The following is a 144,179-nucleotide window of genomic DNA, read 5'->3' on the forward strand; positions in this document are numbered from 1 at the left end:
ATTATTGGAGAGAATTTCCCCAATATGGCAAAGGGAACAAGCATCAAAATCCAGGAGGTTCAGAGAACCCCACTCAAAATCAATAAGAATAGGTCCACACCCCATCACCTAATAGTCAAATTTACAAGTCTTAGTGACAAAGAGAAAATCCTGAAAGCAGCCCGGGAGAAGAAGTCTGTAACATACAATGGTAAAAATATTAGATTGGCAGCAGACTTATCCACAGAGACCTGGCAGGCCAGAAAGAGCTGGCATGATATATTCAGAGTACTAAACGAGAAAAACATGCAGCCAAGAATACTATATCCAGCTAGGCTATCATTGAAAATAGAAGGAGAGATTAAAAGCTTCCAGGACAAACGAAAACTGAAAGAATTTGCAAACACCAAGCCAGCTCTACAGGAAATATTGAAAGGGGTCCTCTAAGCAAAGAGAGAACCTAAAAGTAGTAGATCAGAAAGGAACAGAAACAATATACAATAACAGTCACCTTACAGGCAATACAATGGCACTAAATTCATATCTCTCAATAGTTACCCTGAATGTTAATGGGCTAAATGCCCCAATCAAAAGACACAGGGTATCAGAATGGACAAAAAAACAAAACCCATCTATATGTTGCCTACAAGAAACTCATTTTAAACCCGAAGACACTTTCAGATTTAAAGTGAGGGGGTGGAAAAGAATTTACCATGCTAATGGACATCAGAAGAAAGCAGGAGTGGCAATCCTTATATCAGATCACTTAGATTTTAAACCAAAGACTATAATAAGAGATGAAGATGGACACTATATCATACTCAAAGGATCTGTCCAACAAGAAGATCTAACAATTGTAAATATCTATGCCCCTAACGTGGGAGCAGCCAACTATATAAACCAATTAATAACAAAATCAAAGAAACACATCGACAATCATACAATAATAGTAGGGGACTTTAACACTCCCCTCACTGAAATGGACAGATCATCCAAGCAAAAGATCAACAAGGAAATAAAGGCCTTAAATGACACACTGGACCAGATGGACATCACAGATATATTCAGAACATTTCATCCCAAAGCAACAGAATACACATTCTTCTCTAGTGCACATGGAACATTCTCCAGAATAGATCACATCCTTGGTTCTAAATCAGGTCTTAACTGTTATCAAAAAATTGGGATCATTCCCTGCATATTTTCAGACCACAATGCTCTGAAGCTAGAACTCAATCGCAAGAGGAAATTTGGAAAGAACCCAAATATATGGCGACTAAACAGCATCCTTCTAAAGAATGAATGGGTCAACCAGGAAATTAAAGAAGAATTGAAAAAATTCATGGAAACAAATGATAATGAAAACACAACGGTTCAAAATCTGTGGGACACAACAAAGGCAGTCCTGAGAGGAAAATATATAGTGGTACAAGCCTTTCTCAAGAAACAAGAAAGGTCTCAGGTACACAACCTAACCCTACACCTAAAGGAGCTGGAGAAAGAACAAGAAAGAAACCCTAAACCCAGCAGGAGAAGAGAAATCATAAAGATCAGAGCAGAAATCAATGAAATAGAAACCAAAAAAACAATAGAACAAATCAACGAAACTAGGAGCTGGTTCTTTGAAAGAATTAATAAGATTGATAAGCCCCTGGCCAGACTTATCAAAAAGAAAAGAGAAAGGACCCAAATAAATAAAATCATGAATGAAAGAGGAGAGATCACAACGAACACCAAAGAAATACAGACAATCATAAGAACATATTATGAGCAACTCTACGCCAACAAATTTGACAATCTGGAAGAAATGGATGCATTGCTAGAGACATATAAACTACCACAACTGAACCAGGAAGAAATAGAAAGCCTGAACAGACCCATAACCAGTAAGGAGATTGAAACAGTCATCAAAAATCTCCAAACAAACAAAAGCCCAGGGCCAGACGGCTTCCCGGGGGAATTCTACCAAACATTTAAAGAAGAACTAATTCCTATTCTCCTGAGACTGTTCCAAAAAATAGAAATGGAAGGAAAACTTCCAAACTCATTTTATGAGGCCAGCCTCACCTTGATCCCCAAACCAGACAAGGATCCCATCAAAAAAGAGAACTACAGACCAATATCCTTGATGAACACAGATGCAAAAATTCTCACCAAAATACTAGCCAATAGGATTCAACAGTACATTAAAAGGATTATTCACCACGACCAAGTGGGATTTATTCCAGGGCTGCAAGGTTGGTTCAACATCCGCAAATCAATCAATGTGATACAACACATTAATAAAAGAAAAAACAGGAACCATATGATACTCTCCATAGATGCTGAAAAAGCATTCGACAAAGTACAGCATCCCTTCCTGATCAAAACTCTTCAAAGTGTAGGGATAGAGGGCACATACCTCAATATTATCAAAGCCATCTATGAAAAACCCATCGCAAATATCATTCTCAATGGAGAAAAACTGAAAGCTTTTCCGCTAAGGTCAGGAACACGGCAGGGATGTCCGTTATCACCACTGCTATTCAACATAGTACTAGAAGTCCTAGCCTCAGCAATCAGACAACAAAAAGAAATCAAAGGCATCCAAATCGGCAAAGAAGAAGTCAAACTATCACTCTTCGCAGATGATATGATACTATATGTGGAAAACCCAAAAGACTCCACTCCAAAACTGCTAGAACTTGTACAGGAATTCAGTAATGTGTCAGGATATAAAATCAATGCACAGAAATCAGTCGCATTTCTCTACACCAACAATAAGACAGAAGAAAGAGAAATTAAGGAGTCCATCCCATTTACAATTGCACCCAAAACTATAAGATACCTAGGAATAAACCTAACCAAAGAGACTAAGAATCTATACACAGAAAACTATAAAGTACTCATGAAAGAAATTGAGGAAGACACAAAGAAATGGAAAAATGTTCCATGCTCCTGGATTGGAAGAATAAATATTGTGAAAATGTCTATGCTACCTAAAGCAATCTACACATTTAATGCAATTCCTATCAAAGTACCATCCATTTTTTTCAAAGAAATGGAACAAATAATCCTAAAATTTATGTGGAACCAGAAAAGACCGCGAATAGCCAAAGGAATATTGAAAAAGAAAGCCAGAGTTGGTGGCATCACAATTCCGGACTTCAAGCTCTATTACAAAGCTGTCATCATCAAGACAGCATGGTACTGGCACAAAAACAGACACATAGATCAATGGAACAGAATAGAGAGCCCAGAACTAGACCCTCAACTCTATGGTCAACTAATCTTCGACAAAGCAGGAAAGATTGTCCAATGGAAAAAAGACAGCCTCTTCAATAAATGGTGTTGGGAAAATTGGATAGCCACATGCAGAAAAATGAAATTGGATCATTTCCTTACACCACACACGAAAATAGACTCAAAATGGATGAAGGACCTCAATGTGAGAAAGGAATCCATCAACATCCTTGAGGAGAACACAGGCAGCAACCTCTTCGACCTCAGCCGCAGCAACATCTTCCTAGGAACATCGCCAAAGGCAAGGGAAGCAAGGGCAAAAATGAACTATTGGGATTTTATCAAGATCAAAAGCTTTTGCACAGTAAAGGAAACAGTTCACAAAACCAAAAGACAACTGACAGAATGGGAGAAGATATTTGCAAACGACATATCAGATAAAGGGCTAGTGTCCAAAATCTATAAAGAACTTAGCAAACTCAACACCCAAAGAACAAATAATCCAATCAAGAAATGGGCAGAAGACATGAACAGACATTTCTGCAAAGAAGACATCCAGATGGCCAACAGACACATGAAAAAGTGCTCCATATCACTCGGCATCAGGGAAATACAAATCAAAACCACAATGAGATACCACCTCACACCAGTCAGAATGGCTAAAATTAACAAGTCCGGAAATGACAGATGCTGGCGAGGATGCGGAGAAAGGGGAACCCTCCTACACTGTTGGTGGGAATGCAAGCTGGTACAACCACTCTGGAAAACAGCATGGAGGTTCCTCAAAATGTTGAAAATAGAACTACCCTATGACCCAGCAATTGCACTGCTGGGTATTTACCCTAAAGATACAAACGTAGTGATCCGAAGGGGCACGTGCACCCGAATGTTTATAGCAGCAATGTCTACAATAGCCAAACTATGGAAAGAACCTTTATGTCCATCAACAGACGAATGGATAAAGAAGATGTGGTATATATACACAATGGAATACTATGCAGCCATCAAAATAAATGAAATCTTGCCATTTGCAACGACATGGATGGAACTAGAGGGTATCATGCTTAGCGAAATAAGTCAATCGGAGAAAGACAACTCTCATATGATCTCCCTGATATGAGGGAGAGGAGATGCAACATGGGGGGTTAAGGGGGTAGGAGAAGAGTAAATGAAGCAAGATGGGATTGTGAGGGAGATAAACCATAAGTGACTCTTAATCTCACAAAACAAACTGAGGGTTGCTGGGGGGAGGGGGGTTGGGGGGTGGGGTTATTATGGACATTGGGTGGGTATGTGCTATGATGAGTACGGGAAGTGTGTAAACCTGGCGATTCACAGTCCTGTACCCCTGGGGAAAAAAATATATGTTTATAAAAAAAAAAAAGCAGTCTGGCATTACTGCTAACAAACTGTTACAAGGAAAGAATTAAGTAAGGTCAATTATAGATCAATCTCATTGATAAATATCAATGCAAACATCCTAAAGAAAATATTATCAAACCAAATTCTGCAATATATGAAAAAAATCAATACATCATTATTTAGTTGGGTTACTCTAAGAATACAAAATTGCCTTAAAAAAAGATTGTCTTAATTCTAGGAAATTATGTAAATTAGCATGTGAAATAATAAAAACTATATGATTGTTCTAGTAGACAGAGGAAAAAAATTACTAAAATTCAACATGCTTTTATTATGAAAAGTTCTTAGTAAACTAGGAAAAGACAGGAATTTCTTTAACCTGATAAATGCCATCAATTAAGACTACAGCAAATACCATACTTAATGAGGTAATAGGGAAAGCATTCCCTTCAAGGTCAGGAATGAGTAGAGTAATCTAAACAATACACTTTACTTTTTATTTTTTTTAAACATTTTTTAAAAGATTTTATTTATTTATTTGACAGAGAAATCACAAATAGGCAGAGAGGCAGGCAGAGAGATAGGGAAGCAGGCTCCCTGCTGAGCAGAAAGCCTGATGTGGGGCTCGATCCCAGGACCCTGAGATCATGACCTGAGTCAAAGGCAGAGGCTTAACCCGCTGAGCCACCCAGGTGCCCTACACTTTACTTTTTAATAAAACTGTAACTTTATTTGGATTTCACCAGTTTTCCACCAAAATCCTTTATCTGTTTCAGGATCCAATTCACAAACCCATGTCACTGTTAGTTTTCATGTCTCCTTGATTTGCTCTACCAATCTGTAATGGTTCCTCAGTCTTTCCTTATCTTTCATGATCTGGACACTTCTGAAGAATACCGGTCAGGTATTTTGAAGACTATTCTTCAATTTGGGTTCCTCTGATGCTTTCTCATGTTTAGAAAAATGCTGTGGATTTCTGGGAACAAAATCACAGAGGTGGTACACGTTGCGGCTTTGCAGCTCCTCTCTTCAAGAAGTGAAGTCTATGTTTCCTCTCTTGAATCTGAGCTGGCATTATGACTTGCTGTGGAAAGTAGAATGTGATGGAATGAGGTGATGTGCCTAGGTCTCAAAAGGTCTCACACACTTCTACTTGTTTCTTGGGACACTGAGAAGCTCCTGTGTGTGCAGGCCTGAGCTAACCTGCTTTATGACTAGAGATGACAGGAGCAGAGATAAGCAATGCCAGCCAAGGCCACCCTGGACCACCAGGTAGCCTCCAGCCAACTCATCAGCTGACTACAGGTGCATGAGTGAGCCCAGCTAAGGCAAGAGGAACGGCCCATCAGAACCCAGCCTAAACCATTAACTCACAAATCATGAGCTGAATAAGCAATTGTGATTTTAAGTCCCTAAGTTTTGGGGTTATTTGTTACACAGCAAAACTAGCCAATATACTCATCTCCCAGCCTGCAACTGTGTGATGTAGTGTGATATAGTAAGACTTTGGTGGCAGACAGACCTGGGTTCAAATCCTGTTTTTGTTGCTTATTAGCTGGTCTTGGTGAGTCACTTCATCTGATTCATTTTTGAAGTGGAAATAATTTCTACAAATAAGTTGTTGTGAGGAGTAAATAAGACAATTCGTATAAAGCTAGCAACACAGAACTTAGTACATGATAGATGTACTATAACTGAGGTTTTGTCCAAGAACCAAGGTGATACCTTCTTAAAGTTCAAGGTGTGGGAGGTGCCATCTTTCTGGGAACCAAGTCTTCTGTCACTAATAGTGTGTCATTTACTTTTGTTTTTCAGAGAAAACATTCTTTAATCCATATCTTGACTGTTTTCATTACCATTAATTTCCATTCGCACTTTTCAACTTCTGTTTTCCTAAAGACTGAAATACAGTGGCTGTTCCTGCAAGACATTTCCTTGGTGATAACCTTGTTCTGCACCAGAGATCTCTGGAGATCTGAGGCACAAAGTTCTGTAGACACGAAGGAATAAAGCGAATCCCACCCATTCCTTTAAAGTTATCATGCTGCCAAGTGCTGTGGAATTATATAATTATCAGTTTTGCTTTGTTAGATAATTGGGCTTTTTAAATGCTTTCCTGAAAATAGCTTAAAAAATCTACATTATTCTACTTTCTCTGAAACTTAGCGATAATGTGAGGAGGTTTTATCCAATTTTCTTGGTGTTAAATGTTGCAAGAAACGGTGTTATTGAAGGTGAACCAAAACAAAGTTAGGGCATTTTTTTCATCCTTAGTCTTTTCAGTGACACAGAAAAGGCTGTTTCATTTCCCTGGGTCTCATGTTCTCCACCCACTCTCACTGCAAGTGGGATGGTCTGAAGATTCATGGAAGACTTGCAGCATTCTTGAAATTTCAAGCCAGGAAGTTTCTATGCAACTGTAAAGACAAATTCAAGGACTACATACAAAAAAGACCATGGATGTGCAGACACAGCCGTGACTGCCCAGATTTCATATTGCAAGTATAACTGTGCTGCAGTGGTATTTTTATTTTTAACATGCTTATTTGGGAACTTATTCTGTTTTTTACTTTGGACCACTCATGGGGATTTGGATCAGGCAACTTACCAAATTTAAGTTCAAAATATCATCACAGTTTTCAAATATGACAAAGCATGACATTAAAAAGTCAAGATGAACAGCAATAGTTTCAGATCACCTAGAAGAAGAGGGTTTTTTTTTTTTTTCCTTCTCACATGGGTATCTACATCTGCCAGCATGAACAGGAGGTCAGGCTCACTCTCTCTCTGTTTTCTTTCCTAACTCCTTATTTTTGCTAAATCACACAGGCACTCAGGAAACCAGCAGGTGTTTGATAGCTCTATTAGTTTGTTTGGATATTGGAATTGGACTATCACTCAGAAATCGTGTGCTGAAGACTACACTCAAAGTCTGTTAAGTTGACAGTGACATTGCCCTCTGAGCCCTGGAGGGTAAATGTTTGAACTTGGAAGAGATTCCTTCCTGCATTCCAGTTCTGCTATTGCTTGACTTGGCCCAGGAAAGATTTTTCTTCATGGTCTTGTGCAGTGTTTGAATGTGGCCTTTAACCATGCTCAGTAATATGATAATGACTTTTCTCTGATGAATAAAGAAAAGAAAATGTAGGGTAAAGGTCCTAGTCAGTGATGCACTCATCTGTGCCACAGCTCAACGCCCCTCTGGAATTGTCTGCTATCTCATCTTTGATATTTCCAGTTGTGATATATTTATTAGCTTTGAGGTTGTAATTTCAGCTTCTCTAAGATCCTGCATATGTCACTGACACTTGCCACTTGAAATCATAGAAGAAGTCTTCTATTTATGTTATCAATGGCATGAAAAAGCCACTTTTGCAATCTCATCTTCATCTCTATAATTCCCTATAACACTTTTTGAGCGGTCCATCCTTGAGGGTGGGAAAGCAGAATTGTTCTTTGTGCTCATTCCTTCTCACAGCATGCTGGGAAAGCAAACACTGACTCTGTTGCTATCCTTTGATCATGTTCATGATTTTCACTGGCTCCTTCGACGTGGTACCAGGACCAGCAGGCATGCTGTTGACCTCTGAATATCCTCTGTTGATAAGGCTGTGTGTGGAATGGCCCCGAATCTTCCTTTCTGGTTCCCAGGTGGCTGAGTCTCCATCGGTCCTGACCCCGACCTTTGTTTTCAAGTCTAGAGCACAGCTGCAAAAATAAACTCTTCTCCCAGAGTGTGAGAGTCATCGAGGACTTTCCCCTCATGTTTGGGTCAAGAGCTGACGACATTTTGCGGTGGTTTGTCCAAATCCAGGCTGAAGTGACTTCTACCACACACACGGTGCAGACTGCCCTTTCCCCTTGTATTCCATTGATCTGATGCGACTGCCCATATTGTCATTTGATAAAGGACTTTTGCCAATATCCCTCTCTGGTTTCTCTACAGGCATAATTCTGTCTTGATGGTTGCAGCTGATTTTACAAGGTATTCACTCCTGTTTTTGCTGTAAGGAATACAGCATGGAGTCCCACACTTGCAGTCTTGCTCTTTCTTTCAGCCCTTAGTGAACAATTTAACAGTGTCACACTGGGGGCATGGAACATTCTGGAGAGAGTGGGGGAGAAACTGATTAACCTATAACTGTGGGTGTGTCACTCAACTTCGTTTGAAAATGATGAAAAGTGGAGATGACTTTCTGTCATTTTTTTCAACATGGGTTCAAGATAGATTGTTTTCCAGCATTAGGATTCAGTGGATTGCCGATCAAGTGACCATCAGATTTTATGTCTTCCCTGTTGAACCTCCAACTTGGTTTTCAACTAAATAGCAAAAAACCCCACCTGTGCATGTGGAATCACACACCAGTCCCTAGCATCATTCACTTGTCACAGCACAGACATCACGTCTGAGGCTTCTACTGGAGTCTTCACTATTTACATTTAAAACATTACTTAAAAAAATTATTTAGAGAGGCAATGTTTACAATACTACTTCCTTTACCCTTTTAGGTTTCGATGAAACACTTCATACGGCTATCAAGAGTCAGTGGAAAGAAAGAAATATAATTATCTTAAGTATCCAGAGCTGCCATTGGAAATTTAAGATGCTCTATCAAGATTGTGGAAGAGGGGCACGTGGGTGGCTCAGTTGTTAAGCATCTGCCTTCAGCTCAGGTCATGATCCCAGGGTCCTGGGATGCAGCCGCGCATGCTCAGTGGGAAGCCTGCTTCTCCCTCTCCCGTGCTCCTGCTTGTGTTCCTTTTCTTACTGTGTTTCTCTCTGTCAAATAAATAAATAAAATCTTAAAAAAATTGTGGAAGAAACTTCCAATATTTTAAGCTCTAGACAAGAAAGATTGCCCAAGACCATATTGAAAGAATAATGACAACCAGGTTAGAGAGCATAGCGCTTGTGTCTGACTTATCACAAGCTGGTGCGTTCCATGCCAACAGGACATCGGAATTATGTCTGCGGTGGAGGTTAATAGAAATTCAAAAGCAAACTAGATAAAAGAAAAACTGAATTATCTTGAGACATTGTTTCAGATGTCATGAGCTGCTTCGACATCGTGCCAACATTCAATACATAATGGATAGACTTCAGGATTACGACCTAATTACTCAACACTACATCTTTTAGAAAAATAAAATCATGGAATTAGCACAAGGATAGTCTTACTCTTAATTTAAAAAAAAAATTAGATTGTGGATTGAGGGGGATTCTGAGGTAGGGAGTCACAGCAATCTTATTTGGAAGGTATCTTATTGTGGGATCCGTCACTCTTCATTGTTTTTGAGGATCTTTGTGTCCTCAACGCCCGGCATGGTGACATAATGACTGAACATAGTGCCCGGTAATTATTTACTGGATGAGTAAGTGGATAAATTCATCAGGCAGCAAGACATGGTGGAAGGAGCATGGGCCTGTAGTCAGACAGACCTGGATTCCAATTTTAGCTATGCAACTGCTGCTGTGTGACTTTCGGTGAGTTTCTTAAGCTTTCCAATTCTCAGCTTTGCTAGGTGTTTAAAAACAGAGGACAGCCTCAGAAAAATGCTAAGATGACCTTATCTCACAGACTTACGTGGTTTGCAAGAGGTGTCCCTTCGTGGAAGCTCCTATAGTTCAGAAATGCTTGGGGGTGGGGGGTTGGGGGAACCAGGTGGTGGGTATTAGAGAGGGCATGGATTGCATGGAGCACTGGGTGTGGTGCAAAAACAATGAATATTGTTACGCTGAAAAGAAATAAAAAATAATAAAAAAAGAAGCCTACTGAAAATCATCTATAGATGGCCTGAAACAAATTTCAAAGCTCATGTACACAAATATTTGTTGCTTCCTTCTCCTCCCAATGATTCTTGTTCAAGTTGTAACCTCCTCAGTGGATGTCACTTAAATCAACAACACTGTGTAAATAAAATGTTGTAAATCTGAAAAAAAAAAAAAGAAATGCTTATCTCCCCTCTTGCATTGGACTTCCCTCCTTGGTAGGTGTTGTGAGAATGTTCAGAGAGAGGGTAAACCTACTGAATGGTTGGACACTGAAAGGGTTAGATTAAATCAGAATGACTGCCTTAAACCTGAGAATGAGGAGCTTGAATTTTTTTTTAAAGATTTTATTTATTTATTTGACAGACAGAGATCACAAGTAGGCTGAGAGGCAGGCAGAGAGAGAGAGGGAAGCAGGCTCTCCACTGAGCAGAGAGCCCAATGCAGGGCTCGATCCTAGGACCCCGAGATCATGACCTGAGCCAAAGGCAGAAGCTTAACCCACTGAGCCGCTCAGGTGCCCCAAGGGCTTGAATTTCTTTTTCCAGAAAAGTCTTCACCGTTATTAAACATACAACAAATAAGAACACTGTGGTGGCTTGCTCTTCTCCATACCATCAAAAAAAAACAGACCACAGAAATGTGTTGACAGTACAGCAAGGCTCTGTAATCTTTTTCTATAAAGAACGAGGTAATAGATATTTTTGGTGTTGTGGAATACACAGTCTCTGTCATAACTCTTCAATAGCAGTATAGACAATATATAAAGGAACAGGTACGGCTGTATTCCAATAAAACTTTATTTGCACATGCTGGCAATGGGCCAGATTTGGAGGTGAGTTCCATACAGTATATGCAGATCCTTGCCTTAGAGCAGGAACCCTTCAGCTAAATATAAGAACTGGGAGGGGTGTTTGGGTGGCTCAGTTGGCTAAGTGTCTGCCTTCCACCCAGGTCATGATTCTGGTGTCCTGGATTTGAGCTCCCTGTCAGGCTTCCCGCTCAGCAGGGAGTCTGCTTCTCCTTCTCCCTCTGCCCCTCCCCCTGCTACTGCTCTCTTGCTCTCTCTCTCTCAAATAAATAAATAAAATCTAAAAAAAAAAGGAACTAGGAAAGATCTGTTCACTTTCTCTCTGTTTCTTTTTGAGGATAGCACCCATATCCTAGGTAACCTATTCTTTATTTTTGACATCTAGATGAACAAGAAAAATTCATCTGAAGCCAACCTAGTCACTGATAAATTCATTTTAAAATTTTATATAAGAGGATCTGAGCCCCACTTTCTTTATAGGGTTCTCAGTTTCATTGTGTCCCATACATAGGCATGAACCCTACATATGTATACATTTTGCAAATCTGTGTATATGTGTGCCTACATGTCTTCTCCTGGAATCTTAGGGAAGGATATCGTTTACTTACTCTCCTTTCTTTGAGAGCAAGTGTGGTAATTCAGTAAGAGATTCCACATATATTTTTATTAAAGTTTAGTTTTCTCAGACTTAAACCCAGTTCAGTTTTCTAGCTGTTGTACCTAGTATCTAATTATAGGCCCAGTGTTTTGAGAAATGTTGCTTATTTCAAAAGTCATGTAATACCCTCCGAGACTTGAAAACTTGCCCTGAAACTACTGCTCTACTCTAAGGACTTGAGAATGTTTTCAACTTTCCATTTGTTACTATTCCACATTTGAACATTAATTAGTAGTTTTGTAAATGGGTTTGTTTTCATTGCTAGAATACAGAAACAATGATCTGCGTCTTACTTTTGCAGCAGTGAGTGCCATATTCTTGGGCATCAGGAGGCCCCAATGGCAATTTTAACAGGAGCTTGTATCCAGAAAAAGTGGTAACATTTTAGATGTATTCCTTCACTCATGTCTACACACAGCTGACACAAAGTTATCTGAACTAGAGTGAGAAGAGAGATTACAGGCATGAAGGACATCCACCTGAAACACTGTATTTTATCTTAGGCAGTAGTTTTGACTTCTTCCCTTTGAAAACCTGTCACTGGTGTGGCCTCAGGCCAAGCCTGACAAGTCTTTCAAGCCAGATGGAGGCATTTGGGCTGACCTCAGGTAGGTAAGAATCGCTGACTGAATGGAATGTGCCAGTGACTGGGTCAGTTGTCAGCACTGGGGTGAGATCAGATTGGCCATGCTGCAGTTACTTCAAACACCCTACTTTCTTATCTTTCTGCTGGTAGTGAGTACGGACTAGTTAGGGCTTGGATCATGGCTTGGCAGTTTACTTACTGGGGGGAGGTGATGCTGGAGTAAGGGATGCTTAGGGGCAGCTGAGACAAAGAAAGGAATGTGCACTAGCTGAAGCCCACAATATCTGTGGGGGAATGGCGGGAGTTGATGGTTGATAGGTAGACAAGACTAGAGGTTGAAGAACCTTGAGGACCCTTCTAAGGGGTTTAAAGTTAACTCTCAGAACAGATTTTTATTATTTTCATTGGCAGATTTTTAGTGGAGAAATTACATAACATATAGAACAATACTGAGAAAGATCTCCCTCAGTCCAATAAGGCTGGGTGTTAAGTATGGAAAGGATATAGCAGTGCAAGGAAGGAGATGCTCAGCGTGCTGGTTGGGATGTAATCAGAGTGTGAACAAGACGATGGCAGTTTGGCAAGGAGGAGGTGTTGGGGAGAGGACAGAGTTTGGTGACTGGAAATGGAGTTGACATTCATTCCTGGGTTTATGGCTTGGACAACTGAATTAAATGAGACCAAGAATCTAGTAGGAGGAACGGAATCTGGGGGAATGGATGATGAGTTCTGTTTTGGATAAGCTGTGAGAGGTGCCTAAGAGAGGCCTCTGAGGAGCTGTCTAGTAGGCCACTGAGCTGGTCTTGGGAGAGGGGAGATGAAACTGGTCTGAAGTTAGCACTAAGGCATTGAAAAAGGCCAGCCAGGTCAGTGAGTCTATCAAAGCCAAGAGCAAAGCCATAAGATAGAACAATTTAAGGTCTGAGTGGAGGAAGAGAGACCCACAAAGCAGTAAAAATGTTTGCTTTGAGAAGGTGGGGTAGAATGAAGAGCGACGGTTACCACTGAAGCCAGGAGAGGAGAGAGTTTCAAGACAGATCACATGCTGCAGTGAGATAAAATAAAACAAGGACTGTGTCATGCGGTGCTCACCGAATGGCACAGATAAGATTGTTACCAGTGCAGTTAAAGCAGCAAGGCAGAAAGATAGGAAACAAGTTCCATCCCAGCAGGTCTGAGGAGCTGGGCAGAAGGGAGGGAGTGGAGATGAGGAAGGTATAGTAATCTCTCTAGGGATCTAGAGAGGAAAGGAAAGATGCTGTGACAGCTGGGGGTGGGGAGGTGTCTAAAATGCCCTATCCACATGGTGAGGAGACATGTAAAGTGTCACTGGAGAAAGCACATTGCAGATTTGTTGGAATAGTCGTCTGTGTTAAGATGCTGAATTTTTCTCCTTTTCCTCGATCTCAATCTGGAATCATCCTGGGTAATGCTGGGAAGTAGAGCAATTTCTTTTTAGAAGCTTCATTATCCCTTTATCTAGGTCTTTCCTGCAAGTTTCTCTGGCAGTGGTATCCTACATGGGATTGACCTCCTGGAAATTTTCTAGTTCTTTCCTCAACAAAGCCTACCTAGTGTCCTGGATATGTCAGTCAATTTCCCTGCCATCAACAATTTCCCCTCTAGGCTTAGGATATCTTAGGCACAGCTTCTGAAAGGCCCCCATCCCTATACCGTGTCCACTACCCCCCCAGGCTTTATTTCCATTCCATTCCCTCTAGCTGCTTTTCCACAAAGCCATGGCTATTTGGGCCACGGATGGACACCTACCCTCAAAACAGCTGATCCAGTATAAGAGCCCTTGTCAGAATAAATAAGCTGGGCTTAGTATATTCCTTCCTAGAGAAACTGGAGTCTCAGATACATCATATGCAGGAGACATTTGAGAGTCAGGTCACGAGGTGGTAGCCAATCTGCTTTTGGATGTTCATGAGATTTCCTCAGATAGCCTTCAGCTACCCTGTGCTCCCTGTCATCTTGAGCTAATGGGTGAATTTGGATCACCTGCAAACAGAATAGCTCTGATACCTTGACAAGACCAACAGGAGTATTACTCCATTGTCTTCAGCTATGCTCAATGAGTTGCTAGTTAAGTGGTTCACTGTAAGCATGATGGATCTTTTGGTCTTCTATTTGACATAAATGATTGCAAATGTATGTGATCAATGTTTCTCTTAATATGAAAATAAAGTGATTTCATCTTTGAGTGAATTGATGCAAATCATCACTTAGGAGCTAGTAACAATGGACTCTGACTATGGTGACTTAAACATACAAGAGTTCACTCTCTCTTAGAAGGAAAGTCCAAAGTCAGTAGTTGAAGCATGGTATGATAGATCCATGATGTTGTAAGGGACTCAGGGTTCTATTTTTTTCTACTCTATAATTCTTAGGGCTTGGCTTCCATCTTCAAGGTGACTGACCACATGACCCACGATGGCTGCTGAAGCTCCAGCCATCATCAACCATCATGTGTGCTAGCTTTCACCATAATGCTGAGAAACAAACCTGCGCTTTCAATCTTAGGTCTGCAAGTCTGTTGGGGGTAGCTCTGCTTTAGTCTGCGGGTTGGCTGAATTCAGCAGCAGGTTCAAGTTTAGGTCTACTACATGTTTCTTGACATTTGCTTGGACCAGCAGCTATTTGGGCTGTGGGCAGAAGCATACAATGGTTAAAGCAAATCACAGGAATACATTCCAAGCCTCTGTTCCCATTATGTCTGATAACATCTCATGGGCCAAAGTCAGAAAAATGGTCAAGTCTAAAAATCTCTGTACCTACCCTCCATTTTGCTAAGAAACCAAACTACATTAAAAGAATAAAGCCTTTTCTAAAAAGTAAAAAAAAAAAAAAATCAAGGTTTGGGAAGTACATTGCATGTACCTTAAAGGGTGGGTTGTCTGATTCTATTAAGGGGTGGGGTGAAGAATTGAAAATAATAATTAAACCAACCACGAACATTATGTGTGAAATCCTGGACAAAAGAAGGAGGTTGAGAGGGACAAAGGAACATATGTACCTATTAACCATATCTGTCTTTAAGGAGCCTATTTGAAACTCCCATGCAACCCAATCTATTCTATTTAATTGGCCAGAAGACTTCCATATGACCATTCCTGATTGCCAGGGAGCCCAGGAAATGTATTCTTTAATCCAGGCTGCAGGGTGCTCAGCTAAACACTAGGGTCTATTTCTAGATTAGAAAGAGGGAAGAAGTATTCAGGCAACATGTGATGTCTTCCATAGTGTTCAACAAGATGCATCATATTTGCCCCTCACTGTTGCAAGGTAATCTGATAACTTCAGTTAAGGTGTTCATTTGTATCTAGTTAAAATATAAATGATTACCTAACTAGTAATTAAACACTGATGGACCGTTGCTTTGGCAAAAAGGAAAACATAAGTCATCCAAGTTCTCTTCCACAAGTTAGTTTTTCACAAACTCAGTTTCAGTTTTATTTACTCCTAAAATATAAATGATGGGGCCAGGAGGAGTGGCTGTTAAAGGCTTCTAAAAAGAAAGTATTTAAGTAGCTGAAAGGCCCTTACCTCCAAGAGAAATTTCCAAAGTGGTTCTTCCTTTAAGCTTTTGTTGAAATGTCACCTTGTCAGTGAGGTCTTTCCCGACTACCCAGCTAAAAATAACCACTTTCCCCCTTTCCTTACGTCCTTTTTCTCCATACCATGTATAACCATACTCGATTATTTTATTATCTGCCTCCTCTTAATAGACCGTGAGTGACTTGGAGGCAGGTTGCTTGTCATTTTGGTCACTGTTGGTGGAGTGGATTGCTGACTATGGTCCACTATGATCGCTTTGGGTTGTCTGGTCATTGGGCCAGCCAGAAGCAGAGGTTTCTTTTTCACACAATAGCTTTATGGGGCTGTTGCAGCCATTCTCTGACCCTGAGGCAACAGCCTGAGTCCGAGGAGAAAAAGCAATCTGTTGAAGGTGGGCATTTAGAAGCCTGGAATGATATCTGGTCCTGAGGTCATCCCTGAGAGGCAAGAACAGCCTTCTTTTAGACTTGTTCTACATGAGAAAGACAGATGCTGACATCTGGGACCCGGCCTGGTACTCTCAGCTCAGCCTCAGTGTTCTGTTGAACCCCAAAGATTTCATAGAACATCAACATTGGACAAAGTCGCTCTGTGACCTGACGGATCAGGACAAAAGCAAGATCTCTTTTGTGTTCTTGTCAGTGGCCACGTGAGAGGTGTGTGTGGTATGTGTGGGGTGGTCCCTTGCATTCACCATCTCTCCCAGGAGGGTCCTGGGAGCCGGTGCTTGAGGATATAGGTCCCCTGGGCCTGGGACCATGATTGCAAGGATATCTGCAAATAGGTGGATTGGGCGGGTGGTACTTGGAAGGGGTACAGCAGTGCAAGGGGTACTGAGCAGTCCTTAGAGGGTACCAGAAAGACATGAGGCTGAGGGTTGTTTTGAAGCCTGTGCCTTAGAAGCCACTGGTGTGGTCAGAGTGTGAGCACGTCTCTGAATCTCGCGGGCAACAGGATGTAGGTGGCTGCGGGACCTGGGGTCAGCGTGCTAGAGTAGTGGGAATGGGGTGGGATGGAGCGACTGGTGCGGCAAGTCTGGACTCGGAACTGCCAGGAGGAGCAAGGGCTGTGGGGTTCCTGAGGCTGTCTTTGCTTTGCCACCTACAGATAACGTGGGCGAGGCTCACGTTCAAAGCAGGATCCCGCCTGGCTCCAGGGAGCGCAGGGCGGGGAAAGAGTGCGGGAAGGCTGGATTCGGCGGGGCGGGGAAGGCCCAGGGGTCCCCGAGGGCCACCTCCCGGCACTAGCGGGCGGAATAGGGATGTGGGCTCCAGTTCCCCGCCCTCCCTGCCCCGCCCCGCCCCGCCTCCAGGGCCCAGTGCGGCGCGCACGCTGGGCCAGCGCGGGGAGCTAGGCTGCGGCGCCGCGCGGTTGCTAAGCCCGGCGCCCCCGGAGACGTTCCCGGTGGCTGTTGCCCGGAGCGGCGAGGAGCGGGCGGCGGGAGGGAGAGGAGTGAGGGCGGGCGCCGGCGGGCGCTGTCGGGCGGCTACTCGGTCGCGCCCCGCCTCCCCGCTCCAGCTTGGCCGTCGAGCCGCGGCACCTCGCTGCCATCGCCGCGCCCCGGGGCGCCGAGCCCGCCGCCTGGCCATGCCAGCCGCCGCGCCCACTCCGCGCCCGCCGCCGCCCCCGGCCCGGCCCGCGCCGCCCCCTCCGGGTAAGTGTCCAGCGCCCGGGCCCCAGCGGGTCTGGGACATAGAGACCCCGCTCCATGCGGGGTGGGGCCGCCGTGCCGGACCCGCTGGGGTTCCCCAAGCTCGTGTGTGTGTGTGTGTGTGTGTGTGTGTGTGCGCGCGCGTGTGGGTGTCCGCGCGCACACCTACACCCGCTGGAACTCGCTTTCTCGGGGCTGGGGGGTAGGGGAATAACGCCGTCCGCAGCTGATTTTCTCTCGGTTGCCAGCCAGAGGGGCCTTCCCAGGAAACGCGTGGGCATCGTTCGAGGTGCCGTGGGGTTGCGGAAGAGTGCATGCACCTGGCAGGCAGCTGACGTTTATCGAGCGTCTCAATGTGCCAAGCGCCTTGCCCGGACTTGACCACTTCCATCCTTTTCACAGCCTCTAAGGAAGGTGGAACGACAGCCGTGCCCAGAACTCTTGACTTGCCCGAGGTCATAGGGCTTGGGAGCGGTAGAGTTGGGATTCGAACCCAGGCCTCCCGAGCTATCCGGCTGAGCTAAAAGAAAGGGAACACCTTAGAACTAGTTTAGGAAACACACAGAAGAACTAAAGACCATCAGGATAAAGGCTATGGTCAAAGCATTTGGAACTAACAGGAAAAATAACGAGTTTGTGAAATCTCCCATCACTTAATTTCAAATCTAAGACCGCATTTACACTGCCTTCTACTCTGGCTCTGGGAGAGAGGTGCTGGGGGGTGGAGAGAAGACCGCGCTAGGGCTGCGCAGAGGCGCCTGGGGACACCTCAGCGGATTCGCCTGCTGGGGGTGGGTGGCTGTGAGGAGAAGTTGTGGAGGGAACTCAGTTGTTATTCATCACCAATGTTAGTCATTCCATCACCTCACTTCTCATGGATTCCATCTCTTTCCTTTACTCTGTGTTTTGTCCAAGAGGACAGTGGTCAAATTGAAGCTGGCCCAGCTGCCATCACTGTGTTTCATCCAGTGTCTTGGCATTAGGTGGTCCTGTGCTTCGGTGACTGTGTTAGGAACTGCGAGTGCAGTCTGGGTTACTGCTTGGAGAGGTGTTCTGGTGGGCTGGTGTTGAGTTGTCAATTGCCGTCACAACCAAGAAGGCATCTAGAGTAGTAGCCAAGCACTGGGCTTTTCCTTAAGGGGCAAGGTAGCAAGAAGCAGGGTCCTTGGGAAGTAAAAAAGGAAAGGCATTTTGGGGTTGTCCAGCAGTCCAACTTTGGAAAAGTATTTCAGTTTAGTATTTGGACGCTTTGGGTGGTGCCGTAGAAGACTTCACTAGAGAAAGAACAGAGAGGCAGAAAACGATGGAAAGATGCTCTGTAACTCACTTCATTTAGGTTTGAAAGCTCTTTAAGCCGTGTTCTTTGATGGTGAGCTAAAAAAGTGTGAGAAGGGAGAGTCTCTGCATGAGAACCCCATGAAGCCCTCGGAAAAACGGAGATGAAGTCTTAGTTTATCGTGGCCAGGCTGTGGGCAAAGCTTGGCGAGGGAAATGCTGGACAGTGGAGCTTCAGTGCTAGTCTCATTGTGGTAGCCACACTTTCCCACCTTTTCCTTTGGTGACTTGTTCACGTCTAAATTGGGCCCTTTACCACCCTTTAAAGGTGGTAAAGCAGAGCCCCTTTTGAAGATGCATATGTGGGGGTGTTCTTTGGAAAGGATGTTTTGTCAACTGGCTGGTAATGTAGGTCAGGAGAGGGAAATGCAGGGAGAGTGGAGAAGTGGGGAAGAAGACAGTTGTACTGAGAATCAGGGAGCAGAGTTCTATCCCCAGAGGTCTGCGGCTTCTTGGTGACCTGGGGCCAAGTTGCTATACTTCCCTGGGAATGTCAGTATCTTCGACTTTCTTTATTTAATAATAATTGTCTAGCCAACCTCAGAGGGTTGTTGATGATCAAAGGGGAAGTGTTTTCATTGACTCATCAGACACTTCTTGAGCAAGTCCGTAACATCAGTACCCAGGGAGAACGGGCATTCTCTCAGGGATGCTGGTGTGTGTGGAGGCCTTGTGGTGTAGGCAGGAAGTGATGGCATAGAGAGAAGCAGTTTAGTGGTTGTAAGAGGGGACAAGAAGGTCTCCAGAGGTGCTTGGGCTGGTCTGGAAGGCTAAGCATTTACAGAATTTTGCAAATGGCAGGGTGCCTTGTAGTGTGTAGTAATGGGGGGCGGGCTAGAGCTCTTGAGGCCATCGGAACTGCCTCCAAATAGCTTCAAAGCTGTGTGATCCTCAGCGGGGTAAGTACTCTGAGCCTCCATTTCCTCATTGGTGAAATGGGCATGGTCAAATTATTCTGGGGATTTAGTGATGTAAGGCACTTAGCAGATATTACTACAAATGGAAAGTATTATTATTGGAGTTACCTTTTAGGCTGAAGAGATTCTATTTGGGTACCTTGGGCCAGTGCTTCTCAAATATTCTTAGGCATATGACTCATCTGGGGATCTTGCTAAAATGCAGATTCTGATCCGGGAGGTCTGGGGTGGGCTCTGAGATTCTGCTTTTCTCACCAGTCCTAAGTTCTGTCAGTGTTACTTGTTTGGAGACCACACTTTGAGTACTAGGCCCCAGGCCCCTCTTAGGTCTGGGGAGCACTGTGCTTAAAGAGATGATGGGGAGGGTTGGGCCCTCTGGGCAGTCTGGTTGTTGCTGGGGCAAAGATAGCTTGGACTTGGTCCCGGCAGGGGTAATGGATCTAACTTCCTTCAAGTGTCTTAGACCAGCTCCCTGGAAGAAGCTCTTCCTGGCCAGACGACCAAATGGTGCCTACTCTCCCCACATGCTGGGCTGCATTCTAGGAGTAAGGAAAAGCATGTGCAAAGGTCAGGTGTCATGAAACAGCTCAGTGTGTTCAGGCACTGAACTAAGAGCTGTTGGGAGCATGAGTATTATGAGAAGGGTTGGGACAGGGAGGCCGAGCTCTGTCCCTGAGAATGTATTTGTCAGGATGGGCTAAGGTTTCCTGTAGGAACAAATCACCTCCAGCATCCTCATAGCTTAACCTGATCAAGGGTAGCTGTCCCTTATCCTCTTTGTCCCTGCAGGTTGGCAGAGGGCCAAGTTGCCAGAACTTTGCCCATCTTGAAGTCACACCATTTGGAAAATGTGACCTCTCTAGTCACCGGGAGATCGTGGGAGAGTTGCTCGCTGGCTCCTCTGTGCCTCGCTCTGGAACTGATGCATCGCCTGCGCGTGCCCACAGCCCATTGGTCAGACCTCCCTGGGAGGGGGCTGGGAAAGGATGCAGGGTGGTGTGTGTGAATGGAAAGTTCAGAGAACATCACCGTCTCTCCCACATAGGCCTTGTTACGGACCTTAAGCCTTGTTCCCAAGGCCAGAGTTTCTCAAATGGGAGTAATATGTGAATTCCTTTAAAGGAAACAAAATGCTGTAGATTCCTAGTGGCGGCTTGATTTATTTTTATTATAATGCAGTTCAAAGATGTAGTGGCATGAAATAGGTCTGTACTTGCTTGGAGCTTGCATAGGACTATAAAAACCAAACAAGTATATATGCAAAAATATCAACACAGCCACAAATCGAGAAATTCAAATGAACTGGATGAAATTAGTGTGATGGACGAAGTTATTTTCGCAACAATGAAATCACTGTTTCTGATTCTAAAAACAACTGATCAGGTCTTGCGAATTTGGTGTGCTATGTGTTGTGCTACATGGGTTGCCCAATGGTTCAGTTCTTATTAGGTCTCTCTGTTAAGTCTGATTTGTGATGTTCTTATTAGCCTGTGACATATTTCCGGTCGCTAACTATATCATAAACGTACAAAAACAGTCTGTGAAACTATGGGCAGCACTTAGCGTAACATGTTTGTTCACATGATCCAGACTGTGTTTCTGTTGATTTTTCTATGGATAATCTTAAAAAAGATTATCACAGAAATGAAAGCACAAAGTTAAACAAACATAATTGGAGAGAACTGGCAAACCCCTGGAATGCGTCTGAGGATCCTCGGGAATTTGAGAAGCAGGTGGGAAAAAACCCTGGAGTGTTTAATGAAGGAGGCAGATGCCCGGCTTTGTGGCTCAGAGAGACTGCTTGCCCAGGCATGGGTAGGTTAGTGGAGGGCCAGAGACAGCGGTGGGATAGAGGTAGGGGTGGGGTGGGGCGGGGGTGTGGGGGTTCAGGTCCCACGTGCCAAGGGGAGGCACGGAGGCTGTAAGTAGTTGTGGAAGTGGAGAGAAGGTGCCAGATTTGAGAGAGATTGGGAGGTGGAATCCACAGGACTCGGAGACTGGCTGGGGGAGGTGTAGGGAGGGAAGAGGAGTCAGAGATGGCTCATCACCATGGGGTCAGGGTGGCTGACGGTGCCATTGACCAGAGTGAGGGCCACCTGTGTCCACAGGAAGCACAGAAGAGCTCCAGGCTGGAGCTGGGCTACCTAGAGTCATCATCTCATCTTTCCTGACTGGCTTGAGCTTTCCTGAACCGAGTTGAGGAATGGCAACATCTTGTAGTGTCTGTTTTTTCCTCTCCAGGACTTTTCGTTAGTGTTGGTTTGGATGATAGGATTGGCTTTGTTAGCCTTTCTGATGTGCTGGCTACTCCTGACCTGTTGGAGCAGGTTCTCTGTGGTCTGATTAGGCACATCCTCTGTGTCTTCTCCGTGTTTCGAGAAAGTGAAAAATATTTGAGAAAATCGTGGATGGTTCTGAGAGAGAAGCTGTCAGACCATATAAAATGAGATTGGTTATCTGCTTTTGGTTTTTAAGAGCACCGAGTCTGTTTTTCTTTCTTCCTTTTTTTTTTTTTTTTTTTTTTTGGACAGAGCTACTCAAAATTCTCCAAGGAGAGAACAGGTGTGGCGCAGGTTAAAACGATCTCTGGGTAATTATGTAACAAGGAATCTGGAAACTCTGCCCTCAGGGGAAGCCGTGGTCAGAGAATGCGAGGGTACCCAAACAGACACACCAATAAAAAGGTCACAAACTGAAGACAAATCACTGGGGTGGCCAGAGTGAGATCTTATGTGAATTAAAGTTATGGGCAGGAAATAATTTAAAATGTAACCTGGTGTTTCCTCTTTGTGTGAGTTATTAACCTAATCTACCTGATGGAAGCCCCAGGAGCAAGCTGCCAGAAGTGGTTTCCGTTTGTGTGTTCTCACTCATAACCAATTGCTACTTATCTCTTGACCTCGGCACAGCCATGACCTTCATGGCAGAGCTTCTGACGTCCTCCAGAGGACCCAGGCTCCGCTACATCTCTTTGGAACTGGTGACAAATGGTCTGTAAGGAAGTGCTGACCTGTCATCTCCAGAGACCACATGCTACCGGAGCACAGGCATTGTGTCTTTTCATCTTGGACTCCCCCCAAGACTAGTGGAGCATTTTTCCTAAGAGCTGGCTCCGCACCTGCGAGCTAGTCCAGGGCACCTTTGGGAACCATTGCTGGCATCAGGGCTGGTCGGAGGAGCGGATGTCCCTGGCCACAGTGTCCTCGTTTTTGGAACGACTCTTCTGGGAATGGGTTGGGTGAAGCTGGTGTTCTATGTAGTTCAGACATTGTGTTAACTTTCGATGGCTGTAACCAGAATCCTCAAGTCCCTCCATCTGTGGCAGACAGCCCAGATATCTGTGTGCTCCTCTTCTTTAGCAGATGCTATCAGCCCTGGCCTTAGTTCCTGTTCTTATGGTTCCCCTACAAGCTGCTGCAACCGCGTTTGAGGGCTTTCTCTGGCTATAGGAGACTGGCTTGCCCATTCTTGGAGAAAGCTAGAAGTGCTGGAGAGTTAATGCCTCTGGTGCCGCCCCCAACCCCTCATGGAGGAGAATGGGTGGGTGAATATCACAGTTACCTTGCCCCTCTGGTGGGACAACCCTCGGACATATTCTACCCGTTCCCTCAGAAGGTTCCTCTCCAAGCCGAGCCCAGGTTGTCCACAGCAGCGGCCAGCTTGCCTGCGCTGCTGTAGAGCCTCATCGCTTCGCCCTCCTGCAGCACGTGCTGGGGTCACCTCCCAACTCAACTCAAATCCTGACCCAGGCTCTGCTTTTGGGAGAGTCCAACCCAAGACCCTTTTGGGTTGAATGGGGCCACTGGACTCTGGGTGGAATGCTGTGGGCTGCTTCTCTTGCAGAACAGATAAGACTGGGGACACTGCCATTGTGTCCATCCTGCTTTGAGAGTTGGAGATGGACGAAGGCTGTTTAGTCCACATGGAATTCTTAGGGGTAAGAATTCTTCTTATGATAGCTGCTGAGCTTGGCCTTTGAGGCCCCTACCTACCTGCCACGTGGCTCCAGCTCTGTCCATGTGGGGTGCAACACCGAAGTCAGTCCACCCTCCATTTCTCCATCCTGTGCTGATGCCTGAGAGCTTGAGATCTTACACGAGTGACCTCCTTTAATGCTTCCAGTGTCCAAACTCATTCTCCCTTCCGTGGTTTGATTAATATCAAAATACAATTTATTTATGTGTTTCTGTGGCTTTTAAGTCATCTGGAATCCAAATTCATTTCACTTCCAATTATTAACCAATTACTTCAGTACTGAGTAAAAATGATTCTTACCTTTCTGTTTAGTTCATAATGATCTTGTATTATACATCAAATTCTCATGCAAGGTGGTATCTCTTTTGAGGCTACAGTTTTTCTTTTTTCCTCAAATCCAGCTATTCTTGTGTAAGTACCAAGATCTTGCAACTGGAGTTCCGTAATATATTTTACTATCTTCATTACTCATTCTCATCTCTCTCCTGTCCTCTCTCAAAAATTGCATCAGTACTTAAATGGCATCAAACCTACAAATTACAATTGGAAAGAACTGATTTTTTTTTGAGAGAGAGAGAGAGAGAGAACATGCAAGTGAGTTGGGGGAGAATAGGGAGAGGGAGAATCCCAACTAGGATTCACGCCTGGCATGGAGCTTGACCTCAAGACCCTGAGATCATGACCAGAGCTGAAATCAAGAGTTGGACACTTAACCAACTGAGCCACCCAGGTGCCCTAGGAAGAATGGATACGTTTAACTGATGAAGACTTCATATTCTGGAATGGAAAGTCATGTAAATTTGCTCATCAGTGTCTCTGACTGGCACTAGTCATCACTAGCCCCAACATCATAGTCTTCCCTTAGATGATTGACACTTGTTAGTAATAACATATTTATATTGTGAGTCTGGATAAAAAGATGATGTCAGTAATCTTCAGTGAGGCTCTATGTACACTGTTGATGTAGAACCAAATAAAAGGACATCACAGCCCTGGTGTGGTCTTACCTGGGCAGGGTCTTACCTTGTGTTTGAGTTAAGAAAACCAAAATCATTGGGCATATTAATTCAAGAAGGAAAAGGAGACAGAAAGCAGTTGAGTGTATTAGATTGAAGCTCCATTTTCTTTTTGGAACTTGAAGTCAACCGATGACCAAGGATTGTAGACCCCGCCCCGTAATGTGATTTTGAAGAAGCTCCTTTGTAAAGTTTTAAGTCTACTGTGTGTTGGCTATTTGAACCTTGGAGTCCTCTCCCTCTAATGCCATTAGTATTAATTTAGAATTCAAAGAAGTTGATCATTTTCTACAAGAATGGCATAGCTGAAGATGTCTTGCTGGTTTTGAAGATGGTATTTTTCCGGAGATGTCCCATAGTGTGAAAGAGAAACAGGAGTCCACACTCACATTAAGGAGAAATAAAGAATAAATGAAAAAAAAATCCAAGAACCAGTTGAAAGACCCCTGTGGTTCCCATGCTCCCTGGAGCATTTGTTAGTTATTGGCTTTTTTCCCCAGTTGCTTTGTCTACATTACAGAGCAAAGACAGCAGAGGCTGCCTGGTTCTCTTTTTTAGCTTGCTCTCTTCATCATGAGTACAAAGTAGGTGTCTTTGTGAAGCTGTTGGTGGAGAAGTGTTGGTGGAGAGGTGGAGAGGAGATGGGTAGGGAGACAGAGTGATAGCTCTCTCTATCTTGCCCCTCCCCCCACTGTTTGCTTGGCCATAAACAGGACTTGTGGGCTTTTAAGTAGTCTTAAGTGAAGATTTTAACAAAGAAAAAACATACATGATGGGTTTTATTCTGTGGGGAGGAGGGAGTGGAATTTTAAATATCTGCCCATCCCAGGGGGGATAAACGAGGAAAGTTTTATATTCTCCATGCTGCCTTGAATAACTGTCAAAAATTCTCAGTTTTTGGCTAGCTGGCTGCCTCGATCTGGAGGCTGGCATTGTGTTTTCTTAACCTACAATTAACTACCATCCACTCAAAATTCAACCAGTAACAGTCATATTCTTTGGTGCTTTTTAAGGAACTCTTTCTTAAAGGTTCTTACAGTTCTTTTCCTATCCTTGAAAATATCAGTTTTTAGTATAAATGTTACAAAATTAGATATTGGGAAATTTACTTACCAAGGGTCTCCTAGGTCACCCAGCCTAGGCACAGCAATTTTAATTAGTTTAAATTGAAATTGCAAATAGCCCCATGTAGTCAGTGCCCATTATATTAGCCGGTACAGAGCTGGAGGGCTGGGAGACAGGGGTTAGAGCATCAGGTAAATATTGTAACATCAGTAGTGGTAAGCTGGGAGGGAAGCAGCCACAGTTTGGTGAGTGAGGGGGACGGAGCGGTTGAGGATCTTCATGGAAGACATCTTGGAGAAATGATATTAGATGATCGATTGGAAACCAGACCAAAGGTAGGAAAATGGTGTGTATGAGAGAAATAGTTTAAACATACTTTAGGCATTTCTGGGTAATTAATTGCCCCCCCCTTTTAAAAGATTTTATTTATTTATTTGACAGAGAGAGATATCACAAGTAGGCAGAGAGGCAGACAGAAGGAGGGGGGAAGCAGGCTCCCTGCTGACCAGAGAGCCCGATGCAGGGCTTGATCCCAGGACCCTGATATCATGACCTGAGCCAAAGGCAGAGGCTTAACACACTGAGCCACCCAGGCGCCCCAATTGCCCTTTGTTTTTAATGAAACATGAAAGAGGGGATGCTTCTGAGAATGAATTTGAAAAAACATGTCGCAGAACACTCAGTATTCCTTCTTATTTTGAGATTTAAAGGCCTTTCATAATTTTAGGCAATGGTTAAAGTTCATGTTCCCTGGAAACAGAACCTGAGCTCGGGATCCTTGTATATATGATTTTGAGGGAGAGTTGTCAGGAGAAGGGAGGTAGGGGGAAGGGGGAGCAGGGGACACAGCTAAGCAAGGATGTGGTCTCAGCTGGAGACAACCTCAGCCCGAGCCCACGGGAGTTCTGAAGCTTCCACTGCGCACAAAGCTGGGCCCTCCTGGGTGAGGGACTGGTCTTTGGTATTCTTCCCTGTTCCCATCGGTCACTGATTGTGGGCCACACTGGTAAAAGTGGTGGTGGCTGTGTAACCTCCTGGGTGGGTGTCTCCAGTCAGCAGAGGGTAATTCTGGAAACGAGAGTAGTGGTAACCATTTAATAGCTAATATTGGTAAGAACCGGTGGGTGGGGGCCGCCGCCTGGTAGGGGGATCGAGCTGGGCACCTCCATCCATGACTGTGCTGACCCTCGAGAATGTAGATAACTGAGGAACGTGGATAACTGAGTAGCTTTAGATAGACTTGGGGGTAGAAACAGATAGAAGGTGTAGGATTTCTTTGGTCATCCTGGACCTTCCTGGCAATTGTGGACTCAGCCGGTAGGTTGTTGTCATTAACACAATTACAGAACTATTGGGTTCTTTCACACAACACCTGTTTATCGCCAGCCTACAGCCTGCCTGGCGTTGGGTCTGTGGGCTTGGAATCTTACCAAGCGAGGTCCATTTATTTAGTAGACCCCGTCCCTGCCAATGACATATTTCATGTCAGAAGAGCTCATTGCAAGGGAACCTGGAGAAGTTTAACCCCAGAACGTGCCACGGTTTACTCGTCTCGAGGTTCTGGAGATGCCGATCTTGGCTAAAACATTTATAAATGATGCTCTCAAAAGACCTATGTGAAGCAGTTGGGTTCTTTGAAGGAATCTTATACATTTTCTGCCCACTGAGGTTGGCTGCTGCTGCTTCTCTTTCTTTTTTTTTTTCTTTTTTAAGATTTATTTATTTATTTTAGAGAGAGAGTGACGGAGCATGTGTGCATGTGTGCCCACGAGAACACGATAGGAGCAGGGGAGGAGAATCTCAAGCAGACTCACTGCCAGGCACGGAGCCCCCACGACACCAAGATCATAACCTGAGCCAAAGCCAAAAGTCAAACACCCAGCCGACTGAGCCACCCAGGCACCCCAGAGGTTGGCTTCTTAGCAGAGGAGCTGGCTGGCCTTGGTGCCACCGTCGTCAGTGTGATTGAACCATGGTGGACTGAGTGCTTATAGGCGCAGATGACCTTATGCCTGTCACCTTGTTACGGTCTTCACAGCCATTCCCCTGGGAGGCCAGGCTGGTGGTGGCCATGCAGGCCCTCATGGCAGCGAGGACCAGAGTGTACTCTACCAGCAGAGATGAAGGCAAGGTCCCTCTGGGGTCTGGCACTCAGGGTGGGTACTGGGCCCACTGCCCACTGGTCTTGGCATGGTGACTTCCCTACTTTTAGATTAGAGGAAAACCAAATCCTGTTTGGATTCCCTAAAGGAAGAAAAGTTTGTACCTCAATCTGCTTTACCCCAACATCACTCCATTTGGAATCTTAATACACTTTAGGGAGTTGTGTTTTTAGATCATCCTGTCTATGGGGATAGCAGGAAAAAGCTCACTTGTTTATTGCCAGCGGCATGAACACTCTGTGACTTAATTTTGCCCAGTTGGGGTGCTGGCTGCTTTAACAATTAGGGCAGAGCTAAACTGAGGCTGCTTTGCCTAGGTCCTGTTGACGAGTTGGCGTTCTGCTCTGTTTCCTCTTGTTGGTCCCCGGAGTTTTGCTTTATTCCACGGTTACAAATGACATCCCTAAATTTGTCTGAGGCCATTGACACTTTGTGTTCTTACTAATTGGCTGTGTGGCCTTGGGCCCATTGTGTACCCCTTTTGTCTACGTTTGTTTCTGAAAACTGAGGGTGTTGGGTTATTGGCCTTTTGGTTCTAACATACAAAGAGTTTCACCCACACAGTCTCTTCTCCCACACAGCCTCCTTAGGATTCCCTTTGCATCCTTCTTAGAATGGGTCCAAGGCATTACTTTTATTTACAAAGGATGCATATTTCAACATAAGCAATTTCTGAGAATTTTTACCAGTAAACCCAATCAATTGTGTAATGACCACATCTTCAATATTTATGGAAAGTTATTCCTCCATCTGATGTTCCCAATCCTCAGATAAAGAGTGCAGTGGAGCTAATCAGTTTATTTCTTCCTGAGGGAACTTTGGTAATATGTATCTTTCATGGAATCCATCCATTTTATTAACTTGTCTTCTTTATTGGCATACAATAATTCATAGTATTCCCTTATCATTATTTTATGTAAAAGGCCTCAGTACTTTTCCAAATATGTTGTCACTCCTGAATATAAGGGAAACATCTATTGTTTCCAAAACATGTGTTTTTTGAAAACATCTCCTTTTAAGTTGCTTTACTTGCTTGCTATTTAATTATATGGTGTACATGGTGGTTGTCTGATCAAGAGGTCAAAATCATTTAAAAAGGGCTTTTAAGGAATCCATGGGCTCTGTGGTCCTGTATAATAATGCTTAGTGGAGGTGTCTACCGGCCCCCCAGGTGAGCAGCTGATAAACAAGGGGTCAGAGTCTGCAGGACCAGGCATTTTCAGATGGTTCAAATATTCCCAGTGTCTCTGCATCAATCTGAGGTCCATCCAAACTGAAACAGGAAGATGAGAAAGGGGATACATGTGCTCGGTCTCTCTAGAAGAAAGAAGATGGATTTTGCTTGTAGAATTATTTCTGCCGCCTCCCCTAGAGAAATGGACTGTGGTGTGACTCTATCTAGCCCAGTGTGTTTAGATATTGTTAGGACACAGGTCAGTGGAGTCTGGTGGTCTGTGGAAGGTCACCTTTGGGTGACCAGTCAGGAAAAGGAAAATATGAGGTCTTGGAGGCATCGAGTCAGCTGGAGGTTGTCCTTTGTCCTTCCAAAGAGCCTCCCTGAGCAGCACAGAGAAAAGCAAAATTCAACCCAAATCAAGTTTCTTGGGCCACAGCAGACAATTGGGATTAAAAATCCAGGTCATAGAAAACAACAGCCTGGTCTGGGAGCCATGCCCTGTTGGAATTTTACTGAGTGAGAGGTGACACCCCAGGGATGAGATCGTGGGTGAATTGGGGTGTGTTGGGAGGAAACAGTAAACCCAGGGGTGAGACAGAAGGATAAGCTATTCCCAGGGGAAGCTTCCTTCAAAGCAACCCAGCATTGGATGTCACAATGAGGGACAGCCTGAGCGACAGGGTAGCATCTGGTGAGCCTCAGCAAACCCAGAGCCAAAGGGAAAAGAGAAGCATAAAAGCTTCATGTGATGAAATCATCAGAAAGTGGGAGAAGGGTTCATCTGGAGGAAAAGCTGTTGGAGAGAAATGGTATTCTTGTGGTCCCTGGATTGTCTGAGGCCTCACCGGCCCTGGGAGCAAATGAGGCCACGTTAATATTAATGCCCAGCTTGGAGTTCTAGTGGCCCCTCCTGCTTACACAGGACCTCAGCCAGCGTCCTCCGAGTCCCCAGGACAGGGTGTCACCTGTGCTCAGGTACATGGCAGCTCCTACTCTTTCTCCAGAGGTTAAGTCACTCCTCACTCCCCCACCCCTGCTGTCTGTGTGTCCCCAAGACCCCACATTGCCCTCTTCTGCTGTGCTGGGGAAGGCGGGGTGGCTGCCTCTGTTTACTCTTGTATCTTGTCATCTGGGTTGCAGAGCCTCACACAGGCTTTCAAAACCCAGGTCCTTCCGTGTCCCTCATTAACCCTGTGCTCTGAGGATTGGAAGGGCGGGTGCAGAAGCCATTCCGCGGCCTCTTTTGCCACCGTCTCTCATCTTCTTACTTCTTCCTTCTTACTTCCAGGTGTCTGGTGCGTGTGCACAAAACAACTCCTCTTCCCTCTTCGCTCCAGCCCTTGGGCAACTGGTGCATGTACATTCCAGAGAAGTAAACCTACCCCTAGGTGACAGCTGTCCCTGGATCCCACCTTGCATGGGGTTGGGTCACGCCACCATGCTTTCAGTGATAATCAAAGGGATGTGCACCAGTCCGAGGACTTCATAACCTCCCCTGTCATGGTCTGCCAGCCACTTCGGTGATGCAAAAGGTAGTCTGCAGCAGGGCTTCTTAAACTTCCAGATGCATCAGACCACCTGCGGATTGTGTTCAAATGCAGAATCTGATGCTGTAGGTCTGGGCTAGGGCCTGGAATTCTGCATTTCCAACAAGCTCCCAGGTGAGTGCAGTGCTGTGGGGCCACTCTGGGTTGTCGAAGTGGTCCTTCCCTCCTTCGCTTCTGTTGGCTGCACTTCAGTGAGAACTCAGGCAAGGGAGCTCTGACTGGACTTTCAGTTTCACGGCACTGGTTCGCATCGTGTTTTAATTACATACCATACGTTCCTTACTCCCCTTGTGAAAATAAAGGTACTGTGGGTTGTAATACTACTTTCAGGAATTGGTTTGTGGGCCACTTTGAAATTGCTGATAGCTGACTGGCATTCCCAGAAGGATACTCTGGAACTTGTCTCTATACCTGTGTTTCTCAAGGTGCGGTCCCTGAACGAGCAGCGTAGGCATCACTTGGGACCTTGTTAGAGACACAGACTTTCAGGACCTACCCTAGACCTTGACTGGCTGAATTAGTTCCTGTACATGAACACAGTTCGCAAGCGGTGTGTGTGCTCTAACACGTGAGAAGTCTTACTCCATGGAACACAGTACACAGGGGATGGGAGGTGCTGGCTTAGCCAGTGTAGCTGGATGCCAAAGGAGGCACATTAATGACAGTAGGAAAGTTCCTACTTTCCTACTTCCTAATGACAGAAGTTCCTCCCTTGGTCAACGGTCCTCTTTGTCGTGGAGTGTCCTGCGATGTTTGGGGAGAGAGGAATATGCTTTCTGGCTTGCGTGGAACATGGAGGTTCTCCAGACACAATAAAACCAGCAGAAGAGGAAGTGAGAAGTGTGGTGTGGTAATGAGGTGTGTAGTGTGTGCAGGGTGAGATCCGGGGAGCAGGGAGCAGGGAAACCAAGGGTGGGAGGAGTTCTTACTGAGAGGGTTGGGATGAGCGTTGAAAGTGAGGAGATATGTAAGCTTGTTCACTTGAAAATCCTCTTCTAACTAACTCATTGCAACTCCAAAGTAGCCGAGATAGTAAAGTTCTTCTTTTTTACGGGGATGGGGTGGTATAAACAACAGTGTCTCCTAATAATGGAGGCTAGAGGTCTGAAAACCAACTAGCAGTGTTGGTTCCTTCTGAGTGCCATGAGGGTAGGGCTCTCTTCTTGGCTTGTGGATGACCACCTTCATGTTCACACGGCATTCTCCCTAGACTATGGTGTCCAAGGCAATGATCAGTTTTGCCTGGTCAGTATCCATTGTGCTTTCTTCTTCTTCTTCTTCTTTTTTTCTTTTTAAAGGTTTTATTTATTTATTTGACAGACAGAGACCACAAGTAGGCAGAGAGGCAGGCAGAGAGAGAGGAGGAAGCAGGCTCCCCGCTGAGCAGAGAGCCCGACGTGGGGCTCGATCCCAGGACCCTGGGATCATGACCTGAGCCGAAGGCAGAGGCTTCAACCCGCTGAGCCATCCAGGTGCCCCGTGCTTTCTTCTTTTTCTTCATTGGTTTCTTTGTTGTTGTTGTTGTTAATTAAGTACAGTTGACACACAATGTTAGATTAGTTTTGGGTGTACAACATAGTGATTCGACAAATCTGGATGTTATGCTGTGCTCACTCCAAGTGTAGCTACCATCTTTCACTGTACATCGCTATGACAATATCATTGACTCTATTCCCTGGGCTGTGTCTTTCATTCCATGACTGAAAGCGTGTATCTCCCCCACCCTCTCCCCCATTTTGCTCATCCCCCAAACCCTCTCTTCTGGCAACCACCAGTTTGTTCTCTGGATTAACGGATCTGATTCTGTTTCTTGTTTGTTTGTTTAGCAAATTCCATCTTTAAATCAGTGAGTAGCTTAGGGAAGAAATATTGGGCATCTGTTAGGCAGGCTATAATAAGGACTGGCAAATATCCTTCACTCAGAGACTGTACAAGTTTCTTGTGCCAATAAGCTGGGAGGCACAAAGGAGAATTGGCATGAGTAACTCAGTAGATTAAAAGACAACCCAGACCAGGGGCACCTCTGAGAGGAGAGTTGGAAAAAGTCTTTTTAATTATTGTTTTTGATGTCTTGGTTCATGTACTGCTGGTAATAGAGATTAAGTAGTGACAGCATTGATTAGAGACTGAAGTGTCATCAGTAATCATGGCCAATAAATAGCACGGCAGGTTCATCTTATTACCTTACCTTTATTCATTTCTCTGGCTTTGATCAATATGGACATTGGCTAGGCTTCCAAGTTACAAAAACAGTAGCATTTTTAGGTTTAGTGACTGGAGTCTGCATTCCAATTTTTTATTTGTTTAGAAAACCCTCCTTGGGATGTTTGCATAATCAAATGTAAGTTCACAAATATTTCTCCTGCCTCATAATCTGCATATGAACAAAATGAGTTTGTTCCCAAATAGCCCCTGGAAAAAGCCCAGGACAAATGATTACTCAGTGAAAGGGAAACGATTCCAGCTGGTCCTTCTTCATCTTCTACAAAAGAATGGAAGTGAACAAGTTTCTCAGTGCGGTGTCCTGGGGCCAAACGTGATCAATCTGGGGGAACCACTCAGAAATATGAGTTCAAGAAAAGGGAAAGTATTTTAGGAGAGGAGGTTCTATCCCACTAGATGCATTGACTTTCTTCCAGTCACTTTTTGTTTTTGTACTGCCTATTACCAGATGTTTTGAAACACCAATTTCCATTTCTTTTAGTACCCATAATTTGTAAAGGCTTAAAAAGTGATGATGTATTACTTATGCCTGATAGTAATTTGGTGTGATTCTCCCATTTCTTTTTCTCGTGTGTCATTATAGCTCTCTAGGAACCAAGGTGAGAATTCCAAAGTTAGTGGTGACCTCAGACATAGTTTTCCTTTGTTAGACATATGGGTTAGGATTTAAAAATGACTAGGAATAGGTATACTCTTTTTGTTCTGACTAAAAAAGAAAAGTAAAAGATTAATTTTGCAGGATAGTTTCTTTTCTTTTCTTTTCTTTTTTCTTTTCTTTTCCTTCCTTCCTTTCTTCTTCCTCCCTTTCTTTCTTTCCCTTTCTTTCTTTCTTTCTTTCTTTCTTTCTTTCTTTCTTTCTTTCTTTCTTTCTTTTAAAATCTGGATCCTAAACTCCATGAATAGCCTTGTAAACGAAGTATTATTAAGTGATCATGCAGGAAACTGGGTTAAGGTGACTTCCCATCACTGTGGTAGCGTGGTCAGCATGACAAGGATGTAGGCCTGATCACTGTAGAATCAGGTTATGCTAGCTCATCTGAATCGTGGCGGCAGATAGAAGACAGGATTGCTGGGGACCAAAGCCATTACGAGCAATAAGAGCAAAATACCCGTGCAGTTACTGGCTCAGACCAGGCAGAGGATCCTAGGATCAGGGAGCAGGAAGTTCGTTTAGCCTCCCAGAACTGCTTCAGTTTGCTGGAGCGTTCCTCTTATTATCCCGTCCTTACTGGTTTCCTATTTGAATCACTACATGGATGACAAATTCACCAGCTGAGTCACATTTAGCATCGTTTTCTCTTTGCTCTCGAGATGTACAATAGATTTGGGGGAAATCCAAGGTTACAAGACCTGTTTCTTCCGAAGATGGAAGAAAACAAGCACACGCTGAGCACTTTCAGTACGAGTGAGGCTGGCAGGGTAGAGACTGAGGCTCAGAGAGAGTCTAAAACTTCCCCAAGGTCCCATGGCTAGGAAGAGCCTGGTAGAACCAGGGTTTAAGTGAGGTCTCTGACTCTGTGTTTAATGTTCTTTGAATGCCTCTAAAATGAAGCTATCACATGCTCTCCCTTGCCTGTATTAGTCTTCTTTATAAACACTGCTTTGGCCGATTTCCTTGTGGTAAATGGATGTCTGTGATCGTGCTTTCTTCCACCTCTCTTATTTAATCTCTTTGGGAGGTCTAGGGTGTGATGTCCACCGGAGCTGAAAGGAGTAACCCTTAGTTGTCTCCAAGGAGAGCTGGCAGACTGAGACTTGGTATTTATGTTGGATGTTAGCACTGGGAACTGGTTCCCCAAACCCACAGTGCCTAGTATTGTTAATAGATGTGCCGAAGGGTAGACCAGATAGCCAGCGGCCAAGTGTCAGTATCTGTCTCAAGTATTCATGTGAAGTGTTGACTTAAGGAACAAACAGAGCTTCCGGGGAGGGAGCTGACTGTGAAAGTGAGGTCATGGAAGGTATGGAGGCGGATGTGGGTCCCAGGTCTTACAAGATAGTGAGGCTTGGGTGGATGTAAGGAGTGAGGGGGCTGTGGGGTTGGGATGGGTAGAGGTGCTGGATTATGGAGGGCTTTACATGTCAAGCTGAGGAGTTTCAGTTTGGCCCCCAAGAAGGTAATAAGGAGCCACCGTAGGTTCTTGAGCAGAGGAGTGGCTCAGCAAAAGCATTGTTTGTTCTGCTGTGTGTATATGTGGGGGGTTAGATTGACTCTGGGGAGAAACCCTATAAATATTTGTATTTAGGGTATATGAGGCAAAAGCAGCAGTATTGTCAAGTCAAGGCCAATTTATGTTGCTGTAGAAACTTAGAAAAACAGAGTGCTACAACAGCATCTTTTTCTGTGTCACTTTCTGGGAAGCGGCAGGGGACCGAGGACTGGGAATTAGGGTGTTTAATTTTCACTATCTGTACCTTCTTTAACTATTTGTGGTTGATGTGGGGATACAGTAGTGGTTATTATCCTAGATAATTTTAGATTGAGCCACATGGAATTTCCATTCTTTTGCCCATCAAAATGGAAGTACTGGCAGTTTCACGTGGTTCCATTTAATCAGTTTTATAAATTGCTGGTGATAAGCAGACACAGGCTGGCCTTTGTCTTTCCGGTTGGCGTGATGGGGGTAGGTACCAGGACACTGCTGCTTCTAGTTAGTCTGAGTGTTCCATTGTGCTGCTGTTCTTGGGAGGTGAGGCTATTGCTGGAGACTGAAACCCAAAGTTGTACTATATCCTTCCTCTCCCTGCTTGATCTCCCTGCGTACAGACCAGGCATTCAGAGACTCCTGATTGGATTCTCTCACCTTTAAAGAAGAAAACTTTGCTCTGGACTAAGGATTTTTAAGGGGGGAGGAAGGTTTGCACCTTGAGGTTATGTTTTCCTAGCACTCCCCAGTAGCTTGATGCAGCCAGAACCCAGTTATGTTGGAGAGGTGAGGGACTGATTTCTCACTCTTGCCCCCAGACACCGGAGGTTTTGAGTGAGTCAGTGATTGCCTGGGCAGTGGACTAAGTGTGCCTGATGGTGGTGGAGCAGAGCTGCTTTGTCTTTATGTCCTTTGTGTCTGTGCCCTGGGATGGGGGCCACTCTTATGGAGCTTTTCTTGGGTTCAGGGATAGGGTGTTCCCAGTTTACTTCCCTCACCACCAGGAATCAGGGGCAGATCTGAAGTAATTTGGCTTGGTACCGTCACCCCCAGAGAGCATGCCCGCTCCTCCACCCCAACTCGGTACCACAGGACCAAGTCATCGATCACCATATCCAAACTCTCTAGTTTCACTGGGACCTTGAGGCCATGGGTCCCATCATGATTCACCTTACTGTCATCCTCGGTCATCATTCAATGTGAGAACACTACCAGTGTCTGTCTTGTTCCACAAGGACTCTTATATGGTTCCCTGACCTCCCATTGCTGGACCCTTCTCTGGGACCCTCTTGAATGTGCTTCCATGCTAAACTCCTCCTGCATCCCTAATGTATTTGTCAAATGCTCCCTTGTCTTTCGGGTTCTTCCCTAAAAATCCCTCTCCTTCCCACTCCTTGGAACAGAGAATTTTTTTTCCATTGACTTAGCCTGACAAATGCGTGTAGCAGGTCCAACTCCGTGAGAGGCACCACAAGGAAAACAAATGACAATACTAGTCCCCTTGTGCACACACATTTGAAGGTCGTCTTCCTTGGTATCCTTCCTTAATTCTCCTGAGAGTAAACACAGACATGTATTACTGCTGTAGATCTTTCTTCCTCTCAACTCTCTCTCCAGCAGAAATGGAGGCAGGTCCCAGAGATTATGAGAAGAAAAGGAAGAACAGATGTCCATAAATAGTGGAACTGTAAATGTGAGTGTTAGGCTCATACATTCATGGCACGTGAGATCAGTCCCAGCCACTACTTGTCATGTAATCTGACACCTGCATCTAGATGGAAGTCATCTCAGAACAGATTGTACGTGATAATTAAAAAACAAAAAACATTCTGTGTAAATATGCTGGGCCAAACTGTGCATCCTGGCACAACTGGGGTTCTTGCTACGATTCAAATGCCCATAAAAATAATTATCTTTAATCTCTTTTTAAAGGAAGCATAAATGGCAGATTCCTACATGTAGGGTAGGACAGATGGGTCCTGTGGGGTAACGTAAGTAATCCGCAGCCCACCTTCATGGGGTAACTCAGTGACACATTCTGTCGTTTTCCTGTTTCCTGAACCAAAATGGAAATTGAACCACTTTTACCTCAACTGTTTCATTCTGGCTGGGCACAGTTGATCAGGAAATATGTCTTGTTTTATTCAGTTATACAGTTTATCAGGAAATACATTGAGAATGAGCACATTTTCGTTCATTATTAAAGTTATGAACATTAATATGACTTTGGTTTCTTTCTTTCCTTTTTTTTCCCCTTAACATTGGGAAGACAAACCATTCAGAGAAGAAAGTTTCTATACCTAAACTGAAACTCCTTTCAACTTCATTTCTCTTTCTTTTTCTTTGTCTTTCTTTCTCTTTCCCTTTCCCTCCCTCCTTCCTTCCCTCCCTTTTTCTCTTTCTTTCCTTCCTTTTTTCTTTCTTCTCTCCATCCTCCCTCCTTACTTCTCTCCCTCCCTCCCTCTCTCTTTCCTTCTTTCTTTTCCTTCCTTCTTTCTTTTTTTGGATCCCTAAGAAATACCTACTATGTCATGCTGGTCCATGAATTCTTGTGAGGTCAAGTAAATTCTGCCTTACCAATATATTACTACCAATATGATAATTATCATACAAAAGATATTGAGACTGTAAGGACAGTATTAATAATTGGCCATTACTGTGTCCTTACTGTGTGCCAAACACTCCTTTAAGTGAACTGTAATTATTTTCCCATTTGCTCTTCACAAAAATGCTGCAAGGGGGAAGATGTTCTCATTCCTACTTCCTAGATGAAAAAACGGAAACATGAGTAATTTGCCCACATTCACACCAGTAGCTAGTGGCCATTCAAATGGCCAGATCAGGATTCAAATCCAGATCTGCCTTTAAGTCTGTGGTCATCACCTCTTTACATCCTCACCTCACCTTGAGTGAGTTCAAAGTCAAGCTGAGAAAACTCTTCTTGGCAGAGAGGTGGGTGAGATTTGGGATCTTTAAGGTTCCAGAAGGTTCTGACCTCTTGTTGGTATTTCCTGGGCAGTGAAGCTTAGACCTTTTTATCCCAGTTGTATATCCCTGAAAGACAGCTCACTTCAGGGTAGCAGAAGTCATGTTTCCAGGGTCAGGCCTTGCCTAGTGAGGACTCCCATGGTGTGGCGCATACTGGGGGCTCCTGGGAGGCTCGGAGGAGCCATCAGGCCCAACGAAACCTCGTTCTGCATTCCTTATCTCTTATAGGGGAGACTGGGGATTATACCTAAAGTGCACAGGCTCCAAGATTTCAAGCAGATCCTCAAAGACCACACTTACATAAAACCATGATAGGATCAGTGACCTTCAGTAAAACTTTGGCGAAGCCCAAAGGGCTCTTTGAACCCATCACGACTGACACTGTGTTGTCATTTTCCTCTTGCAGGACATCGAGGCCTGTGTGACCATTCTCTAAAATCTTTAAGCTCGAGAATCACGGAGCGGAAGCTGCAGGGCACATGGCTGCCTGCTGGCCGAGGGAATCTGGAGAAACCACTGCTGGGGCCACGCGGCTCCGTAGTGCCCATGTGCAGCCCTCAGAGTGGTCTCCACTCCGTCCACACTGAGAGTAGTACGCTGAAGCCCAGGGTGGTGACCGTGGTGAAGCTGGGTGGGCATCCCCTCCGGAAAATCACTCTGCTCCTCAACAGACGGTCTGTGCAGGGCTTTGAGCAGCTCTTGGCCGACATCTCGGAGGCCCTGGGCTTTCCCAGATGGAAGAACGATCGCGTGAGAAAACTCTTTAACCTCAAGGGCAGGGAGATCAGGAGTGTCTCAGATTTCTTCCGGGAAGGGGACGCTTTCATAGCCATGGGCAAAGAGCCGTTGACGCTGAAGAACATTCAGGTAGCTATAGAAGAACTGTACCCCAGCAAAGCCCGGGCGCTGACACTGACCCAGCACAGCCGAGCCCCTTCTCCCAGGCTAAGAAGCAGGCTTTACAGCAGGGTCCTGCGAGGGGGGCACCACTGTGGGGAGACTGAGACTGCCAAGAGCTGTGGGGAGGCTGCCCAGTCCAAGGCGGCCAGCAGACATCAGGGAAAGGACCCTGTGGAGCCAGCGCTGGGGGACAGGGCCAGGCCGCAGAAGAAGTGGGTCGGGGGAAAGTGGGACCCCGAGCCCGGCAGCAGACCGCCCAGGGAAGCCACTCTGGAGAGACCTTCGAGTGGAGAGAAGCACCTGGGTGTGGAGATCGAAAGGACCTCCGGTGAGATCATCCGGTGTGAGAAGTGCAAGAGAGAGCGGGGGCTCCAGCAGGGCCTGCAGAGGGAGCGGCTGTCCCTGGGGACCAGCGAGCTGGACCTGGGGAAGTGCCACAGGTATGACGCTTCGGAGAAGCTGGTGAGGACCAGGAGTTGCCGGCGGTCCCCCGACGCCCACCCTGCGGCTGGGGAGGAAGGGTGGAAGGGCGAGAGCCACAGGAGCAACCCCAGGAACTCCACTCAGGAGCTGAGGAGGCCCGGGAAAAACCCGGACAAGAAGGAGGACAGAGACCCCGAATATCAGGAAGGTCATGCTCAGGCAGCCACCAAGGCCAAGCGGGAGCTTGGGGAAGCCCAGCCGGTCAGAGAGGAGGGGCTGCGGGACATGAAGAGGGAGGCCAGGAGCGCCTGCAGGAACAGGCCGGGTGGCTGGCAGCCCAGGGAGCAGCAGGCAGAGCCCGAGGCGCTCCCCGGGCCGCGCGGGGGCCAGCAGGACGCAGACCGGGAGAAGCAGCCCTGTACGCAGGCGTCAGGGGCCAGAAAGCCGGCCACTCGCGGGGAGAGGGAGCCCAGGGGCGGCCGGAAGCGGCGACCGGCCGGCCTGCTGGCCACAGACGTGCACAAGCACTACGAGGCGGGCCGCGTGCTTGGGGACGGCAACTTCGCGGTGGTCAAGGAGTGCCGGCACCGGGAGACCCGGCAGGCCTACGCCATGAAGATCATCGACAAGTCCAAGCTCAAGGGCAAGGAGGACATGGTGGACAGCGAGATCCTGATCATCCAGAGCCTCTCCCACCCCAACATCGTGAAGCTGCACGAGGTGTACGAGACGGAGGCGGAAATCTACCTGATCATGGAGTACGTGCAGGGCGGGGACCTCTTTGACGCCATCATGGAGAGCGTCAAGTTCGCCGAGCGCGACGCCGCCCTCATGCTCATGGACCTGTGCCGGGCGCTGGTGCACCTGCACGACAAGAGCATCGTGCACCGGGACCTCAAGCCGGAAAACCTGCTGGTAAGCCCGGCTGCCGCATGGTTGGGAAGCATGCCTCCTACGCTGTTACCCCCAGATTCTGGAACACGGCCTTCATGTCATTTTAACATTCTTGAGCCAGGATTTAAAACTCTGGTTTTAGGTCATAAATTGCTGAGACCTGTGGGTGTTGATGAAATTATTGAAAAAGCAACCTTTTAATTAAATTAATTAATTAATTGATTAATTTTTTGGCAACCTTTCAATTTAAATAAAATGGTTAATGCTTCCTCATTCTTGGGGGAATGATGCTTCTGCCTTGACAGTGCCCGGGTGCACTTAATTTCTTGTGCATTTGCCTCTGGCCTAGGTACCAGCAGGAGCTGTCCCTGTGGGCTTTGTATCACCCTCCCATGGAAACACCCCTTGGCCTTTTGTCAGGGGGTGAGAGGCTGCCTCTGGAGTCAGATAACCTGGCTTTCTTAGTTACTTGCTGTAGGATAAGTTTTTTACATCTCTGGGCCTTGGTGTTCTTGTTTATAGAACAGAAATATTAACAGGTCTTGTCTGGCACGGTTGAAGGAGGACTTCTGAGAGCTGGCCTGGCATTCACACCTCAGCTGCGGGGTTTTCCTGTTGAAGATAGACGGTCTCACGGAGCACCAACATCAGATGAGGACACTGTGACCATGATGGGTCAAGGCAAAAGCAAGACCCCTTTATAATCATGTCCAAATGCAGACAAAACCAAGATTTTCCAAATCACACATAAGGCCACACATCCCCTTTTGGTTACTCTGAGTCACTGCCTCACTTCATTCCTCCTACCTTCTTGGTAGGAATTACTGAGACACCCCATTGTAGAATTACCCTCACTTCCGACAGTAGCCAATTTGGAGCAAAACCCTGCTTTCTTGAGCCCTCCCCCAAATCACCTAACAACCCAAATCTTAAAGTCCTTTGACAAAATCTTATTTGAATTCCTGGACCCCAGTGGTGTGTCTTCTCTTTTGTTGCAGTGAGTGAGTAAACCCAGCGCTCCTGAGCTGCAGGTGTGTTCTTGGTGGTCTCTGTTCACGTGGTCACTCTCTGGCACCTTTATCGCACAATTTTTTTTTCAAGATCTTATTTATTTATTTGAGAGAGAGAGAGAGAGAGACAGAGAGGGAGAGCACGAGTGGAGGGAAGGGCAGAGAAAGGGAGAAGCAGACTCTCCAATGAGCAGGGAGCCCAATGTGGGGCTTGATCCCAGGACCCTGGATCATGACCCAAGGTAAAGGCAGAAGCTTCGCTGACTGAGCCACCCAGGCACCCCATCCCACTTTCTTCTTAGCCCTGATCACCTCCTGATACATTCCCTATTTATTCTTCCTTTTCTTTTGTTCCATATTCTCAAATGTTCCATGATAGCAGGCACTTGGTTTTGTTCAGACTTTACCCCAAAACCTAAACAGTTCTGTCACATGGCAGACCATCTTTATATAGTAGTTAGATGAAAGAATGAATTCAGACCAGAGTGTGCTGCCTGCCAAACAGCCAGCATTCCACCCGTGGTGCCTACCATCATTATTACCACTTTAGAAATGACTCTGATGTTAAGGTCACTATCGCGAACAGGAATCCAGAGCCAGATGGCCGTAGATAGAGCACCAGTGAATGGGGAAAATGATCTCATGAGCCACATTTTTTTTTCTTTTTGGCAGGGCTTTAGCCTGTTTTCCTAAATTTCATGCCTCTAGACCCAGCCTGGGAACATCATTCCACGGTATATTCATCCGTCTGTAACCTGCTCCCACAGGCAAACAGAAACATCAAGTGAATGAAACGAATTATCTGGTGAAATGAAGTCTGTGTTGACCGCTCAGTCAAGCAACCTTGTTTTTGCCCCAATTGGTAGAACTGAAGAAGCCGTTTGACCGGTTTCCTGAGAGGTCTGAATGATGACTGCATGTCTCCCTTTGAAAAAATTTCATTTCTGCGTTAGCTGAGTGTTCTTATCCTTTCTTCAGCAGCTTTTTGATTGTTCCTGTCTTCTGGGTCTGAGCCCGGGCGTTCTCTGCATGTGGTGCACTGTGCGCTGTTGATAATGGACATGCTGGAATGAGCCTCGGATATTTTCAGCGAATTGTCTCAGCAGAAGAGGTTCTGGTTAGAGGCCTGGGTGTTCTCCCTGAGCTGCACAGTTTGGGCGTGTGCCTCATCAAGAATTATAAGGGTCATACAAGCTTTGGGTGTGTGCAGTGAGATAATGTATCCTCTAGGATTGTCTTCTTTCAGGACAGGCATCTCAGCTGGCATTTTCTCAGCCAGGTCCCTGGACCATTGTGTGGAGCCAGCTTATCTCCTGGGCCATGGAGGCTCTCACTTGTGTAATGGGATTCACTTATCAGCGGTTTTTAAAACGGAGAAGGCACAGGTTTGGATATCATGGTGGAGTTTACTTGAGGAATTAGAGAAACTGCAGGGGCTATGTTTAGTATGGACAAGCTGACTGCCTTTGAGAGGTCATTTGACAACTCTGCGTGGATTTAAATGTCAGGACGTGTGTGTCTTTAGTGTCCTTAAGGGCAGTGAAGTGGGTACGTGCCTGTACCTGCACGCGTGCTCGTGTGTGTGTATGTGTGTGTGTGTTTTCTGAGAGAGGGGCACAACAGCGGAGGAAGTATAATTTTTCAATCTTAATACATGAGTTATTTATTGGTGTTGATTGTGACTTATATTTAGACCCTTTTCTCTGATTTCAAAGGAAGCCCACTTTTTTCTTTTTTACCTTTTTTTTCACCCCCCCCCACCTTTTGTGGTGGTATGGCTCCTTCAGAAATTGCAAAAAAGCTCCACATCTGATTCATCTTCGGTGAAATAGGCAAATCTCTTTTCTGTGCCGTGGGTCGTTTGTCTGTTTGCCTTGATCAAAATGAAAAGGTCTGTCACATTTATAATAAGTCACATTAGTCCTTTTTCTGGGTGAGTAAAGTTCAACATATTGTTGTGTCAAGTCTAAATGCTCTCTAATGTCAGTGTTTACGGCTTTTCAGACAGAGTTCTGATAGCACTGGATTTGGCAGTGGGCTCATTGTCTGGGCTTAGAAGGGTGTCATCTCTCAGCCTGCTGGTCTGATAAACACTTCACAAACTTGCTTGATCTGCTAAGACTTACTATTAGCAAATACCACCATGATGACCACTGTCCCTCACTCAATGAATGAATGAATGAATTTCCTTCAGTTGCCTTTAATTTAGTGTTTTCTGCTTGTGCTGAGCTTTGTATTATCAAAGTGATTGTTTCTTTGTCCTTCAGGAGATGGTCACTGTCTGTATTAAGACCTGACTTTGCTAAACTTAGGAAGGTGATTTCACGTTAGAGCTAGTATCTGACTACATGAGTGACTCTAACTGTTGCTGCTTTTAGAGACTTTCTGAATGTGCAAAGAGGTCCTTATGAATACAGCAAGCTTATCACGTTATTTTAATCAACAGAAATATCCGTGTCTAATAATTGGGCCCCAGGGTACAATTTTAGGTCTATATTGCTGAGTTTATCTATTTCTACTGATCACATTTCCTGATAAGATGCTAGCGCTCCTCTTCCCTTTGGATTACTTCGACTCCTGAGAGCTTGAAAAAGAAGTTTTAATTATGAGAATTTCCAGCTTGCAGAAATGTTAATTGCTTTTTCTGCCAGTGTGTGCTCCCTTGGTGGGGCTGGAATGCGCCGTGTGGTGTTGACAGGGCCCTGGGAGGAGAGGAGGGGGCAGACAGGAGCCCGAGAGGTGAGGATGATGACAGCAGCCCACACAGGTTGGGAGGTGAGCAGGCCAAGCTCCTGATGGCCAACCACTGAGATGCTCTGTATGGCAAAGAAGGCTGAGCGAGTGGGTGGGGGAAGACCCTGAAGAGAGGTCAGATAGGAGCAAGGTCATTTGAGACCATCTGTCCCAGAGGAAGGGCAAAAGAAGGGACAGTGCCCACTCTAGAAACAGGCTGAAAGGAAGGAGATGGACAGGGAAATGTGGCTGCCGAGTTCTTGGAGCAGAGACCCTTGGAGTCCAGGGCAAACGGTGGTGGGCAGCTGGGGGGACAGGTCACAGCTCATCAAGGATAAAGGAGGTACTCTTTCTGGCCTTTCGTGGGTTCTGGGAAGGAATAGACTTTTCTAGGTTTTTAACTGCTGAATGCAACTAGGACAGGGCAGTGACCGACGTCCCCAAGGCTGGTAAGGAAAATCCGGAAGGATAATAAATGGCCCAACACACTCCTGGCCATTCTCCCTTGAAAAGAAACCTATCCAATCATTTTAATTTTAATTCTCTAGGTTCTTTTTTCCATGTCTACTTTGATGCACAAGAAAGACTCATTGCTTAGTGCCATGAGCAGTGCTGTGGTACACAGTTCTCCCTGACCTGCACGACTTATCTTTTTCCAGCTCCAGTTTCAATTTCCTTTCCCCTTAGCATTGAAGACACAGGCATCCGGGGCCTCTCCTTAGCGGTCCAAGTACTCATGAATGCACTTAAATACCAATTGCATTCACTAAACATTTGGCGCCTATGAAGCACATCTTGTTAAAGTATTCTTAACAAAATCAAGAAATGGGGATTTTAGCCATAACATGAAATCATTAAAGAAAAAGTGCAGTGAGGCAAGCCTTTTGGTCATTGGCCAATATCTATCAAGTTTGTGAGAAGACAGGTTTATAAGAGATCATCTCAAGAATCCCAGGTGAATTCCAGCAGGACCCACCAGAGTTATGACTTTAGGTTTATGTCAGCGAGAGTGGCTTGCCGTCTGCATTTTAACAGTTTCTAGGAAAATAAAAAGTATCCATATGGTCATTGAACCCACACATTGTCTAAGGTCTGACCACACAGCCAGAAGTTTCAGGAAATTTCTTAAAGTCTTCAAAATTCTAGATACTAGGTCATTTTGAAAACTGAGGTTTTCTTCTGTTTGTTCCTTTTGAAAGAGTCACCTCTGCAAAGGTGGTTGTCTGGTAATTTACAGTCCATCAGGAATTATCAGCAACAGAGACAACTTTAAAGCACGATGGAAAATGTTGTTGAATGTTGTTAAATCACTTCTAAAATTGTGACTCCATTCTCCCAAGGAGTCCTGAAGTTCGGGTCCTTTAGTAAAGGTAAAGAAGAGCGATCTGCTAATGTCCTCCTAATGCCTGTGTTCATGTGTGTTGTTGCTGCTCTGAGAGTGATTTCTTGTGAGCCATTTGAGGATCTAAGATTCAGTTTCTTAAAAATAAAAAAAAAAATCTGTATTTTCAAAATGCCCTTAATCTGAGGAAGCAAATTGGTAAATCCCTTCAACGAGTGTCCAGGGTCTAAGATCTGGTTGTCTAATTGTAGTAATCTGAACCCCTGGCTCTGTTTCAGCTTCTTCTGGATGTCCTACATGTTAGGGGTCATGTGAGGATATGGAGAGGAAGGAGGAAAGGAAGGGAGAGAGGGAGGGAGGGAGAGAGGGAAGAAGGAAGGGAGGAAGAAAGGGAGGGAGAGAGGGAAGGGAAGGGAAGAAAGAGGGAAGGGAGGAAGGAAGGAGAGGGAGAGATTAAAACAGATAAAGGCACAGAGATAGAGGTGGGGAGGGGAAAACTCAGCTGTGGGTCTTACTTCTCCCACTGCCTCCTGCATTAAACCTTGCCAATGTGATTGTAATGTTCCTACCGAGCCTTCTGGTTAAGGACTCCGTAGAACTGGGCATTCTGTGTGGATGCGGATACACTGTTGATCCCTCCCCAGCCTTTAATTTTTAACTGCCATTTTAGGCAAGGAGACTCCACTTTTCTGTATCAAGACAAAACTCTTAAAATCCCTTTCAGTTAGTTGGCTAGAATATATAGAATCAGGTTGAAAGATTATTTGTTGAAGAATCTCATGTGGGCAATGCGCTCAGACATTTGACCCCAGGCGCCTTTTCAAGATGGTAAAATTTCCATGTGGGAACCATCTCTGACGTTTTGAACTTGTCAGATCCCAGGACACCCCTGGAGGCCCGTGAATAAGTGATGGTGACTTTGACAATAGTAATTCTATTGGTCATAACTTTGGCTTCACTGGGTAGGACCTTGACCTTGGGAATTTGGATAAATTATGTGCATGGTCATACTGGGATAGGCTTGGTGACTTATGTCAGGACATTACCTTTCTGGGAAGGAGTTGGAAGCAGAGATATAAAGCTGTGTGCCCGTGGAGATACTGTCTGCATGTTGGGACCCAGAGGAGCAAGGAATTGTAAGGGCTGAGGAGAGGACAAGGACAGGGAGAGGACACCCTTACGGGCTCTCCTAGTTATTGCTGAGCTACCTCCCAGCTGCGGGGGCACCACGTGACTGACAGTGGGGTAAATCGGCACTTCTTAAACTGCCACGTGCATAAGAATCTTGATAAGGTGAAGGTGCTGATTTAGTGGGTTTGGGAAGGGCCTGAGATGCTGCATTTATAATAAGCTCCCAGGGGATGTTGATGGTCTGCTGAGCACACCTTGCAGAGCAAGGGCTCCAACAATGAAGACATCTCATTGTCTCAGTGACCAGAAGCTGGAGACAGGTGGTTACAGGGGTGGTTAACAGAGCAGGTCAAAGATCTCAAGGCAGTTGCTGCCATCTCCCTCAGGGCTCCCAAATGTCTACACCAGATGCCCACTCCAAGGATCACATTGTCGCACTCACATAAATGACAGGGAAAGTTGGGGGTGGACTGCTGTGGGTGTTCTCCCTTCCTATCGTGGCAGGAACGCTGGCTCAGGGGCTCCTCACACACACCTTCTTCTATCTCATTGGCCAGAATGGGTCCCTCAGCGTGGGGCTGGCTCAGGGTCATTTCGGGGGTGGGTCGTTGCTGCCACGTCCTCCTCATTCTTCTCCCCGTGTCCACTGTGGGGTCACAGGGTTGCTTACAAGTCCTCTTTCAAGAGATCTGGGGGGACTGCTGGATGTAGGACAAATGTGGGAGACTACAGCTTTCAGGAATCCATAGATAAGAAGTGCCTGCTGCTCCCCCTACTGTCCTACTACTCCCCCTGTGCTGTCTATCTATCTCTCTGTCAAGTAAATAAATAAAATCTTAAAAAAAAGAAAGCAAACCTTGTTTTCTCCCGGTCCCCCTTCAGCTACTACCCCACTTTTATGAACTACACACACACCCTCCCCAAGGTGTCTGTTTGCCCTGTTTGTACTTTTCCACGTTCCATTCCATCCTGAACTCCAGGTGAGCTCTCATCCTCAGACTGTGCCATCCCCCCTTCTCTGTCACAAAGATGGGGCCACCGCTGGCCCAGCTGCTGGTGGCAGGAATCTCAGTTGCCCCAGAGCCCCTTTCCTTACTCTTCCCATTCACGACTTCTCTTTGCCTTAGGATGACACTTCTCACTTCCATTCCTCCACTCGAGACCAAGCCACCACCATCTCCTGCTGGGACTATGGCAGTGGCGTCCATCACTGGTCCTCCCTCTTCCTCTAAAGGCCATCTTCCTCCCAGGAGCCTGAGTGATCTCTGAATATAAATCAGACCCTATAACTCCTGTGTTCAGAGTCATCACTGGCTTTCTGTCACACTCAGGATAAAAGCCAGGTTAATTTCTCCAAAGTCCTGCATGATGTGGCCTCTGGCTTCTTCTCAGAGCTCTACTCGGTCTGCTTACCCCTTTACCTACTCCATTCCTGCCCCTACTTGCTGTTCCTACATTGGGCCAAGCATGCCCCTGGACCTTTGCACTTGCGATTTCCTCTACCTGAAAAGCTTTTTCCTAGGATTTGAATATGGCTCACCCTTGATATTTTTTTTAATTTTTTTTAATAAACTTATAATGTATTATTAGCCCCAGGGGTACAGGTCTGTGAATCACCAGGTTTACACACTTCACAGCACTCACCATATCACATACCCTCCCCAATGTCCATAACCCCACCACCCTCACCCTTGATTTTTTTCAAATATTACTTTCTCAGTGAGTCCTGCCTTAACCACCCCATTTAAAATGGCAACTCCTGCTGCTGTCAGTTTTAGCACTGTCTGGTCAAACTTTCTGTGATCATGGAAATATCCTGTCTCTGCACTGCCCAGTACAATGGCCACTACTATGTGGACACCTAAAATGTACCTTGGGTGTCTGAGGAACTGAAATTTAAATTTTGTTCAAAATAACCACATGTGGTTGGGGTGCCTGGGTGGTTCAGTGGGTTGAAGCCTCTGCCTTCGGCTCAGTCATGATCTCAGGGTCCTGGGATCGAGTCCCACATCGGGCTCTCTGCTCAGCAGGGAGCCTGCTTCCTCCTCCCTCTCTCTCTGCCTGCCTCTCTGCCTACTTGTGATCTCTGTCAAATAAATAAACAAAAATCTTAAAAAAAATAAAATAAAATAACCACATGTGGTTATGGGAAACTATACCAGACAACACAGCCTTTATTTCACTTTTCTTTTCTTACCACACTTATCACTGCAGGACTTTACATATTCGTTTGAATATTATTTATTAATAGAAAGAAGGTTTTATAAGAGCAAGGACTTTACCTGTTTTATCCACTATTCCTAGTACCTAGAATGATACCTGCCAAACCATAGGCATCTACATATTTGTTGGGTAAATATCAGATGTTAATTAGCTAGAAAAGTACTGGGATGAAGGCTTGTCATTGGCCTGTCATGACAGGTCCCAGGGAAGACTTCCTTTCAGCTGGTGCTTTCAATCATTGTTTTGTCTTAGGGTGTCTTTTGCTGTTGAAACGTAAGTTGATTCTAGGCATTGGTATTTAAGTGTGAGTTGGTTTCTAAGATCATAAAGCCTCATAGCCAGTTGCAAATGGAACTGTGGAGGGAAAAGGCCGGAAGGACCATTATGGATCAAGTAAGGTGTAGGCGTAACCACATCTGAATTTGGGGGGGGGGGGGGGGGGGGGGGGGGGGGTGAAGGGGGGGTTGCCTACTGTTTGGTGTATACTCTGCTGCCATCTTCTGTTCATAGATGAACATTGCAAGATCAGATTTAAATTGAGGTACCATTGAAGGACAGGAGGTTGTTAATTGTTCAGAAAAATAAAGACTCCTCTTGACGCTTTGGGGCCCTCCAGGTGTTATATGGGTGCTTATGTAAATAATAGAGACCACTGGATTCAAATCGGGAACTGGTGTGCCTGGAAAAGGGGGTCATGGATGCAGATGGCTCAGCAGTCTTCACAGTGCTGTATGAATGCATCTCTAACACCCTTGCAGTTGGAGGGCAGCTGAAAACAGAGCCCCGGAAGGAACATGACCCAGAGCAGGGAGTGACGATGTGCCAGAAAATAGAGAAACAGACATGTGGGTGAGAAAGTTCAGATGTGCGCACTGGGGCTGTGGGCGGGCCCTAGCCAAACCTGGCCCATGAAAGGTGTAGGGGAGGAAAACAACTCTTTTGTCTCCACCATCCTGGGTTCTTGGGCAGAACCCTGGAAATTAAATTGACAAAAGACAGACTAATGAGAGAAAAACAGACGGAGTGCATGAACGCAGCACACACACATGGGAGGAACTCTGGGATGAGAAACTCAAACAGTAGTTTGAATTTGGGGCTTTATAGAGTTTCTTAAAAAAACAATAAATTTTTAGAGAAGTGACAAGATAAAGGAAAAAGGGTTTCTAGGCTTTTAGGGGCAGCAAGTTGTAGCAAGTAAAATAATGGGAAAACGAGCGGAAAATAGGAGTTGTTTAATAATCAGTATTTCAAAGTGGCCTAATTTGGGGTGGCATGTTCTGATCCCCTACAAAGACTTTTTGAGGAAGAGGCATCAGAATGGGACTCTGGGTGTAGTCCCATTGGCTGTCTTTATGGCAACCTAGTGTTCCATCCACCGAAAGGCCTGAGGTCCACTGTCCTGATCAAATCACACGTGGTACGTAGTGTTCATTTCTGGGCATTCTTTGTTAAAAGAGGCATCGATGAAACAGAGATCATCCAGAACCTGGCCATGCATCAACCTGGGGTCTTGTCAACATGTAGGTTCTGGTTCAGTGGGTCTGGGCAGCCTAGATCTCTAACCGGCTCCCAAGCAATGATGGTGCTTTTGGATCAGCCAGTGAACTTAGTGTAGGAAGGAGCAAGAAAGGAGCGATGACCAGGAGAATAGGTCTTATCAGGATCAATTGGTGGATCCTCAGATGTGAAGTTAGAGACACCAGAGATGACCGGGGGATCATGAGTGTGTCTTTCTTAAGTACCCTCCCAGAGGGCGGACTTAGACAACCGTGTGGAGGGTGGGATTTGGAATCAACATAGGGGTGAAACTCCTCACAAGTTAAACTGGCCACAGACGGGATGAGCTGCTGGATAAAGTTATGGGACATCTTCCATGTTGGGATTTCAGTCAGAGGTGAGCAGTCATTGGTGGGAGGGTGTTTTACACAAGTTCCTGACTGGGAGGAAAAGCTGATGGTTTCAGAAGTTTCACAGATGCTAGGAGGAAGAGTTATCCTGGGAGGGTGTCACTGATCTGATTTCACGATTAAGAGAGAAATTGCTCTGTTGCCATGAATGGGAGGTGTCTGTTGAAACAAAACAAAATGAAACTCACACAGTCAGCGCTGGACCTTAAATGTAACTAAGCTGCTTGCATAGATGAAGTAGATGAGAGACCTCGAGTCGCACTGATGACCCCGAAGGATGTGATGTCCCTACTGAGAACAGAAGCTGGAGACCGCAGAAATGAAAACACCGGTGGTCTCCAGCCACTTTCTGGAAGGGAAAAACAACTCCTCAGAGCTCAGCCAGCCCTGGGGCTGAGCATCTGCTGTGGGGGGTGACGTGGGGATGATCCCAAGACACAGGAGCAAGATGAAACCCTGAAGAGACTTTTTGTCTCTTCTTTTTGTCTCTTGCAAGATAATATGGAATAATGTAAAACACGACTTTGGTGTTTGGAAATGCATGCATTAGCGTCTGGACAGAAAACCTAAAAAAATGTGCAAAACAAAAGACCGAGTCCCCCCCAGGTTGAATCTGCTGGTCTTTCAGTGGAGCCAGGGTTTGGAGTTGGGGGTTTCTCTGAGGAAAGGACTAGCTTGTTCCTTCTCATGGGAGCATATTTTATTTTGGTGTATCAAGGCCGCCAGATGCTTTTTCCGCTGATCATTTGGTTGGGAGAATGCAAATATGGGTGGGGGACACATTTTTTCAGCAATTACCCAGCAAATGTGGTTAACATAGACGGTCCAGCTGGAAACTCGAGGCACCACACCACTATTTTCTGTACTTCTCTTCCAAACCCGATTTTCTAGTCTAAGTTATTCTCATCATTACCTCTCTGTCTCGTTCTGGGCTCTGTCTTGCTGTGCAGACCACAGCCGGATTGCACTTTTGTCTGCATCTGTGACTTGCCCTCCAGTTAGGTTAATTAGGGAGACATCGATTGGGTTGCCCTGTGGTAACTCAGACTCAGTAATTAAGACACATTTTGCTTCCAGAGATGTAAGCTCACTGGCAGGATCCAAAGCAAGTGCAGAGAACTTTCTCTTGTATGGGGAGACCAGGGAGTACGTGCGCTGAAATTTTGGGTGTCGCTGTGCCCATGGCTCTGTACAGGGAGAGCCAGAGTCTTCCTATTGCCCTAGGCCCCCTTAAAGGCACTGCTAGGAGCATTGGGAACCTTTTTACGTTCCACTAGAGATGTGAGAGCATCTGCCTGCAGACAAGTTGATAATTTCTCCTATAGGTGGTCCCAAGGAGCCTCTCTCCTGGGGTGCTGTCAGCTAGTATTGTCCCTGTTTAATTGTAGCTCAGTAATTAATGGCTCTGCTCACTTTTGCCGGGAGTATTCAGCTTCTATGATGAGATGCAGGGCAGGCAAGAGTTGGGAGGGGTGTGGGACTTTCACAGCAGAGGATGGACCAGTGCCCTGCCCATATGGGGGCCTTCAGTTTGGGTAAGGAAGATTATCAGGAGCAACCTGCCATACTTCTCATTTTGTCTGAAGTCAGTCCTGATCTTTCCGATCCTCCTTTACAGAGGCTAAAATAATAGGGTTTACTTAACATTTATGTCTTGCTTCTTAGGTGCTGGGTGCTGTTTATCTCACCTTACAAATGTTAATTCATTAAATTCTCACCACACATCTCATCTGCATCTTACTTTACAGATGAGGAAGTAGAGGCATCGAGAGGGCTTCTTAGCCAGTTACACCAGTGAATGTAACTACTTAGCCAGTTACACCAGTAAATGTAACTACTTAGCCAGTTACACCAGTAAATGGTGGCTGGAGTCTGCTGGTGTTGGGTCTTTAAAGTCTGTGCTTGTAACTGGTACGTGATACCGAATCTTCCCGCAAAAAGATTATTTCAGTGCGGGACATGAGGAAACTGCCCAGAGTCCCCTCCAGCAGAACCCGTGGCAAGTGGGTCTGGGGCAGACCCGTGCCAGGAAGGGGCAGAGCCAGTCACCTCAACCTTGATTTTACCGATTTGTTACCAAAAGGGCTCTTGCCATCAATCCTGCAGGTGGTGCTGGGTTCGGGAGGGGCCCTCCAGGGGGGAGCTTGGCTCTCTGTTCCTGGGGGCAGTTCTGCTGCATGGCCAGGATGCCCAGGGCACTGGCTGTCTGTCTGGGTTTCAAGACAGTCATAGGGGCTGTAATTATTTTTTTTAAGTGGAAAATAAAAGTTTTGTTGAGAACGTGCCTTGGGAAAAACCCCAAATGTAAATTTACTTAATCTCATATTTAACAAAATTTATGTTTTAATAAAAACCTTGCATTAATTTCTCTCCCCCCCCCAAGTTTTACTGGGGTGTGATTGACAAATAAAGTTGTGATATATTTCAAGTGTCCACCAAGATGATCTAATACGTGTGTCCATTGTGGAAGGATTTCCACACTCTGGTTAATTTCCACGTCCTTCACCTCATAGAGCTGCCTTGTTTTTTGTGACTTTTTTCTCATAAGGATGTTTAAGATCTCTCTTGGCAGATTTCAAGTACACAATGCAGAATGATTAACTACAGTCACCATGTTGTACCTTGGATTCCCAGAACGTATTCGTCTTAGAACTAAATGTTGATACCCTTGGACCACCAGCTTTCCCCAATCCCTGGCAACCACCGTTCTACTCTCTGTTTCTTGGATTTGGACTTTTCTCTGTTTGTTTTTTAAGATTCCACTCTTCTCTCTGCCCTCTATGGATAAATTCTGCTCTGGGCCTGAGACCTTGACAGCCCCCAGCTTTGTCCTTTCTGTTGGGAGGAAAGGTGCCAGGCAGGATGTGACGACAGATGTTGTGTGGGCTGCACCTTTCCCAAGAGGCAGATGACAGGGGGGAGGAAAAGATGCCACACTTGCAGAATCCACCATTCAAAGCTCCCTGCTAGAGATCGCGTGGGCTGCTTTCTGTGAATATGAGATCAGAATGATGGGTGGCAATACTGCTAAAGGGGCTTGGAACGCCTTCCCCGTAGGGAACCAGCATCTTCCTGGCTTGCACAGACCAGCTACCAGGAGCGGCTGTCTGGCACTGGTGGAGAGCAGGGGTCCGCCGCTGGGGCCCAGAGCTGCTTCAGCCAGAGAGCTGGAAGCAGGCAGGTATCGCTGGGCTGTGCTTTGCTTCCTGCCTCCCAGGAATGAGGGGCATTGGAACCCTTTGGCTTGTGCCTTTATTTCTTGCTGTCCTGAGACTTGGCCAAGATGAGACTCATAGGGGGACGGCTGCTGCTCTGAGTCTTAACTCTCTCTGAGGTTGGGAGGCCAGACAGCCTATGGGTGACCTTCTACCTTACTTGTTTGGGTTCCAACTAGCACTGAAGAAGGTTGGAATTTTGATGTGTCTGATGACTTAACCTTTCCCTGGAGTGGAAAACCTCCTGCTAGCATGGAGGAAACCAATGTATCCTTCACTTCCTGCAAAATATGCTAGGTTTGCCCCCTTGCTGTTCGTTTTTATGTGAGATATAACGTATCTTTATTTTTATCATGTCTTGCGTGGTGGTGTAAGTACCTGCTAGGCTCACCTCTTGAGATTTGTTTCCTTTAGGGAAGACCCACCACTTCCTAACACATCATCCAGCAGGTAGATACCTTGAGGGTGATGGGGACAGGGCACACTAACTGGGCCGTGGGAACTGGTTTACCAACAAGCAGAAAGCCAGTCACTGGGATTTGTTTGAAAGAATGAGATTTGGCGGGGTGCCTGGGTGGCTCAGTGGGTTAAAGCCTCTGCCTTCTGCTCAGGTCATGGTCCCAGGGTCCTGGGATCAAGCCCCGCATCGGGCTCTTTGCTCAGCGGGGAGCCTGCTTCCTCCTCTCTCTCTGCCTGCCTCTCTGCCTACTTGTGATCGATCTCGATCTCTCTCTCTCTCTCTGTTAAATAAATAAATTAAAAAAAAAAGAATGAGATTTGGGTGGGATCCATTCTCTCTTTTTTTTGATTTTAAGATTTTTTATTTATTTATTTGACAGACAGAGATCACAAGTAGGCAGAGAGGCAGGCAGGGGGGATGGGCGGGAAGCAGGCTCCCTGCTGAGCAGAGAGCCCAGAGCGGTGCTCAATCCCAGGACCCTGACATCATGACCTGAGCCGAAGGCACAGGCTTTAACCCACTGAGCCACACAGGTGTCCCTGGTGGGATCCATTTTGACGATGACCAAAGAAGACATGGGTTCTCCGTCTTCATTTCAGAGTGAGGGTAGCTGTCTTTTTGGTGCTCTAAAAATGGTCGATTTTCCCCTTCTCTAAAACTTGGGGGAAGTGGGGTCTAAAGAATCAGACTAACGTCTTTCACCTTCATGCAAAAACATCGACAGAACCCAGTCTGTCAGTTCTTATATACAGCAGTAAATCCTGGTTCGGTAGCACTGGTTCCATAGTAGGTGCAAACAAGGACAACTACCTCATCCTGGTTTGCCTGAGGCTATCCTAGTTGTTTGTTTTTATTTTTGTGGGTTTTTTTTTTTTTGCCTCTTTTAAGGTTTTATTTATTTATTTGAGAGTGGGGGAGAGGCAGAGGGAGAAGAGAATGTCAAGCAGACTCCCCGATGAGCTCAGAGCCTGACACTGGACTCGATCCCACGACCCTGAGATCATGACCTGAGCTGAAATCAAGAGGGAGATGCTTAATGGACTGAGCAACCCAGGTGCCCCAGAGATTGTCCTAGTTTTAAAAATGATAATCTCACATCCTGGGAGCCCTCCAGTCCCTGGCGTCCTGGGACTATTGGTTACTTTAGATGAGGACTTTGCAGGGTAGATTATGGACCTTGATTGGAACTCCTGACAGAAGCCTAATTGCTGAATATTATCACCTCCCTCCTTTTTAAAAGGAGGCTTAGATGAATAAAGACATCTGTCCAAGACCATCCAGAGGCCACTCTTAGATTTGGAAATAAAGACCCCGGTCTGTTTGGTCCTTAACGCCTCCCCCCAGCCCCCAAATTAGGGTCTGTACCTAGTGTTTCTCCACTGCTTGTTTCCTTCGTCCTTTAAATTCCTAGTTCTTTCCCCTTCTTTTTTTTTCTTCTGCCCAATGTCACATCCCCCAGAGGCATTCTTGAGACCTCACTAACGTTAGTCAGTGCTCAAAATATCATCAATCTTTGTTCTAATTCAGCGGTGCCCAATAGAAGTTTCTGCGATGATAGAAATGTTCTTTATTTCCACTGCTCGATAAGGTACCCATTAACCATCAATGGCTCTTGAGCACTTGAAATGTGGCTAGTGTCTCTGAGAACCTAAATGTTTAATTTGATACAAATTTTAATACCCATTTGTGGCCATAGGGCACTTCTGTAGTGGACAACACAGCGAGTCTAACTCATTGGTGTTTTACTTGAAAATGTGAGAACCCATCACTGAAATCAGGTTGGGTTTATCAACTATAAGAGTGAGTAGGTTTATCTCTTTGCTTATCTTGACCTTGCATGCTTGTTGTCTCATTAGTTTTTCTTCTTTGTTCTCATCACAATTTTGGTGATTTGGAGATTTTGGTTTTTTACAGGTTCAGCGAAACGAGGACAAATCTACCACCTTGAAGCTGGCTGATTTTGGCCTCGCAAAGCACGTGGTGAGACCTATATTTACTGTGTGCGGGACTCCGACTTACGTAGCTCCTGAAATTCTTTCTGAGAAAGGTAGGCGTTATACCTCGCTCCATCGGATCTGGCTCACTTACTAGCAAATGTCTTATTTTTACAATTTGATATTTTATATTTTTCAATATGGAGCAGTCAAAAATCTCAGAGTTGGCACCAGGCTTCTACTTGAATTTTAATGGGAATATTTGAAGAAGATCTTGACCAAAGCATGTGGACATTTTCCTCATCTGGGCTGCCCTTACAGAGGAGGGATTGGGTGTGTGTGTGTGTGTGTGTGTGTGTGTGTGTGTGTGTTGGCAGAAGATTGAGATAAAAGATTGTGGAGAATTACCCAGGGAACTCAAGAAAGCAAGGCCATTTGTGCCACTGACCCATGGCTACCTCTAATGGGAAAAATTTGTAGCAGTTCTTATAGTAATTGGCTTGAAAACTCCTCTACCAACTTTGCATTTAAAGGAACAGGGTGTCCTATTTCAAACCCCATGGTTAATATTTATTACCAGTTTGTATATTATATGAAGAGCCAATGAACTGTTTTAGTGACACATTCTATAAAGTACATAAAAAGGAAACTTATTATTATTGTATGGCTCCAAATACTGTCCAGCCCAGGGCCTGAATGACTGTTTAGCCACCGTGGCACTTTGGGAGAAATCAGTGTAGGTGCCATATGTAAGATGGGAAAGCTCTGGATGAGTTGTGGTGTTGGTGGAGAGAAGGGAGAGAGTTTCCCAGCAGCAGAAGCATCAGGGAAGGGAAGACGGAGACTGGACTATGCATGGAGGTTGGCTGGTAGAGCTGTTGAGAAGACTGATTTCAGTGTGGTAGAGGGAAATTCAGTTGGCTGACTAGGTTGGGTCTGGATTCTCTACAACTGGGGAGGCTGACAGAAGAATTTGGACTCAATGTGGCCAGCAGAGTGGCCATGGCAGACAGGAGCATACTGAGCAATCACAGACATTTTATTGGGGGCATCGATGCCCTGGGTAGGAGAAGAAGGAAAGCAATAGTCTCCCTGAATGCTGAGGGAAACCATAGCCTTGGGGCTGATACTGACTAAGACAGGCTGCTGGAAAGCTCTTTTGGGGGATGGGGTGGGTGGGTTGAAATGTTAAACACATTGATTTGGTAGAGGTATGATGATGGACACAGGGAGTTGTCCACTTGGCAGGGAGATCAGGCCCTGGGCTGAGCGGGTGCTTTTGAGACTCCTCGACTCAGAAATGGCAACCCAGGTGGGCAAGGGAGGGAGCTCCTCTTGAAGAGCCACCAGAGACAGACTCTGGAGGGAGGCCTAGAGCTGGGGATGGAGATGGAAGGACAGTTTAGCAGGGGACGAGGCAGCGGAGAGGCAGGAAGAGGACGAAGAAAGTATGGAGCCACAGAGGTTGAGGGGCAAATTTCAAGATGGGAGGGCAAGCCAAGCTGAGAATGCTCCTGAGTGTGAAAGGCAGGACAGAGCTGAGGAAAGGCCAGTGAAGTTGGCCATAAAGAGGTCAGCAGTGATTTCTTTCTTTCTTCTTCTTTTTTTTTTTTTTTTTTTTTTTTTTTTTTTTTTTTTTTTTTTTTTTTGCTGGTTTGTCTTGTCACCATTGCTCTGGGGCTTAATAATGAATACCCAACTTCCCAATTATAGCTGCTGAGTGGCTTCCTTTCCCAAAGGTAAAAAGTTAGAGCGTGTTTGAAAATGTCCATGTGGCTGTTGCTGGGTTTTGTGAGGATGATTGGGGAGTACGTATCAAAATCCTTGACAGTATATTATGTTCCGTATTCTATTTCTGGAAAGCTATTTCAAGAATATAGTCAGAGATGTGCCCAAATATTTAATAGATTAGGATGTTCATCACAGAACTATGGTGTAAGAAAGTTAGTAAACACTTAGACTACAACATAAAGGATTTATTATATAAAGGGGATACTGACAGTTATTAGAAATCATAATTTTGAAGAATTTTTTTTAATATTCTTTATAGGAAATTCCTGTATAGGAAATGCCATGATGTATTAAGTGGATGAAATAGAGTATAAAATATGTCCAATGTGATCCTAATTTTGTTACAGGAAGTATCAGTGTGTGTGGGTGTGTGCTTGTGTGTGTCTGTGCACTCATGGGGATATAGTTAGTAATGTCAGGCTTTTTATAATCATAGGAGAGAGCCAGTAAAAATATTTTTTCAGTGTGAGAAGACAATAAATGACTAGGATGGAGAAGCTGCTGGGGTAGACCAGGGCTTCTCGAACTATCTCTGGTGAAGGTTTTAAAATTTCTAATATAGTGTGGACCCACATGAAGTTCTGCCACACGGGACGAGGTCACTGCTCATGCCACGTGTGACTCACCATGTGTGTTCGACAACCCCTAAACTCTGCCCCGTACTCTGTTCAGTGAGACCTGTCCTTGACCATGCAACTGGATGTCGTGGCCATGCCCAGTTGCTATGAGTTTCCAAATGTTTACTTATGCTTTTTTTATCCCAGACCAGAAATAAAGGATTACAAACTGGCAGTTGTCTGAGGACCAAGCTTTGGGTAACACTGGTGTCGATCTCCCACTTGTAGGTGTTGGCAGCCAAGTCCCCCCATGTGTTTATTATTTTTTTTTATTGTGTTACGTTAGTCATCATACAGTACATCATTAGTTTTTGATGCAGTGTTCCATGATTCATTGTTTGTATATAACAGCCAGTGCTCATTGTAATATGTGCCCTACTTAATACCCATCAGGGGCCACCCATCCCCCCACCCCCCTCAGTTTGTTTCCCAGAGTCTACAGTCTCTCATGGTTCGTCTACCCCTCTGATTTCCCCCCTTCACTTTTCCTTTGCTTCTCCCAACGTCTTCCGTGTAATTCCTTATGCTCCACAAGTAAGTGAAACCGTATGATCATTGACTCTCTCTGCTTGACTTACTTCACTCAGCATAATCTCCTCCAGTCCCATCCATGTTGATGCAAAAGTTGGGTAATCATCCTTTCTTATGGCTGAGTAATATTCCATTGTATTTATGGACCACACCTCCTTTATCCATTCATCTGTTGAAGGGCATCTCGGCTCCAGATAATCAAGTCAAAAAATGGGCAGAAGACACGAACAGACACTTCTCCAAAGAAGACAAATGGCTAACAGACACATGAAAAAATGTTCATCATCATTAACCATCAGGGAAATTTAAATCAAAACCACATTGAGATACCACCTTACACCAATTAGAATGGTCAAAATTGACAAGGCAGGAAATAACAAATGCTGGAGGGGATGTGGAGAAAGGGGAACCCTCTTACGCTGTTGGTGGGAAGGCAAGCTGGTGCAGCCGCTTTGGAAAACAGCGTGGCGATTCCTTAAGAAATGAAAAATAGAGCTACCCAATGACCCAGCAATTGCACTATTGGGTATTTACCCCAAAGGTACAGATGTTGTGAAAAGAAGGGTCACCTGTACCCCAATGTTCATAGCGGCAATGTCCACAATCGCCAAACAGTGGAAAGAGCCGAGATGCCCCCCAATGTGTTTACAAGTGGCTCGCGCTTACTCAAAGCTGTGGTCCTCTGTTATGTAGAACTACAGTTCCCCATGTTTCTCTCCTCCTGTATGATCCAGCCTGGTCTCAGTTTCCCTTGTGTCTCTGCCTGTCTCACAGGTTATGGACTGGAAGTGGATATGTGGGCCGCAGGCGTGATCCTGTATATCCTACTGTGTGGCTTTCCCCCCTTCCGAAGCCCAGAGAGGGACCAGGACGAGCTCTTTAACATCATCCAGCTGGGCCACTTTGAGTTCCTGGCCCCTTACTGGGACAATATTTCTGACGGTGAGATTGGCTTCCCCAAGCAGGAGATGAGGCGACGTTAGAGCTGGAGCCTGTCCTGGGTTCTGACTGCAGAGCTGGTTTTAGGTCAGCTGCAGAGGGCCCATCTCTGAACTGGGCATGGCGGGGGGCTGTCGACCTGTACTTTATCCTTTGTTAACCGTGAGTTTCGTGTAGATTTATTTGTGTAGCACTCTGGGAAACAGGACTTGCTTTGGATTCAGTGAATAAGTCTGACCCCTGGTTGCAGTCACTGAATACTTTTCCTTAAGGCAGTGAAGGGAGCTCAGAACTGAAGAATATCAGAAATGGAAACCCTCATTTGGAGAGATCGCAGTCATCTTGTATATAGAAGTGCTGGGAATTGAGCAGACTGGGATGCATATCTTCCTCCGTGAGCAGCCGGGGGTCGTGGCATGGTATAGTTGGAGCTCAGAGGCTCTGAAAAAGGGGGATAAAGGTCTTGGTCATCTTCAGTGGAGCAGAGGCTTGTGGGATCTTCCTCCTTTTTGGCCCTTCCAGATGCAGTCTTTCCCCTTTTTTGCTACTGATTTTTTGGTACGACTTGCTACCCTTGTGAAATCAGGAACTAGATATTCAGGGGTTTTGAGTCTTATAGTTTTGGGCTTAAAAGGTGAATAGGAGTGATAACTTTATTTTCCCTCAATTTCTCCAATCAAGTAATCTAAGATTAGTTATTGAACTGAGCTTCCCAGCCTCAGTCTCCTTATTTGGGGTTGGGGGAATGAGGCAAGGAAAAAGCTTCACACACCCACCCCCTTAAATAAGGTAAGGAGAGGGCTGGTGTGTTGCAGGGAGAGGGAGGGTCTTGAGCTGAGCAAGCCAATGGTGACTTGGGAATTGAAGGTCTAAAAATCATTTTAGAAAGTTATGGTGGCCTGTGCCCTGTGCCCCATGGCGTAGAGGGCCCTGCTTTTGTCACACCCACCCCACAGAGGGAGGGGACCCTGGAGCCAAGGAGATACGTCCTCCAGAACCCAGGGCCCCCCTTCTAGGTCACTTCATCAGAACCCCAGAATTCCCTGCTCAAATGGTGCAGGCCCACTTCTGAGACTGGGGAGACCTCTTTACCCAGACACTTACCGTAGTGCCTCCGGGGAGCCAAGGAGCCTCTGTTCAGAGGGGTAGAGAGAGCTTGGACCTGTTGGCGGGGTGTCCAGTTGTCCACACTGGTACACGTGAGTCTGAGAATTCCCCGTTTAAACCTGACCCACTCCCCACTGAGTCCTTTGAGGATCTGGACGGAGTGGTGCTGGTTGGGGTGGGTGCCAGGGTGCTTTGTTTGCAGAACTCACCCAGCTGGAAGTGGGCGATGTAAGAGAGATCTGGGGGCTTCCGTGCTTAAGAGGCGGCTGGGTGGTGGTGTAGAGGGAGGGGCTGATTGCTAGGTAAGCTGCTGATCTTGAGCAGGAGTCATCCCCCAAGAGAGGTGTGTGTTTTTGTTTTCACCTGATTAAAAAGGAGGCTCAGGGAGCTGGCCAGGGAGAGTCAGCAAGCCACAGAGAAGTCATTCCTCCCCCTTGCCTGCCACCTGGCCCAGCAGTTGCCAGAATCAGTCATGATCTTGGGCAGAAAATGGAATCCACTTTGAATTTGTGCTATTTTTTACTTAGATTTCCTTCACATGTTTCTCAATTTTGTTAGTGTGAAGGCATATTTACCAACTTAGGAAGGAGATTGAACAGATTTTATTTAACAGCCCTATGATTGATTTCAGAATGTAAGATATGTAGACATATGGTGTGTGGCCTCCATTTGTTCTCTTGTGAGGGGCGCCATGGATGTCCGGGGTGGGCCTGGCTCCCTGGCTCTAGAAATGAACGGACACCCTCTAGAGCTGTGCTGTCCCAACACAGTGGGGGGGGGCGCCCCCCCCGCCCCCACCTACTTATGGCTATTGCGATTTAAATAAGGTCAATACAATAAAAATTCCGTTCCTCAACCTGGGCAGCCATATTTCAGATGCTCAGTGGGTCGTGCAGACATGGAAGGTTCCCAGCATCACAGAAAGTTCTGCGGGACAGCGCCCTCTAGTGCGGGGCGCCCATATGGGTGTTTGCGATTCCCGTTTGCGCACGGGACAGGCAAAGTCAGAGCCCCGTGCATTTGTTTCATTTTCCCCTCCTTCTTTTCCTCCCACAGCTGCCAAAGATCTGGTGAGCCGGTTGCTGGTGGTAGACCCCAAAAAACGCTACACCGCCCACCAGGTCCTGCAGCACCCCTGGATTGAAACGGTGGGAAAGACTAGCACAGGGAGCCTCCAGAAGGAGGTGCCCCCCAGCAGCGAGGGCCACGTCCGGAGCCAGCACAAGCGGTCAGCTGAGCAAGCCTCCTAGTCTCCGTCTTGGGTGCTATGCAGTCCCCTCCCCTAGGGACAGAGACCGAGACAGAAATCCAGGATGCAGATGCCTGGAGGGCTTCTGCCCGTCGTTGGATAATCAGGGGAAGGAGAGATGCTTAATATATTTTAAAGCATATTTTAAAAAATAAACTTGAGTCTTTATGTTAAATGTTGTACCATATTTTTAGATTTGTATATTTGAAGACTTGAATACATTTTTCTGGGGGGGGATAAGACATCAGCAAGGACTTTTTGGTAACGATGCTGTGTTTTGCTTCCTCCTTGTAATCAAGTTCATGGCAAACAATATGAGTGGTGCTTACCAGGATCTAAACTCCCCCTGGGAGGATGAACAAGGTGAATCGTGGTCTCTCTGTATTAATAAAATGTGCTCTAACTGACAGAAGTGGGTTGTATTCTGATGACTTCTTAACGCTGGTAAGGGGAACCAGGGAAGGCGAGTTTCGACATGCTTCCTAAAACCAGCATGACTACATCTAAATGTTGTGACGGACACTTGATTAAGAGGCAGGACCTGTTTATTTGGGATGTGCTGATCTTGCTGTCCAGCCTTTACTGAAAATCTCCTCTGGTGCTGGCAGAAAAATGGAAAGGAGAATTCATTGATTTATCCTTACCCCTACAACACTCCTTTATACTGTTTTTCAGCCGATTATCCCCGAGCCCGATTCATTTCCACCTGAAGTTAGGCACTCAGGCTGTGGCTGTGTTAACGTTTTCCGATCACCAGGGAGTCATTTAGCGCATTAATATGTCAGCAGTGCCGTAAATGGATTACACTCAGGCTCCAAGTTGCTCAGAGAGTTCAGGCACATTCCTACATGCAGGGCAGACACACGGAGGATACATGTTCTCTGATTCATTCCAGATTTCTGTATGGAAGTGTTGCTCTTTTCAGATGACTCGGGGGTATGCATGAGCTGAAAGCAAAACGTAATCCTGCTATTTCCCAAATTGACCTTTCTGGGTTATATATGTAACCCAGCCAGTGGGACACAGAACCAGCCCACCAGCGTGGGCTTCTCACTCCACCCCCTCCTCCCTAATGGTTTTGGAGTCATCTGGGCAGAGGAGCACATCAGGAAACTGGGAACAGTGAGAGGAGAGTGTTTAGCGTAAGAAATTCTTTAAGCGGGCATTGGAACATTGCAGAAGTGCACCAGGGGCTCTGAAGTGATCTGCCAACTCTAACGGCAGGAAATGGCTTCCAATCTGAGCTGGGGAGCCAAAGGAAGAGGCTGGGTGATTAGAACCTGGAAACTTGGAGGAGAAACTGATTGTAGTGGATGCTGAGTGTGCCACCCTGATTGCTTTTGAACATGAAAGGAAGAGGATCCCGGGGTAGCAGCCCTCGCAGTAACTATCTATAAGCATCACTTTCAGCGGAAAGAGTCGCCTCCCCCGGGGTCACACCTCCCTCCTGCGGCAGGCTGTGTCCAGTGACTGGTCTGTGCAGGGAAGGAAGGCTCCACCTCCTTGCCCCCAGTGGGGGACAACACCGAAGAGCCATCCCAGCCTCCGCATCCCAGTATCTGCCTCGCCCAGTCTTGCTTCTTTCCGTTGTCAGAGATGACCAGCCAGAGACCGCTTCCTAAGAAAACTTCTGCATGCTAACCTCCATGTCATAGTGAGCCTCCCAGGAGACAGATCCTGTGACCCCCTCTGGAAATGTGGGACTGCTGCAGAGTGGCAACAGCTGGTGTTTTTGCCTCAGGGGCTCTGAGGAGGGAGCTGGAGCCCACATACCAGAGGAGAGGGTGCTGACCAGTGGACTCCTATTCTGCAAATGTGGAGAGAGGCTGGAAGCTGGAACCAGTTGCCACTAGAATGTCACCAAAGGCACTAAATCCAAATGAGAATTTTCAGTCCACCATTAGCATCATCTGATTCTCTTGACCACTCTCTCCGAGCCATTTCTCCTGTTGGCCTCTGTGATGCCACGTTTTTCTGGCTTTCTTCCTGCATCTCTGTCTTCTCCTTTGGGTCTCTTGTATAGATAGGTTCAGTCTTCTTCCAGTTGCTAAAGGTTGTTTCGTCATTAGTCACTAGGGAAATGCAAATTAAAACCATGGTGAAATGATACCAGACACTTATTAGAATGGCTAAAATGAAAAGACTGACCATACCAAGTGTTGGTGAGGAGCTGGAGCAACTGGAACTCTTGTATATTGCCGGTGGGGATGTTCAATAATCTCCCCCCTCTGGAGAACAATTTGGCAGTTCCTTTAAAAGTTAACTGAATGCTGACTGTATGATCTAGCCATTCCACCCCTAGGCATTTACAAGAGAAATTATAGTGTATGTCCACACCAAGACTTGTACACAGATATTCATAGGTGCTATGTTTGTAGTAACTCAAAAGTGGAAGCAGTCTGAATGTCCTTACATTGACGATGTACAAATTGTGGTGCGTCCATACAATGAATACAATTCAGCAATAACAAGGAATAAACTCTTGATACAAGCGACAACATGGACAATATGAAAGGAAAAAAAAAAAAAAGGAAAGAAAAGTAATTAGAGTGAAGGAAAGAAGTCAGACCAAAGCAGATTACATTCTGTGTGATGCCATCTACCTACAATTCTAGAAGGTGAGAACTAATCCCAGCAACAGAGCAGATCAGGGGTTGCCTGGGGACAGGAGGGAAGGAGGGGTTATGAAGGAATACCAGGTAACTTTGGAGGCGAGGGGTATGCTCATTATCTTGAATGTAATAATGGATCTGTGGGTGTATACATGTCAAAACTTATCAAATTATACACTTTCAATATGTGCTGTTTATTGTGTGTCACTTATACTTCAATAAAGATGTTAAAAAATATAGTTGTAGTTCCTTCAAGACCCTCTTCCTTCCTCCCATACTCTCCCTTCACCTGTACCTGCTATCGATTTGCATACGACCCTCACCCTCCCTCCTCCCAGTATGTCTCTGGCCGAGGCTCCTCCTCTTGGCTCAGACTGTCCTTCTAGCTGGCCACATGATGCATCCACATGTGGGCATACATTCCTCCAGACCAGATCATCACCTCCCATCTTGTCCTTCTCCTTTGCTCCCTATGGCATGGAATGGGTCTGCTGAGCAAGTTCAAAACACAGGCACCCTCTTTGAGTCTGCTTTCCTGGGAAATTGTGAGTTTCTCATATCCAGTTAGTATGAGCAGGAGGCCACTGCTTCCAGGGACCTCCCCCAGTCCTTCCAGACCCTCTTGACAGGGCCCCTGCATACCTGGAATGGACCCCCTAATTCTTGGCTGCCCAGACTGAGGCAAACTCTAGGGGACCAGGGCACAGAATGGCTTTGGGTCTGGGGCTTCCTCAGTGGGTGGACCCTGGTGACTTGGTGGTGGTGTGGTATAATCCAGGGATCAATAAGCTCAGAGAGGGGTTATAGACTCAGCTGTGGTTTCCTTTCTTCCAAGGAGGAGATTAGAACTAGTTCCAGCATGTGAGCAAGACTCTCAGGGCCTGTGTGAACATCAGGGCTCCAGCCCTGTAGCTGGGCTGTGGGGTGGAGGGAAGCTCCAGCAGGTGGCACTGGAGGTTTCTGGCCAGGAGATGGGGAAGCTAAACCCATCTGGGAAAAGTTCTGGGGTCATTGTGTTCTCGAAAGCAGAGGCTGAGACAGGGACCTCTCTCCTGAGAAATATGGTGAGAGTAGGGCAGGGAGTCTGGAAAGGAGAGAAAAGCCAAGCAAGAAGGAGTTCATGCCTGAGGAATGCTGTGGACAATTGAGGCTTGCTCCCAATAAGGGGAGCGGGAGGCGTGGGGGGCTCTGAGACACCGTGTGTAGGATACACCTTAGAATCCTCCCACTCCTGGCCAGAGGAACTGGGGTTTTAACCACCAATGCCCATTTTTCCTTGGGGTTGGGCTCAGTGGGGCAGCCCTGATCTAGGCAGTGCTTTGTTGTTCTTGGTTAGAGGAGATGGGATGGCTGGGACAGACAGCTTCCACATGGCCATCCATCCAGCAGGCTGGCCTGGGCTTGATGACATGTTGGAGGAAGGGATCCAGGCATGGGGTTGGTAGCTGTAAGGTCTCTCAGGCTTAGCCTTGGAGCTTGCATGAAGTCGCTTCCACCACTGGCTTCCAGTTACTGGCTGATGCAATTCACACAGCTGGATCAGATTTAAGGGATGAAGAAACAGGCTTCACCACTTGATGGAAGGATCTTGAGGAGACTAGAATCTATAGCCATTTTGGCATCCTAGCACCTTTAAGGTGCCTGCTAAGGAGAATCAGCCATCCTTACTAATCCACTCAGTTTTGCAAACCTGCATTTCCATCTCTTAACACTCACGGTGGAAGAACAAATACTATTTGGGTTCCTTCCATCAAGAAAAAGTCATTCGTGGATTCAGCTCTGAACTCAGCAAGTATGATAGAGTGCTTGTCATGAGTCAGGCCCTACACCAGATCCCGAGAATACAGTGATGGATATAGCCTGGTATCTGCTGTCAAGGAGCTCTGTCTTGTCGGGGAGACTGGCCCCGAAGCTGATCATTTCATGCAATGTATTAAATGGAATGAAGGGGATATTCCAAGGGCTCCATAGATATTATAATTAATAGTGGTCATTTAGGAGCACAGATGTGGAGCCAGGAACTCTGCCAGACCTCGATATTTTCTCAGTGAATCCCGGACAATACCATGGTAGAGGCTTTAGTGTCCCACCCCACACCTCTTGCATGAATGATCAGAGCCAGAGTGGAATTTTTAAAAAATCTTGTCACTGCCATTTAAAATGACTTTCAGTTCCATTTGGAATGCAACCCAACTCCTCACTGTGGCCTATAGAAGCTGAGCAGACCTCCTTCCCTCACTGATCACATCTCTCACTCCTCTCCCATCCCTAGCACTGCTGTCCTCACACAAACCCCGTGGCATTTTCTCAAGCCCAGTCAGCATCCTGTGAGGCCTTCATCCTGGCTCTTTCCTTTCTCTGGAATGATTTTCCTTCAGCCCTCTGAGGTTTCAATTCAAAGACTGTCTCCTCGAGAAGTTGCCTCCCTGAGATGCTGTCCCATCCCCCTGTTTCATTTCCTTCAGTGACCCCAGGGTCCGGAACCTACTCTTCAGGAAAGAGGGGACCTTTTCCATTTTGTTCCCCTCAGTATCATCCATGTCTAGAACAGTGCCTGGAAAATTTTAGGCTCCTAATACATATCTGTTGCATGAATGAAGAAATCTCGGATTTATTAATGAAGAAACTGAGGACCCATGTCTCACAGGTGGAAGGTGGCAGAGTTGGGATCCAAATCCATAACTGTGGAAGGCCATGGCTCTTCTCTCCATGTCATCTTGCCTAGAGAACCTGGAAAACCATACCTTTCCCCTTTGCTGGATCTCAATCCCATGTTGTATGACCTTGCTGTTGGTGTCAGTGTGGGATCGGTGTGGCCGTCCCTCTCATGGCAAATACTGACAGCTGAGTTGCTGTGAGACAGAATCTCCACAACTGTTTTCCCTCATTCAAAGATAGACGCTTTCCCATATGCCCAGCTGAGCATTTCTTCAGCTCAAGTGCATTTTACAACTGATGCGTACTGAATATCTTTTCCTTTTCCCCTTGAAAGCTCTTCTTGAACCTAGTGTGTATCCTACAGTGATGGTGTCCTAGAAGCTGGAAACCCAGAGCAGTGAAAACTCTAATTGTTTTCAAGAAAGCGGCTCTACTGGAATAAATAGTGGAGATTTTTCTTTTTCCCCCTAGGTTATATTCTTTCTGTTTTACACAGATACCATACAGAGTAGCATCGGATATTTCCTTTTTGTTAATAGTATATATTTTTTCCCTCCTTGTCTATCTCCCTGATAGGATCTGGGAAGTGAATAATACAAGAACATAAAGATATATCTAGATTTGTTCTGACAAGTTTCATATCGCCGAATATACTTGGAGAAGAATATTTGACCTTAAGAAAAATTGCATTGAGAAATCCAGCTGCTGTTACAAAACCGCGCAGCACGGAGAAAATGATGCTTCATCTATTGTGGTTCCCGTGTAATTTATGTCAACAGAAAGCCAATAGCTTCATCATGATCTGAAAGTATATTTCACTTGAGAGATCTCGGGCCCTCCCCTGATCTGATAGGAAGCGCGCGCATAAATTCTTCAACTTCCCAAACGAATATCGGGAGGGAGGTGGGGGAAGGCAGGTGGCACTTAGATGGCTCTCCTGTCTCATCAGCCTTTGCCAAGGCTCCCAGGCCTTTGACATTGAGTTTTATGCAGGAGCCTCATGGAGGTAACCCTGGAAACAGGGAATATTTGATAAACATTCTTTCTAAAACTAAGGCTGTCCTTTTAAATGGATATATTGAAACTGATATGTTTCTCCATCAAATGTAGATGCATACAGCCTTTCTTTTTTTTAAATCCAAGCTTAATGCAAGTTGCTTAATTAACCTTTTGGCTTCAGTTTCCCTTTCTGGATATGGCAGTTGTTAATATTAGTTTGAAACTACGGGTATGTAACAGTTATGGCGCAATTTTATTTTCTGTCATTTGAATGATGTTTTGGCTGTACCCCCATCCTGCTGGCTGCTGGACAGTGACTTCAGCCATTCGTTCCACATGGGATCCCAGTTCTGGGATCTTGTGAAGTGCCACACGGAGGGGGACAGCCTTCAGCGATCCGTCCCCATGGGTTCCTGCTGTCACATGCTCTGTCCCAGCCTGCCTCTCTGCTGCTCCCTTGCCACTTTAGGGCTTGGGAATCCTTTGTACAACAGTCCATAGTCTGGTCACACTGATTATTCTCCTTTGGGGTCCTGACCCCTGAGAGGGCATCCACTTGGATCCCTGGGGTTTCTGGAGCCTGTAGGATTCTCTTTCCTCAAGCTGGGAAGGATCCCTTTGTATGGTTTGGGAGAGGGAGGCACTCTTTCTCCTTTTCTCTCTGTAAGCTCCTTTCTCCCTTCTTACACTCTCCACAGGTCTTCCAGATACTCCCCTGGGCAGGGCTGGGATTGGGATGAGGTGAATGAAGATCTCTCTCAGCCCCTAAATTTAAGGGTACACCTTACAAATCAGAATTTTTTTTATATTACATTTTTTTTTAAGCAACACCAAGGATATTTATTGAATATTACTTAACAAGCCTGAGGGGAAATTGACTCAGTCATTTTGATTTTTTAACTATTACATTCAAATATTATCTATCCTGACTTCTGAGTTTCTTGTGGGGAGGGTGTCTTTAGATTTTGCCCGCAGGACAGTGCCTCACCTGCCTCACTTTAATGTTTGCCATGGGATTTTGGAAACAAAACCAGTACATCCTGGTGTTTACTTGTCTTTTCTGTCTTGCCATGTACCTTTTGAAAACTAGCTAGAATTGAAGAAAAGAGGGAGGGAAATGCAGGGAGGACAAACCATCCATTCTTATCCCAAGACATGTCCAGCCACACAGTGATAGGGGGTGGGGCTCTTGAACGCATCCCAGCCCTCCTGCCTGCCCTGCAGATCACCAGGAGAGGCTCCTGGACAGGTGTGCCCCCAGCAAGGCCCCTGCTTCCTCACCCGCCTCAGGCAGCAGCTGCCATTCAAGCCGTTTTCAGCTGAGATTCTTGGCTAGGGAGATGTGGCCATTTGACAAAGCCTCCCTGGCTAGAAAAATCATGACAGGAAGGAGAGCGGCCCCTCACCTGCTAGAAGGTTCTTCCTTCCCTTTCCTTCATTTTTTTGAGGCTCAACAGTTTTCTCCCAGCTGTGGTGGCTCTGCACCTTTGCACTCATTAAAAAGCAAAAAGAAAAGCAAAAACACCTTTTCAAGTAGAGTCTCCATTCTCCAAAATGTGATCTGTGAAGTTTGATTCTATTTTTACAAAAGGCCCAACGTTGGCCCAAAGGCCCCTACACAACCACTCTGATTGAAGAAGGGACTGAGTCTTAATACCGGAGGGTAATTCCTTTTATTGTGCTTCTTTCTTTACACTCGCCTTCAGGGGTGGAAACCAATCCCAGGGAAAAAATGGAAGGTTATGAAAAGTCAGCAGGGCTGCTCCCCCTGCCTGGAATCGCGAAGCCCAGCCTTTGTAACGGGGAGGCATCTCCTTTCAAGCTGCCTGGCTGGCTTTTCAGCCCTCCTAAAAATCATCCAAGGGCTGCACATCGCTGTTTTTTCTGCTTTGCCTACTCCCTTGAAAATAACAGAAGCACCATGGGACGTTTTGTCCCACATTTGCAGCTTCTGAGTATATTCTCTTGCCAAGCTCTGGGACACAGGCCACCTTCTGAGGACTGAGTGACTACACGCTGTTTCCACTCATCTGGTTTTCTTAGGTCTGCTTCATTGTCCCTTCTGATCTCTCTCAAACAGAATACAGCCAGCTGTGACCTCTCCTCCCCCCACCTCCCTTAGCTCTGATTTTTTCCTTTCTTCTTAGGGCGCTTTTCCTAGCCTGTGTATCCATAAAAGCTGCGTCTACATCAGGAGTCATGATGCTGCAAGGGCGACAAGCAGGGCAAGTGAGTCAGGTGGAGAGAGGGCTTACTGCAAGGTCGGTCATGGGGACCCCACAGAAAAGGTCTCATGAGAACCAGAGGTCACTTGCACTGACTGTCCAGCCTCGTGGAGAGGTAGCCCAGGGGCTTTGAGCTAGGCCTGGGGCTGGGCATTCTTTCCCCTTCCCCTGCACACCAGCCTGCTTCACACCAGTGTCTGGCTGGGTCTTGCTTGTTCACAGTTACAGCTGTCCTGTGCCTGCTCTGGCTTTGGATTCTCCGTGACCTTATAGCGTGTCTCCTTGGAGCTAACTGGCTCACCCATAGGGATCTGTTTCCAAATTCCTGGGAAAGGAATTCTGATTGGCTAGCTTGGGTCAGTTGCCCACCCCTAGCTAGCCCCATCAGGTGTGTGTGATGGTGGTAGAAAGTGACATGGGAATGTGGGCTGCTCCTTCTGGAGAAGCATGAACTGAGAGCAGTTTTTCTAAGAAGAGGACAGTGTGGACTGGGCAGGAGAGAGCCAGCATTCCTAGTGCCATCCCTACACGTCATTTCCTGCTTGCTGCCCAGTGCTCTGGGGCACACCCCTGGTAAGTTTCCCTTTCAAGGAAACGTGATGCCCTTCTCGAGGTCTCACTCTCTGGTCTTGCCTGTTTTGGGTTCTGATGTTGATCTATTGCCTACAGAGCACCCCCCACTCCCAACACTGAGATTAAATATTAACACTGTTTCCTGTTTTTCTTAAACATTTATTTATTTATTTTCTTAGAAATGACATCCCATTCCAAGGGACCATTTTATTTTTATTGTGTTATGTTAGTCACCATAAACATTTAAACTATAAATATTTCGTCCATCCAGAATTTGTTTTGCTGCAAGGAGTTAGGTAGGGAGTTCAGTTTTATTTCCTCCCCCCTAGTGGCTAGCCAGCTGTCCTGAGAAAATTTTTTAACTTATCCATTAAAAAAAATAATGAATATCTTATTTATTATATAGTAAATTTTCTCATGCGTTCCATCAGTACATGCATCCCTATGTCTCGACTATATTCAGTTTCATTAACCTGTTAATCCCTGTGCCAGAAGCACCATGTTTTAATGACTATGGGCTGCTGCTTCTACACTGTGAAGTCATTTTGTAATTTTGTACATCGGGTGATTCTTCTTTTTTAAAATTTAATTTATTTATTTGAGAGAGAGAGAGAGAGAGAGAGAGTGCATGGGGGTGGGTGTCAGCGGGAGAAGCAGACTCTCTGCTGAGCAGGGAGCCGGATGCTGAGTTGGATCCCGGCACTCCAGGATCATGACCTGAGCCGAAGGCACTCGCTTAACCAACTGAGCCACCCAGGCACCTCTCTTCTTGTTTTTTTTTTTTTTTTTTAATTGCAGTACTGTTGACACACAATGCTACATTAGTTTCAGGGATACAGCGTGGTGATTTGACAAGTCTGTATGTTACCCTGTGTTCGCTGCTGGTGTTGCTCCCACCTGTCCCCATACAGTGCCATTGCAGTACCATTGACTATGTTCTCTATCTTGTGCCTTTCATCCCTGTGACTTATTCATCCCACAGTAGGAAGCCTGTTCCTCTCCCTCCCCTTCACCTGTTTTGCTCCTCCCCCACCTTCCCTCCTTCATGTCATTTTCTAAGTGCTCTTTCTCATAGATTAGACTGGTCTTGTTTGTATGTTATCAGATGCTGGGGGACAGCCAGTGCAGATCTTTCTTTCCACGGAGGGAGCCACCTCACTATGGGAACCCCTCCTTTCTGTTGGGTACTCCCCCTCCATGTCCACATCAGCAGACGGAAGCTGCCAGGATCAAGGTCCCCTCGCCAGCCCGCCCAGTGACCTGGCAAAGCCACTCTCAGCAGGAACCGTGTCCCATGCAGCTCGCTACCCACATCCTCAGTGCAGGGTGGGGAGCTCTGAGGAGAAGTGAGGTCACTCTGTGGCCCCAATCACTCAGGCCTTGGCAGCGGGCTAAGGGCTACTCCTGTTGGATCTGCTTTTGGCTGACAACAACACCACTCACCCCCATCTTTGGCCACTTTGGTTCAGAGCTGGGGTGAGTGAGAGCTTGGGTCCTGGAATTCATCTTTCACAAGTCTGTAACTTGTGAGGCCAGAGCTCCTCTGAGGGCCCTTGGTCCACAATCTCAGCTTTTTAAGTTTTAGGTCTGGCCTCTGGTTGTGATTTAGTTCTCAGTTTGTTTAAGTTATTCTGGTGGAGATTTCAGAAATGAGAAAAGAGAATACAATGCAGAGACTCAATTACCACTTGGATCGGAGTTTCTACACATTTTCTTTTTTTAAAGGGAGAAATAGGAATGTAAATGCTCCCTTTCCTTAAAGGCAGTATTTCTAAAATGTGGGTCTGTAATAGGTTGCATGGTCTGTCCACAACCCTACCTTCCCTCCTCTCCCCATCCTGGCTTCTTTACGCTTCTGTGGGAGAAATACACTTCCTTACCCTGTTGTTTTGGCTGAAAGAACTGGAGCAGATGTGATGGGCACAGAGGCTTTAAATGTGCCTCTGTGTGGCCTCTGTGCCCCTGCCATTGGCCACAAAAAATGCATGCCAGGTTCAAAAATGAGAGACATGTGGAGCAGACCTGAACTTGGCCTGCAGACCCAGAAGGGTTCTAACTGACCCACAGCACATGTGGGTGAGGAAGACAGATAGCTGTCCTGTAAGCCATCGAGACCTGGGGGTTGTTTGTTATGAAGCACACCACCACTGCAGGCAAAATCTGATTAATGCTGAGTCATAAACAGGGTCCCTTTTAGAGGGAGAAATTTCTAGTGAATGCTCTGTGTTGACATAATTTTTCCATTTGTTCAACAATTAACACTGAATACGAGTGTATGTGTGTATTGGAGGGGGAGGGATAGAAATAAGGAGAGCAGTTAGAAGAAGTCAGAGGTAATTCATTCTATATAATTTAACCAATTTTTTTAAGAAGATTTTATTTACTTGAGTGAGCGAGAGTGAGAGAGAGCCAGAAAGAGGGAGAGAGCACAGAAAAAGAGGGAGAAGCAGGCTCCTCACTGAGCAGGGAGGGGCTCTGAGATCAAGACCCTGAGATCATGGCCTGAGCTGAAGGCAGAGGCTTAACCCACTGAGCCACCCAGGGACCCCTAATTTAACAAATATTTCAAACAATACCAGGTATACATTTCTTATCCTTATAATTCATACTCCATCATACAAGCAAAATAAAATTACAAATTAGCCTCAGGTAAAACTGCCTCATAATTTATATCAGTTAGATCGGATAGATGATGTTCTATTTCCACTAAGTTGCCTTTTGCAGTTCCAATATGGTCCTTACTGTTCTGTTTACATTCTTTGGAGTTAGGTGGGCTTCTACCCTCCTGAGTCCCCTGTGATGACTCAGTTTTCACCCCATTTTTCTACAATTGTTATAGAGCTCGAAGCTGAGTCCTTTGACTTTTACTTAGTAGAAATACTTCCTTGAGGATGCCATCGCCACTGTTCTGATCCATGAACATGCCACAGATAAAAACAGTAGCACCGGACACAACTTCCCAGCGATATCCTAACAAATGCAAAACAGAGGCCGGGAATGTTTTGATGATTTTCCTTTCCTTTATCAGTCGAATGATCCAGCATGTGACTGAGTTTGTGTGGCGTTTTTTAAGCCATCATAAACACAAAGGCATACAAACAGCTCACAGATCTTGGAGAGAACTTCGCAGACTGAGCAGGCTCCCCCAGTTTGAGCTGAAGGCACCTTCGGTTTGAGGTTGCTGAAGAGAAAGGCTGACGGACAAACCAGCCTTTCCGCAGTCTGGACAGCAGGGGGTGCTCTTGACTTTTGGAACGACACTGCGGTCTGCCGCGCTGGGTTCCTGGGTCTGCTTTGGATAGAATTTGCCGCGGTTGCATTGCAGTAGGCTTGTTGTTTCTTCATCTTTTAAAAACACCGTGTCTGCAATGAACTTATCTGGGCCAAGGTTAGCCCTAATGCAGCACAGGCTGGTGACGGGGCTGTGGTTTGGTCCTTGGGCTGCATTCTATTTTTTTCTAGGCTATAAAAGCAGCCGGGAATCTAGCGCTAGCTGCCGAGGGTTTGCTAGGATACATCCGGACCCTCTTTAGACACAGGCAGTCAGCTTCTCAGCTCTGGTCTACTCCACAGCCCCACGCCTGTAGGCTGGTCGCTTAGTTGTAGTGCTAAGGCAACGGCGTGGGTCTGCTCTGGTCCTCAACCAGTCTAACGAGCCTATAGAAATGCAGTTGTGGTGATTTTACATTTAGGAGCATGGAAATCCAATGTGCATTTGTCTTCAGAGGTGTGGCCATCAGAAGGCACTTCATTTTCAAGTTGCTGTGTGGCCTAGGTTTTCCATTCGGGGACTTGGAATAGCGGCATCTTCTTAAGGACAGTAGCTTATCGGAAGGCTCACTTCCATCTTTTATGATTAATAATGCAAGTCACCCGGGTGCTGCAAGATAGATTAAATAAAGAATCAATCATAAAATTTAAGATGTAGAGATCATCTTACCCATCTTACTCCTTTTATGGTTGAATGTCTAATGCCTAGGGAGGAGAAATAAACTTGCTCCAGGGAAGACGGTGGGTGCGTAATGAGCTTAGATCTCTCCTCTCCCAATCGAGTTTTTTAAAAAGCCATAAGGGTATTTTCCTCCACCACAGCCCCAACTCTGTGCACACCATCACGCCAGCACCATGTCCTGGGCTGCCCACCTGCTCTGTCCTACCCAGGTAATTCCTAGTGTTGAGAATGACCGACCCACACCCTAGAATGAGAATATTATATATATTCTGTCTTCATTAACCTAATCCAAGTCTCAAGGGTCCTCAAGCATGGAAGTATTCCTTTTTATAGATTGAAGATGTCTTTGATGACATATGTATTTGTCTGTTTCCAGATTTTACAGATGCCCATAACAAGTGAGTGTGTGTGTGTATGTGTGTGTGTGTGTGTGTGTGTGTGTTAAGGTGAGTGTTATTTAACACACAATAAAATGCACCAATGTTAAGTATTCAACCTAATGGTTTTTGACAACCATGTAATTGCTTTTTGAGGACAAACCTGACTATAGAGCTAAGTCTTACAGAGGATGGAGTAATAGAATTTGTATCTGAGGGAAAGTGAATTGCTGGCACAGGGCTTGTCTCGAAAGGGAGGAAGACTGACATCTCCGGGGATCCTGTCCATTCTCCTGAGTTTCTTAAGAGGGCGAAGCCCTGGCTGTGCCACCCCAGGAATTCACTGTGCTTCCTGCAGCCTGTGGGAAAGGATGCTCCGGCCAGTGTTAGTGAGGTCTCAAAAGACAAGGGGACCACACAAAGCATGATTGCTACCAATCATAGGCTCTGATTTGTGTGTCCTTGCTGACAATCTGGGAGTCACCCTCACCAACGGGGTCAAACACCAGGCCTGTCTAGGTCCACTGTGGGCACTGTGTGTGGCTCTGGGCTTTAAATGCTTGAATTTTAATTCCATACTGCTGAGTCTTTACCGTCAATCTCCATTTTATGTTTCCTTCTGGGTCTCTGTAACTCTAGTGTCAGGTTCCTGCAGAGTCTCTTCCTGCCAATATGTTTGGAGTGGTGTGAATCTGAGTCTTGAATTCAGGTGTGCAGGGAGGATCACCTGGAAATTTCACTTCTGGTGTTATTGTAGGCTCCTCTCCAGCCTGAGGTCGTGCCAGGGTCCTGGGGTCACTCATAATGGTAAAGCCAAGGGGAGACCTTTCCAGTCATAAGTCACAGGTCTGCACTGATTAATGCTGAGACATACCCATTGTCTCAGTCTGCTGGGGCTGCATAGGTTCAGCTCAGAATGCGAGAATCTTTGGTGAAGCTTTGAGCTTTGGGTCCTTGAGCCTAGCATCCTCCACCCTAGTATCCTTTTGAGGTCTTGTGACCCCCTCATTCCCCGCCTGCCTCAAAGTGCTGTCCTCATAACTCAGACATTCCCAACATCATAGATGTGGGACTCATAGATATTCCCAGCCCTGTCCCGGACTCTCTTCTTGCCAGCATAGGCTTCTCTCTCTCCACTCCACACCTGAGACACCTAGTATTTATCAGGGAGCCATTACAGAGGATAGGAGAAGGACAAGCTTCTGACCTCAAGTCCCATCTGTATCCTGCTCTGTAAAAAATACCTTGAAGGGAAGAATTACAAAGGCTACTTGCATGAAATCCAAGGAGATTAAAACAGCATGAGAAAACCATAGGCTCATATCTCAAAAAAGTATCCTGCCAATGTTTACCTCACTCCAATGGCCTGTTTTGCTTATGATGCTCAAACGTCATGCTCTCTGGCTCACTCTCCGGAGAGTTCTGTATTCCCTTCATTGCTGTGATACATCTGGGATGATCAGGATCATCATGGCAAGGGTTCAGTGCATGTTTTTACCTGAAAGCACTCACTTCCTGTGCCTGGTTCAGCTGGACGAACACATCCTGACAACACCATAATCCTAGCTGAGCCATCTGTCTTCGGTGGCATTACTGCTTGTTATCCCACCCATCTTCTCGTGTTTGCAGCAAGGTTTTTGGGGAGAGTTGGATATTGTTTTCTCATGGTGTTTTCACATTGGGATGAGTATTAATTATAAGGGGAGGTTTGCTCTGATGTACTTGAAAGAGGACTGGAAAAGGTAAAAAGAGGCCTCTATGTTGTGCCACTGGCCATGAAATCATTTGGCAGCTGTAGATCTTCCTTCTGGCTTGAGGACAGCACTTGAAGATCACATTCAAAGAGGAAGAGGACCATGCAATCCCAGGGGGACAGCCACGGAAGATTCTTTCTGTCCTCATCTCCTGCCTTTGCAAAGGCATGGAAAGGGAGGACAAGTGGGAAAAAGCACTGCACTCCAAATGGGCTGGAACATTCCAGCACTGGTCTGGGTGACCGGATGTCTAATACATCCCAGCGAAGCAAATGGGTAAATTGTTTTATTTCAAATGGAACTGAGGTTTGGCAGAGTTTTTTTCTCACCGTGTTCATTATGAGAACCGAGTAAATCTTGACGATTAAACAAGAATGAACAGGTGGGAGAGAGAGCTACAGGCAGGGTGAAGTTTTGACTTTTCTGAACCCTTCTGGTTGAGATTTTGCTGGGGTCTTTAGGCTCTGCAGGCTGGCATGTCACCAAGGGCCACCAGATGGCGCTGTGAGCAGCATCACATAGGGCCACTCCCAGGTGAGGCAGACTATCCTGGAATCTGTCCTTGTCCCCAGGGCACTGGGGGACACTGTAGGGCTTGGGGAGTCAGCCTGGCTCTGATCAGGGAATGACCTCAGTTTAACAAAGCACAACCATGTCTGGCTTCTGCTTCCTGACCCGGTACCTGAGGGATCTGTATTGTACTGGCTTCTGATGAATGCTTTCCTTGACAATCTGGGTTTGGTATCTTTCTCATTTTCTGCCCTGTTAGGTTTAGTCTCTCAAAATGGGATATTTCTGTCAGACAAGATAAGGATTGTGTCATTGTAACAAGCTGTTCTTGCTCCTGGCAATGAAAAGCTTCATGGATAAGCTCTAAAGTGTGCAGCCCTGCCCCAGTCCTTACCTAGACTCCCTGACTTAGCTTTGCCCCATCCCGGATGTCAGGGTGAGAGGGAGTGTGGATGGACAGACCCAGACAGGGTCTGGAGCTTGAGCAAGGGGCCAGGGGAAGAATGAGCCGAGGCTTGGTGGGGGGTCAGAGGACAGGGCTGTTAATGGGGAAAGGTTCAGATTCCAGTGCACCAAAGGCTGGGGGGCAGCTGTGGGAGGGGATCACTCACACACTCTACAAACATTCAAAAAGAACCCTTTCATACTTGGATAAGGTCCATGTTTCTATATATGCCTTAAAAGAATAAAAACCTCCTAAGGGTGAGAAGAACCTTGTCGAATTGCTACTTTGTAAGGTCCTGATTCATTCTATGGGAGGCTCTTGGGGAAATCATCTCTTCTTGGATCAATGGGATGCACGCTGAGCAGCGTCGGCTGGGAAGCAGTCTCTCATCCATGGTGGGCTGGGGACGTGGAGCCAGCTGGGGGCTGTGGCCACACTTGAAGGTACAAAGCAGTCTGGGTTCGTTTCTGCCCAAATCTCCATCTGTGAGAGAGAACAGGTTTGTTAGGGTTTGAATGTCAGTTCTGGGGACAACTGTCTCTCTCTCTCAACAGCTAACAGCCCTGATTCCTGGCTTAGGGAAGGCAATGAATGCTTATGACTACCTTGTCCAAGCTTGCCTGGAACCAGCTGTCATGAAAAGGAGATAAGATCTCAGGCTGAAATGTTTGAATTGTACAATTTTTTTCCCTCCTAATAACAGAGTTGTTGACAGTTGTGAGGCCTCTACCATTTTAACCTTCTAAAATAGTTAAGGGTCAGCCAACATTTTAAAATCATAGTGTTAAATGTGCCCAAGACATACTCCTGGATATAGGTTCCAAAACATGAGTTTTCATATGTTGAAGAAGATAGATTTGTTATAAAGGGAATTCTCTTCATATGATGAGAATGTGTTTTAATCCCTATATACTGCAAAACCTTACACATATTTAGGTTTGAAAGGTGTGTGTGTGTGTGTGTGTGTGTGTGTAAGAGAGTCTACAGTTTTGGGACTTAGAATGTTTACTTTTCTCGAGCATTTTTTTTTTTTGGCAACTCCCAGGATTGGTAGAAAGTTTCTCAGAATCTTCTAGAATGCTCCTAATCTCTAGGAAAAAGCATTGCTTCCTTCCTCTAGTTTAGGGAGTTAGGCCGGGTCAAATACATAGGAGTTAGGCTAGGTCAAATACAGGTCAAATACATATGTGTGACTATTATCTTACCTAGAGCCATGCCGTTTTCATAGCTATTGCCAGCACTGTCCTGCCCTTCTTTCCATGAGACGAAGAGAGACATAATCCCTAACTTTAGCTTCTCAGGTGCCTATGATTGTCCACGAATTGACTAGTCTTGACAAAATTCCCTGAATTTTGGCGGGAGGGAATCATGGTGAGAGCATCAGTCATCTATTACTGTGTAACAAGCAACCACAAACACATCCCAGTGGCATAGAACAAAAAGCATTTATATGGCATCTGTGGGTCAGCTCTATGCCTCTCTTGATCTCAGCCTGACTTGCTTATGCATCATCAGTTGGCTGGAGGTTGTCTGATCAAAGTGGGGCATGGCTGAGCCATTTGGCTTTGACTGTGACAGCTGGAGAAACTCCCTGTTTCACTCAAGTCTGTGGGTCTCAGAGAGTGTGCCTCATCCTCTCTGGACCAAACCATCCAGTGCATATCTTTGTCTTGCAAGGGCAGAAATTCAAGAGGGAGGGCCTTCTGCAAAAGGTAGCTTTGTCTCATCTCCTAAGATCCTACTGGCAAAGCAAGTTTTATAGCTGATCTCAAAGTCAAGGGATGGGGAAATGCACTCACTCATGCTCACACGAGGCAACTGCAAAGTTGTATGGGAAGGGTGTGGATGTAGAGAGGTATAAAAAAATTGACTCCCAAAAATGTACTCTACCACATCATGTATAAGACACTTCTCTGCACTGCATGGACAACTTCACTGGCTCTGCATTACCTTAAGCCTAACCCTCAGATTTAAAGGGCTTCTTTTCTTCACCTTCCCCCGTAACTTTTTATAGCCCTCCTCTGCCCATTCCCCAGACAAATACATCTTAAACATGTCCACATTTACCTAGGTAACCCTCTCTAGTTTTTGTTTGCGCAAGCCCTACCCTTGCTTTGTGTGGAATGTAGGTTCTGTAGTCTTTAAGTAGCCCCACCCCAAGACAGACTTCCCCTTCAGAACTCACATTGTCATTCCCCTTTGTGGCTGCTGGTCTGGGCTCAGAGCACTTGGAGGGATGCACAGATCTACTGCACCTCTAAATCCCCAACATCCTGCCTGCACGCTGCCCAGCATGCAGTAAGTATCTCAGTCAATACTTTTTCTGGCCAGGAGCTAGGAGGGGAAAAGGAAGGAGAAAGAGAAGTTAGTCTTCCAAAAGCTGGGAGGGGCCAGAGCTTCTGCCTTACTCAGCTGTCAGGGCTCCCTGTTCTCCTCCATTCTCATATTGGAGTTAGGGCACAGTTGGGACAGAACAAGTGATTGGATCAGCTCAAGTCCCAGACTTCCTCAGATCTCTCAGACTTCTGCTTCAACACCTGATTCTCATTGTTCTTCTTCTTTTAGTTCACTCAGTGTTGATCAGGTGATGAGACAATCAGCTTGTATCAGCTGGGTAATAAAATATGCGTTTATGCGAAACCATCTTCTCATAGTGCGGTTCCCACCGTGTAGGTCTTTTTCAAATTTTTTTTTTTACTTTTATTTTATTAACATATAATATATTATTTGCCTCAGGGGTACAGGTCTGTGAATCATCAGGCTTACACACTTCACAGCACTCACCATAGCACATACCCTCCCTAATGTTCATATAACAGCCTCCCTATGCCTCCCCCCATACACCCAAGCACTCCTCAGTTTGTTTTGTGAGATTAAGAGTCTCTTACAGTTTGTCTCCCTCCCTGGTCCCATCTTGTTTCATTTTTTCCATTTCTTTGAAAAAAATTGATGGTATTTTGATAGGGATTGCATTAAATGTATAGATTGCTTTCGGTAGCATAAACATTTTCACAGCAATCCATGAACATGGAAAATTTTTCCATTTCTTTGTGTATTGCTCAATTCTTTAGTGAGTACTTTCTAGTTTTCTGAGTACAGATCTTTACCTCTTTGGTTAGGTTTATTCCTAGGTATCTTATGATTTTGGGTGCAATTGTAAATGGGATCGACTCCTTAATTTCTTTTTCTTTTGTCTTGCTGATGGTGTACAGAAATGCAACCTATTTCTGCGCATTGATTTTATATCCTGACACTTTACTGAATTCCTGTATGAGTTCTAGCAGTTTTGGAGTAGTCTTTTGGGTTTTCCACATAAAGTAGCATATCATCTGCAAAGAGTTAGAGTTTGACTTCTTTGCTGATTTGGATGACTTTTATTTCTTTTTATTGTCTGATTGCTGAGGCTAGGACTTCAAGTACTATGTTGAATAGTAGTGGTGAGAGTGGATAGCCCTGCTGTGTTCCTGACCTTAGGGTAAAGCTCTCATTTTTTTTCCCATTGAGAATGACATTCACTGTGCATTTTTCAAAAATGGCTTTGATGTTATTGAGGAATGTGCCCTCTATCCCTAAACTGGGAAGATTTTTGATCAAGAAAGGATACTCTATTTTGTCAAATGTTTTTTTTCAGCATTTATTGAAGTATCATATAGTTCTTGTTTCTTCTTTTATTAATGTACTGTATCGCATTGATTGATTTGCAGATGTTGAAGCAAACTTGCAGCCCAGGAATAAATCCCACTTGGTTGTGGTGAATAATCCTTTCAATGTACCGTTGGATCATAGTGGCTAGTGGTTGGTGAGCATTTTTGCATCCATGTTCATCAAGGATATTTGGTCTGTAATTCTCCTTTTTGATAGGGTCTTTATCTGGTTTTGGGATTAAGGTAATGCTGGTCTCATAAAGTTATTTTGGAAGTTTTCCTTCTATTTGTTTTTTGGAACAGTTTCAGGAGAATAGGTATTAATTCTTCTTTAAACGTTTGGTAGAATTCCCCCTGGGAAGCCATCTGGCCCTGGGCTCTTGTTTGTTGGGAGATTTTTGATGACTGCTTCAGTCTCCTTACTGGTTATGGGTCTGTTCAGGTTTTCTATTTCTTCCTGGTTCAGTTTTGGTAGTTTATATGTCTCTAGGAATGCATCCATTTCTTCCAGATTGTCAAATTTGCTCATAATATGTATATCCTATAATTGTTTACATTTCTTTAGTGTTGGTTGTGATCGCTCCCTTTTATTCATGATTTTATTAATTTGGGTCCTTTCTCTATTCTTTTTGTTAAGTCTGGCTAGAGGTTTATCAATCCTATTATTTCTTTCAAAGAACCAGCTCCCAGTTTCATTAATTTCTTCTGCCATTCTTTGGGTTTCTATTTCATTGATTTCTGCTCTGATCTTTATGATTTCTCTTCTCCTGCTGGGTTTAGGCTTTCTTTGTTGTTCTTTCTCCAGCTCCTTTAGGTGTAGGGTTAGGTTGTATACTTGAGACCTTTCTTGTTTCTTGAGAAAGGCTTGTACTGCCATATTCTTTCCTCTCAGGATTGCCTTTGCTGTGTCCTAAAGATTTGGAACAATTGTGTTTTCATTTTCATTTGTTTCCATGACTTTTTAAAATTCTTCTTTAATTTCCTGGTTGACTAATTCATTCTTTAGTAGGATGCTTTTTAGCCTACATGTATTTGAGTTCTTTCCAACTTTCCTCTTGTGGTTGAGTTCTAGTTTCAAACCACTGTGGTCTGAAAATATGCAGGGAATGATCCCAATCTTTTGGTACTGGTTGAGACCTGATTTGTGACCCAGATGTGATCTATCCTGGAGAATGTTCCATGTGCACTAGAGAAGAATGTGTGTTCTGTTGCTTTAAGATGGAATGTTCTGAATATATCTGTGATGTTCATCTGGTCTGGTGTGTCATTAAAACCTTTATTTCCTTGTTGATCTTTTGCTTAAATGATATGTACACTTCAGTAAGGGAGGTGTTAAAGTCCCCTACTATTATTATATTATTGTTGATGTGTTTCTTTGATTTTGTTATTAATTGGTTTATATAATTGGTTGCTCCCATGGTAGGGGCATTGATACTTAAAATTGTTAGGTTTTCTTGTTGGACAGACCCTTTAAGCATGATTTAGTGTTCTTTCTCATCTCTTATTATAGTCTTTGGCTTAAAATCTAATTTATCTGATATAAGGATTGCCAGCCCAGTTTTCTTTTGATGTCCATTAACATGGTAAATTGCTTTCCACCCCCTCACTTTCAATCTGGAGGTATCTTTGGGTCTAAAATGATTTTCTTGCAGACAGCATATTGATGGGTCTTATTTTTTTTTTAATCCATTCTGATACCCTATGTCTTTAGATTGGGGCATTAGCCCATTTACATTCAGGGTAACTATTGAAATAGATGAACTTAGTGCCATTGTATGGCCTGTAAGGTGACTGTTATTGTATATTGTCTCTGTTCCTTTCTGTTCTTTTACTTTTAGGCTCTCTCTTTGCTTAGAGGACCCCTTTCAATATCTCCTGTAGGGCTGGTTTGGTGTTTGCAAATTCTTTTAGTTTTTGTTTGTCCTGGAAGCTTTTTATCTTTCCTATTTTCAATGACAGCCTAGCTGGATATAGTATTCGTGGCTGCATATTTTTCCTGTTTAGTGTCCTGAATATATCATTCCAGTCCTTTCTGGCCTGCCAGGTCTCTGTGGATAGGTCCTCTGCCAATCTAATATTTCTACCATTGTATGTTACAGACGTCTTGTCCCGAGCTGTTTTCAGGATTTTGTCTTTGTTACCGAGAGTTGTAAGTTTTACTATTAGATGATGGGGTGTGAACCTATTTTTATTGATTTTGAGGGGGATTCTCTGTGCCTCCTGGAGTTTGATGCTTTTTTCCTTCACCAAATTAGAGAAATTCTCTGCTATAATTTGCTCCAATATAACTTCTTCCCCCTCTCTCTTTCTTCTTCTTCTGGGATCCCAATTATTCTAATATTGTTTCATCTTATGGTATCACTTAATCTCTTAAATTCTCCTCTCATGGTCCAGTAGTTGTTTATCTCTTTTTTTTTCTCAGATTCTTTATTGTCCATCATTTGGTCTTCTGTATCACTAATTCTTTCTTTTGCCTCATTTATCCTAGCAGTAAGAGCCTTCATTTTTGATTGCACCGCATTAATAACTTTTTTGCTTAGATTTTAATTCTTTTATTTCTCTAGAAAGGAATTTTATTTCTCCAGTAAGGGATTTTCTAATATTTTCCACACTTTTTTCAAGCCTTATTAGCACCTTGATAATCATCATTCTGAACTCGAGTTCTGACATCTTACTAATGTCCGTATTGATTAGGTCCCTAGCCATCAGAACTCCCTCTTGTTCTTTCTTTTTGAGGTGAGTTTTTCTACCTTATTATTTTATCCAGATAAGAATGGATGAATGAGAGAACCAAATACTAAAAGGGTAGCAATGACCCCAGAAAATATATACACTAACCAAATCAGAAGAGACCTACAACTGGGGAGACTAAGAAAGGAGGAAATATATATACATATACATGTATGTGTGTGGAGATGCGTGTGTGTGTGTGTGTGTGTGTATGTATATCAGAGCCACACACTTGATTTTCAGTGTATTTTGGTCTGTTAGAAGAAACTTCCTCCCAAAATTTTAAAGAAAGAAAAACATATAGATACAAAAATAAGGGTAAACATGACAAAGGGATAGAATATGACTGTAAAGATAAAAATTTAAAAAGATTCTAAAAAAAGAATTGATAAGATAAGAAGTTCGTTGAAAAAATAAAAAAAAAAGAGGCAAGAATGTGGTCAGGCTGGAGACTAGAACAAAGCCATGCATTAGATTTAGGGTATATTTTGAACTGTTAGAAGGAACTGTATCCCAAAATTTTAAAGAAAGAAAAACCCAAGGGTACGTGGGTGGCTCAGTTGGTTAAGCGTCTGCCTTCAGCTCAGGTCATGATCTCAGGTCCTGGGATTGAGCCCCACATTGGGCCCCCTGCTCAGCAGGAAGCCTGCTTCTCCCTCTCCCACCCCTCCACCCCCTGCTTGTGTTCACTCTCTTTCTGCCTATCTGTCAAATAAGTAATAAAATCTTAAAAAAAAAGAAAGAAAAACCTATATGTATACAAAAATTAAGGTTACTGTGGAAAGACTGTGGAAAGAACCAAGATGCCCTTCAATGGATGAATGGATAAAGAAGATATGGTCCTTATACCATAGAGTATTATGCCTCCATCAGAAAGGTTGAATACCCAACTTTTGTATCAACATGGATGGGACTGGAAGAGATTATGCTGAGTGAAATAAGTCAAGCAGAGATAGTCAATTATCATATGGTTTTGCTTACTTGTGGAGCATAAGGAATAACACAGAGGACATTGGGAGATGGAGAGAAGTGATTTGGGAGAAATTGGAGTGAGAGATGAACCATGAGAGACTGTGGACTCTGAGAAACAAATTGAGGGTTTTGGAGGAGAGGGGGGGTGAGGGGTTGGGTGAGCCTGGTGGTGAGTATTATGGAGGGCATGTATTGCATGGAGCACTGGGTGGGGTGTATAAACAATATGCAGATTCTGGAACACTGAAAAGAAATAAAATGAATAAAAAATAAGGTTAAATACAATGAAGGGATAGAATATGACTATAACAATGAAAATTAAAATAAGATTTTTAAAAAAAGTATTGTTAAGACAAAATAGTTAAAAAAAGTTAAAATGAGAAAGAGGAAACAAAAAATAGGATAAGAAGAAAATAAATTTTTTTTTTCAAATTTGAGATTCTTTTTTTAAAATTCAATTTTATTTTTTAAGTGTTCCAAGATTCAGTGTTTATGCACCACACAGAAAATAAAATTTTAAAAAATTTAACCTTGAAAGAGTGAAGGATCATGAGAAAAAAGACATGAATTCTATGTGTTGCTTTCCCCTAGCTTTGGAGTTCTGCAGTTCTCATTGATTCATGAACTTGATATTGGCTGGATGTTCTTGTTGATCCTCTGGGAAAGGGGCCTGCTGCAGGGATTCTCAGAAGTATTTGCCTGAGGTGGAATAGCACTGCCCTTGCCAGTGGCCAGGCCAAGTAATCTGCTTGGGTTCGCTCTTGGGAGATTTTGTTCCCTGAACGCTTCCATAGAGATTCAGAGGAAGAGAATGAAAATGGCAGCCTCACAATCTCCAGTGCCAGAGCAGCTGAGAGCTCAGGGCCCCACCCCTCAGTGTGCCCTCAGAGAAAAGCAGTCAGTCACTCCCTTCTCCCTGGTCTCTGTCCTCACTCTGTGCTCTTCCAGCTTGTGACTGAGCATTTCTATCTCTGGTACATGCCCTGTTGGGAGTCTCTAAACCCAGCCAGTTCCTGCAGCACGCTCCTGTGCCACTTCTCCTGGGAAGGAGGGTGGGTCTCCCTGGATCTGTCACTTGTGAGGTCCCTGCTTGAAGAGCAGTGGTCTGACTGTGCCTTGGATCACTGTTTAAGGTAACCCTGAGCTGAGAACCAATCCTTGGCTCTGTCTCTGCAGTTGGCTTCCCCCTGTGATACCTGGGAGCTCTGACACACTCAGACACCCCTGGTCTTTCTGTGACCCTGAGGGTCGTGAGACCACATTGTCCCAGTGAGGGCTCTACCCCCTGCTTAGCCTCTGGAGTGATGTCCCTCAGTGGAGCAGACTTAAAATTTCCGATTTTGTTCTCTGCTGCTCTATCACTTGCCAAGAGCCGGCCCCTCCCCCGTGGTCTATCTTCCATATATTGCCTCGGATTCACTTCTCCACACACCATACCTTCCAGTAAGTGGTTGCTTCTCTTCTCTTTGATCTCCTGTTGAGTTTGTAGGTGTTCAGAATGGTTTGATAACTGTCTAGTTAACTCCTGGGATGCCATGATATTTAGGTCTCCTACTCCTCTGCCCTCTTTCTCCTCCCTACCCCTGTAGGTTTTATCTGAGGAGATTTGTTCATGTGGTTCCCTCACCTGGGATGCCTATATATGCTGAGAAGTAAAGGTCCAAGTCTAACTCAGCCTCTTCATGAACACTTAATTCTAGTTGGAGAGCTCAAGGGGAATGCTGGCTCCAGCACTCCCAGGAAATTACCTCATTGCTTAGACTCTAAGATTCATCATCTGTAAAGTGAATCAGATTTTTAAAAGATTAAATGAGATACAGTGCAAAGTGTTTAAGATGGGCATCAGATGCACTGTACTTGGCAAAGAAAACTCCACAACCACATCCTTTTATTAAGAAGATTTTAGATCTGGAAAATTTCACAGGAAGAAACACACTTCCATGTACCCAGGATGCAGCTTTAATAATTGGCAGGATTTTGCCAATCTTCTTTCATCTGTCCTCCCACTTTTTATCATACTGGAGAATTTTATAACAAATCCCAAAGTCACACCACTTTACCCCTAAATACATGTAGTAGCCTGTTGTTAAGTGTTCCCCTGTCCTTTATCTTTTCCATCCTCCATGAATCTTTGGGCTCCCAAAGCCCTCTGGTTTCTGCTGAGTCTATTTCATAGCTAATCACCTGATTTTGCCATGCTTTTTCATTTGTTTCCCAAAGGAAATTGCAAATAAGAGTTAAAGGATTTTGTTTTGCTTTGCCTCTGTGTTCAGCTACATATCCATTGTAACAATAATCATGGAGCACAAGACACTGTATTTGAACACATAATAAATGAGGGTGGGCACCACAGTAGGTGCCACTGATGCGTGGTGAGGATCAAATGGTTGAATCTGCACTTGGATAATGAACAAGATTAGTTGTGAATTATGTCAGCAGAGTTGGGCTGTTTAATCAACTCACGTAGCCCTCAATTGTTCATTGGTAACAGAGATAGCTCTACAATGTAATGTAAGAAAGAAACTGGATTCCCAGGGCCCTGTCTCAGAGGTAAAATAATATAATTCATTCAGGGTAACAAGCTGATAGAGGTCAGGCTGGTACAGGCATCTGAATCTTTTGTTTTTGATTTGCTTCTGTGCTCTGTGGAGTTTGGGCATTCTCAGAGGAGCCTCACAGGCTGACTGAGGTCATGAAGTAGGGGAAGCTCTAGGTCTCATCTCTGCTCTATGTTCCCCATAAGATTTCCTCTGATGAGAACAGGAGTTTCCAAATGACTGCTCCAAACAGTCTTGCACATTCCTTAAGATGGTCTGTAGTAACATATAATCTCCAAATCTCATTCTGCAATTTGATAAAGAGAGGAGTGGGGCTTAATGCATTCTCTTCTGTTTACAGTATCAGAGAAATGCATCTAGGAGAGATGAGAAGAAATGTGTCCCTGGAAGAAAAACTTTAGCAATGTTGCCTTTTTTTTTTTTTTTTAACATTGAGAGAAAGGCCAGGTAGCCTCAGTTCCACATTTCTAACCTCTCTGAGTCTCAGTTTCTGCATCTGTACAATGTGGCTTCTCACATATCAAATGTAGATTATTATCAAAATGTAAAATGTAGGACACTACATTACATCCCCTTGGACCACCTAGGATCAGCACACCTCTGGTAGACAGTTCTCCAGACTCCGTTAGAGTCCCCCGAACACATTTGAGAGTGGAACTCAAGATGCCTCTCTGTTTCACTGTCCCTGGAATCCCTCTGAAGCTGCGGGAGGCTGCTCCACCTCATGCAGGCACAATCCAAAAATGCAGAGGAGTTAATGCCCCAGGGATGACTCTCAAGTAAAGGAGACTGGGAGTCAGGCTATTAATTCCCTGGTCTCTTCCATCTTATGGTACAATTAATTCTGAGATGCATTGTTTGCAGTTCTATAGTGTCCACAGTGGGATTGAATCCCGCTGCCTACAATAATTAATTCAGTAACTCATTTTTTATTGGTGTCACTGTCCATCAGCCAAAGACCACATGACTCTATCCGAAGTCAAAGTGAGGTTAAGTTTGCAGCAACAGGGAGAATACATACCATGGGTGACTATGAGAGGGTAAATGAGAATTTAGTATAGGAGGACTTGGGTTGGGTGATTTTGAAAAGGATTGTTAAGAAGTGAGTTGATCCCCCTCCACTCCTGAATTGAGTGCTGAATTGGGAGCTTAGGGCAACTTGATGACTGTGTATTTTAATGATTTTTATCTAAGAGGCAGGGCCAACCAAGCAGATCTTGGGTTGTTGTTGATAAAGAAGCAGGACTCAGTTATGTCAGAACAAAGGGATATTTAATTATTTTTGTGGTCACACCGTGTCCTTATCTTTGTGTACAGTCATGATTATGGAGTGGTCTTGCTTTTGTCTTGACTTATTGTGAGTGGGCTTATCTGGTTCTTTTTGAGAGTCTATAGAAGTTTTTTGTTGTCAGCAAGCTGTTGACAACACTAAGTCCTTTTATCCTGCCCATATTGGTTTTCTTTCCTTTCCTGTTTCTCCCCACCCCTCATTGTGCTTCCTGGGATCACTCTTTTAATAAACTGGCTGCAGCCCCCATCTCAGTTTTGTCCTCCTGGGAACCCAAAGCAACAAGACTCTTTTAAGTAACTGAACTTGGGTCCAGAGAATATCTTTAAAAATTTAGAGGCAGATATGGCTCCTAGAATCTTAAGGTGTTTTTTTTTAATACTACAGTAATTGTTACATTATAGGAATATGAACACTGTTATCTCCTCCCTCCTCAGAAATATTCACTCATGAGTGAAGGAAAGTTAAAAAAAAAAAGAAAACAAAATGAAACATAACCACAGGAGAATTTCACAGCTTTTCCCAATTTCTTTCACCTGGTATCAGTGTTGTCAGGAAGGAGTCCTCCTGTCATTATGACCTTCAACCTTAATTAAGAGACGTTTGAGCTGGAAGTTTCCTTCCACTTTTCCCCACTGAGTTCTTAGCATCCTCTGATACTCATTTATAGCTGTAGATGTTAATGCTGGGCCATCCCCATGTCCTGCATGTACACATCATCCACCAGTCTCAGTCACAACATAGCCTATTCCTCCACCAGGAGAAAGGCCAGATTCACTGCAAAGCAATAGGAAGGGCAGGCTGTTCAGTAGGTGGGATTATTATTATTATTACTATACATTGTTGTAATTAATAGATTCAATATTTTTAAGTGTAGTTCTAGATTTATGAAATAATTAAGCAGATAGTACACAGAGTTCCATATACTCATTGTTCAACCCTTCCCACACCTCCTATCCCAAGCACAGAATTCTTGTGTTAGTGTGGTCCCTTTGTTACAGTCAATGGACCAATACTGATACATTACTATTAACTATAATCCATATTCAGTCTTTGTATTGTATAGTTCTATGGGCTTTGAAAAATGCATAAAGACATATGCCCACCATTACTGTTTTGTACAGAATGGTTTCACCGCCCTAAACATCTCCCATACTTCCCCTTTTCATACCTACCCTCCCTTCTCCCCTTTTAAAAATCCCCTCACTCTGTTTTGATAAATGGATGAAAGAAGGCAGGACACTCTTCTGTGACCCGGGAATATTCAACTAGAGTCATTTTGCTTCTTGACTTCTGTTTCATCAGGAAGGCCAGGCTGGCTCCTTCTATGGCCGTCCTGTAGAGGTATGCGGAGAGTCATGCTGAAGGAGACAATATGGGCAAAGTACTCCAAACATGGTAGGAGGCTTGGTACAGATTTTCCCTCTCTCCTTCCTCCATTGTGGCTTCGCTGAGGCTCGGCAGTTGGAGAGAAAGGTGAGGCAGCTCTAGACACCACGTAATTGTATATTCTTATGATAACTCTTTTCTCTGCCTACATCCCAAGGGGATGAATAACAGGCTTTTCTGGCCCTGGGCCGGAGAGAGATCCGGTGGGAAACTTAATTTTCTCTGTGAGTTTAAGGGAGTCAGAGACCAAGACTTTCATTAATCATCATGAGAACCCTCTGCTGCCCTATTGCTTATGAGCATCATCTGCTCTGAATTGTCTTCTTGGGGCCAGCCATTCAGAACAGCCTGAATTAACCCCTCAGGATTGGTTCTGACCCACCCTGACACCACCTGCTGAAGGCTGGCTCCCTCCAGCAAGCCCCCCTCCCCCCACCCCGTCAACCTCCTCTCACCCTCAGTCTTCCCTGACATTGGAATACTTCTTCCTTGATGCAGACTCAGTCCTTTGTGGCAGGATTTCACAATACAGACACTTCTCTCTAGCACAAACTTTCATAATGCAGATTGGGAATGATGTGATAGTTTACTGGGGAAGCTTGCTTTGCAGTGTGGAGATTGATATGGGTTCTAACATGGTGTTTGCTCCATGAATATAGGAAAAAGTTGTTGCTCACAACTCATACTTCTTGGGGGGGGGGGTTCTGTGCTTGGTTTATCCTAAGAGTGGTGGATTGGTCAGGGTCCACAGAAAGCAGATGGCACATGCAAATATAATTTAGGAGAGCTTAATGAGAAGGTGAGTGTTTGTAAAAGTGTAGGTATGGTGAAATTGCACCAACAAGGGATGGTGAGGCACTGAAGGACCCAAATCAGTGGGAAGCCATTGCTTTCTGTGATGGGTAAGAGGTGAGAATGGCAATAGGAGTGTGGTGAAATCTGTAGCTCTCAGAGGGGGCTATTTGAAAGGAGCTGTAACCTTGGGTAGAAAAATGCAGACATTTTTCGAAGTGGTGTCTAGCTGGGAAGGAGCCAGGGAATAAACATGTAACTTCTCTCCCCTGCCCTTCAGGTGCTTGGTGGTATCTCCATTTGCCAACAGAAGCCAGAGGGAGAAAGAGCTTGGGTGATGGCATTCCATCAAGTTCAGACTGCTGGGGTCCAGGGAAGGGCAGGAAAATGTGGACAAGAGCTGGGGAACAGCAAGTGGAGAGTACCCACCACAAGTGGGTTGTAAGGATAGATGTTATTCATTTTTCTTACCTAGTTGCTGTATTTAGGATTTCTGGTACTGTGTTGAATAAAAGTGGCAAAGGTCAGCATCTTACTTTGTTCCTGACCTTAGAGGAAAAGCTTTCATTTTTTCAACTTTGATTGTGTTAGCTGTGGGCTTTCATATATAGCATTTATTATGTTGAAGTAATTTTCTTCTGTTCCTAGTTCACTGAGTGTTATTATTATATAAAGTGTTGAATTTTGTTGAATGTTTTTTTCTGCATAATTGAGATGACCATGTGATTTTTTTTGCCCTTCATTCTGTTAATGTAGTGTATTATACTCATTGATTTCTGTATGTTGAACTATCCTTGCATCCCAGTGATGAATCCCAGTCGGTCATGGTGTATGATCTTTTAAAGTGCTGTTAAATTCAGTTTGTTGGCATTTTGTTGAGAACTTTTGCACCAATATTTATCAGGGATATGGGCTACCATTTTTTCACCCCTTGTATCTTTGTTTAGCTTTGGTTATCAGAGTAATGCTGGCCTCATAAAATGAGCCTAGAAGTATTCCATCTTCAATTTTTAAAAAAAAAGTTTGAGAAAAATTGATGTTAACTTTTATTTGAATGTGTGGTAGAATTCTCTAGTGAAGCCATCTGGTCCTGGACATTTTTTTTAAAAGGAGCATTTTGATTCCTGATTTAATTTTCTAACCAGTTACAGATCTGTTCAGATTTTCTATTTAGTCATGATTCAGTCTTGGTAGGCTGTATTTTTCTAGGAATTTATCCATTCCTTCTAGGTTATGCAATTTGTTGGTTTATATTTGTTCACAGAAGTCTCATGATCCTTTGTATTTCTGTGGTATTAGTTGTAATGTCTCCTCTTTCAGTTCTGATTTTAGTTATTTGAGTCTTCTCCTTTTGTTCTTAGTTGATCTAGTTAAGGGCCTGCCAATTTTGTAAATCTATTAAAAGAATCCAACTCTTAGTTTCATCATTTTTTTTCTTACCTCTGTTTTGTTTATTTTTGGTCTAATCATTATTTCACACATTCTGCTTGCATGGGTTTAGTTTTTTTTTTTTAATTCTAGTTCATTAAGGTGTGAAGTTAGGTTATTGAGTTGGGATCTTCCTTTTTAATGTAGGCCTTTACTGTTATAAATTTCCCTCCTAGAACTGCTTTTGTTGTATTCCATAAGTGTTGGTATGTTTTGTTTTTGTTTTTATTTGTCTTGGATATTTTCTAATTTCCTTTGTGATTTCTTCATTAACCCACTGGTTGCTCAAGAATGTGTTGTTAAATTTCCACATATTTGTGAAATTTCCAGTTTTCCTACTGCTATTCATTTCTAGTTTCATTCTATTGTGGTTGGAAAGATACACAGTATGATTTCAGTCTTAACATTTGTTAAGGCTTGTTTTGTGGCCCAACATATGATCCCTCTGGAGACTGTTCTATGTGTGCTTGAGAGGAATATGTGCTCTGCTGCTGGTGCCTAGAGTGTTCTGTTTATACCTGTAGATCCAATTAGTATTGTTCAAGTCATTCATTTCCTTACTGATCTTCTCTGTAGTTGTTCTATCCATTATTGAAAGTGAAGTACTAAAATCTACTGAAGGAAATATTGGTTTCCTTCATGTATTTGGGACCTCTGATGTTAGGTGATACATATTCATAATTGCTATTTTCCTGGTCACTTGATTCTTTCATCATTATATAGTGTCCTTTTTTGTCTCTTGTGCTCTTTTTTAGTTACCATTTGCATAGGAAAACTTTTTTCATCTTTTCACATTAGCCTGTGTGTCTTTACATCTAATGTGAGTCTCTTGAAGATAGCATATAGCTTCATCTTATTTGTTTATTTACTTCCATTTGGCCATTCCCCTTTTTTTTTTTGGATTGGGTGCCTTAATCCATTTACATTTAAAGTAATGACTGATAGGGCAGGATTTATTACTGCCATTTTGTTAATTGTTGTGTGTCATTCTTGTAGCAATTTTTATTCCTCTTTTTTCTCTTGGTGTCTTCCTTTATGTTTCATTGATTTTTTTTTTGTATTGACATGTTTTTTTCCCCTCATTTCCTTTTCTGTAATTTCTTATAGTATTTTCTTTGTGTTTACCATAGGGCTTACATTAAACATAACAATTTTAAGCTGATACAGCTTAATTCCAAGTGTATGCAAAAACTCTAATCTTTTACATTTCCCCACTCCACCTTATGCTATTGATATCACAAATTATGTTTTTATATATTGTATATACATTAACATTGCTTTAGAGTTATAGTTTTTTTAATTTAATTTATTTATTTGAGAGAGAAAGAATGAGAGAAAGAGCAAAAGCAGAAGGAGCAGCAGAGGGAGAGAAGCAGACTGTCTGCTGAGCAGAGAACTAGATGCAGGGCTTGATCCCAGGACCCTAAGATCATGACCCAAGCCAAAGGTTAAGCTGAAGCTTAATGGACTGAGCCAGCCAGACATACGAAGTTATGGTTATTTTTTATACTTCTGTTTTTTAGATATGCCAGAATTGAAAGTGTTTTATGGACCACCATTTTAGTATTACAGTATTCTTTATTTACCAACATATTTATTTTTACCAGTGAGCTTTACTTTTCATATGTTTTTGTTTTGGTATTTACTATTTTTTTCATTCCAATTTGTAGGATTCCCTTTACCATTAAAGGTAGGTCTGGTGGTGATGAACTCCCTCAGCTTTTATTTATCTGGGAAAGTCTTACTTCTCCTTTGCTTTCAAAGGATGAAAAACATTTTTTTCAAAGGACAATTATTTAATACTTTCTGTTATAATCCAATACGACTTAATTTTCTTGCTCAAATTATTCCAGATTGGGCTATTGGGAGCACTTTTGGTTGACTCCTGTGTCCCTTTTACACACTCCCATCATTGTGAGGCTGTTTAAGTACTGCCTTACTTCCTGACACTACAAGATACCTGGGCTCATGTTGTATATTTTCTGCTCCAGTCCTTGAATCAATCACATCTCCAAGGACCCCTGGTTCCTTTTATCGGAGAATGATTTTAGAAACCAAGATAGGGGGGCTGGGTATGCTAGTTGTTACTGGGGTGTCATTGTTATGGCTTCTAAACTGAACGGAGCAAGAAAATGTGTATGTATATACTAACCCATCTACATATACATAGCCATACATATTTCTGTATGTAACAATCTGTATCTATATTGAACTAAAGTAAGTTTATACTGATGTCTCCTACTGTACTCTATTACTATATGGATCATTCTAGCCTTCTTTCTAATAACTTCCCATTCCAACAGTAAGGAACCTGGCTCCTGCCATCTGCCATCCATTTACTTAATTGTTCAGTTTCATATGTGTATGTAGTATCAGAATTGTTAACTCATTATTCCCATAGGAAACTACTTTATCAACCAGAGTACATTGCTGATGCACAGGGTTTTTTTTTTTGCCTTTAGTTTTACATAAACTCTATTCATTTCCAAAGACACATAGATCAACATCTTTCCCCCCACCCCAACCTCTTTAGCGAAGTTATTTCTTACATTTGTAAATACAGTTAGGTTATTTTACTATATTCTGCTTTCCATTCTAGGATTCTCTTGACCTCCCAAATAATTTTTAAAATTTGCATATGTTAAACTGCACTCTGTGCTATAAAGTTCAGTGGATTTTGATGAATGCATAGTCATGTGTCCACCATTCCAGTGTCACATAGAATAGCTTCACCACCCTAAAAATTCTCTGTGCTTCACCTATTCATTCCCTCCTCACAGTTTGATAATATTTGTGTGATCCATTTCTGTACTTTCTATTCTTTCCCATATCTATAGCTATATTCTTTTTTCCAATACTTTTGGAAATATTTCCAATACTTTTGGAAAAATATTCTTTTTTTCCAATACTAATAGCATGCATTGAATCTTTCAAAACACGAATATGAATCTCTCTCCATTTATTTTTTTATTTTTTAAAAGATTGTATTTATTTATTTGAAAGAGACAGAGAGAGAAGGAATATAAGCAGGGGCAGTGGGAGAGGGAGAGGGAGAAGCAGGCTTCCTGCCGAGCAGGGAGCCTGATGTGGGGCTCGATCCCAGGACCTTGGGATCATGATCTGAGCCAAAGGCAGATGCTTAATGACTGAGCCACCCAGGCACCCTTCTCTCTTTGTTTATTTAGATATTTCATCTCTTTCATTAGAGTTTCATAACTTTTCTGCAATAGGTAGTATATATTTTGTTATATTTTTACTTACATATTTCATTTTGTTGGGTATAATGTGATGGTATTACTTATTCAATTTCAAATGCTAATTGTTCATTGCTGGTATACAACATGGGTTTTGATTCCATCCCATCCCATGCTTTTCCCATGCCATCTTTGGACAGGACCAGGGGGCAAAGAGCCTATATTCTTAGGTATGACAGTAACATTTGATGTTTTCAGTGTTATTGAAGAAAGGGAAAGGCTGGCACCTTCCTTCTCAGAGTTTTTGGAAGACATCTTAACTTTGGACCTTACATACACCTTTGTAGAGGAGTAGTTCTTTTGTCACCTTATGGTATGGATTGATAGAGACTATTTTTCACCTTAATAATTATGAATGATACAGAACTTTAACTCTACCTGGAGAGTAGTAGCTGCCTCATTAGTTACATCTGGATTTTCTTCTTCAGGCCCCAAACTTTGCACACAAAATTCAATCAGCTTGTCTTTCCATTGGAAATGCCACTGAGGCTTATGTGAGCTTGTAACACTTAACTTCAGATTCCTTTCTCCAAAAAGAAGGAGTGGAATGAAGTCTTGGGTCTCCAGAAATAGATCACAACACAAGGATTCACATACAAATGTTTTATGAAGGAACTTCTCTCAAGAGAAGGAGGAGAGAGTATGGCAAGTCAAGCAAAGGTGTGGTTTCAGGTGAAGTCCTGCCTCAGCTTAATTCTGAGAGGGGTTCTTGGGTATAAACCACATAGCAGAATATGTCTACCCTCAAAGAGGGAGCTAGACCTTATACCCATCTATCTTGTCAGTCACCGGCCATGGGCCATAAATGGAGGATATGAACTCCCAGGAGCCTCTGGCTTTCTTTCTTTTGTTGTGGCAGTGCAGCTCTGATAGGACAAGGGCAGTTCTCTGAAGAGATCCCTAGATGTAAACTGTCAAGAGTGAGGAATGCAGAAGCTGGAGAGGGGCATGCCCGACCAGTAGGAAGATCCAGGGGATTTGGGTGGAGCACTGCCAGGCAATGCCCCCTTAGAGTCTTATGTACTGAGAGTGCATGGTAGTTGGGGGCAGCTTTAGTAGGATTTAACATTGTGGCAGTCCTTCCCATTTTCATTTCTCTCTCCTGACCTGAGGTGCCCCCAGCCCCTTTCTTCCCCATACTTAATATAGAAAAGACAATAACACTTCGCATTTTCCTCTGGAGAGAGACCATCAGTCCACTGCATCCTTTATTTACAAGGTCATGGGGCTTCCCATTTCATCCTCGCTGTGTCAGAGCCCAAGATCACAGCAGATGAGCATATTCCTTGTTTCAAAATATATATATGTATTTACTGAAAAAATATATAAAATATATTTACAAAATATATTTTTACTGGAAGGTAATGATTTAGTTTTTTGATCATGCAGTTTGATATTTTGTTTTTAATTTTCATATCTCTCAGGGGACTGGGAGATGAAAAGAGAGAAAGTAATACTGAAATGGGCCTGAAATTCAAGTAAGCTTGGTTAATAATGAGCTCTTTATTATTATATATTGACCCTTTCTGGATGGTATTTGCATTAATGTGATTCATTTAAATAGGATTTATTTCCCTAAAAGTGGTCATAATTTGCAGGGGTGCCATTGGTAAGCTTATTATTGATTTTGGATGATGAAAAAAAAGCATTTCACTGATCATTTCTAAAAGCTAAAATTAGTAGCGGAAGGCTGTGGACATGTGACTCTTCTGTCTGGAGGGAGAGTAAAGTTGAGGTGGGACCTTTAAATCTTCTTCCATTCTTACCTTCCATCTGCTCTTCCTTCCTGCATGTAGACAGGACATTGACAGAGGTGGTGGGCTGACTCTTCCATCCCACACTCCTCTCCTGCCCAGTATAGTTCATGTTAATGATGCATCTGTGGCCACTCCCTTTGTGCCATTCCAGCTGGCTGGTCCCCGCCATTCTGGATGTTTCAGGCATCCTGCAGCACCTAAAGCAAAAACAAATTTACAATTAGTGTAAAGAATGATTATTATATTAAGGGCTTGTCGGGAAAATATAGGTCAGTTTAAGACTTGTTTTGTTTTAAGAAATCAGACCTCATGCCAAAACTCTGCCAGTAAGCACTTCTCAAAAGGCAGTTTAAATGAGAATCCATGAGGAATATTAGGTTTCTGCATTCCCTTGAAGATAAGGTTAGCAATGCCACATTATTAAAATCTGTGTTAATTAGGTACCTAATCTAATTAAATTTCTCTGTCTTACATTTCCTACTACATGTACTCATAATGCATAGTTGCAAGCTGATATATGCAGAGACAGGTTTCATGCAGTACTGAGGGGTTCCTGAGACATGGGACTTCTGTGATAAAACCACGAAATAGCCAGGCAAGCCAGGACTAGTTGGGCAAGCTGGATCATTCAACACATTAACATGCAATGTGAACCCAGCACCAACCCCTATCCTAAGATGCAAGTTTCTGAGTTCATTCTGACTCTGTTGCTGCGGGCCATTGGTGACTCCAATCTTCCCCCACTTCCCTCTGTTGAATCTACTGTCAAACCTTTGTATGAAAGGATTCCAGATTTACTTACATCATATTCAAATGTATAAAGAAACTCTCACTTCTTTATTTCTCTTGTTATAGCTCAAGCTTTCCTTCCAGAGACTTCTCACCTTCTAGATACCATGAAATGCCTGGGTCTTCCAGAGCTAATTGGGTGGGCTTCCTTTCTCTCTTGTTGGGTATGGGCTACCCTCCATCATGTCATCCTCTTTGCTGATACAATACTTGCCCTGCTTTCTTTTCAGGCATAATCGATTTGGTGCAGGCAGAGGAACTGGCTTACTGATAAGGGGACATGAATTGGGAAATATTTACAAAAGTTTAACTTATTATATTGATTCAATGTACATGATGTATTGATTCTATTAATTCAATGTACCATGATAAATTTTGGCTCTTGAACCAAATTCAAAGATAAACATAGCAACTGTGGTATTAAGACATACATCTCTGCTGGTATTTTGTAACTAGGTAGCTCTAGTGTAAGGAAGTTAAGACCAATAATGATTGGAATGAAGGTTTTAGAGAATTCTACAGTCTCACTGATAAATTTCGTCTTCCCTGCCTCTTAGGCAGGCACAGCTGGGGTAGGCCAGCAACCTCGCTATTGTTAGGCTGTTTCAGGATCAGGGAAGCTGTTATAGGGCTCCTTTTTTGTACTGCTATTGTGAAAGTGTCTTAACCTTAGCAGTATCTGTTAGTATTGATACAGAACCTTCATCTCTTATTATCTGTAAACTGGTAATGGATGAGTGGTTTTAAATTCTCTTTTGATGGAATGAATGTATAAAGTTTCACATTTCCTGGAGAATAATTTCACAAAGCCATTTCTATAAGAGGCACGTTTTTACAGTTAGTTGAATTTACTATCCCAGTAATGACAGTTAAAGATATTTTTCGGAGATATTCACCCTTTCCTCTGTTATTTACTGCCCAACTACTAAAACTGTAGATTTAGATCTGGCATATTCCCTCCCCCTCTGCCGGTCTTTACATGTTTAACTTTCTTTTTTGGTAATAGCACCTTTAGAGGAGATAGTATATGAATTTTGGATATAAGTATGACCACCGTGAATTCTAGTGACCCCTGTGTTTCAAATACAAATATGAGATACAGAAAAAACCTGTTCCTCTGTCCTCTTTAGCTCTAGAAACAATTACTGTTCCTTTTTGAAGCTTTTCTTTTCCCTTCAAGAGTTCAACATTTGTAACTTCAAGTATCAGAAGGGATGACTGTTAATTACACATACTATACGAAAGAAATCATGTTTTCTCAATAGATAACTTCAACTCTAAGCCAATTCTAGTACATCCAGGGTATATAAATCCATATCCAGTCATTGGATTACCAGGAAAAACAGCTTTCTTAAAAATTTTCCCTTGATTTTATTCTCTTTGTGAGAATATACTTATTTTAAATCCAAGACTGGGGTATTGGTTGTTTGCATAACAGATTGCCACACACCTAGAAGGTTAAAGCAATACCTACTTATTAGCTCACAGGTCTGTATGTTAGAAGTTCAGTAAGGCATGGTTGGATTCTCTCTTCCAGGGCTCAGAGGTACATTCTTACCTGGAATCTCTCAGGAAAGAATCAGTCTCCAAGTTTATTCAGGTCATTGGTAGAATCTAGTTCATTGTGCTTGTAGGACTAAGGTCTTATTTTCTTGCTGGCTGTTGACTGGAGCTCACTCTCAGCAACTAGAGGCAGCTTGTGGGTTCTTTTCACATAGCCTTCTTCATCTTCAAGCCAAGAGTGGCATGTTGAATCCTCCAGATGTTTGAATTACTGACTTCTTTTGCCATCAGCCAGAGAAAACTCCCTGCTTTTAAAGAACTAATGTAGTTAAGTGAGGCCCATCTGGCCCATCTCCCTTTCTTAAAATTAACTATGCCATATAACATAATCTAATCATGAGAACAATTTCTCATCATATTCACAGGCTCCTTCCACTCACAAAGGGGAGAATGTATATCAGAGCAAATGTCACTTTAAGGTCATCTTAGAATTCTGCCAAACAAGATTGGTTATAATGATTAATGGTAACGTGGTCATCAATTTCTTTGTGCATTGAAAAGAAGATCTTTTGAGTCTCAAATCTCAATGTTTAGCTATGAAAAATATGAATAAAGTAAGAATAAAATTGTTTAAAAAAAAGAATAGAAAATCCACAGCATGATTATATTCCATGGAAAAAAGAGAGAAAGAAGGGGAAGATAGAAGGAAAAAATTGTGAAGGAATTGTCAAAAAGAAAACCACAGGCCCAAGATGTAGTCACTTATGCTAGGCCATGTCCCCAAACCTAAGTTTAATACCTAACCTAAGTGCAGTTTCAACCTCCCCAGAAATGTAGTCTCAACGTGTCAGTCAGGAGTTTTCTGGTCAACACCAGTGAGGTAATCTCTCACATGGGCTGTCCATCCCCCATAGGAAGGTGACATAATCTGCATGATATGACTCTATCCACTCATCCCTAATGAAAGGTGATCTTGACTGGAACAATCCTTTATTTTCTTTTCCTAATAACCCTTGCTCCACCCTCCTTCCTGTAAAGGAAACCTCCTTTCTGTAAACCTTCCACTTTGTACAATTCCTTTGAGCATCCCTCTACTGGATGGGATGCTATCTGATTTATGAATTGTTTAATAAAGACAATTAGATCTTCAAATTTCTCAGTTGAATTCATTCTTTAATAGGATGATAAACTTCAAATGTTTTATTTGTCCATTTATACAAAATGATGCCTGCTACTTTGTAGTCTTTGGCTTGTCTCTTTGAGCTGAGAGACAGGTGACTTGAATTCTAATCTCTGCACCACTTCCTAACTAGAGGACTCTGGAAAGTCTCTGGGCTTCATTTGGTTTACGAAGATAATCATAGTGCACTTTCCTAAAGACAAGCAACCTCGAGGGCCTGTTTGACTCTAAGATTCAGGAAGCTGAATGTGAATGAGATGTGAAGGATTCAAGTTGTGGAGAGTGGAAGCTGTGTGTTTTGGGATATTTGACAGGTTCATATTTTGCTTCCTTTCAGTCTTACCTCCTCCAGGAACTGACCGGCCCTGTGGCTTCTTGTAGTGGGCCTCAGGTAGTTCCCATGGGTATTGGGCCACTCTCTTTCCTCATTCTTGGAAAAGTGAAAACTTCGAACCTCATTGGAATTTTTCTTCTTTTTTCAAATCACATTTATGTTGTAGGTAGACCCTAAATGCAAGTCTATTTGCAAAGCCATGAATACCTGATGGGTAGGACAGCAAAGTCCAGTAGAGAAAGAAGACTTTCTTAAAAGTCCATCAGTGACATAGAAGGCATCCTGGAATGGAGAGTGGAAAGGGAGGTGGCTTCAGATTTCCCTCCTTTCATCCACTTTTAACTAGTTTGCTGACAGCCTCTAGGGAACTTCACTCCTCAAAGGTCCTACTCTCTCCATGTTCCTTTTGGTTCTCAGAGCTTGAAACCCTCTGCTGTTTCATCCTCCTCACCAGCTGTCAATCATCCCATTCCCTTCCCTTTCCTTTTTTCCCCTTCCCTTCCCTTCTAGCTAGAACTCTTGAAGGCCAAGGATCCATGAAAATAGGGGAAAGAATGAAAGACAGCCATTTTATGGTAAAAATAATCAGAGTTTTACACTGCCAGTCAAGGCTTAGCAAAATTCCTGTATGACATTTTTATTTACAGAGCCACTGTTTCTTTTCTTGGTGTGATTTGGGTTTTCCTCTTCTGTTAATATGGATTGGTACATGCCCAGTCCTATAAGTGAGTTGGTTTGGGTTTCTTTTAGGAAGAGTATGTAAGCTTCATTGATCACTGGCTATTTCAATGCCTGGGAAAACACCAGTTTTATTCTTCATATTTGTGGTTTAAATGCTCCTTGCACTTAGGAATACATTTTTACTCATACATAAGGTTTCATTTCTAAAAAGTTAAGTCACAATTTTCATGTGCCATTGGATAATGCCATTAAACTGGTCAATATAATAAATCTAGGATGTTCAACTCAAAGCTTTTAAAATTGATTATTGAAGAAAATAGGCTCAAACTATGCTAGACTACTGTTGCTTTCCAAATTGAGATGGGAATCATAGGGTCCTATATTAATATGTTCATTTGAACTGAAAAATGAAATTAGATTATCTGGATGGACAGGAACTCTGATTTGATGATTAGTTTGATGTTAGGAGTGGTTTTATCATCAGGTTATATGAAAATAGTTTACCTGCTGCTACAAGCTTTGTTATCAAGTAAAAGCATCCCAATGTTCATAGCAACAATGCCCACAAGAGCCAAACTGTGGAAGAAGCTGTGATGCTCTTCCACGAATGAATGGATAAAGAAGATGTGGTTCCTATATACAATGGAATATTACTCAGCCCTCAGAAAAGATGAATACCTACCATTTGCAACAACATGGATGGAACTGGAGAGGATTATGCTAAGTGAAATAAGTCAAGCAGAGAAGGACAATTATCATATACTTTCACTCTTATATGGAACATAAGGGATAGCATGGATGACTGCAGGGGAAGGAAGGGAAAACTGAAGGGGAAGAAATCAGAGAGGGACACAAACCATAAGAGACTCTGGATTCTGGGAACCAAACTGAGGTTACAGAAGAGAGGGGGACAGGGAGTTGGGGTAACAGGGTGATGGGTATTAAAGAGGGTATGTTATATATTAAATGATCACTGGCTGTTATATGCAGCTAATGAATTGTTGAATACTACATCAAAAACTAATAATGTATTATATGTTGGCTAATTGAACATTATAAAAAATAAGGTGTTACCCCCCCAAAATAAATAAATAGTAAAAGCATCCCCTCATGAAATATTGCCTTGGCACAGCTGAGCTAAAATTAGCTACACTGTATTTCCCCATCCTTTTTTTGAGTATATTGTGTTAAACAAGGTGACCGTAAATGAGAATATCAGAAAAAACCAGATATAATTAACAGTCACTTGACAGGTCCTGATAAAGTTCTTTAAATGTACATCCTAGAAACTGAAAAAGTGAATAAACAGAATGACTGCATAATAAAATATTTTGCAAAAAACATAGTTTCCTATTCTTTGCTTTCAGCAAAATTGAAGGAAGACTGAAATTAAGTTGTCAGCATATAGAACATTAAAATTAGTTTTTGATGGTGGATCACCATGTGATTTTTGGTATATAACGAAGAGTTCAAAGAACTCAGCACATCGTTATGAAAATCTCTTCATAGCTATAGTTATGTAAACAAAATTTCTCAATGCTCTTATCTATAAAAATGAAAATTTTTTATGAAATTAATGCTGAATCTTGCTTCTTTTGTGTTTATAATATTTATGCACAGATATAAGACATGTTTTAAAAAATTTCATATCATTAAGAGATGTGCTTTCCATAAAAAATTATTTATGTTTAACAATTATTTTTCAGATATTATATTTTTGTGTTTTAATATCTGTTTGCAATAATTATAATGATAATTCAATCAGGAGAAAAATTTTAAAATCTTAAATGATCAATTAGATTTAGACCAAGAGCTGGCATCCAGGAGCAGAGCACTTTACTCTTCCCTCAGAATGGATGGGGACCAGAAATTGGATCCTTATGCCCAAGTAAAGCAGGATTTCATCCAGCACTTCTCTCAGATGGTCAAGGTGCTGACTGAGGATGGCATGACCCACCTGGAGACAGGAGATGGAATTGCCTGGCTTAAGGAGGTCTTGGGATACAATGCTATCCAAGGCAAGTACCAGTGAGGTTTGACAGTGCTGTTAGATTTTCAGGAGCTGGTGGAGCCAGGGAAGCAGGATGCTGATAGTTTCCAGCAGGCCCTGACTGTGGGCTGGTGTGTGGAAAGGCTCCAGGCTTTCTTCCTGGTGTCAGATGACATCATGGATTCATCTCTCACTGGACGGGGCATACCAGGATCTGCAGGTATCACAAGCCTGGCATAGGTTTGAATGCCATCACTGAAGTTTTGTTTCTGGAAGCATATATCTACGACCTGCTAAATCTCTACTGCCAGGATCAGCCTTATTATCTGAAACAGAATGAGCTTTTCCTACAGTGTTCCTATAAGACTGAGATCAGACGGACCCTGGACCTCATCACAGCCCCCCAGGATAATGTGGATCTTGGCAGAATCACTGAAAAGAGGTATAAATGTATTGTCAAGTACAAGACTGCATTCTATTCATTCTATGTTCCTGTGGCTGCTGCTGTGGATATGGCGGGCATAGATGGGGAGAAAAGCATGCCAATGCCAAAAGAATCCTGCTGGAGATAGGGGAGTTCTTTCAGATTCAGGATGACTACCATGATCTCTCTGGGGACCATAGTGTGACAGATAAAATTGACACAGACATCCAGGACAAAAAATGTAGTTGGCTGGTGGTTCAGTATCTGCAGCAGGCCTCTCTAGAACAGTACAAGATCCTTCAGGAGAGTTATGGGCAGAAGGAGGCCAAGAAGGTGGCCCTGGGTGAAGACGCTGTATAAGGAGCTGAACCTGCCAGCTGTGTTCATGCAGTATGAGCTAGACAGCTGCAGCCACCTTCTGGGCCTCATCGAGCCATGCCTCTGCCCAAGCCATGTTTCTGGGGCTAGCACACAAGGTCTACAAGAGGAAAATGTGACCTAAAGACAGAGGAAAGGGGGCTCTCAATAAATTGTCTAACCTTTGAAAACAACAACAACAACAACAACAACAACAACAACAACAACAAAATGATCAGTTGGATTTATGTTCTCAACTCTTCACTCATCACCCTTGCAGCAAAGGGAGTACATTTTCCCACTCCTTTGATGTTGGACTTGACCATGTGACTTCATTTAAGCAACGGAATCTTAGCAAGTGGGATGCAAGTAAAGATTTTAAATGTGTTTGTGTGATTTGTCTCACCTCTTGGGCTTATGCCATCGACCTTGATAAGAAAATGCTTAGGTTCAATGTTTTTTAAGTTTCTCTTAGGGTTTATGTGAACAAGAAGTTTGAGGCACCACTATAGATATATACAACTGTAATATATCTTACAGATCCTTTGGTAAAAAGACCTTTAAAGACTCTAAATTCCCAATTGCAAGCATTGTTATACACATGAAGGTTGGCATCTGATCTGCTTTCTGGGTTTGCTTAGTGATGTTCCACCTAAGCTGTAGTTTCATTGCTAAAATAGAGATGTATATAAAACCCCAGTTATCTAGATCTTTGACCTATGATATACAAACAGTAATACATGGGCAAAATTTGAAAATGAAATCTGGCAACAATATAGAGGAACATCTTAATTCACCTATGAAAGAAATTGAGACTCTTCTGCAACTGCAAAGTAGGTTCAATCTTAGCAATTTCCCCATTTTGGCATTACATGAAATTAGTTTCATTTAGGAAACTCCTGAAGACTGAAGCTCTGAAAGTGGAGGTTTGTGATCCCTGGGGCTCTAGTGTGAGTAAAGACCACAGCCTACTCAGTATCCAAAATAAACATGGCTCCACTTCCTGGAATATTTCACTTACATACCATATTAAGTTGGGAACTCTTGTGGAACAGGATGTAAAGTATATAATAAACTTTAAAAGATATCATCTAAGACTTCTAGGAAATTTTGAAATTATAGTAGGATCTAGCAGCCCTACCTCCAGGACTTGTGTACACATAGTTCATCCTTTTCTGCTGGTAGGGATTCTTTAGTGAAATGCTGGAGAAAACTACTTTAAGGGCTTCACCTGCTTAAGATGGTCCTTGTTGCACTGGGGAGAGAAGGAATTGCAAACATCACTAATGCCTATACTTCATGTTGCTCAGACACAGCCCTTGACATCTGGTCATGTTGCTGGCCTTTTTCTTGAGGCCATTCTACTTAGGGGGTTTGAGAGCAGTTTGTGGAAGTTCTGGATGGTTTTCTTCTTGGCTGACATTCAAAGGGGAACTTTTTTTGCTTGGATTACCAGGAGGTCGATATCTCATTAACAGCGATGACAGATTGTAGGGACTCTAAGACAGCTTCATACCAAATGTGAAACACCCAATATGTTTATGAAATCATTTAATCCATAATCACAGTGTATAATGAAAGGTGCTGGTGCTTTGGCATTGGCATTTACAAGGCCGACATCATGATATGTTTCTGTGAATTACAGATTCAGCGAACTGTGTAATTTATGAGTCATGAGAAAAAAGGATCCATCTGGGCAGTTCTCGAAGCTTGTTGAAGCAAGGTGACATCTTTAATCAACATGAATATAAAAATCACACCATTGAGTTATTTACCTGTTCTGAGCAATGCCACATTCCTCTGGTCCCTACTGTTTTCTGAGGGATTGGGGAATCAGAGAGGATAACATTCTTTTCAATTTTGCTGCAGAGATGCTATAGATGTGGTGTAATTATTGTCTTTTGTGATTCAGAGGCAACAGAGTTTGACTCGAAAGTCACTGCTTATATTGACCTTGAAAAATTACTTGGGTTACCTTTCATCAGAGAGCTCAAAAGCCATAATTTGGCCCTAAACGAAACTATAGAAAGAGCATCTTTGAGGTTTCTATGGACTCTGGGCCTTCTCATCATTTTCCATAATGGAATGCAACCCTTCTCTGAACTCTGGCCACGCCCATCTCTATTTCAATGGGTCATTACTGTGCTCACAGCTCTTTATTTCTTCATGGCCACCTTAGAAAGGTCCCATATGTTGGCGTCTACAATTGCGTTTCTGTGTTGCCTTTGGGACTGCAGGTCAAATTTAATATATATTCAACAAATCCATATTTTCCATTATCTGTGGTGTCTTTATCTGGAAGGTGCTGATAAGATTAATTTTTATGGTGGTCATGAGAATGAAATGGTCAGCAAGTGTAAAGCACCAGTATACTGGTACTCAGTTGATGTCAGTTGGAGTTCCTTCCCCACACCAGTATACATATTCAGTAGGTACTTCCAGGATGTGGAAAGAATGCTGGGGTGTAGTGACATGCCCTCACAGTTTTTATGGGTATAGGTGATGCTCAGAGCTTGTAGGACGAGCATCAGAAGAACCAGACAAGTATTGGTTGCATATCATTGTAGCATGGGTTACATACAGATTTTCTCTTGCTAGTCCATATTCTTTAAAACTCACAATTTGAGGAAGAAAGGTATAGTTTCATCTGTTAAGTTTTATCTCCTCTTATGGCCCTCAAGTGCATGGCTCTCTGCTGTAGCATTTTATCCATACCATTCTTCTGGATTTTTGTATTAGAGCTAGATTTAGTATAAAGCACTAAAAGTGCTTTCTGTGAGTTCATGGTGGTAGTGGCTTGGTCTTGGAATCCAGTTTTAGGTTTCCTACGCATGTCTCCTCCCTACTTTTGTTTCTTATTATATTTGGGATGTTTGGGTGATTTGGTCTATGGTCTGATGTGGCCAAGGGACCTGAAGATCACACCTTACAAACCTTAATCCAACCTTGGCATTCACAGGTACACTTCTTTCTGGCGTACAAGAATTGCTTCTTATTCATGAACTAGTTGTGGGGCTTATAAAAATAGAAATATAGAAATAGTAGGTCAACTTTTACTTCTTAGAAAGAGCCACCATCCCTGTTATCATCAGAGAAATAATTAATGGTACAGACACAGATATGATGATAAGAATGTTCATTGCAGCTGCGTTTATAAGAGGAAGAAAAAAGAAAAATTGTAATTATTCATAATTGTTATTGAGATATCAATTTCTTTGTAACCTTCTCCCAAAAAATTCCACTGCAAATGTCAGTCCAGAAGAAAACATTCTAAAGCCACTTCAGTCCTGCAACTCTTCTCAAGCACAGCATCTAGAATGGTTTCAAGAAGATGGTCAGTGGCAGGGCTGGAGCGGAAAGGGCCATATCTATAAAATACAAAATGTATCCCCATCAACAGGAACCACCTTAAACAATAGGAATCAGTCATAAAGCCTTGTCCCTCCAATGTTCTCAGTACTGAGAAGAGTGAATGTCTGCACCTGGGAGGCAATGGGGTGGTGTGAGGAAGTGTGAGTCATCTGGAATCATACTGATATTTTCCACCCAAATTTCAAAATCTCCTACAAGTCTTAAAGTTTTATCTTTAAGAATTAATATGCATTCTCTGTCGTACTCCACATAATTCATACTTTATTTCAGTATTTAACAAGTTTGAAGTTACTGTTATTAAAGTGAAATTGATGCACCAAGAAGCCGTGCCAGATTTATCTTGGGCTTTGAAGACCCGTGGCCTTCTGGCAAGGGTCGGTTACCCTAATTTAAGGCCTGAAGGCAGGTGAAATTTCTCTTTTATTAGACATATTCTCTGATACCCTATGAAAGGCTGATATGATGGTCCCCCAGGCAGTGGTAACTCTTGGTAAAGTAGTAATGCCAGCTATGGAGCATGTCAGGAGCAAAGGGACATGATGAAGAGGGCAGAAGGTGAGGATGTTCTCAGGAGAAGCATGGAGACAACCTGGCAAAGAGAAGGGGCCTGGGTCCTTGTGAGGACCAGCCTATTCAGCTCTGTCTCATAAGAACATGACCACTCTCCTTGTAGCTGAGTATGAATACAGGAAGAACCTGTGATTCTGGGGGATGAAGTGGGTGCAGCACAGATCAAATGTAAGGACCAGTCAGTTGTGCTGTCTGTAGTCACAATGGAATGAGGAATGAGGGGTCACAATGGAATGAGGAGAAGTAAGACCTAGTCTAAGTACTGGACTGTTCTTGAAGGAGATGGGAAAGTAAGGCTTGGTCTGCAAGTCACGTGGGGCCAGAGCAGAATTTCCATCTTGGTTGCAGGCCCCTCCAAGGGATAGTACTCAAGAGACACTTGCAGAGGGGGGCCAGATAGGCTGGCCTTTGGTGGGAGAGGGATTGCATTCAGGCTTTACCTAAAATTAGGGGCTGAAAAAGATGGCCTCCCAACTCCATTACAGCCCCTGGACTTCTCTGGTTTTAGGAGGAGACATCAAGGGTGGCACTGGAACTGAGTCTGTGGACAGATATGTGTGCAAGGGTGGAGGGCCAGCAACCAGGAGAAGAAGAGGAAAGGAGAACACAGATAAAAGGTAAGAACACAATCTCAAAGGCAGAGGAGTCTGAGAGTAATCACTAGCCAAGGAGTGGTAAGAGAGGATACTCAGAAATGATTGTATTTCTGGTGGTGCATGTCGTTAAAGGAAAGCAAGAGGTTGGCTTTCAGCATAGTTTCAGCTTGGGGATAATGAGACATCATTTGGTAAAAACCAAACATGTTCAGGCATAGATTTACTGTGAATGAATAACACAGATGATCAGCTTGAGGTTGAAAAGAGGTTTGGGATTTTTCAGAGCTTCATAGTTCATTAGAATGGCCTGGTCTTCCAAGCAGATAGACAATTCCTTTTTTAACCTTTTTTATGAGAAGAGAAATATGGGTTTGTTTTTGTACAGGAGGCCTGGTTCCCTTCTTTCATTGTCATTATTTTAAATATGAAACATAGTTGGACAAGTAATGGTGAGAAAACATGGGGTGCATGAGATAGGTAGGCAGAGGCTGAGGAATTTATGACTTTATGAAATTCCTTTGAAGTCACATAACTGCATCTAGCATTTTACATAATAAAATGGACTATATAAGTAACTCTTTCTGATATAAAATAAGTATTCAAGAATTATATGTAATACTATGAGAAAAATACTATCTATATTCTGCACCTAAAAATCCTTTAAAAATTCATTTGGTTCAAAATGGGATATTTTTGATACAAACATGAAGAATATATTTGGATGTAACTAGGCTGCTTGATGCTCACTGTGAATGTCCAAATGAATAATTCTTTTTTTTTAAATTCTCATTTTCCATTCATTGGAAATCTAACAACTAATTCCATGTTGAACATTATAATCTTTGTGCGACCCACTGAGCACCCTGTCCTCTACAAGAGAAGCCTGCTAGCTATATAGACTCTATCTCAACTTTTTCATGGTGGCTTAAGTTTTGAGAATAGCAAGCATACTTCCTGAAGAAAATCCATATTGTAGATTTTCCTGTGTTTGCTTTCTGTAGGAAGATAGTAAAATAATTCACTGTATTCTGAGATTGTGGTGGGAGGTGTCATCATCATCACATCATTATTATCCCCATCATCATCATCACCATCACCATCATATCACTACTGTCGCCATCATCATCACCACCATGATTTTAAAGACATGACATATTTATTTACTCACATATTTATATATTGATGTAGTACTGTGTTAGGTATTGGACAGTCACAGAATCAGCTTTAAATAGTTGCTGACTATTCATCTTCCTATCATTGTAGGGAAGATGCAGGTGTCAGGCAAGTCTGTAAGTACACCAAGCAGAATATGGTTGGTGCAAGGTATGTGCCTTGAACCAGCTCAAATGAGTTCTAAACATAAGTTGCTATTATAAACAAATAAATAAGTAAATAAAAATTATAGTAGCAAAGCTATACAGAAGACTCTGGGGGTTCCAAGCTAAATAGGAAAGATTATAGCTTCGTGATGTTATCTATGGGAAACCCAACTCTTGAAGCTTGAGCTAGGTAGCTGATTAATATCAGATTTTAGAAACTCAAGGGAGAATTCTGCCTGAGATTGCTGCTTTTATTGCCATTATGTCAACATCTTGCTGTATCTGTGCTCAAAGGAAAGCAATATTTTAATAAATCAAGAACATTTTGCACACTTCAATCTTCATTTGACCTGCTCTGTTATAAACTGTGACCTGATTTCAAAAGTACAGCTGGTTAATTGTGATAGCTATCTCTAAAGGGTGGTATGAACCAGACCACCACACCAGGAGAGAGTCTGAGCTGGAATTAACATTTAGCTCAATCATTTGCTGGGTAACTGCACAAGTTAATCTCTCCGACCATCAGTTTCTTAATATAAGGCCTGTTTGGTTTGTAAAGTTTTTATTATGTGGATCAACTGTGTTAATAAAGGTAAATACATTCAGAAAACTGTCAAGTAGTAGCCACACACTACTGATTATGTAAGTAGTATTACATACTACTGATTATGTCTATTTCTATAGTTTTACTGATATTTTAACGTCCCTCATTATTCTACTTTTAAAAAGTATTCTTGAATATTATCCAGATTAATTTAGAATTATCAGTTTTTCCAAAGTATTTGGTTACTACTTTCATTTTTATTTTAATAAATTTATATACTAATTTGGAAAGGATTGGTGTCTTGACCATGTAGATACTTTAATTTGATAGTGATATATTGAATATTTTAATAGTTTTCTTTTACATTCCATGCTGAAATTTTACTATTTATTTATTTTGCTTCTCAGATTAATAATCTTTATCTTTTAATTAGAAATCTAACATATTTATATTTTATATAAGAACAGATGTATCTGGGTTTAAATATATTATTTTATTTTGGGCTTTTATTTGTTAAATTCTGTAACCCTTTTTTCTACTTTCTTTTTTGTCTAAATATTTAAAAAAATCCACTTTCTTTTATTTGTCAGTTTACATAGTATTCACATTCTTTTAGCGGTTACTCTAGAAATTACTCTAGGAACCATTACCTTATCACAGTCCAAACAACATCTTATTTTCACTCCAGAAAAGACAATGACCTGAGGACACTTCTATTCTGTTCACTTACAGAACTTAAAATAAACACTGAATAGTTCTTATGTCACCTCTTACATTTTCTCAACCCTCTCTTCTGTCTGCATGAACCTGTCCAGAACTCATGCATCCATAGCCCAGGAATGTGAGGAGATTAATGACCAACTGGGGACAGAAACTGGTGAATAAGTATGCCTCTCTTTTGCCTTTCCTGTGGACAGTTGTGGGTAGTTTCTCAGTAGTCCCTGGTGAGACTGAGTCCTAGCTGTCCACAGAAGTGAACTGCTCATTAATGAACACTTTTATTGGCTTTCACTCCTTTCCTGTTTTGCTCTCCTTAGTTATCCCTCTTTCCTGCAATTATTACTGAACAAATTGCATACACACACACACACACACACACACATATATATATGTGTGTATATATATATATATATATATATACACACATATTTATTTATTTTTGGTCTCACAATCTGCTTTATGGAGGGGAGGGGTCCACCACCGGCTAAGACATTGTATATTTTAGTTATGTAACTTAACCTCATGTATTTACCTCTTTCTTTGCTCTTCATTCCTTTTTGCACACCTAACATTCCATGTAAAATAATTTACTTTCTGCTTGAAGTGTCTTATTTATAGCTGGTGGGTATACCTGGGACTTCTGGCAATACAGTCCATAAGCTTTGTCTGAAAATATCTTTATTTTGCCTTTTTTTCTTAGAGAAATAACTTGTTTTTCTATGAAACTTTAGGCTGATAGCTATTTTCTCTAAACACAATGAGAACACCATTCCACTTCTGTTCTCTATTGTTGCTGTTAAGAAGTCACCTGCCGCTGTCATTTGTTATTTTTTCCCTTCCTCTGGTTACTGTTGTAATTTTTTTGGTCTCTTTTTCTGCAGTGTTGCTATGAAATGTCCATATGTGAACTGTTTTTTCATTAATTCTATTTGAAACTTTTTCAGCTTCTTGAATCTGTGAATTGATGTTTTCAGTCAGTTCTAGAATATTCTTAATCATTCCTTTATTGTCTCTGCTCCACTCTTTCTCTCTTTCCTTCCTTGGATTCCAAGTAAATATATAAGACCCTCTCATTTTGTCTTTTATCTCTTTTTCTCTGTTCTGTTATTTTCTATCTCATTGTCTCTATGTGTTGTGTTGTATTTAATATATTCTCCCTATCAACCAAGTTGCTATTCCCTCTTTGGCAAAGTAGAATTTGCCCTTAAATTTTTGGTAATTGATTTTTTTCATTCTTAATTTATATCTGGTTCTCTGAAAATAGGCTATGTCAGTTTTTATAGTTCTTAATTATTTTCCAAAACTTTTAAACTTGGCTTTTATGTCCTTGAACCAGTAAGCCTACGTTTGATAATTATAACATAGGAAATCTTTGAGAATCTGTGTGTTCTGCTTTTGCTGGTTCTTGGTTATAGTGATTTGTTTCTATGCATGTCTGGTTTTCTTTGTGTGTTGCATGCTGTACCTAAATTATTTTTAGGAATAATTATTTTTTTGTTGCTTTTGTTTGATAATTTCTCTTTTCTTTAAAAAAAAAATTGCCCATAGTTTTAGGGAGAGTTTGTCTGAATCACTTAGATTTCCATTTAAGAAGTGGTAGCCCCATTCAAAGTTTTTGATCAGGAGATGACATCATTTTGTGTCAAGTTTAAAAAATATCACATTGGCTACTATGTGCATGTTGGAAGCAGGGCAAGATTGGCAGCAGGGAGACCAGTGAGGAGGTCTTGCCACTGACCAGTGAGAGATGAAGGTGATTTGGACTAGAATGGGTGAGATGGAGAGAAGTAGACAGGTTTATTCCTGATATAGAACCATTAGGAATTTATATTAGACTTATAAATAAATAATAATGAATAGGATAGCTTTAAGGATGACTTCTATAATTTGGCTTTAGTAACTCAGTGGAGATTGTGCCATTACTAAGAAAGGAGAGACTGGTCACTTCCTGTTTAGTTTCATATCCTTTCTGCATCCTACCCATGCTATGCTCTATGTTGTGAGACCCCTTATTTCTCAGGCCCCATTGTCAGCTAGATTTTGGTATGTTCAGCCAATGAAAGCAGTGGCAGAAGACTAATTAGCAAGAGGAAGAATGAGGCCAGGAGTATTTGCTTTCATTCTGCATCAGATAGCCCCAGTTAGGCTGTGTCTCTTCTATGGCCCAGTTTCTGTCAGCCTTCATCGTCCCAAATCTCCCTGGATGGTGCTCCTTCTGGACTCTCCTCCATCTCTCCTTTCTTTCCAGCCCTTCAGGTGGTGGTGACTTCCTGCCGTGGCCAATCTGCAGGTGGTTTCACCATTATCTTTTCCATAACCTGTCTTGCCAATTCCTGGTATTAAATCCTCTCTTTTGGAAAGACCTAGAATGATTCTGTTTTCCTGACTGGAATATAACTGATAAACCTGGGTTAGGACCAGGTTTGTTGGAGGGAGAGGGGAAAATAATTTCCTGACATTTGTGGTATCCTATAGATATCAAAGTGGAGATGTCAAAGAGTGAGTCTACCTTGACATCTTTCTTGATGGGCGAGGCCATATTATAATACTGAGCATTTCTACACAGACCTGTCTAGGAACATCAGGAAGACATATAAAGCCCAACAGGTCTTGAAATCAGACAAACTTAGGTTCATTTCCTGTTTCATCACTGGTATTAGTGAGAGTTAAAGTATAGCAAAAAAAAAAAAATCCTCAAATGTCTGCATCTTAACACCATAGAAATGCAATGCAGTGCCCCTCTCCCCCGCAAAAAAAAAAAAAAAATGCAGAGATGTCAAGAAGGTGGCTGGACATAGATCCAGAACTCAGGGGAGAGGTGAAGAGGGGCTCCTTTGCATGCAGGTGACTTTCAAAGTTAGGGAGAGATTATGTAATATATAGAGAGAACACAGACAAAGAAGAGGAAGGATCCTGGATGGCCCTGGGGAATTTTGACGTTCAAAATTCAAATGGAGGAAGAGGAATCTGAAAAAGGGAACTCAAAATGGTGAGCCAGGGAGGTAAGGAGAAAGTCAGCAAAGTGTGGAGTTGTTGAAAAGAAGAGGGGAGTATAACAGGAAAGAGAGGAGATGTCAAAAGTCTGCAGGTGGTCTAGTAACATGAGATGAGAACATCTGCTGGGCATGTGGACATGGAGCTCACTGATGACTGTGGCTGAGAGCAGCTGTATGGGAGGGCTGTGGGTTGGAGTGGGTTGAAAGAACATGAAAACAGCTCTTTTGCGAATGTTTGCTACAAAGAGAAGCAGTGTTTCTCAGCCTCTTTCTCATTATTGCCCCTTAAGGAGCCTGTTTAGACATTTTTCTCTAATTGCTCTTATCCCCTGAAATTTCAAACCACAGGTACACTGTATATCTGTTTATGTCCTATATGTGTGTTGTTATTGATACATAAAATGAGTACAATATATTTTCACTTCCTGAAAAATCAGTTTTACATGGTATCATCCCTGCTGAGAATACTCCGTCTTAGCCCAATAATTTAACATCTACAAAGGGGCTCAAATTTTCTATTTATTTATTTTTTTGTGAAGGGCTAGATAGTAAATGTTTTAGAGACCATATGTGGTGTCTGGCCTCTGTCACATATTTTTCTCTTTGCCTTTTTTTTTTAAACAATTCTTTAAAAATAATAATAAGAAAACACAATTCCTAGCTTGCTGGTTATATGAAAACCGACTGTGGGCCGGGTTTGGCTCACATTCCATAGTTTGCCACCTCCCTGATTTGTAACGATGAAATCAGCCAAATTTCAGAGTTAAAATAAACACGTTTTTGCAGTTTTTTTTTTGCATGGCATTTTGAAATATATGATTTAGTTATAGATTTAAAAGCCTACAGAGAGTTCACTCATTTATTAGCCAAATCATGATTGACAACTTCTTGTGTGCGAAAGGTATGAGTAATTTTTATATTATGGTAAAACAACCAACTAAATAACTGAGTATTAAAATGAGTCAAGGGGCGACTGGGTGGCACAGTCAGTTAAGCGTCTGACTCTTGATTTCGGCTCCGATCATGATCTCAGGGTTGTGAGATGGAGCCCTGGGGTGGGCTATGAACTGGGCGTGGAGTCTGCTTGGGATTCTCTCCCTCTCCAGGTGCTCCTCCTCTGCTTTATTTCCTTCTTTCTTTCTAAAAAAAAAAACAAAAAAAACCAAAAACTGAAACAGCCAGTGATGTGCTGAATACACTATGGGTTATAATTGGGGGAAGGCTGGAGTGGTGCAAGAGAGACCAGCTTAGGCCTGGGATTAGAGACTTGGGTATGCATCTGCACTGATCTTGGTCTAGTTCCATGACCTCGAACAAGTCACACAACCTTCTCAGTGTCCTTAACTCACAATGAAGGTGTTAATAAGCCACTGGGAAGATTAATTATAGTAAGACCACAAGGTGCCTGGTGTCTCATAGCAGCTCTGTAGTGTTAGTTTCCTTTTTCTCTCCTTCCTCTTGACATGACTGAAGAGGGTCTTATGAGCAATTATCTGAATTATGTCCAAAAAGCAAATATATAGCTCCGTTTCAGAGTTTGAAGACAATGGTGGCAAGCTGTTTCTATTGTGAGGATGCTGTTGGAATTAAGGAGGTATATACAGAGCACCTGTGGGAAAAGAACCACCCCAACAGTCTGGTTTGGGATGTCTTGGGGCACCTGGGAATGTGCATTTCCCAAGCTTCCAGCTGACTCTGATGCAGGTGGTGCCTGGGCGGTGCACTTTGAGGATTACCGCTTTATTATTAAACAGGAAAGCCTGGCTGAGGTTCCAATATCCCAGAAAAATGTAGTTTCCCACCAGTTTTCCTGAGACTCCAGCCATGAGAGGGGGAAAATTTTAGGGTCTGTGGCAGAGGAGGGTGGTATTTAACCTAAATGTCAGACTGGACTCTCTGCTAGGGTGAGCACTTTAAACAGGCTTCAAGAGAAACGAAGTCTAGCTTGATCCAGGCCCTGGTTGACATCCCAGGTGTTCCGTCAGGAGCTGGGGCCCGCAGACAGATGCGGTCGTAACATGTTCTGGGTTTTCTACTTGAAGATCCTGGACCGTGGAGGATTCTGGAAAAGGGATCAAAGTCAGGAGGAGGAGGATGGCAAGAACTAAATGGGGTTCCAGGGTCTGGATCACAGTCCAACTTTGTATGCTGTGAAAGGGGGCGTTGAGACAACCAGTTTTACCACTCATTAGTTGTGTGCTAAATTTCCCAGCCCTCATTTTTCAAATCTGCGAAATGGGATCGTAATTCCTCCTTTAGAGTGATGCTGTGAGGATGGTATCAGGTCTTGAAAGTACCCGCTATGGCACCTAGCACATCATACATTCTCAAGGTACAGGGATGTTGACTACCATCATGGCAGGGTGGAGTTCTTCCAGCTAAACCCTAGAGAGCTGATCAGGAAATCAGACTTAGGCTAGTATGCAGATGGCTGGGGAAGGGTCAGCCCCCATGCTGCATAGGCAACCAGGTTTTATGGCAGCAGAGTAGACCCTGAACATCGATGAGAGGAATGTGAACCAGCAGTGGCCCTCACTGTCCTGGACAGAAGAGACCCAGAGTCTGTGTGGCTGAGCCTGCAGCATTGGGGGACAGCAAAGCACATGTATAGAGCTGGACTTCAGGGTCCAGGCCAGCAGAGGTGGCCTGCTTTACCTGGTTCTGGGATTTCCAGAACCACCCATCATTTGGGATTCACTACCGGAGACTCTGTCCTTATGGATTGCGGCCAGAGTTGGGAATGTGTTTACTTTAAAGCAACTCTTCCCCTTGCCTATGACCTCACCTCCTCCTCCGGTTCCCCCCCTGAAAAACACTGTCCTGAGGGGTGGCAGACAGTCGTGTGGAACAGGGTTCTAAGCTTTTTGTGTTTGTAACACCCTGGTGGCTTTGGGGCAGCACACGGTGAGGGTGCTAGAAGTCAGTCTGGCACCAGCAAGCCAGCCACCCCTCCAGCATAACCCCCAACTGTATACAACGTCTCATGCTGCCTTGGAGCATCCACTACCTCCTAGTCCCTGGTCCGCTCCTCAGAATCATGCTTCTGTTTAAGCTAAATGGTTACTGCCCTGACTACGTTCTTGAATACAGCTGGAGGCACAGTCCTCACATTCTTCCTCTGAGTACTGACTTTTTGCTGTGCCTTCTCCCTGTCCTCCCCACCAAGCGGCGCTTCCTTATGTTGTCCCGCCTGGCTCACACCGGGCAGCGGATGGATAGCAATGCATATCCCCTGCTGTGGGAGGAGTGGGTCTTTCTCAGTGATCAACAGTTGGGGGCGCACTTGTGCGGCCGCTGTTTTCTGGGGTGTGGGGATTGAGAGCCTTTGACCCAGACAGGTCGGGGAGAGACACGCAGAGCCCTAGAGTGGGAGCTGAAGTGGTCAGAGACAGATGAAGCACACTGCTGTGCAAGGGCAAAATATTTCCCCAAAAGGCCTTTTTTTACAGAAGGCAAGCAATTTGCAAACCATTCGCAAGCCAAGCTGTGGCCTCCACGTCTGGCTTCCCTGATCGCCTTTGGGGTGGGAGTATATCCCCATATGCGGATGGACTCCACACAGCCGCTGTTCAGCTGGATTGTTATAAGGATGCTGGCTCTTTCCAGCTGGTGGGTCCGGCTTTAGCTGTTAAGGCATGAATTGATATGAGCCTTTAGAATTGACTTTGGCTCCTCCTCTGGGGTTCCAGATTATCCCTTGTGGTTCTCTCTTGTCTGTTGGCAAAACTGCAGTGTGTTCATGTTAATTGGATGTGTCTGACTATCCCTGTTTCCTGATGTCATTATGAACGTTAGATGACAATTATTATTTGCAAGAATTTCAATCAAAACATACCCCTTATAAACAAATGTAAAGTTAACGTTGTGTGGAAATGGCATAATCTTAAAACTGAAGACATGAATGTCTGTCAGCTACTTTGCCATCTGCGTGGTTTCGGAGACATGAAGCAGTTAAACACACTGCCCCAAATATGCTAACTTTTCACACACTGTTGAGTGAATCTCCGATGTTTAAAAGAGGTTATATCCATTTTCCTTGGGAGTTTGCAGAAGGAAATAATGACCGGTAGATTTTTCAGGACCCACAGGCCAGCTCTATTCAAAGTCAACTTGACATTGCAGTCACCCAAGCAATGATCAGTGGCTTTGTCTTTGAATGGACTATAGACCAGTTTTACAGTGGGCTTCGCAGTGAGTCACATGTGCATGAGGAGCAGACTAGACCTGCTTGGTATGGCCCCATTAGAAGTTGGAAAGGAGCAACTTGAACCTGTTGAAGTTGCTTGAAACCTTCTTATATTTTTGTCAACATACCTCTGTGGGAAAGGTTTATCTACTATGAGTCTATGAATGTTATTAAAACAAAACAGAAAAATAATTGGATATACTTTATTCCTTGTGAATCACATGGCCAATCCAATTTAGGGTACCAAATCCATTTGTTACATTAAAACCCTTAAATGGTGATGTACATGGTGTTTGTTCAAAATGCGCACTAGGTGCTTAATGTGGGGAATTGCTAACTCATAATTTTTGGTTTAGTTGTAAGTGTGAGATGACAACGTTACAACTGCAATAATGATTCTCTATGTTCATTGCTGCTAGGCATGCTTCCAATGAATTTGATACACAGATTTTTGTTCTTTCCCCTGTCTTATTGGTTCTGATTATATTTGTCAATGAATTGATCTATTTATTGGTATGTGATTTTGTACCTGCTGAATCTAATCATAAAACATTTGGACTTATATTTGTACACAAGTGTCTGTTTTTTCAAAATTTCATTTTTCTAGTAATTCACTTTTATTGTATTTTATAAAACTGTAAGTCTGTGATGGACTGGAATTTAAAGAAAAAGTGGTTTTTGTTTGTTTGTTTGTTTTCTACTAAACAGAGAATCAATTCTGTAGGAGGAGTGCTCAGATGAGATTCATAGAACAAAAAATACATCCAAATCATTTTGGGGCTCTTGATGCAGATTCCCCAGAGCAGAATCTCCAGGAACAGCCTCAAGCATTTACACAAGATACCCAGGGTATTCTGAGTCTTACTTGAATTTGGTAAAGACCTGACTATAACATGACTGTGCACTATATGATTAGCATTGCACTAGGTAGTTCTGTATTTTAGGATTCTTGGAGAGCTGACATACAAAGGAAAGCAGAGTTGTCTTGGAAGTAGCACATCCATCCCTGACTGCTTTACTCAGAACTGATCTTCAGGTCATTTTCAAACTCTAGACAAGAATAGAATCCTGGGTGGTACCTAGGGAAACATTGTCCCAGACCATAGTCTTTCAGTTTTATTTTTGTGACTGTGGCCAATGTAAATGCCCAGCATGATGGACTGTTGGCAGGTTAATTGCCAAATATTAGAGAGAATGCTCATAGCCAATGCATTTATTAATATGATTGGCTGTTTGCCTTGACAATCTCAACGACTGAATTGAGTCAAATTGTGGCCCTCTTGTAGTTTTTTTTGATAGTTCACTATTGAGGAATAGGGAAGTATGTTTGAAACTGAATTTAATCATCCCTCCAACCCCTCCCCCCAACCGGCTCCTCTTCTCAATTTCCTTGTTTTATCATGAAAAAAACTGTGCCTCCATATTTGGATTATAGAAGTAGACTCCATACTCAGTAGTTGTCAGAATTTTATTTTAAGAAAGAACCTAAAAATATATCTCATGGCTCAATGGCCCATGGCTGTCTCCTAGTGGCAATCTTAAGACCATTACTTTCACTAACTTGTATCCCCCAAATGACTCTGATTCCACAACATGCTCATGAAAATTGCATATATTGCTTAAAATTTTGTGGGGAGATGGAGAAGAGGGTTCTGAATTTGGAGTCAAAATTAGAAAAGGCTCTTCTAATTTAAGATTATAAAGTAATTCACCCATGTTTCCTTGAATTACATTTATATCATATTAAAAATTATTTTATTTTTTTCAGTGTTCTAAAATTCATTGCTTATGCACCACACCCAGTGCTCAATGCAATACGTGCCCTCCATCATACCAATTATCAGGCTCACCCAATCCCCCACATCCCCCCTCCAAAATCCTCAGTTTGTTTCTCAGAGTCCACACGCTCTCTCATGGTTTGTCTCCCCCTCCGATTTCTCCCCACCAACTTCTCTCTTTCTCCCAATGTCTTCTGTGTTATTCCTTATGCTCCTCAAGTAAGTGATATTATTTTTAAAACTTTTGTTTTTAACATATTTGGAGTTTACTTTTTTTCTGAAATATAGCTCAATTTCTACCCCCCGCCGCCCCCAGAGGGTTACTTGGTTGTTTTCAAGCAGTGGTCCTTAAACATAGGCAACTTTGTCACACAGAGGCCATTTGGCCATGTCTGGAGACATTTTTGGTCATAACAGCTTGAGGGTGCGTATTATTAGCATCTAGTGGATAGAGTCCAGAATGCCACTAAAAAGTGTCCAATGCCCAGGATAGCCACCCAGGACAAGGAGTTTTCCAACCCCAAATGTCAATAGTGCCAAAGATGGGAAGCTCTACTCTAAAATCATTTATCAAGTAATCCACATTCACCTTACTGATTTGAGATGCTACATTTATCATACATCAGATTCTTAAAATCATTTGGGTCTATTTTTAGCTTCCCATTATGTTTCTTTGGTTTGTCCATATATCCATGCATCACTAACACATAGTGGCTTTATTTTATACAGTGGCTTTGTAATATCTTTTTAATATCTGGAAGATAGTCTCTTTTTGCTCATTGTTCTTCCAACTTATCCTGGAAACATTTTTCTCCTACGTTAAAACTAGAAAATCAGCCTTCTAAAAGCATTCTCTGATATTTTTATGGAAACCTGTTAAATTTATAAATTAGCTTAGTGAGATTTGACGTTATGATGTTGAATCATCTTATTCAGGAGCACAATATAATGCTTTTCCATTTTTTCAAATCTTCTTTTACTAGTTTTGAAAATTTCTGTTTTATAGTCCTTGAATATTGTTGTCTTGTTAAAACTATTACCAAGACTATTTTCTGTCATAGAGTTCTTGTTTAAATGGAGTCTCTTCTTTCATTTTATCTTCTCACTGTTGGCTGTTTATATAACTGAAAGCCATTGGTTTCAGCATTTTAAGTTTGCCCCTTGCTAACTTAGTGACATCTCTAATGACTTGTTGTGGTTTTCAGTCAGTTTAGGGGAGGGTAATTTCCACATGTGTAACCATATCATCTGTAAACAAAATATCAACAAGTCTTTTCAATTTAATCCTGTAATATCTTTGTGTTTTCTGATCACATTGGGTAGTACCGGAGTATAATGTTCTAGTATTGAACAGTATTATTAACACTACTGTTACTAATACACTACTGTTAATAATACTGTTCAATACTAGAACTGTTAGTAATACTGTTCAATACTAGAACATTATACTCCGGTATTACCCAATGTGATCAGAAAACACAAAGTTATTTTGTGTTTTGGAGTCAGGGTGCCAGGACATCCTTGTATTGTTCCCAACTTTAGTGAGAATGTCTCGGGTGTTTCTCTGTTAGCGTGAGGCTGCCATGTGGGCTGAGGAGAACACCTTTTATTCAGTCAAGTAACCTCCATCTATACATATGTATTGAATGTTTTTGTTATTTCTTTTTCATATCAAGAATGATTGTTGAATTTTTTCAAGTGTGATTTCATGGTCTACAGTGAGGATTACATGCTTTTTGTCTTTATTTATATACATATGATGGCTGATAGTAACAGACTTTCTAATACTGGGCCATCTTTGACCAAATCTTCTTGGTCATGATATATTGTTATTTATGTGTGCCACTGGCTTTTCTTTTTTAATTTTTTAATAAGGATTTTTGTATTAACACATAAAAGTGGTTTAAGGTTTTCTATTTTGGGTAATCTTTGTTGGGGTTTGGTATCAGTATGATAATCACATAATTTTAAAAATGTCAACATTTTCTTTCTTTCTTTTTTTTTTCTATATTCTGAAGTAATACTTACTTGTGAAAACCTCTGAACCTGAGGCTTTTTTGGAAGTTGGTAAGTTGATAGCTTTTTTTCTATTTTCTATGGAAATCAGTGTGTTTAGTTTCCATCTTTCCTAGCATTAGTTTTGGTAACTTACACTCTCCTAAGAAAATATACATTTCATTTGGTTTTTTATAATCTTGAGTAATATAGTCTAGTGTTAATCTTTAAATGTTCTCTCTTTCTCCAGTTATTTATACTTAACCTTTTTTCTTCTTTTTTTTTTTTGGTAAAAACATTTTTATAATAAAATTTCTTAAAAAGCATTTTTGTACATTTTTTGGGGGGAAAAATAAAGATCCATTTTCTGTCTTCAGGAAGTATAGTTCATACATCAGTGAGGCCTATCATGTTAGTTCTGTTAGTCAGGTCTTTTTTTTTTTTGTCCCATTTGCCTTTGCCCAGAGGACTTCCAGGGGTGGTATGTCATTAGAAGGGGCCCAGCAGGGCCTTCAAAGCCTATGGCCTAGAAGGTTCCCTCTCTTGCCTGGGTCTAGGGTAGCACTACCATTATATAGAGATTAGAAGAGTTAGCATTAAAGAGACTGACAAAATGAAGTATAGGTGAGAAATAGCACGTTGGAACTCTTAACTACCACTGGTAATAAATTGTGTATAAATTGATAGAACACTGAGATATTGTTGCATAGCCTTTGCTGGGGTCTTCAGCAGAAAGTCTACTGGAGGGATGCACCCAGCAGAAGCATGCAAATACAGATACTCAGAATTAATGCAAGGATTTCAGAACAGTCTTGGTTGCAAAAGCCCCAAACGACAAAGTCAACGGTCCATTGACACTAGAATGGATAAATAAATTATGGTACATTCATTCGTTCAGGGGAATACTATGTAAACATGAAAATGATCTACATGCAACAATATGGATCAGTCTCACAAACAATGCTGAGCCAAGGAAACCAGAACTAAAAGCATATGAGAGGCACAATTCCATTTATATAAATTAAAACACAAGCAAAGTGATGTCTGGGGACAGAAGTCATGATATTGGTTGCTTTTGAGGAGGAAGGAGGAATTCCTTTTCTGTTTTTTAAGATTTTATTTATTTATTTGAGAGAGAGAGAGCATGCATGAGTGGAGGGTGGAGAGGGGCAAAGGGAAAGAGAAAAGCAGACTCTCTGCTAAGCAGAGAGCCCAACATGGGGCTGGGATCATGACCTGAGCCAAAGGTAGATGCTTAAACAACTAAGCCACCCAGGCACCCCAGGAGGGATTTCTTACGGGAGGCAGATGAAGGTGGCTTCTGGCTGGGAACGTTGTATTTCTGAATCTGGGTGGTGGACAGATAGTTTTTTTTTTTTTTTTTTTTTTTTTTTTTTTAAGATGGGCCATCAACCTGCATGTGTATTATTCTGAACTCCTCTCTCTAAAGGTTACAGTTCAATTAAAAAGATTACTTAAAAAAATCATAGGTTGCCATATCTGTCAGGTTTTCCCTGACCTGAGTAATCAGCCATCTTTGACAACTATCCTGACTCTTAACCTTCTGTGTTTGCTTGCTCAAGGAACTGAGGAAGGGTTGGGGGGGGGCGTAGGCAGCATCGGTGTCCATACTCTGCAGTAGCTCAGCAAGGACCCCACAGTCACAAATAAATAACTGCCTCCGCTTTCCTCCTAGTGGGCTTGGGAGGACCATGTTATGTAGACTAAGAGGGCCAGGCCAGGACTAGGTGGCATCCTTGAAAAATGCATGGACCCACAGAACAAGTACAAGCCTCCGTCCCAGGAGTGGATCCGGTGGATAAAGTCCAGGTTGCAATGGGGGCATCTGAGTCAGGTTCAGGAAATGGGAGAGGAAGGTAGCAAGACAGGAGCCTGCAGAGCCTGCCTGGAGCTGGGGGTAAGTACGGAGGTCAAGCACGAGGTTGAAGGGGGTCATGCAGTGCTGTCTTCTTGGAGCTGTGTGGGTTACTTGGTGAGGAGAAACTGGAGAGAGGGGGAAGAGGATAAGAACCTGATCTAATGATACCTTCTATATTTTAATCCTGCAAAGGTCTTAAAATGGTATTTGTTCCAAATTCAGGCTTCAAAATGGATAAAAACAAGCATGCACACCTCGCTGCATGCACAGTAGCCACTGAATGGAACACCTGGTTGTTAGCTATCTTCTCTAGGGAAGGAAAACAAAGCTTTTCTGGCAAGGTGCCCATACCACTGCTACCATGGTGCAGCAAGAGCTTAAAATAACCCAAGGGACTATTGGGGGTGGAGGGGGCTTGTGCTGATGTTTGTTTGTCTTTGAATTACTGTTAGGGCCACAATAAAACACAAGGAGAGAATGTTTTGCAAAACCCAGGAAGTTATAAAATATTTTTATTCCAGAACAGTTCAGTCGGTGCTAAAATGTCAATTAAATCAGCAGATGGTTAGCTACTCCTCTTTGCAAGTTCAACGATATAATTCCAGAATTAAAAAGACTGACAAATTCCATATACATTTATCTATTCCATTTTGCCACTTAGAGATATGAGACATGTCTTTCAAGTCAATTTTACAAACATTGACTCGCTCTCACCAACCCTCCCCACCGCCCCCAAGTATGCTTGGCAATGGAATAGCTTTGGGGTCCAGAGGACTGGGATGACTTCATAAAGTTTCTTTTGTTTTCTTTTGGATCGTGAACTCAGCTTTTCAGATTGATGGATGAGGTGTTTTTCAGCCATGTCACAAATGAAAGAAGTGAAAACAGAAAACGTGTCCAGAGTCATGCAGGTGGGCACTCAGAGCTAGAACTGGAATTGGGGTGTTCTTGTTGTGGCCACGGAGGCAGGCTTATTCACTGGATGGGAGTCAGACGTGCTTGCTCAACTGCATAAACCATCCAGTCACTGAAAATCATTTAAGAGTCACTAGCTAAGTCAGGTATGGACAGGACACGCGAACAGAAGCCAAAGTGTTTCATTTATTGGTGTTTAGACTTAATCTGGAGATAGAAGAAAGCAATAGAAGTCCTTATCTCTGACAGAGGCAGGGCAGGGCAGGCCAGCAAATTATGATATAGAAACAACAAGGGGTACTGGATTCATCCCCTTCTCTTTTTAAATTTATTCTTAACAAATGTGATTTATGAATCCCAGTTTTTTTTTTTTCCGGTCCCATTATAGAATGCAGCTATCAACCTTGTGCCCTGACACCATAATTTTGTTCTAATCAAGTCTCTCTATTCTTATGCGTTTCCTGGCCACATTTGTGCACCCACTTGTCAGTTCCATAAATCATCATAGATAAGCAAATCCTTCTCTTAACCTTTTGGAAAGATAACATGACCAATATTTTCTGAACATATTTTTGCCAAGCTTGCTGTGGGGAGATAAATGTGGCCTGTCTTGACAGTGCATCACTAAACAATAGCATGATTTATGAGGAGGAGTGGGGCTTGTTCATTGTGGTTAACCCAAAGACTTTTCAAACGTCTTCTTTTTGGAAGGACCATGGGGAGTTGTAAGGAGACACAGTACAGATTTTCGACAAAGACCTTGTATTCAGGATTTCCACAGCAGTTTCTATATACCAAGGTGAGGTAGCCTGCGGAAGTTTTAATATAGTCACTCAAATTATCTAGAAATTCTTTTTGAGGGATGTGAACCTTGGTTATATTTTTTTCTGTATGTTTACATAGACTCTCCCAAAAAAGTCTCAAGAAGGAGCTTCTCTCCAGATCCCAGACACATATATATGCAATCTGGCTATAGGAGGAATGCAATTTAAGTGAGATACAGAGAGGAGATGGAATGTATGTGCCCCCCTCCCACAGGGGGGTGTTGGCAGGGAGTCCTTTACTTTAGCATAACCGTGATATTGTGCAACCAAAGAAAGGATATGTAGAAAATCACATTCAAGGATGCCTGGGTGGCTCAGCTGGTTGAGCATCCGAGTCTTGGTTTTGGCTTGGGTCCTGGTCTTGGGTTGTGGGATCCAGCACCGCATTGGGCTCTATGTTCAGTGCAGAGTCTGCTTCAGACTCTCTCCCTGTCCTTCCTATTCTCTCTCTCTCTCTCTCTCTCTCTCTCACACACACACACACACACACACACACACACACACACAAATAAATAAGAGAGAGAATGAGAGAGAGAGCATGGGAGGGAGGGTCAGATGGAGAATCAGACTCCCTGATGAGCAGGGATCTGGTTGCGGGACTTGATCCTGGGACTCTGGGATCCTGAGCTGAAGATAGTCGCCCAACCGAGCCACCCAGGCACCCCTAAATAAAAATCTTAAAAAAGAAAAAAAATCACATTCAGCATGAAAATCAGAGAAGGAAAAATGTGTCATGGTTGGGGTATAGGCTGTGGAGTTATGTGAGGGTTGGATTTTAATCCCTATTTGTCAATGCAGTGAAGTTGGGCACCTTGGGTACCTATCTTAAGTTCGTCTGTTTCACTCCATTGTAAAGTAAAGTAATGTGTGCCTCAGACTGTTGTAAGCATTAAAAGAGACATTATCTTGGCATTGGATGGAAGACTTTGTTCCTTCCCTGGCACGAAGAATTGGAAGGATCCGGACCTGTTCCTCAATATATAGAACACAAACGTTCTTACTCCCTGCGCTGCCTCACTCTTCACTGTTGACTACTTTATTTATTGTCCCTTTCCTGTTCCATTCTTGATCCTGTTTCCTGCTCCCAACAGGCACCCTCTCCAGGGGAAAACTGGAAGAGTCTGCCTCAGGGTGTACCGACCCACTGCCTTGTGCACATGAATGAAGAGCTGAGGGTTAGCCCCCAGGCCTGTCTTCTTCATTTGGTTCAATCTACATATATATATAATCTATATATAGAAGGATATATGTATATATATACATACATATACATACATACATATATACTTTCTTCATATATATATCCTTCCATATATATAAATATATATATCCATATATATGGATCTATCGTTATATAGATCTATCTATAGATAGATAGATCTATCGTTATATAGATCTATCGTTATATAGATCCATATATATGTAAATCTATATAATCTATATATCTATATATATCTATATATAGATTATATATATCTATATAAAGCACATCATGCTTTAGTGTTGGTGAATGAGGCTGAGACTTTGTTTTAGGATCAGTCAATGTGTGTGCACACATATTTTCTTTCTTTTTCTTTTCAGGGAACATCACGAGATTCTCTTTTCATCTTTTGGTAAACATTCACTTACATTTTCCATGTAAATTTGCAGTTTTTTTCTTTTTGCTGTTGGATTAGGGGAGCCTTCTGACTTTGGTCTTTACCTCTCCGTCAGGAGTGGGACTTAATACACTTGGTCCCATTCTAAATCCGTGCAGGTTCTGCCTGAGTTCCCTTTGGAAGCTGATATGAATAATTCCTAGCCCCAGTCCATCCTGGGGCCCCTCGGCCAGGGGAAAAGGGGATCTTTTATTTATTTTTTAAAAAATCTCTACTGTTGTTTTGCTTCTTAAACAAATAGAATTCATGACAATCTTTAGTCTCTATAACCTACTGCTGCCAGAGTGCTTGGAACTTTCCTTTTTGGGGACCTCACTTCCGCAGACTGCACTACCCCTCTTTTTGGAGGTTGTGTCCTTACTCTTGAAGAATACAATTTGATGCAGAATGATCAAAGGGAGGTGGAAGTCATGAGGGGGGCTGGTGCAGCACTGATACCACAAACCCAGCCAGACCAAGAGCAGAAAATTTCTTTCCTAAACTTCGAGGCTATTATGAACGGTTCACGGTTTTGCTTAATTTTAATCTATAAACTGTACCCTAGAAAATGGCCCTTTTCATACCTTTAATTCTGATTAATTTGGTGTTTATGTTACCATCATGGGCTTTTTTCTTTATTACTTTTTTTCTTGTCCATCATTTAACTTTTAACCTCTATGTACCATTTTTTAAAACACAGTTATTTATTTAAAAAATTTTCTTCACTTATTTGAGCATGAGTGGGAGGGGAGGGGTAGAGGGAGAGGGAGAAGCAGACTTCTTGCTGCGGGGACTCCATCCCAGGACTCACAGATCCTGACCTGAGCCAAAGGCAGATGCTAACCAACTGAGCTGCCCAGGTGCCCTCTACATACTATTTTACTTTAGGGGTTCTTATTAGCAGGATACAGCTGGCTTTACTTTTTAGCCCAATTTGAGAACTTTCCCCTTTTGATAGGGGGATTTAACTCATGCCATTTGTGTGAATGAAATAGAAATATTCAGCTTTTTGGCGACTTTCTTATCTGCTTACCTGCCTACGTACTTCTTTTCCTTATTTTCCATGCATTTGTTAAATGTGTGTAATGTTTTCTTTCCATTTCAATCTTACTGTTCAACTTCTCTGAAACAGTCATCTCTATTTCTCCAGTGCTTAAATTTAAGATCAATTCATTGATTCTGGGTCATCATTACGTCATTCTTGGTATCAAGATTGCTTTCATTTATCCCTGATCACCAGGGATAAATTCCTGTTATTTCCTGTTCCTTGGTACCCCAATTTGGGATTATAAAATCTGGGATTTGGGATTATAAATTTGGGATTTGGGATTATAAAAGTCTGGACTATTATTACTGTCAAATCACTTCCTTTATATTACAAATCAGTAGTTGTGATCCTGCTTTTTATGAGCATCAAAATCTATTCTGATTTTGTGCCTTTGGTTTCCTGCATCATTTTCTCAGAGGCTTCTTTGTTTTTTCCAGTGAGCTTTCTTTAATTTAAATTCAATTAATTAACATATAGTGTATTATTAGTTTCAGAGGTAGAGCTCAGTGCTTCTTTGGTCATATCATAACCAGTGCTCATGACATCACATGCCTTCCCTCAGGTCCATCACCCAGTTACCCCATCCCCTCACCCTTCTGCCCTCCAGCAACTTTGAGTGAGCTTTTAATCTCAGTCCGTATTTTAGTCTATGCATTTCCTAGTTTGTTTCGTATGTTAAAAATAGAGTTGATACGTTCTTACATTTTAATAGAGAGCACAAATTAGATCCCTCATGAGGATTACTTTTGTGTTTCATAGCAGCTTCTTTTGAATGTTTGGTATTTCTTTGGTATTTCTTGGTATTTCTTTGAATCATGTAGGTCACAGGGATAAAGGTGAATGAAAGAAGTCTCCAGGTATTTGGGGTGAGCAACCAGGTGAGTGACAACATAGTGTCAATATTCCATTTTGGATATGTAAAGTTTGAGATAGCACTTAGATAATCCTTGGGTGATATGTGAAGTATAAGTCCCATGAGGGAGTTTGAGGCTGGTGTTGCAGATGTCGTTATCACCTATATGTGGGTCCTATTGAAAACTAGAGGGTGCTTGAGTTTATCAAGTGAGAGTATACAGAGAGAAAAGACCCAGTCCTGAGAAATGCCAACATTTATATTTTGGGTAAAGGATGAAGAGTGTACAAAGAAGCAGAGGAGGGGTCATCGTGTAGGAAGAAAGGTAGAATATGACATGCTACAGATCCAAGAAAGAAAAGTGCCGAAGGCTACTTTCACTGGTTTAGCCATATAGACAATCTGGATTTGCTAGAGTAAGTGCAATTACCCAGCCCAATGTAAAATGAACATTAACTGGATGGAATAAAGTCAACAACCATCTAGTTAACACTGGAATATCAGCAAAAAATTAACCTGTCTCCTCTCTAGCATCTGTCATTTATCCTGTGAGAAGGGGTAGCCTGATGGCATTAGACCAATGGGTAGAGCAGCTGAGTGATGTGTTTAGGGGATTCTGTGGTGCGTCTAAACATCTGGTTCTGGAACAATGCATTGCTTGCCCATTCCAGCTAGCTTAAATAGAATAGGAATTTATTGAGTACTCAGAGAGTCAGGCTTTGAGTCTCTGTAGTCAGGAAGAAAACAGAAATCATATTCCCCAGGACTCCTCACGCATACAGTTCCTTGATGGCTGGACACTCATTGCCTGATTTTCACAAAACAGTGACCTGAGACACTGCTATGAAAGCCTCTGGCATCCCAAGTTCTGAAATCCTGGTATTTCTCTTCCAAGCTCCTTCTCCCTTTCCAATAAAATTCATTTGGTGCTCAATCCTTCCTTGTCTTGTTTTTTTGTCATTGAAATCTGTGAGGGTGTGTCTGGTTCACTTCCTTGTGCCCTAATTGCAAGGGAGTCCAGGAAAATATGTTCCCTGATTTCTGTCTTGCACATGTGGATCTCACCAAGTAGGAAATTTCCAAAGTATAGGAAAGGTGTCAGAAAGGCACCAATAAGACAAATAGAGGAAATAGTGGATCCAGTAATGTTGTCCAAAGCCTCAGTAAGGGGAAAATAGAAAAAAAGTCTTGGCCAGTGGTGCCTGGGTAGCTCAGTGGGCTAAAACCTCTGCCTTCAGCTCAGGTCATGATCCCAGGGTCCCGGGATGGAGCCCCACATTGGGCTTTCTGCTCAGCGGGGAGCCTGCTTCCTCCTCTCTCTCTCTTTCTGCCTGCCTCTCCACCTACTTATGATCTCAGTCTGTCAAATAAATAAATAAATAAATAAATAAGTCTTTTAAAAAGAGTGCAGGCCAGTTTTGTAATCATTCTATGTTGTTTTTCCTCATGGCATTTCAAAAACTAACCATCTCAAAAAGAAATGAGTAAGAAAGAAAAAAAATCTAATTCTAAAATTTGATTTTTTAATCATCATGAAAATAAGTAGTTAAGTAAGCATGATTCTTGTGTTTTCTAACTTGATATACCTGTCTTTTATTCTATTTAATTTTTTCGTATGTTATTGTCTGGAATAGACTCTGAGGTTTTACGAGGTTTTCCAGGAATTCTTCTGTGACCCACACCTGTAAAGAAGGGTGGGTATGAGGGTTGAGCAGAGGGAGGAGGTTAACTTCAATTCTCCAGACTCTGTGGTATTTCCAAGCTCCATGATATACAAATATATATTATTCTATATAAGGGTTTTACAGTCAGCAGAATGATGAGTGATAAGTAATACTATTGCTTCTGAATCCTGTGAGCATTTCTTCAACCATAAGTATTATTTAATGGAGCTTCATGATTAAATAAAATTGGAAAATTCAGGATTAAATGGAGTAAAACAATGCTATTACAACACAATTGACTGTAGTTTCTATGCTTAACCTTTTCTTCCCATGACGTTGTCATTCCATAGCTGGAGACCTGTACCTCCTCCTCCCTTTCACCATTTTGCCCATGTTTCCCCTCACCTCCCCTCTGGCAAACATCAGTTTATTCTCCATATTTATAGGTCTGATTCTGCTTTTTATTGGCTTGTTTATTCATTTGTTTTTTTAATTTCCACGTGTGAATGAAATCATATAGTATTTGTCTTTTTCAGTCTGATCTATTTCACTTAGCACGAAACCTGCTAGATCTATCCATGTTGTTTCATATGGCAAGACTGCATTCCTTTTTATGGCTGTGCAATATTCCACTGTGTATCCAGATGGATAGTAGCTACACTTGTGGTGACCATAACATAATATATAGAAATGTTGAATCACTATGTTGTACACCTAAAACTAATATAGTCATGTATCAACTATAATAAAAAAAATCTAAAAAATAAGCTAACTGAAATAGATTTTTCTTTTATTTTTAACAGAATTTATGCACTGTGAACCTTTGAGAAGAGTAAATAGAATTTTCTAGTTTACCTGACCATGAAACACCCTTTTCCCCAGCAACACGCTCTGGAAAATGCTGGATCACACTAACTTCACTTGCACCAGAGGCCTTGCATTTGATGTGCATGGCATTAAGTGTCCTCCACATATCTGATCTTGATGCCCAGGTAATCTGCAATTCTAGTTTATTATCTTTTTTTTTAAGATTTTATTTGTTTATTTTTTTAAAATTTTTAAAATTTATTTTCAGCGTAACAGTATTCATTGTTTTTGCACCACACCCAGTGCTCCATGCAATCCGTGCCCTCTCCAATACCTACCACCTGGTTCCCCCAACCTCCCACCTCCCCCGCCCCTTCAAAACCCTCAGATTGTTTTTCAGAGTCCATAGTCTCTCATGGTTCATCTCTCCTTCCAGTTTCCCTCAATTCCCTTCTCCTCTCTAACTCCCCTTGTCCTCCGTGCTATTTGTTATGCTCCACAAATAAGTGAAACCATATGATAATTGACTCTCTCTGTTTGACTTATTTCACTCAGCATAATCTCTTCCAGTCCCATCCATGTTGTTACAAAAGTTGGGTATTCATCCTTTCTGATGGAGGCATAACACTCCATAGTGTATATGGACCACATCTTCCTTATCCATTTGTCCGTTGAAGGGCATCTTGGTTCTTTCCACAGTTTGGCGACCGTGGCCATTGCTGCTATAAACATTGGGGCACAGATGGTCTTTCTTTTCACTACATCCGTATCTTTGGGGTAAATACCCAGTAGTGCAATTGCAGGGTCATAGGGAAGCTCTATTTTTCATTTCTTAGGAATCTCCACACTGTTCTCCAAAGTGGCTGCACCAACTTGCATTCCCACCAACACTGTAAGAGGGATCCCCTTTCTCCACATCCCCTCCAACACATGTTGTTTTCTGTCTTGCTAATTTTGGCCATTCTAGTTTATTATCTTTAAAATTAGTGTAACTCTTCTGTCATGATAAGTCAATTAACTTTTATTAGAAGATTTACATGAATGAAAGGGTGACTGGGTGCCTGGGTGGCTCAGTTGGTTGAGCGACTGCCTTCAGCTCAGGTCATGATCCTGGAGTCCCAGGATTGAGTCCTGTGTTGGGCTCCTTGCTCAGTGGGGAGTTTGCTTCTCCCTCTGACCCTCCCCCATCTCGGGCTGTCTCACTTTCTCACTCTCTATCTCTCTCAAATAAATAAATAAAATCTTTAAAATAAAAAAATAAAAAAGAAAGGGTCACCTAAAGCATCTACAATGTTACCATTTGTGGACTGCTAGAAACTCTTGGATGCATTTTGTTTCAGAACTTCAAAAAAAAATGCTTATACGTATAAGCATTTTTTTGAAATAGAAATATATATATATTTGCCAAAATATAAGATTATGCCTTAATTTACTTTGTGCCCTGATTTTTTTTTTACTAAATAATACATGATAAACAAACTTTCATTTCCAAAGTACACACCTACAAGGTAATTTTTAATGTAGTATGGGTATATTGTGATTTATGTAATCCACTCCCTATTGTTGACATTTAACTTTGCCTAAAATATCACTACGGAAACCTTACAATTATTAAAAATAATGCTGTAATGAATAGTCTTTGTTCACTTCTTTTATTTTTAAGATTTTATTTATTTATTTGAAAGAGAGAGAAAGAATAAGCAGGAAGAGCAGTAGAGGAAGATGGAGCAGCAGGCTCCCCACTGAGCCAAGAGCCCAATGCGGGGCTCAATCCCAGGGCCCTGGGATCATGACCTGAGCTAAAGGTAGATGCTTAACCATCTGAGCCACCCAGGCACACTTTGTGTCTACCTCGTTACATTCTCCCTTAATACATCTTAGGGAAGTTAGTTGAACTCTCCCCTATTGCATGTCTCTCATCTCTAAGATGGGTTTTAAATAGCATCTATCTCACAGGGGTGGTATAAGGATTATCATAAATCTTCTGTGTCATGTTTAGATCATTGTGTATCTCTTATCACCCAAGAGATGTTGGCTTTTACGATTGTGTTGCCATACTTTATAATCTATAATCCAACCCAGCTGTACACATTATTGCCTGTATTCACCTGGTTCTTCGGATGTTCTAGCAGGTCATCTTGAGTGACAAACAGCTTGTCCCGTGTTAAGTGCAAGTATGTCCAAGGTTTCTAGGTGCCTTAGGAAGAGGATCTGGGGGTTGTAACTGTTATAGAGAGTACCACAGCCTCAAGTGAGTCAGCAGGGAACAAGCCAACAGGAGGAAACCCCTATCAGTCTTTAACCCAACAGCCCACAGATTTCTCAACAGGATACCCTGCTAAGGATTAACATTGGTGGGTGCCCTGCTTGCTTTAGCCTCTCCATCTTTATAAAAGGAAGAAGATGATGGGTTTATAAAATACTTTTCTCCATTGGTGCAGATGACCACAATTGAAAAACAGATGGGGTGTTGGGTGAAGGACTGTTTTACTCTTAAAGACCAGAACACTCTTGTGTTTGGTCTGGAATATCTTCCTGTGAACAATCAGAGTGGTGTCTGGGAGGTCATAGCAATTCTGATTCTGGTTAGATTTGCTCTGCTGGAAGTAAGTTGAAGGTAGGGTCCCAGGTTAGCTCTCAAACTGTTGTTGAGGGTGGGAAAGTCTCTTATTCACAGTCTTGGGTAGAGTTGTCAGAAATCTGGTTCTCTGATGCTTTCTCTGGTGTCTCAGGTCTGCCTGATGATCCTTTTCCCAATCCTGAGGGGCATCAGTTTTTCTAAGGCCCTCATAATCTTCCTTTAGATTTGGCTTCACAATGTGGAGAATTTTGGATGGCTCCTTGAATCTTTGGTCAAGACTGTGTCTGAATAGAAAGACTTGGCTCTAAACCATTTCAATACCAACCTGTTCTTTCTGAAGCTGACTCTTCAAGTTACTGTCCATCAACCACCAAATGGCTCATGGTAAGTCCCTCCTCTGTGAACATAGGACCTTGCTCTTTCCTGTCCATGAGTGTAGTCATCCTGGCCCTGCCCCCTTTAGCCAGGAACAAATGTCTATGGACATTTAGCAACAGAAACAAAACAACCTTAGCCAGTGGCTCAAGCCCTTTTGGGTGCTCCTTCTCATTCTGTTTCTGTGTGTATGGTGGCTTTGTTCTTTTCCCCACTGCACACTGGGTCAGATACCAACTTATAAGTCAATAATTGCTGGCCAGGGAGTCAACAATTACAAACATGGGAATATTCAGGGGACTCATGTATACAAAGTGGCAAATGAGGGTAGAGGGGGAGTTCCATAAAGAGGGGAAATCCTTGGCAGATCATCCCTTATTGATCATTATGGTGAGGATACTTGGGTAGGGAGAAGAACAGATTCTGGGTACCAGTTAGCTTTTGCTGCAGTAACAACCAACCCAATTCTCAACAGAATAAAACTAAACGCTTATTTCCTTCTGACATTAAATGAAGGCTGAGAGTTGGCTGTGGAGTCTTGGGCTCAAGGCACTTTCTCATTGCAGGTCTCAGGTTAAAGAATAGCCTTTCTTTTCCATACCATTCTCATGCAAGGAGGTAAGAATGCAAGAGGCTAAAGTGTACGGAGCAAGCATATTTAAAATTTCTGCTCACAAGTGGCAACTATCATGTTTGTCCATATTCCATTGATTGACATCAGCTATGTGGGTAGCATGTCAGTGGGGTAGCCTGGAAAATCCTCATAGTCAGGTGGCAGAGGCTGTGGATGAGTTATCCTTATCGCCCATTGTGGGGGAAGGAACAGGTGCTGAGAGTGAATGAGAGTGAGGGAAGGACAACACATATAGATTCCTCTTTTTTTTTAAATTTTTTTTTTCAGCATAACAGTATTCCTTGTTTTTGCATCACACCCAGTGCTCCATGCAATCCGTGCCCTCTCCAATACCCACCACCTGGTTCCCCCAACCTCCCACCCCCCGCCGCTTCAAACCCCTCAGATTGTTTTTCAGATTCCTCTTTTAAGAAACTTGGCATTTAAGGAAATGGAGGCATGGTGAAACATGGGGGTTAGTGGTAGGTCAAATTTTTTTGTTTTTGTTTTTAATGGAGTAGATTTTTCTGCATAGAGGTCAAAGAGAAGGGATAAGGAGATTATGATATAATCATTTAATACTCTTAGCCTACATTCTTTGAAGGACTACTCTGTGTGGCCTCTTTATGTTTGTCATCTTATTACAGCTTCTTGAAGCAGGTACTATTACCTTTGTTTTTCCAAAGAGGACAGTGAGGCCAATGCTATATAACTTGCTTAGTCACAGAGCAAGCAGAGCTGGTACTTTAGCCTAGTAGATGGACTGTAAAAACTTGGCCTGTTTGATATTTACTAAATGAAGAAGGTAGAAAAGTGTCTTTCTCCTCCTCACCTTTGCCCCCATCCAAGAAATCTAATATGCATGTGGGTAGTGCTTTGTGTGTCTTGGAGTACATGGCAAATGTTGGAGGTCATTGAGAGGCACAGGGTGAGATCATCTTGCTCCTATGGACATTTTGCCCTCCTAACTGACTCCAGGTGTGCTATAATCAGTGGGCAGCCTCACAATGCATGCACGGGGCCTTTGGTAAGGCTTTCTGCCTCTCTGCTAGATGTGGCCAAAGCAGCCAGAACTCTTGGCGATTGCATCCAGATGTTGCCTTTAGCTGGAAAACAAACAGAGCCTACCTCAGCCTCCCTCTGGATCCAACAGAAGAAGTTTTAGATTTAGTGTACTTCTTGGTGGATTTGCTGACAACATTTCTTTTTATTTAGGGCCAAATGTTCTGAAAGCAAAGCCTGCATTGTATTTGCCAAACATGCATAAGAACACAAACAAAACTCATGTTTGCAAGCCCTAAATAAACACTTCTTATGCCATAAGTGCCATTTGGAAACCATCCAGGGCCACAGTGTATAAGCTTTGTGAACAATTCTTCATAATTGTGTATGCAAAGGGTGTATATTCACAGTTGCTTGAATGTCTTTAATTTCCTTTGATTACATGGCACACTGTGTCCTACCCTCTTGAAATGAATGTCCTTTATACACCAATGGCTTCCTAAATTTGATATAGGTTCCTGTGGAGTGGGACTTTGTACAATGGAATTTTCTAATTGGAGCTGGGGTGAAAGAAAAGGGAGGAGAAATGGAAGGGGACACCAAATTCTGAACAAATAAAAGAAAAACCCACGTGTAAATTGTTACATCCCACTGATCTTCTCCCAAACAACTCTGCAGGCAGCATAGAACTGGCACGTTGGCCAAGTTCCCTCTGGGTGGTGGACTTGTAGGGGCTTAACCTGCATTTGGTGCTTCTTGGAGCCCTGCTGAGTAAATGTGAAGTTCTTTTTCCCTAATCTCACAATACTTAGTGGCAAGTCCTAATGTGTTCCTCTAGCATATCAAAGACTGATCTGATAGCATTAATTTCTACCACTGCATTGCTGCTGTTGTTTCTACTTCAGAACACATTTCAGAAATGGACTTTTGGAGAGGAGTTCCAGGTACAGGAGTTATTCCCAAAGGACCTTACAAAGAGTCTTCAGGTGCTGGAATAAGGTTTGCCAACATTGCTGCTTATGGGCTTTTGCTAGATAAAAATGAGGCCAAAGAAGACAATACTTTGCAGAGGGACTGTGGTGCCCCTCCCAGATTCCCTGTATTGGGTTGGTGCACTCACTCTTCCAGCTTCTGTGAATGTTGGCTGCTAGTGTTTCATAGATGGAAAATTGTTTGGGGATGAAGGAAGCTACTGGCCTTAAGAGCTATGGAATGACTAATATGGGAATGTACTCTATTTTGTTTTAAGAAGGGAGACCTCCAGGCTATGGATTTTGCTCCCACAGCCCCTCTGTAGACAGGACGAGGTCAGATTATACCAGAGACCACTATCTTGCTCAGTCCCCTCCCCTTGCCTTACCCCACTATCCTCCTTCCTTCCTGGATTTCTCCTGAGAGTGCTTTTCCAGGAAACCATGTGTACTTGAATCCTTGTCTCAGACTCTACTTCTCAGGGCGTTGACCTAAGATCGTCTGCTCACCTGTTTCGTTCACCCTGATCATAGACTCCTAATGCGATAGCTGAGTAATGTCTATATTATTCTATTAGACATCCATAATAGTATTGGAAGGAGTCATTTAATGGATTTTAGGAGACATTAAAAAGACTATTTGAGAATAAAACTGAAACCACTTATAGAATAACAATCATACAGACTTTTTTGGAAAAAGTTATTTCATACATAAGTATTGCAACAGCTATAGGTACTTTTAATGATGCTTATAAACTAATTTGTACATAATTATACATATACTATAATACATATAATATGTATGTATATATATGTGTATATATATATATATATATACACACACATTATACATGTACATACATTATATACATATACTGATTTCTAATTCCCTTTCCATTCAAACTTTGGTTAGAATCCTTGACCAGATGGATTTTTCCAAGAGCATATTCTCTCTTCTCACACAGCCTTGACATCCTTTTCTTCCTTTGTCCATGTTCTGCTGAGTATAAATCACTCTTCTTGGCCTATATCATTTTTGCCTTTTCCAGGAATGCAAGGGAAGCAGAATTTTCATATCAGAATGCTGAGTCTCATTCTCTCCTTAAATCTTTGTTTGAAGTTTATTTTCAATATTGTCAAATGATTGAAAAAATGCTTAGTGTTGGATCTTTATGGTTGGGGAATGTTTCTCTGCTTTTGTTTTTTTGTCTGTTTGTTTGTTTGTTTGTTTTTGTTTTTGTTTTTGTTTTTTGCTATCTGCTGAGAACCCACAGCCATGTGCTGTAGATTTGCCATTTTGTTCTGCATTACAGTTTTTTTTTTCTTTGTCCCTGAAGTGATCCTGATTGAAGTCTGACCTGAAAACTGATCCTCTTTGGGGTTGAATCAGGGCACCACAACAATTCCTATATAACTTGTTGCAGAGTAGAAGGTCCAACTATGTGGCTATTTCATGTCTGATATAGTGAGAGTAAATGATTTAAATCTGGTATGTATTTTTGGGGGTTTAGAGTTCTCTGAGAATGTTACCCTTTTATGTTTTGAGGCAGGACTTCTTTTGGCTATGTCTTTCTGATTCTAAAATTCTGTGAGGGAGGAGAAGTGAGGAGGACAGGAAATTAATATCTATTCTATTTGCTTTCCCCACATAGGAAAACAATCATTGAGTTAGGCAGTGGTCTGATAAAGTTTTTATTCTTACTTGCAAGTTCTCTTCACCAGCCCAAACCCACTGAATCAATGCGTACTGACATGCCTTTGCTCACACCCATCCCTCGGCTTGAATGCTTTAAGCTCCCCTTTCTACTAAGCTGTCCCATCCATAGTTCAAACTCACATCCTACTCTCCTGAAGAAGTCTTCTCTACCCGTTCCATTCTTATGTGTCTTCACTTTTTTTTTTTTTACCTCCTAGAGCATTATCTATATAAAAATGGCAAAGAGGTGTCATTGCATATCCTCCCATATCTGATTGGTAGTGGCTACCAGGGATACTGTGTTGAGGAGATACTAAAATGAGGCTTTCTCCATGCTTATAGGGCAAAGGAGGTATGATTAGCCATGTCAGCCATGGGTGTCAGTGATGGCCCTATGTTTGCCACCTTTGCTCTACACCATCCAACTGACAATTTTATACTTCCTCCTTGGTTCTTTAGTTATCTCTTAGAAACATTATTTCTCTCTCCAGTTAGATTTTTTCATACCCACTGCAGAAGAGGACAGTATACTTCTCTGTAGCCACAGAGTTTAGTTTCTGGCACATAGAAGGTTTTAATTGTAGCAAACCATTAATGATCTGTACTAGATAAATGATATATACAGACTCCTAATGCTTCACTGTTCTCCAGAGAAGGTAAAAACTACTCTTGGAGCTTCTCTTGTCTGTTTAATCTGTAACTAGCAGAAAGTTGCAATTCAAAGAATCTCAGGAGTAAAACATGGCTTCACAATTAAAGTACAAAGAAAAAAGGTGAGACTCCCATTGACCCAGAAACACTAAACACTCATTGCCAGTGGAATTAAAAAAATTTTTTTTTCCATTGCAAACAATGATTTGCCAAAGGAAACCACTAATTGAAGTGGACTTAAAACTGAAACTGGATCTTTACACGGAAAACCAATTATGAATTACATCTTTATTGAATACATGTCCACAAACATGTAAAACTTACCAGATGAGGGGACATATTTCCCACTAAATGTAAACTCTAGAAGAGTTTGCATCATTGCCTCAGAGGAAAGACAAAGAGAGTATTATATTCAAAGTCCAAACTTATTAAATATGTAGGAAAAGATCAATACTTGAACAAACAGCTTTCTTGGTTAATTTTTTAATTCCTAAAGTCTATGATATAACCTATGGATGACTTTTTTAAAAAAGATTTTATTTATTTATTTATTTATTTATTTATTTATTTATTTGCGTGAGAAAATGAGAGGGAGATAGCATAAGAAGGGGAGGGTCAGACTCCCCACGCTGAGCAGGGAGCCTGACCCGGGGCTTGATCCCAGGACTCCAGGATCATGACCTGAGCTGAAGGCAGTCGCTTAACCAACTGAGCCATGGGTTAATTTTTGGGGGGGCAAATAAGTGGATTAGATCATTACTACCAAGGTTTAGACATTAAAACTTGGTTTGTCTATAGTGGACAAAGTGTCAGAGAATTGTGTAACAGCCATAAACACTTGATTACTTGGTGGAGAGTATAGAAAATATCTAAGTATAATTTTCAAGTTCACGCAAGAAGCTCAAGATAGCATAAAGATGAGTTTTTAGAATGACACTCTCCAGTGAAGAAACTAACCCTACAGTTTTGATATAGTCCAAAAGATACACGTGTTAAATGTCTAAGAGTTGTCAAGACTTGTGCTGGATATTATATGACTTACAATGATGACTAGATGCAAGGTCATTGGGAAAAGCATGAGTCTTACACTTATGTAATTATGGGCACATATCAGGTACTATAACTGACAAATTGTAGGAGCCTGGGGGGGTTGTTGATCTTTTCTGAACCTCAGCATCATCATCTAATGATGTTTACTTGGAGTGCTATTAATGTAAATGAGGTGAGATGAAGTAGGTCTAAAGACAGCTGGGGAACAAGAGAAGCTGCTTGAATAAGCCTTGGATGGGAGGCTGCTCACTCTTGGGAGATAAGGGACCCTAAGATGCCTTCTTCATTAGGGTAGGATGTAAGTAGGATATAGGGTTCTCCAGAGAAACTAAACCAAATCTATATCATATATTATAGGCAAGATAAATATATATGAAGATATATAAAATAATAATACATATACATATATTTCTGCCAGCATATACATACACACATGCATACATGCATGCACACATACATATGTGTGTGTCTGTGTGTGTAAGAAATTTGTTCACATGACTGTGGGGCAAGCAGGTCTGAAATCTGTAAGGTAGGCCAGCAAGCAGGAAGCTCAGGCAGAGTTTCTGTGTAATGGTTTTGAGGCACAATTCGCTTTTCTTATGCCACTCTCAGTCTTTGCTGTTAGGGTTTCAGCTGATCTGATGAAGTCCACTCATATTATGGAGGGTAAACTGCTTACTTCGTCTATTGACCTAAATGTTAATATTTCCTCAAAATTTATCCAAAAAATACCTTCCTGGCAACATTGAGAATGGTATTTGGCAAAATGACTGGGTGCCATAGCCTAGCCGAGCGTAAACATAAAATTAGCCATCGCAGAGGATTAACGAGGTGAGCTGCCCTTAAATTGGTTAGGATTTGCAGACTTTGGGGAAGAAATTTAGTCAAATGATGACAAAAACTATCATCCCAAGAATTACAATAGTGATGGTAGTGAACACTTACTGAATTCTGTTGACCAGGACCCAGGGCTACATACCCTGTCTGTGTGGATTGCTCATTTGTTCAGGCCATATATTTTCCCCTCACCTCCCCAGGTAACTAGGGAATAGCACCCCAACAAGTCTGTTTATATGCATGTAATAGAATATTATTCAGCCTTTAAAAGGAATAAGGCACTGATATGTTTTACACTGTGGATGAACCTTGAAAACGTTATGTGAAATGAAAAAAGCCACCCCCAAATATCACAAACTGTATGATTTTATTTGTATAAAGTACTTAGAATAGGCAAGTCTATACTGACAGTGATAGATTGGTGGTTTCCAGGGGCAGGGCAAGGAGGGAAAGGGAGTGATTGTTTAATGGTGTGAGATTTTCTAGTGAGGTGATGAAAATATTTTTGACCTTGATAGAGGAGGTGGTTGTACAGTATTGTGTCACTGAATTTTACACTTAAAAATTATTGATTTTAATTGTAAAAAATTAAAAAAGTACTCTTGTGACAAGAGTATAAAGAAATTTGCAGAGCTGATAGATAACGTATTCCAAATGTTAGGCATGTCAGGGGTATACAGACTCCATTAACTGGGAGATATCCTTTTCCAATTCTTCTCCTCACTCTCAGTCATTAATGCTCAACCTCTTCTCATGCTGGCATATATGACATATCCCTGAAGGGACTCCTATGTTCAGGGGAATATTTTCCATCTTGCCTGGTTATATTCTATCTCCTCTAGGATCCATAAGTCCATGTCTTACCTCACTAGTGTCCCTTTTCCCCAAGACTCTTGGATCTTAAATGTAGGAGGGGATCCCTCAGTAGTGTCAGGTAAGGTGCTATTTTGATTTTTTCTCTCCTTTG

The 144,179-nt window shown here is 43.0% G+C and overlaps 1 protein-coding gene and 1 pseudogene across 1 annotated transcript; both read left to right on the plus strand.

The window, feature by feature from the left end:
* The first annotated feature begins 17,385 nt into the window (after window positions 1-17,385).
* DCLK3 (doublecortin like kinase 3) lies at window positions 17,386-62,784 on the plus strand. Its single transcript, XM_032861265.1, has 5 exons — window positions 17,386-17,603; window positions 38,559-40,390; window positions 56,305-56,437; window positions 60,038-60,205; window positions 62,366-62,784. The coding sequence occupies exons 1-5, from the start codon at window positions 17,537-17,539 to the stop codon at window positions 62,557-62,559; spliced, it is 2,394 nt and encodes a 797-aa protein (XP_032717156.1). The 5' UTR covers window positions 17,386-17,536; the 3' UTR covers window positions 62,560-62,784.
* Window positions 62,785-104,799: 42,015 nt separating this feature from the next.
* LOC116869626 lies at window positions 104,800-105,873 on the plus strand (annotated as a pseudogene).
* The last annotated feature ends 38,306 nt before the right edge of the window (window positions 105,874-144,179 follow it).

The sequence above is a fragment of the Lontra canadensis genome, unplaced genomic scaffold (assembly GCF_010015895.1).
Source record: "Lontra canadensis isolate GAN:19392208 unplaced genomic scaffold, GSC_riverotter_1.0 scaffold20, whole genome shotgun sequence".
Classification (NCBI taxonomy): domain Eukaryota; kingdom Metazoa; phylum Chordata; class Mammalia; order Carnivora; family Mustelidae; genus Lontra; species Lontra canadensis.

What these genes read in the sequence shown, in the direction of transcription:
- DCLK3 (XM_032861265.1), top strand. Translation starts at nt 17,537, where the DNA reads ATGCCAGCCGCCGCGCCCACTCCGCGCCCGCCGCCGCCCCCGGCCCGG. An exon ending in GCCCGCGCCGCCCCCTCCGG is followed by an intron (nt 17,604 to 38,558) that starts GTAAGTGTCCAG and finishes TTCCTCTTGCAG; the next exon opens with GACATCGAGGCCTGTGTGAC. An exon ending in TCAAGCCGGAAAACCTGCTG is followed by an intron (nt 40,391 to 56,304) that starts GTAAGCCCGGCT and finishes GGTTTTTTACAG; the next exon opens with GTTCAGCGAAACGAGGACAA.